The following is a 144,179-nucleotide window of genomic DNA, read 5'->3' as shown; positions in this document are numbered from 1 at the left end:
TGCAATATTTATATTTACAATTAAAATACGAGCTCTGCACTTTGTGTATTTATTCAGTTGGCCTTTGGTACATTTTTAAATTTTAAATTCTTGGGCAAATTTTTTTTAATTATGTTTATATTATAATTCTTATGAAAAGCTTAATTTTGCACTGTAAACTTTACACATCTTGTTTGTTTAACGTAAACCACATTTTTTTTCCCCCAACATGATAAATAATTGTGAATATAATCATGATTACAATATTGTTCAAAATAATCGTGCTGCCCTAGTACATAGTAGCAATAACTGTCTTAAACTGTGTTTTTAGATCATAACTGAGAAGTGATATTGTTTACATTTATATATATATTGTGATGTTATTCTAGATTATCTCTAGAAAAGCTGATAAATGGTGAAACATAACAAAACAAGACGATTCAGAAAACATCTGTTGACGTCCATCCATCCATCAGGTCATTCCCACTGGATAAATCACATCACCTTGATCTTAAAGTGGGAATAAAGGCTACAGATAGTTATTTGGGGTTCTGAGAGGCAAAGAAACCAAATAAGTTGTCTGTGGAAAGCTTTTCAGTGCTGTTTCTTATGAGGTGCCAGATGTGTTGGGACAGATGTGTGTGAAAATAATTTGTTGAGAGACTTTCCTTTTGCAACTCAAGAGTTTTAACTCTTCTCCTTTTCTATTCTAAGTCCAGTGATTCATTAAACCTTTCTTATTCTTCCTACCTGCTCGTGTCCTTTTAAAAAGTACTGTAACACGGTGATACAGTGTATATGAATCTATCACACACGTGTACACACACAGAGTGGCTTCATAGCTCAGCTATCTGACAGAGAACCTCTGCAGCCTGTCCACACTCCTCCCGTGTGGTTCTGGATCAGGTTCTGTTGATTTAAAGAACTGTTGTTGGACTCTGGGCCAGCTGTGTGGGCTGGCCAACAGAAGCTGCTGCATTCCTCTGCAGGGCGGTCGGTCTCTCTCCGCCGAGACGAGTCGTTTCCTTGGGTTGATGCTCGGTCGAAATATTTCACACGTTGATTTTGTGATACTTTTTAGATCCCTGGACGAGCAAAAGTATTTAAATCAGTCTTAAACACTTACTGCTCGTCTTTATGGAGTTTTTGTCTGGATTTCTATTGTGCAGAACGGTTCTCTGCAGACGTGATGCTTCCCTCAGCTTTAATTTGACCCAAAATCAGTTTAATGAAGTTTCCATATCAACCAGACAAGTCAACCTGTGCTCCTGTGTTTGTCTATCTCTCAGTTTAAGACCTGTAGTGTGTGCTTTTATAGTGTCTAGTCATTTGGGTCCTATTGTGACTTGAAGTTTGCTGTAAACTTCAGTTTTGGGGATGTTAATATTTCCTCATCTACTGTACAATAAGGAAACCTGCATTCAAAATTTAGAACTGTATCCACGATTATGATGAACCTTAATGATGACTAATGTGCTCGTCTGTTGTCGGTGTAAGATTGTGGAATGCTCAACAAAATGATTTGAAGGTTTGCACAAATATTGTGATACTGTGATATTATTTGATGTAAATGGGGAATCTAAGTTGGTTTGCATTTCCATGAAAGGAACAAATACATAAAGAGAGTTTCATTGTTGAAAACGTATTGGTCCAGTTAGATTGATTGAATGGTGATCAAGCCAATCACAGCCAGCCATTTGACCAAGCCACCGCTGCAAGAAGGTAAACAAAGAGTTAACAGCGATGAGGAAAGTGTAAGTAAAGTTACAAAAAACGAGTAACAGGCGGCAAGAAAAGAGTGTAAAGTGACTAAAATGGACAAAAAGCAGTCAAGAGTTGTAAAAAATTTACAAAAAACAGGAAACAGGAGGAATGTAATGGCAAAAGGTACATTAAGTGTGAAAAATTTGGCAAACAATAGTGAAAAAGGGCAAAAATGTGCAACAAAAAGAGGCAAAATGTCGGTAAAAAAGGAAACAATTGTTATTTATTGGGCAAAATGTAGCTTATTTGGATGAAAAGTGGCAAAAAAGGGTTCAAGAATCGACAAAAATTTTATGTGTCAAAAATGTTTACAAAAGAAGTGTTAAAATTGCTGCTCCACCCGTTACCTTGGATTATATTGCTACATAATTTAACAAACTTTGACCAATTTCTAAAAACATGTAGGATATAGAATTTGAAGGATAATCACATGAGATAAACGTTGGCACGCAGCTCGTTCAAGGTCAGCAGTTAAATGGGAGACGGCCTGATCACACACACACACACACACACACACACACACACACACACACACACACACACACACACACACACACACACACACACACACACACACACACACACACACACACACACACACAGCCCCTCAGAGCAGGCAGAGGCAGGCTTTAAAAAATTTGTCAGTGATCCCTCTGCTAATGACGCCCTCAGCTGTGAGCGCTGACCCCCTCCTGCCCTCAGCCCTTCCTGCTTCTCCTCCCCCTCCCTCAGCTGCTAATGAATGCCAGCCAAGAGCTCACACACACACACACACACAAACTATTATCATCTCATCATCGTGTGCTCCACTGATGTGTGACCCTGGTTACCTGAAAGCTGTCAGTCACGTCGATGTGATCCGACAGGTGCATTTAACAAATCAAAGGAAATCCAAACACCGAGGTTAAATAGATGTCATCTTTTTCATTTCACTTCATGTCAAATATAATGCTAAATGTTTTACCTGTTAGCTTCAGTTCCTCAGGATTAAAAGGTAACTTAAAGCTGCGACCTCTGGTAATTCATTATTACTGTAGATAAAATCACAATCAATGCCTCATAGATCAATACATCGAACATAATTTACTCCAAACTGAAAGGAAGGTCAAAATTGCCACTTGGAAGTTAGTTTTCATCTCCACTGTTTGTTGACATTTCCTTGCATTGCATTGTGGGATGTAGAGTCTCCTAAACGGATGCATTTTTTTTTTTTAATCTTGTTCCCCGTGATATCAGAATATAGTAAAAACACAACGCAATGTGTAAAAAATGTCAACAATCGGAGTGTTTATAGCCAGGATGGAAACAAACTCTTGGAGTTAAACTGTGCAACAGACTGTGTACTGAATTTAAAATAACTCTGAGTATAATTCTGTTAAAAAAAAAAGCATAAAGAGATGATTCTTCAGGGTTTTGTTGTAACACTTCTGATTGTGTCATAAAAGAGAAAAAATGTGAATTAGGAATAAAAACATAAACTCCCAGACCTTGAAAGGATCCGTTAGAATGGAAAAGGCTTCAGTCACATAGTATTGAACCATGCGGTTGTATTCAGCTCCTTCATATTCATTTTGTGTCGCTTTCTGTAATGACAATAGGAGGGAAGATGTTTTTTTTGTGAGCTTATTAAAATATCTCCTTGGATTTGAGAGTCCAGTAATGGCCCCATCATATATGGGTACTCAGTGGTTCCCCATTCACTCCCATTCAATGAGTGACCACCTTGCTAACCCTCTCCAGCGTAAAAAATCATCTACCACTTGGGATACAAAGTAGCCGTGCTGTCCTTCTCCCGTCCTCACCTCCCCTACACCCAAAGCCAAATAAAGCCTCTCAGCGACTTCTGTTTTCCTAATCTGTGAACTCTGACAGAGGCACCCACGCTTAAAAGAGAGACATCTCAACATGGGATGATCTCCCGGTGACAGCGAGAAGCTGAAAAAACGTTCCCTGGAATGTCTCTGTTGAAGCCTGTGGACCACCCTGTCCTCCTCGTCTCTCTCTCTCTCTCTCTCTCTCTCGCTCAGACTGTTCTCCTGCTTCTCAGCATTGCGCCCTCACTTCCTCACCCAAATCTTTTTGAATCTAATCTACCTTAATGTTGCCTTTTGCAATCTACTCTCCCTAATGGGGCTGTCACTGGCTGATTTAAACCAACGGGTACTAAATGGCTCTTGTACACTTTGTGGCAAAGCAATTTCTTATGTTGGAGGTGAGATGAGGGGGGGTCTGCACTAAAAGCCATGTATTTATTTCATTCCTCTGCATAATGTGACCAAATACTAATGAGCAAATTATTTAACAGTGCAGCAGCGTAGCCACCAGGGACTGTAATATATGAGCACAAGGACATTTTCTGTGTCATTAATCCACAGAGGAATGTTGATGATGAACTGGCTCTGTCCTCTACACACAACCCACTCACTGCACTATAAGTGTGGCTCCACTCAGCTACAGATGTGTCTCATGTGTTTGCATGAAGCTACAATACCTGCTAACAGGTAGAACATGTAGTTTCTGTTGATTGCCTTCAACAAGAAGTTTCATAGGACACTGTAAGACACTGATTGTGAGTGAATGTTTGGTTCTGTGTGTAAATTATGTTTTATTGGCATAAAAAAATAGATATATTTTCAAGGTAACGTGGAAAAGGGCCTTGGTGAATTTTGTTGATTGGGTCTGTGTCTTAATGTAATTTAGAGTCACTTATTAGCTCTGCCACGGAGGTAATATTTACCTCCACGAAGCGCAGAGGAGTAAGGTTATGTTTTACTCTCCGTTGATCTATCTGTCAGTCTGTTAGCAAGATAACATGAAAAGTTATGAACGGATTTGGATGACATTTTTAGGAAAACTGATAAATGGGACAATGGACAGGTGGTTACCAAAAGAAAAAAAAAATATATATATATATATATATACTGTATATCCTTTTCCCATCCACACTGTGGAACTTCTTGTTGATGATGTCATAGTTTTTCTCAGACTCAAAAGCTCAATGTTGACAGGCTCAGTGTCAGGGATGAAAGCTGTGATTTGTCTCTGAATTTGAGTATTTCTAGGTTCAGTCAGGTTCACCTCTATTCACATTAATATGGAATGAAAGGGGTCAGCGTTAGCGTATTTTTAGTGGTTTTAAACAACTGGACGACTCCTACTAAAGTTCAGTATTGATGGACTTGCTGTAGGACAATTCTCTAATTCAGGGGATGAAATGAGTGAAATTAAACAACCATGCTACTCATCTTGCTCTGTTTAACCTACACACTCATCTGACAGCAGCAGACCCTGGAAGAGTCTCCCCACAGGCTCAGCACCATATTTAGTCATCCAACGTCCAGACACAGGCCGATCAGTCCTCCTCTCTGTTTCCTCCTCTCCTCCTCTCTCTGCTCCTTCCATCTCTGTCACTTTCCCTCTCTCTCCCCAACTCATTCATCTCTGTTATTCTCACTCTCCCTTGAGTTGTTTCCACTTCATCATTGTCACACTTCTCATGGTTTGCGTCCCTTCATGTCTCTTTTTTGAGTTTGGAACTATTTCTATTTCCCCATATCCTTCTATCCACCTGTCAACTGCTAACAAAGAACCTTCCTCTGTTATATGATGTAGAAGTCTGAAGTCTGGGGCGTAAATCGGCCCCGGATGCTAATTAGTCGCTAATTCTATCAGGCGTCTCCCCATGACCTGCACCATTGGGTGTCAGGAACCAGCAGCTTTAACACAGCCGGTATTTTGAGGGTGTGCTCCAGTGAATGAGTTCAGCTTGTGTGTCTACTATAACCTCTGCACCCTCAGACACATGTCATTAATCTGAGTCCTCATTGGTCCTGGCAAGACCTCTTACTGCAGTCATTTATGAGGAGGCCCATTCTTTAAAATTCATTAGAAAAACTGTATTAGCTAATCATTATCTGGTTACAGGGAATGTTTTCATACTGAGATCTTAAAGGTTTTCAAGATTGAAAGGGGCTTTTTTTGTGTGCATGATATTTTTATTCCAATTAAACTTTGAAAACATGCTATGATCTATAATTTCAAGTATTTTTATGTATATTGGAAACACTCCTGCTTTAAATTCCCTCACATCATTTTCCTTTAACACCTAATCTGTGCTTGTGGATAAGCCAAATGGCTGGACTTAAGCTCTCAAGCGCTCAAAGAGGTCCCATTTACTAGGCCACTTGGCCCTTTTTTGGGGGTTGCCAGCTTTGCACCTCTCATGCAAGAAATGAACAAAACTTTTGTCTTTTCGACTGGGCCTAAATCCGTCTGTCCGCCTTCCTCAGTCGGCTGAAGTGGATACAGAGGCAACCTTTTGTTCTACTTAGAAGAAGAAGGATCCTGTAGTATGAAGGGGTGCTGGAGGGGAGGAGAAGGAGGTGGGTGTGATTCATTGCTATTTAATAAATACCTTGCATGGAGGTTTGGGACCTCTGACTGCTTTGCAGTCTGTTTTCTAGATTCGACACCCAGGCCAGCCAAAAAAATAGGGGGGATTAATGAAATAAAAGCCCCAGAACATTATACGTCTCTTTCTTTGCGTCCATGGCTTTTTCCTCAGTGTTCTCCCCTTTCTTTTTCTTTTTGTGACAAAGAGGCCTCCCGTCTTGTGCCAAGCTTATGAATGATTCCATCCAGGTACCCATCGTGACCCAGAGACTTAGAAAAGCTTGAATGAAGCCTCATAGTCTTGGTTCTTCTAATGAGGAACGTAATCCTCAAACAGCTATCACTTTTGGTGAGGTTTCTGGTCCACTGACTGGAAATAATACTTTTTTCCCTTCGAGGTCAGGCCTGTGTGACAATGGCGTTGCAATGGTTGATTTCCTATCAAATTCTTTAATCACCAAACCTCCAACCATGTCCTTGTGTATGATGTAAATTCCTGTTTTGGACCAAATCTTCCAGCCGTGGTCTGGGCAGGGTCACACGCGGTCCACTGATTCTTAGCACCAACAGGGATTATAGGGTGATTTCTGCCACGCTCCTTGAGCAAGACCACAAGGCTTGTCCAGTTTTGACATGAAAAAAAAAGAGGGAGCTTTGAAATGACCAGTGCAATTATTTTAACCATTAATGTCTTTCTTTATAAGGTTACATCCTCTCTCAAAGGCTTGTGAGACGACTGAGCTCAAAACTTGGAAATTGTTGAAAATCTTCACATATTTATACCACCTATAATAGTAAAATATACACTATTATTATGTGTGGAGCTGCTGGAGCATGTTTTTTTTTAATATAGCTTTCCTCCCTTTAAAATGTCCTTCCATTTGAAATGTTGTGTTAAAGAAATGCATCGCTCTGCAATTTACCGCCATGCTGCTAGGGGGTGTGTGGCTGTGTGTTTGTGATTTTCAGAGGGGCATACAAAAGTCCTTATTTATCATTTCATAGCCCTTGTAGTGTTTCGAGGAGGAGTTATGAAGATGGTTGTACTTTCTGTCCACCTCGATTATTGTCTCTTTGACTTGATCCACTGTAGAAACAACACCCACATTGCTCCACGAAGCAGAAATGAGGTTTTGAGTGGACCAATCAGCCCTTGCGGTTGTCACGACGTGTTGTTAGCTTGAATTTTCTTGGAGGCGTGTATCAGGCTAAAGCGTAGGGGTTTGCATCGACGAAAAGGGCTACACGTTGACATGACGCCGAAGCATAAATCACACTTTATTTGCAGCAACTCAAAATTAAGCATCCACAATGACAGATTATTTTCTTGTACATCCAGTATATACAAACAAATAAGGTACTTTAACCATTTGTAACTGGATAATGTTTTGTGTATTTGAAGTCTTAAAATGTCTTTTTTTCTGCCTAAAGCTTTTCACGACTTTGACTACTTTGTTTATTTTTCTGTCTTACAGGAAAGGCTCTGGTCAGCTGGAAGAGACGGTTGGTTGAGCCCAGACACTCTTACTCTATTTATCTATAACAATAAACTTATAGGGGAAGCTCTCTCACACAGAACTATCGCCTTACAAGATACAAACTCTTTACTGCCACAAGTTCTCTTTGCCTTAGCATTCACATACAGTATAACACTGGCATTTTGAGCAGAATGAGGGAACCGTGGAGGTACCTGCTGGTCCTCTGCCTCCTGGCCTTCTCAGCTCCCCCCCACAGTGCCACCAATCCTTTTGCAGTTCAGCAGACTCCTCTAGACCCTTGCTATGACGACACAGGTTCATCGCGGCGCTGCATCCCAGAGTTTATCAATGCTGCCTTTGGCAAAGAGGTAGCAGTATCCAGTGTGTGCGGCCGTCCGCCGTCTCGTTCCTGCAGTGTTGTGGAACGGTCGGATGAACGGCCATCTGTTCGCACATGCCAAATTTGCGACGCCGCCGACCCTCGAAGATCTCACCCTGCTTCCTACCTCACTGACCTCAGTTCAGCCCACAACCTCACATGCTGGCAGTCAGAAAATTTTAACACCTCCCCACACAATGTGACTCTTACTCTTTCTCTGGGCAAAAAGTTTGAGATCACCTACGTTAGCCTGCAGTTCTGCTCACCTCGACCTGAGTCTCTGTCCATTTACAAGAGCATGGACTACGGCAAAACCTGGATGCCCTACCAGTTCTATTCTTCACATTGCCGCCGCATGTATAACAGGCCCAACAAAGCAACCATCACTAAGCAGAATGAGCAGGAGGCTCTTTGCACAGATGGCCACACTGACCTCTACCCGCTCTCAGGAGGTCTCATTGCTTTCAGCACTCTGGATGGACGGCCCTCTGGGAAAGACTTTGACAACAGCCCAGTACTTCAAGACTGGGTCACTGTCACTGATATCCGTGTGGTTTTCAGCCGGCCTCAGCTACCCCGGGAAATGGGGCTGGTGGCTGGAAGCAACAGTGGAGGGAGGGATGACGACCCCATGGCAGTGACAGCGACTCTGCCAGCATATTTCTACGCTGTTGGAGACTTCCAGGTGGGCGGGAGGTGTAAATGTAATGGGCACGCATCACGCTGCTTGAAAGACAAGGAGGGAAAATTGGTGTGCGACTGCAAACACAACACGGAGGGACCTGAGTGTGATCGATGCAAGCCCTTTCACTACGACCGTCCATGGCAGAGGGCCAATGCTCGGGAGGCGAATGAGTGCCTGGGTAAGGCTTTCCTATATTTCTTATTCCTAATGTGCTGCTTTCATGTTTATGTCCTGTGGAAATACTATCATCAAACAAACCTAGAGATGATATTGCAGTTAACTAATTGTATTTAACTAACTAGTGTAGTGCACAAATTACTTTGATGCTGAGACCCACATTACATAAATAATTTTTGTCCTGTATTGTTAAATACTAGAATATCAAATTTAACTAAACCGCATTCCCTGAAGAAAATGCAAGTGAGGATGCTTAACGGTATCGCAGTCCAAACAAATCCGACGTTGCACACCCTTGAACCAAGCAGTAGCCATGTTGAAACTCTCAGCTCTGCCTGATCCTGATGCGCTGAGATATTTGAGCCACACTCACACCCACACACACAGACAGAGATTCCTTGCTTTAAAAGATAGATGAATCATCAGTAAACCGATGAATCTCACACAACCACACCTCCAGTTGATTTTAATTGCTTAGTTTGGAAGAAAAGCAAATTATCTTTTGCAGACATGCCTGATGACATTCAGGTGTTTTTATGAAGGGAAACAACTTCCAAGACCATGATTAGTTACCCTTGGTTTTACCTTACATCACTGTGTTTAGACTGTCAAAGGAAAACTGAGTTAACACTGAAAAAAACTACGCACAAGCAAAGGGCCAAAGGCCATTCACAAAGGCCTCAGCCTGGTTTTGAACCCTGATTTTCAAGCTGTGAATATTGCTGATTGCTCTTTTTTGGATAAAAAAAAACAGCACGACCTGTCACCAGTCAGGATATAAGGGGAAGAACAATGTGAGTCAGGCCAAGAAGCTACAAGCTTATGAGGAAAGAGAGAAGCAGAGGGCATTTAATTACAAAGACCTGTGTTTGACTGTCACAAGGGTCATTAACGTTGTTGCCGGAATGTACCAATGGACTCGTGTTTATACAGGTGAAGAGTTGTGGTAGCACCCAGTGATTAAGCTGGCAACACAAGCCCATGTTCCCATCATTTCTCATCAGCGTTGTGCATTTCCCATTCTTTAGCAGAAAAGCACTCTGCCCCAAACAAAATTGCGTTCTCTGGACTTGTCGCTGAACACATAATTGCAAAAGCAAGTCTAAACTGCGGATGACAACAGCTTGACTCATTGGCTCATGGTGGTAGCTAAAGCCTCCAAGAATGGTATTTGGCAATGCGGGCCTTCACCTCAAGGCACGCTCACCTAAAGTCATCCAGAAGTGATCCGAAAGTGTGCCAAGGAAAATACAGTCATGTTTGCAGGAATAGATGTTGACTTTAATTCGTTATTTTTGCATAGGATCAACATCAGCTGTGGTGAGTACTTGTATTAGTGTGCAATATGTTGTTATTATGATGGACATTCATTCATAAAGAAAAAAACACAAGTTGAATTTGATTACGGTCAGTTTGGTTTGTCAGAGATATTATCAGCAGGAAAAATGTAACTATATTATTAACTCTTGTGCTCGTTTTATTCCTCTGCCATAATACATTCAACGCCCACAAAAATATTTGAGCTCTTTTAAATGTTGTAATTAACCTGTGAGCTGTTCTGTCAACATATGTAGCATTTAACAGAACCAAATCTGATGAAAAATCCAAAGAGAGCCAGGCCTTTAAGGAAAAAATATTTAACCAATAAAAAAGTTCTTTCTTTGTCTACTCTGACCTCGGAAACCACTCAAAGTTACAGGCAAACTTGTGCACAAGGGCTTTTCTGTGCCAATGTTCTTTCAAAAGTCTATTAGCTCTTGTCTGAGAATTAGTGACTTCTTTCAAAAGATCTCTTCTCAATGGGGTTGATTTGTCACTCTTAACCAAAGTTTCTGGACTAAACGTCTTGGCTGCACCGTCTAACTCTGATGGTTTAATCCCAGTGTTGATTCAGGGCAGTTAAAGCCATTTTCCAGTCGCACGCAATACCTGATCACGTATTTAAACAAGCCAAGAAGTCAGTCGCAGCTGTCTTTAATTCTGTGATCAAAAAGTCTCTTTACAGCTTTTTCTTGTACCACCGCTTCCAAAATGTTTTTAAAGTAGCATGAGAGACTTAGGGAAATCTCAGCAGTGTGTAATGAAGCCTGCTTTAAAATCCTGTGCTTTCCTTTATGATTTCTCAAATCCCCCTTTAAAAAAAAATAAAAATGGTGCATTAATAGGAGCTGTAGCTTAAGCATTGGGACATGCCAGAGACTAGTAGGCATTTAGAATGAAAGAGTGCATGAGAGCAGCTTGCGGAACCAAGGGAGTCCCTCGAGTGTCACAAGAGCCCTCAGAAGGTCAAAGGTGAGCGATGTTTGGGCGTGAAGGAGACCTCACAACCTTGTTGCCATTTCTTCCACATGCTGTCTGAGCTGCAGGTTTGTTTAAAACTATCTAATCATGAAATTAAGTAAAGCACTTGTTGCAACATATAGACTTTTAAAAAATATCACATTTCACTGCTCATGAGCATTAAACCACATCCGCATAAGAATTTTTCTAAATCTGAAGAGATTTTTATTTGTCAGATCGCACACATGAAGATAAAAAATCCGGTATAGAACAGTTTTGACCGTATGTGCGAGACCTAGACTAATATCAACACAGCACAACACACACATAACGATTACCACAGATTTTCCTCCAAGCCAGAAATCTCTCATGATCAAATGAGAGCCAACAATATGAGCTAGTCCTGCATTCCAAGCAACTTTGAAATCGGGATTTTCCAACATCCTATTTTAAAAAGTGACTTGGAACGCCAACTGAAGTCGAATATCCTACTCAGTCAAGTCAGGGAAAATATCTTACACTATAGCGATCACTCATGTTTGAGATATTTCAACGTGCTGCCACTGAACTCGATTGATCTCGGAAATCGGGATTTTCAACTCGGAAATGGTGAGTTCCGCGTTGCCTTGAGGACAGAATTACATGTTTCTCAGTCAGCTCTCTCCACACATGGGAGGAGTTTTGATCGTAAAGATTGAACTTGAATTGTGTTTGATATGTACGATTGTCGGCCCAACCAGTCTCTTAGGCCAATTACTTGGCTAAATTAACTCTTAACACACCTCAGATCCCAGAAAAATCTTACAGGATAATCTTGTAAAACATTAGATTATCTAGGGTTTGTCATTCTTGGTCAGGAAGGGGAAAATCGGCGTAAAAGAAATCCCAATTGTCTTTATGTGGGTGTTTCCACAACCTGACTACCTGGAAATGAAGCTCCAGTAAGTAACTACTTCACAAATATTTACAGTAAAGATGAGTAATGTAAAACATTTTCTTTTTTTTTTAAAGTCTTGTGTTCCAATCCCACCGTTTCAACTGGAGCAGGTATTGGTTGGTTCAGACCCCAACAACATGGCGTATAAAAAGATTCACTCTAGTCATTTTCTCTTTTGATGGATACGACCACAGCAGCTCACCTAAAAACTGGTGCAGTTTTGAAGTGGAAAATGCCTGATGAGACATTTTTGTAACAAAACAGTGAGATCTTGCACATGTGTTGGCCATAAGAGTTCCAAAAAATATAGAATCTTGTGATCCGTCACAGAAAACTAAGCACTTTAGGCACCATCAATATCCCTGAGTTTTTTTTGAGTATGTAAAGTCGATGTTACCGTATGTTTAAGTAATTTCCCCAGGGAATCAGAACATTTCAACAAGCTCGACTGATTGTTCTTTTATTGTGCCTTATACTGATGATATCCACATATACACTCGTGCCCGTCTGTTTCCTGGTTTTATCTGAATTTTGCCTCGACCCATGTTTACAAATCCCTGCTGAAGTAATCAGCGAGCGTCACCTCCTCATAAAGGAGCGCGTTTGCATTCAAAAAGACATGATGGAAAAATCTATGATTTATCTGGCCAGAGGTTGCGACATAAGGCAGAAGGAGGAAACCGATGCATGAAAGCTGTTTGGTTACTGCTTGTGATGGAGTATTGGATTTTCTGCTTGCATGACTGATGTCATAGTGTAAATACTGTCCGTTTACTTACAATTGCAGTACACTGTATCAAGCTATAACAGAGTGTGCCAGAGTCAACGTATAAGATAAAGAGTCTTCTCGTGGAGTTGGTGACAGTGTGACATCTTGAGTAGATGATAATTGATGGTGGTGTTGTAGTCCTACGCTCTTGGCTAAGTCCGCTGCCGTTTTGGCCTTGTTCAGCTGCGGCACCAAGCTGTTCTATTCTCCAACCCTTCCTCTTCATCATTTGTACTCAACCTGCAGGAAGTCCAAAGTGCTGCTCCAGGGACACTGCGAGCCCAATGCCAGACACCATCCATCCCCAATGCACTAGCCAAGCCAGACCTGCTCTCAGTGTCGCCCCAGGCAAAAGGCGAGACATTCATAACATCAAAAACGCTTCGATGTGAAGTGACTGCTATTTCAGCTGATTTGCCAGAGGTGAATTTGAGCTGTGGTGGTTCGGGCAGCAGCGCATTAATTTGCTTCATGGTTGGGTGTGTTGTTGCATATTTTTGAGTCGGAAATTTGACATATCAAGTTCTCGGGGGAAAGACTGATATGGTAATATTTTTCTTTTGAAATGAAATCAATCAAGTGAATAACTAGGCATCGTGGACTCAAATATGCCAGATGATGTCATCATGTGCAGGAAATCCCACAAATTACCACAAAATACATGGCCCGTTATATAGCAAGCTGCATTCATCGCCAATCCAATAAGCTCATTTTACTGTTGAACACAATGAATTCCAACTCAATATTAATGGCTTGGCGTAATACTGGGAATGTCCCCTTAGAATCAGTCGTATCGAATGGGAGTTAAGGTATTTTTTCTTTCCTCTTAGATCTATAATCAACAAATTCCTTTAATTGGCAGAGATGTCTTTTTTTTCATTCAGGCAGTAGTTATAAAAGCAGGGAAATATAAGGATCAGTATTGGAACTAATGAATACTCAACAATGATGGTTTGAGAACAGTGGCCAAAACTTGGGATTGGGACATCCCTTATTCTTACAGAGTTATCTGATATTTGAATAAGACATAAAACAACAACAAACATACACAAAAACTTTTTATTCTTTCCTGTAATTTAACTCAGACTGGTCATTGTTTTAAATACGGATATGAATGTGGATAATGTGGCCCTCGGACCAGACAATCACAGTTATGTTGCTTACGCTGTGATAAAAGTTCTCTGTTGTATGTGTTTATTGCAGCATTACAGTTGATTGAGTGTTTATTGGGATCCAACAGCAGTATGTCAGAGGAAGAGGCTGTAAGCCAGGAACACAGGCTCAGAATCAAGTAAAGTTATATCTTCACAAAGCTTGAAGCAGTACCTCTCCTCCCCATTCTTTCGCTCTTCATTTTAATCACTGTCAGGAGGCAGATGGTGATTCGATGCTGATTAGAATTTCAAAATAGGCCTCCATCCTTTCACAGAATTTCTCCCTTTCCACATCACAGCGAGGGCAAGCAGAGGTCAGTCTCTTTTCTTTAGCTATAGCACAGATTGGTCAAGACACGTCTTAGACTTGGTGATTGAAGAATGGCGTCTTTCTTAAACCGGCCAATATTGAAGACGATGAAACTGAGGAAGAACACCAGGATGCATATCATTCTCAACCAAGACAAAAAGCAGAGGAAGTCATTTTGGACATTGCAAAACAATGTTGTTTGGTGAAACGATGCTAACCTCACCAGTCATTTCCATCAACAGCCTGGAGAGTTGTGAAATACAAGGCATCAAAAAATGAGTCTGTTTAAATCTTGTAATGAGTCCCTTCAGGGCACAATGGGATGAAGCTCAGTGAGATGCTAATCATTGATTCTAAACGAGACAGATTTCCCCTGATATCAGTGCATGCATGTGTCATGTTCTTGGCTTCAATAAATGACTTAAAGACCTCCCCGCCGCCGCGGCGTGTCCCTCAAGGCTGTCAGGGAACCGACACTTCAATTATATGCAGAGTGAATCTAAAAAGAGCAGCGGATGATGTGTGTGTGTGTGTTCTGTGTGCGTATGCAGAAGAAGATGACTGAGCAAAGAAGAGAAACCACTTGAGCTTTGGAGTAATTACACAGCCACAGAATGTTATTCCGAAACAATGCTTTGTTAGGCCAGTGACTATAAGGTGTAGGAAATTTGTGCATGACAAAGATTTAAAGCAGGACGTAGGATATTTGTTGGTTTGTACTAAAATCCTTCCCTGCTTCTATTTCCTGTTAGTTTTACAACTCCTGTTTTTTGGCCAAGCTGCAAAGGATCTCGTTTTACAAACATTCTCCTAAACACACATTTAAGTGTTGAATGACTTTGTTCCCAGGAAAGTTTAAATGGCTGAATTTTTTTTTTTAGAACACTGTTTATATACATGTCTGTTTATGCATATATGCACCTCTGCGTTCCTGCGTGTGTGACTTCACAATAGAGTAATACGAGTGTGACGCTACCTTTCATTCCAGTGCCAAAGCAAACTGGTGATGTTGCAGCATGTGCCCACCCAGCTCTCCCAGGCCCACGTAGTCTCTCTCTCTCTCTCACAGATGGTAGTAATCACCTCCCGGGGTGCCTGTCACCCCCGGCACTTTCTTCCCCTCTGTTCTTGTGTAACTGACTCTTGTCAAGGATTAACTCTTTGCCGGGACTTTTTCTTCTCAGCTTCTATTTCACTTTTTTCCCTCCTTTTTGTTGATTTTTTTACCCAACGTTTCGTGTTTTGTCAGTGTTGTGACATTTTAAATGCGGGCTTTGTTGTTTTTATGCCTGAAACCGACTTTTGGCTTTTAGTTGATGGTCGGTTTAAAACTACAAACCAAAAGTGTATCCGTAAGTGCATTGGAGAGACTTTGCAATCAGGAGTGTTTGGCATCTGGATGATTCAACACAATCTCACTGGGGAACGTGTCACGAAAATAATAGTTTCACTTTTTGTCCGTGCCAATGCCACTTCCACATTTTTTCTGTGCTCCGTCTTCATTCACCACTTTATTCAGTCACACAATACATGATGCGCAGCACAAACAAAACCATGTCATGTTTTTTTCTATGGATCAAATCAAAAAGGTATCAGGACGGGACACTAATTTATAGTTTCATTGCTTCCTAATGTGACAAGTCTACACAGTGGTGGTCCATCTGTTAATCTGTTAATGCCAACAATTTAAAAAAAAGCAAAGCTATCTAATTACCACTGTAATTGAGTTTATTAACGATTATCTGTTTTTAGAGCTGTTTTTGCTAGACTGAACAGTATGTGAAGCCATGGGGCAGGATGGAGATAACAATGTTTAGATATGAGGAAGTGAACTGGACCAGTGAGACAGAACGGAGCTTAGACCTAAACTCTTTACTGACACCGGGGCCCCCAAACTGGCAACCCACCAGCTTAATCTTATTTAAATCTTTGTTGACGTGTACCGTGCGAAAAGTGAAAGAAGAAATAAAGAAAAGCATCACAGAGATATAGCAAGGCCACCTATGCATATTTGAAAATAAAAGGTTGGATGAGAGAGGGAGAGAGAGGGGGAGGAGAAGGAGGTTTAGAGGAGTGGGAGAGGAATTAAGGGAAGTTCAAAAGGGCTCTCGAGAGCCTGCACTTAAGCCCATAGTGTGAAGCTAACCACAGAAATCAGCATGAGGAGGGGAGGTTAAGACGTGGTGTCAAAGCTTAAAGTAAAAGATATTGTAAGTGGAGGTGGAAACAGGAGTGGACGGAGAGTGATCTGTAAAATGTTTTTTCAATCTTTCCTTCGGTTTGCCGACTACATATTTGCAGTATCCACAGAGTCATCAGGGCTTAACTCTGAGGTCAGCTTCATGAAGGTAGTTTAAAAAGTACCGTGTGTGTGTGTGTGTGTGCATAAAGGAACTAGTGTCTACCCATGTGTGTTTCTCGACACACTACAGCTCCTTGGCTATAATGAGGAGCTAATTAACCGGGTGTCCCCCCACGGTGCACTGAGCAGGTGGCTGATGTATCCAGGTGGAACCCAGCCTAAACACTCACACACATGCACACACACACACTGGCCGACACACACACGGACACATGGCAGGGGCCCATAAAGCTTAGCCTTTTTGGCCCTGGCACCCAAAAAGGAAGTAGCGGCAGCAGGTCTGGACCTCAGCCTGGTCCGAGGAGGGAAAGGTGCTGGTGTCAGCCCTCAAATTTACAATTTCAGCAGTGGCTGACATTTGTTTTCTTGTTCAGCCATGTGAAAACCCTTTGGCTGTGCTCACCAGGTTAGCTTTGCTGTATCATAAAGGAATCCAGTAGTTTGTCCCTGATATTAAATGGACAGTAGCAGAAAATGGGTCTTTGGCAGCAGCACATTAGCACTTGAAACAACTTATGTGAAAAAGATGACGTAGAAAAGTATCTCTCAACAACAAGGTCCTCTTAATCGTCATTAACCAAGTGAAAAGTGATTTTATCCATCTCCATTTGATTCGGTGCTTTCACAGGGATTTTCTTCAATTGGCTGTGAATGCTTAAAGTTTACACATCTGTATTTGGTTTTGTTTGCTTTCACACAGCATCTTTGAAGGTAGACCACCTGGATAATGTAACATAGTATAACAGTGTTTTGTTATCTGAAATAAGCCCTTGTTAGGAAGACACAATTACAGCTGTACAGAAAAAGAAGATGCACTGTGTACCGTGTCACTTTCTCTGGTTCAAATCTCTCAGTTAAAGCTGCTACTTCTCATATTTTTTATTAGATAAAATCAGCGTTTAACTGTTCAAGCAATGAGGACCCAAACAACATTACTACATTACACAGTATTCCTGTTCATTACTACCTCTGTGTGGTATATCATTTGATGAACTTGTTGATACTGTATCATATATTCCATCTTGGTGGAATTTGGAAGCAATTCTGTCCCAAATAATCATCTGTCCCTTAGTTCACCCATGTTGCATCTACTTTTTGGTGGTTGATTTCCATGACAACACGAGAAACCATCTTTACGCATTCTTGAATTGGACGCTGACCCATGAAATAAGCGCACTCAATGCAGGCGGTCTTGCTGGCTTTCCAAAATGAGGGGTTTTCCTTTTCAATAGATAAGAAATAGAGTCTTTTTTCATTGCTCTGGTGAAGCTTTGATGTGTTAATGAATTTAAAAATGGCTTTCAACAGTGTTCGGTTATCCCTGCTGAGCCTAATTTGGGTGATAGGGGGGTTTGCAGCAGTGGTGGGGTGTCAGCATGTGTGCGCACACACAAGCACTTCAAAACAAACCCATAACATTCCAGGATTCTTGGGCAGCTGTAGCTCTGAGCTTTTAGTTAACGGCCCCGCAGAAGAACACACAGGTACCACATGAACACCTCCATGCGTTCTGTTCACTTATGGCTTCTATTCTCTCAGTTTGCATGGACATCACTACTCCACAGGCATTTTCCTTCATGTTTTCCATTGACTATATGCTGCTTCTGCCTGGCATCAGTTCTGTTAAGGCTGCCTGTCACTAAATGCCAGGTTGTTGTTAAAAGCACTCCCAGATACACATGCTAAATCATTTAGGGGGTCAATTCTGGAGCTTTCTCAGCATTCTCCACACTTGAACATACTCTGGACTTTGTTGGCTGATCCTGTTGCACGGCGGTAAATCGAGAGGTTGCCGTAAGAGGCCTGTGGGCACTTCAGCTGGGGGGAGAAAATGTGATCCATAGCTTTCATGTCTTACTACAAGGTGTTAATGGACACAAGTGCTCACAGCTGTGTGTGCGTTTGAGATGTTTGATCACAATCACGGACGCAGAGCATATACCACCCACATCCCCCTCGCCCCTGGTAGGCTTTCCACTTGCTGGATCTGCGTAACTTATGGTGGAAGTTGGAGAAAATATTTGGTTTGCTTTCATAGCATACACAAACCCGTATACACTAAAAGGAGAAACCTCTTCCTTCCTAAATATATCATGTTGCGTACAGTGTTACACAGGAAAAGCAGGACAAAATACATTCTCTAGCACCAAAACCACAGAAACGTTAAGGATTTGAATTTCAACTTCAACCATACTCGAATGTTCCACACGCCTTCTTAGCGCTGTCTACTTTCTACAGTTGAGGGTCATGGGTTCAATACCCCGCACCACACAAACAATATCCAGTGTTGTCTCTGTACAAACACTGAGGCCAGATATGAATTTATTCAATAAACATTCATTAAGTGTAGAATTCCATCTAAATTGAGCTACATAATAGGCACATGGAATTGGGAAACAGTCTGGGAATGTGCTCCCCCTCTTCTTTTCCCAAGGTCTGAAATGAAGGAAAAAAAGGGGGCCTCTTTCCCAACCATGTGCCAGGCTTTCCCCAAAGTGTGAATGAAGATGCACATGCCCTTTTCTTATAGTTGTAACACTACTTACCTCCATGCAGGATTTGGAACAACACGTCGGTGCATGGTGTATAGTTATTCTGAAATTTGCTCGAATACAGATGTGAGTCTTAGAGCGCAAACCTCTGCCAAGTGCTAAATATCCTCTTAGTCAGATATTGGCGGTTATTTGGATCAGTGATCCTGATCATGGAACCACCATCATTCACAGTTTAAAGGCTTAGAAGATATGTATATCTTTATTAATAACAATAGAGTAGGTCTGAATGTAAGGGCACCCCCATTTTTTGAGAAATCACGATGAAATGCGAAATCTGGATCCGATCTGCATGAAATTTGGTGGGTAACCAACTTCAGTCAATTATGAACTGAGATATGCATTTTTGAAAGACTTTTTGATCATTCAAACTGATACAGAATCAGTAATTTGATGCGGATCCGCTTCCATGTAATGGAATCTTCCATTGAGTAAGCTCTACGTATCGTTGGTTCAATTTTTGTCAAAATCCTTCATGAACTTTTGACGTATTCCTGCTAACAGTAAAAACAAATAAAACATGACTTCTTTGGTGGAGGTAATGGACCAGAACAGTCAAGAGGAGCCATTGCTGCTTTCCTGATATTTTTATGTTGGGTGGATAAGTTCTATTGATGAGACTACTTGAGGTTTCTTTGAAGTTTACACTTTATCCAAATAGATATTCCAGGTTAGAATCCTTACATGTGTAAAAACAACTGCATGGATCGTATTAGATGTAGGCCTCGGCCTCCTAAACACAATTTGTACTTTAAATATATAAATCCTTACAGTTTGTTTCAGATATATTTCTATAACTTAACAGATGCTACACTCCTCAGAAAGCCACACATGGACGCCCTCATCAAGTCTTCTCAGACTCTTTTATGTCTGTCTTCATTTATTTCTCATTGTTGAGTCTTACACAGCTCAAAGCGTTCCCTGGAAGTCAATTCAGCGTTCTCATTGCCTGCTCCCATCAGCCTGAACCTAATAATTTCCCCCTCTCTCCTGATCCTCTAATAATCCTCCTTTGTCCTGTTTGTGGACATTTTTGGTTGTTTGCTTCATTCTCATTTTATCCATTGATATATTTGAACTGAGTCTAAGCTCTGCAGAGATTGACTTTGAAGCCACGGCCAATTCTTTAGGTTTGAAGTCTGACTGTGATTTAACCAACAGAGGGTCTTGATCAAACTCTCTCCGACAAATAGGAAGGGCAGGTTGCTCATGTTATGGTCTTAAATCCAAGCAATCCATAGGAATAGCGAACAGTTTATCAATAATGTCATAAGCAGCGGTTATGATTGGATGTAGATAAATCAAAAAAAATATTTCCCATATATACTGTATGTATGACTGGGCTACTTTAGAGGACTTTATCTGACTTGGTCGTACTTATGATAGATCTTCGGGATATTAATATCTCTCCTTCCAGTGATTAATAACTAAATGGCCAAGAGAAGCTGAGTTCATTAATAATGAAATGGAGAGAATGAGATCTAAAATAACCCTTGATTGATGAGTTCAGCAATAGCAGCCAAGTACATAGTCCCAGTGTAGATTATATACTATTGTTATTATTATACTATTGAATAAGTGGATTCTGCTGTGGCCACATCCTTTGAATACATCGTCCTTATTGTAAACTTTGACATTAGTTCCACTCATGACTACTTTCATTCTCCTTCTGCAGCTTGTAACTGCAACCTCCACGCCCGCCGCTGTCGATTCAACATGGAGCTGTACAAGCTTTCTGGGAGGAAGAGTGGAGGCGTCTGCATGAACTGCCGTCACAATACCGCCGGACGCCACTGCCACTACTGCAAGGAGGGCTTTTACAGAGACATGGGACGCCAAATCACTCACAGGCGAGCTTGTAAAGGTAAGAGCCCATAATGCAATGAATCAATGTTTTTAGCAGTGTTTTAACTGAGTTCAAATAATTGACTTTGCAATTGTAATTTACATGGAAATTCTATTTTAAAATACTGTCATTTTCAATGTCATTAAAAACAAAACTGTGGAGCCATGTTCTAGGGCTTACACATAAGTAACAATTACTAAAATATGTCTCATATCAAGTTTACCTGTCCGTTCCCTAAGGATCATTTAAAAAAAAAATTAAATCTCGGGGTGAACTGACAAAGAAACACTCAGACGCCCACACCAAAAATATTAAAACCTATATTTTCATGAATAAGGAATCTTAATAGTAGATAATATTTTTTAGTGTATTTTACAAAAAGCTAACACAAGTTGAAGGTTAAGTTTTATTGTAATTGAACTTTAGTAATTGAGAATGTAATCATAATTGACTTTCAGGGGGAAAATAATAATTGTAATTTTAATTGTAATTGGAAAAAATGCTGGCCAAAGTAATCATTATTGAGTTGTAATTGAACATGGATAATTTAAGACAAAATTGTAATTGAAAAACATAATTGACCCCAACCCTGCACAGGACAATATACTGCGTGGTTACAGCTGACGAAGTGTGTTTGAATCTTGTGTGGGCAGGAATGGGTTATCACAAAAAAAACCATGTTGCACCCTAATTTTCTTCCGAGCATGAAAAATGTAATCCACAAAGGTATTATGGGAGAGAAATACCACTACTTTTGAGTTTATAAAGTCCATTTTATTCAAATACTTTACATTCAAACCCACGCTTGTTCAAAGTACTGACATACAGTACGGTTCATCTGACATTGATGCAATTGATTAATGATGCACATGTATTTATATAAAATGTCTTTTAGAGTCATTGAGACAACTCATCTGGCTAAATGCAGGCTTAAGTGTTTACAGAATATCAAACAGCCTGACGGAGACGTTCTAACTCTTCTAATATTCATGTAGACGTGTCACTTTGGAGAAAGTGTGAAAGAGGTGATGTTGTGATTAGAAACACATGCGGTCATAGTAACATTCAATAAAGACATACCAGCACGTCTGATTCCCTATAGAAGAATGAAATGTTGTGTTTGACGCTTTTTGGCCAACAGTGCCCCGATTCGCCAAAATATAATACCATTTGAGCTTCCTTCTGGAAACTTATTTTATTATTTCACATTTTCACTGAACATTTTTGACTCTGATAGTAACCTGGAAAGAGAACAAAAATAACTCTTAATACCCTGTGGTAGAAAATATTCAAATGAACATCAGAGGTGTCATTATTCTGACAAATGTTAGGAGCTGTTTCCAGAGCATTAGAAAATAGCAGTCATGAGACACGCCAACACTCACAGACGCTATGATCTCTGAGTTGAAACATCGTAGCGAGAATATCCCTTTGGCTTCTGCTGTGCTTTCCTTCTTCTGTCGACCTGCTGTAATCCAACACCAGTAGGCCAGAATGGGTTTGATATCGGGCCACCGCTGCCCATGTTAGTTCTACTGAGTTGTTGAGCCATTCATCATGTCATGGCAAAAACTCCACAGTGACTTAGTCGCATACTTGAAAACTGAAGTCATCTGACCTGTTGCTGCACCGAAACAATAACAGAAAAAGATCTGCAATCCTGACGGGATCAGCTTAAAGATGTGTTTTTTCTGTGCAAAGTTTCCCCATCTTCCCAAAGACTTTCAAGACCTCTGACACTTCTCCCTCAGAGCCAAGTGATCAGGTGATAATCAGATCATCAGGATCCAGATGTGGCACGTTAGCAAGCCTGGGGCTGTGTCCGAATACTCCCTCCTATCTCCTTTCCTATCCACTGTTCCTTAACCCCCGGAAGTGTTTAAGTGGCTGCCATGATGAAGAGCGTCAGAATTGTCTTTAAGCCGAGGACAAGAGGCTCAGTGCTTCCTTTATAACCTCCTTTAGCCTAGGAAACACTGATGCATCCTTTACCAAAAGAGACCACATAATGCTGACCCACAATTACTTGTGTTGATAACCCGAGCGCTTACGGAAACTCACGATGACCAACAAGTAACGGAGATCATGTAAGTTACCAATGTAATAATATGCCTTGAACAACATTAAATATTCTAAAACCCATATTTGATTATATGTAAGACATATTATCAGATTATAACTGACATAAAAAGAGATCAGATACATTTTTATCCACATTATGTTTTATTCAACATAATTCATAGTAGTGAGTGAAAGGTGTGTGCAACCATTCTCAATGTGACGTTCTTTTAGTTTACCTTTTGTTCCTCTTTCCCTTTGATTTACATTCAAATCTTGTGATTTTTTAGATTATATCAGAAATTTGTAGTTTTTTCACCACGACAGATGTCACTAATCGTCACGGCCGTCCGATTATTACACCACTTAGTGGAAGTGCGTCTGATTGTCAAAACAAATGTGATGGCCTTTTCCTAACTCCTCTCCTAACACCTGTGTGATGTCATCCACGGGGTTAAGGAAAAGTGGATTTGAAAGGAGATAGGAGGGACGATGTGGACGCAGCCTGGGATTAACTGGTCAGCTCCATGATGGATCAGAGGAACTCCTCCTCCTTTTGCTTCTCTATTTCTGCACAAGTTGCATCGCCACCACCTCTGTTGCTTTCCAGCGTTTGACTTCACTCATCATGACGCACTTCAGTAACTTTAAAGAACTCTTTCATTATTTTACTCTGTACTGTGATGGATTTCTTTTTTTCTTATTAGCTTTCTTCTTTGTGTCTGACAATGTTGAGCGTTGTGGGAGGGGGTGACTGTCGTGTCTTATGAAGTTAAGACAATGTAATAGAGGAAGACCGCAGTGAGGAGGGGGCTGCAGAGGGGACGTGTCTGTTTCTAATAAAACATGTTCCAGATGGATGTCTGTACATCGTCTGAAGGTATATCAAAACATTTAAACACTCACCTGGTGTTTTTTTTATGCATTGACGATAATAAAGCGTGTGCAAGCATACAGTATACCTTAGCAGCTCCGAGGGTATTCTTTACATATTGGAAAGTAACTGCTTTACCACAAGCACCCCAAGTGTCTCAAGAATTTATAAAATAAGTCATAATTTAATCAAAGGCTGTATGAGTTGGTCAGAGGTCAGTTTCGACTTAAAGTGGCTGGAGATGATTTATGTTTTTTATCAAAGACATGCTGTAGGCTTCATAGATCAATAAATCAAAGATTACTTGCTTGGAAAAAAATGGTTAAAATTGTCGTAAAAACAAGGAAAGGTTTGGTACATTGCATTGTGGGATGTGGAGTCCCGTAGACGGATGCGTAGAAGTGTTTTTACTTCATTCTTACTCTGATTTCTTGTGTTTGCTCCAAAAACTCTGTCAAAGTGACTTCCCAGCGCATTTCTGAAAGTAGTGGCAAAACAATGGTGGATGTTTATTTTGGAATTTACACGGAAAAATCCGGATCCTGATGAAATGTCTCGTGGAGTACAAAAAACTAGAGCAAAAGTTGTTTCAAATGAATCATTGTCCTCTTAGTCTGGCAAAAAACACAAGAAATCACATTAGGAATGGAGTAAAAACAACTCTCCCGGACTCCACATCCCACAATGCAATGTGCAAAACTTTTCCGAAAATGTCAATAGGAGAATGTTTACTGTGGGGATCAAAACAAACTATTTTACTGCAATTTTAACCCTTTTCTATCTTTTTCCAAGCAAATGTTCTTTGATTTATTGATTAATGAGGCCGACATCTTGTAGTCTGATAAAAAAAATTGTGTCCACCACTTTAATCATAAGAAAATAAACCCAGCCGAACTTTATAAAACTGTGCATCAGGATAACCATGGATATTATTGAAATTTTTAAAGTAAGGCATGACACTACACATTAAAAACACCGAATATAAATGACAAGCTATCATATATACTATGAGGGTAATGTTGGGAAAGCAAAATGCTCTTTAAAGTCATTTCCTTCTACTCCTACAGTCTGGTTGTGCCTCTCTTGGCTGAAGGCTTTTGCAAATCTTTCAAATGGTCTGTCGTGTCATTGTGGAGGGATTCTGGTCCATTTTTTAATTCAGTCACATTGGAGTATTTTTCCAGCATAAATAGTCTGTTTAAGTTCATGGACAGCAGTTCAGACAGATCTAAGTCCACGCTGTAACTGGACCACCCTCACGCTGTTTTCCTAAAAGTCCTTGGGGTTAATCAGAACGTTTTTGGCAGGTTTCCTTGTGTTGAATCATGAACATATAATATATAAAGCACATGACCTGCAGTGCTTTATATATTGTACTGGGTCCCAGAGAAACCTGAAGTCCTAGATAAGAAATTCCACTCTGGCGATGGATTTCACCATTTTTCTTCATACGTACCGTATAATATATATTATCTCCCACTCTGATTCTTTTAAATCCTAAACATTTTTTCCTCATTCATAACGTTAATGCAAGGTCTTTTCAAATGCTTTTGTTTGTTTATGAATTCATGCATTAAAAGTGATCTGTAGCAGTGTTCAATTTAACAGTTTTAGTCATAGTCTTTTTTTACAAAAAATGCTTCATGTTTTAGTCAAAATTCAAATTTAGTCTTCAGGACTATTTCAGTTATAGTCTAGTTTTAGTCAAATAAATGACATTAAGATTTTAGTTGACTAAATCTGTTCCAGATTTACCGGTAGTCGACAACAAAAGAGTTTATGCATTTTTCAAAGATTTAGTTACCATTTATCAAGCTGATATGGTATGTACTGTATTAATGTTTGTAAATACACACAGACATATTTAATGTGAACAATGCATAAAACCACATTATCAAATTAGTTTTGTTGGATTCCATCCCATGTGAAGATATTAGAGTTTTGTTTCTATTAGTTGACGAAAATATCAACATCTCGATATAGTTTTGTTTTACATGTATTTTTCCTAATTAGTAATAGTCCAGTTATTGTCACTTAAAATGCAATCAACGGAAACTAAGATGGAAATTCTTATTGGTTCTGATTGGACGAAATATATATATAGACTATTTCGGTAAGAGAATTAGTCGACTAAAATCTAAATGTCATTTAGTTGACTAAAAACTAGACGATAGCGGAAATAGTCCTGATGACTAAATTTTGACTAAATCAACATAGTATTTGAGTCAAAAGATGACTACAACTAAATAAGTGTTTTTCGTTACCTGATCAGTGTTTGAGGATGAAGTTGTTGCTATAATAACCTTTTTTCAAAGAATCTACTTCTCAAAAAAGAGTATTTGGATGTTTTTCTAAAAGAAATCCAGTTAAATCGTGACAAAACAACAGTAACTTCTCCAAAAGTAGTGACTATTACACAAAGCGGTTCCACTAGCGCTTAAGCCTGTTTGCACGCGAGTGACATTAATCAGCTAGAGTGAATAAACGGCTGTCAAATGACCACAAATCCCAGTGCGATGCCTGTCACGTAAGCAGTCACTCTGGCTTGAGAAGTCATCAACATCTGAGGATGTTTTTACGGCTCTTAAAGCGGCTTCAGCCCCTTCACACAGAAGTTTAGAAAAACAGGTTGAGCAGAAGAGCTGGTGTGGCACCCTTTCCCCAACGCTGGTAGAGGTCATCGTTCTGGCTTTGGAGTTTACTGGACAACGTGGCCATGCACAGTAAAAATCTGATGTTTTAACAGCCTGTGAGGCAGGAAAGAGGAAAAGCTGTGTTTGTTTCGTGATATTCCCTGGCCAGGTGGATTGCATGTGCTCTCCAGAGGATGCTTTATTTTCCCCCGCCACAAAGTGTGGAAGGGGGATATACTGTAGGTTCGTCCGTCCGTCCGAGTTAAAGGGGACAGCTTTTCTCAGAAACTGTTTAAGATAGGATAACCAAATTTGCTGTGTGGCTTCAGGGTATCAATATCTTGATGGAGTTTGAAAATGAGAAGCATGCAATTATTTCTTCTGGAGTTATTGCATTTGTTCTGTTTTTTTTACTCTGTTCGAGGTATCTTCAAAAGGCACAGCTTTTCTTAGAAAATGTTTAAGATAGGATAACCAAATTTTCTGTGTGGCTTCAGGGTATCATTATCTTGATGGAGTTCGAAAATGAGAAGCATGCAATAATTTTTTCTGGAGTTATTGCACTTGTTCTGTTTTTTTTTTTACACTGTTCAAGGTATCTTCAAAGGGGACAGCTTTTCTTATAAAACGTTTCAGATAGGATAACCAAATTTGGTGTGTGGCTTCAGAGTATCAACACCTTGATGGTGGAGTTCGAAAATGAGAAACGCGCAATCCGTTTTTTTTTTACTCTGTTCGAGGTGTCTTCAAAGGGGACAATGGTCAATTACAATTGAATTAAAAGCAAAACTGTGGAACCATGTTGCAGTTCTATGGTTTGCACATACATAGTTAATAACCAGTTCATTTTACCATTTCAATTTTTTTTTTTAATTGAGGGGTGTAATTACACAAAAAAAAAGGCTCACACCAAAAAATATTAATACCAATATTTTCATTGATTAGGAAACCAAGAGATAAAAAACAAATCAGATGATAGATAATATTTTTTTGTGTATTTTACAGCTGATTTAAGACATGAGATGCTAACAGAAATTTAGACAAAGTGGAAGAAACATTTTCAATTGAAACAAAGATGACCTATCCTTGTTCTCTTAAAGTATTGCAGACTTTGAGGCATCAGGAAACAGCGTCTGTGATTTTGGCTCTGTCTAATAATTGAGGGTGGAGTGATAGTCGAGTACAAAACAACAAAGTCTGGACACCCTCTGACATGAGTCCCAGCACCTAAGTCAAGCATGTCTTTTCTTTTACCTGTCATGACACCTAATCCAAGTCCGATCAAAGTTTAGGCGTGACTCGACTTCGGGGATTTTGCGAAGCATCAAATTCCGGTGTCTTTGCACATCTTCAAACAGAACAACGCTCACTTTAACACCTTTACTGTGTGTAAAGGTCTCTGTCGTCAGTCTGCAGTTAATCTCCCTCCCACACCATCCATGTGCGTCGCACTGGGGGGGTAAAGGGAACTAAGTACCCAGGGCCCGCGGCAGGGGGGCGCCCTCAGAAGTCTGTTTTATATATAAGTACAAAAATGCATTTGAAACATTGTTAGATTATTTATGTTGGAATGAAAAGGGCCCTGTGTGAAAATGTTGCACTAAAAACAATGATTAATTTTGTATCAGGGCCCTAGCTACCACCCCCTTTAAAACAGTGCAAATGGTACGGCCCACATGTGCTTCCGCTGCGGTGGATGTGACAAGGAGCGTGAGATAGACAGCAGCAGGAAACCATGTCTTTCCTCAAGAAAGGAAAACCAGGCCAAAAATAAAAGAAAATAAAGGTGAACTTTAAAACACACATCTTTTTTAGGCAATATATTATTTCTCTTGAAATTAATTACATGCACTCATGTGCATTTAAATGCTGGAACATTCCTTTTGCACGTCAAATCTTAATTTGAAATAAAATGATATTAAAGACTACATTTTGCTGCCACTAAGTTTAATGGTCAGTGTCCCCATGATTCCAATTATTCTATATTTACTTTTTATTATCCCATCATTTTAGCCACTAAACTGTAGCAAAAGTCAAAATTCAATAAACCACTAAAATGTAGGATCACAATTTAAACATATGTAACAAGACTGAAACAGGCAGAAGCAAAAATGCTTATATACCCGACATACAGTAAATCATAACATTCAAGTTTCCTTTTCCAACAAAACACACAAAAGAAATGCAAGCATTCAACAAAGTAAATGTGAGTTGCCTTTTTTTAAATCATAGAAACGAATAAATATACATGTAATCTCTTTTATATACAACATTTAATAAAGAACACATCATGTCTCTCATTTTAATTTTTTATCAACATTATTCCACAATTTAACCCCTAGAACAGACACATAATTTTTTTTTTATTTATAATTTTGCTTTTGGTAAAATAAACATAAATTAATCTTTAAGGCTGTGTTTGCTGGTCTGTCGATGGTAGTATTATTGAACGCCTTCTGGAAGAGCATGAATTTTTGCTTTCAACATTAAATGTGTTATTTTATAATGAAAAATACCTTTAAATTTCATGAGTTTTGCCGTGGGGGGGTGGCCTGGGGCTCCTTGGCGACCACTCTTTCTGCTGGCCTGGCTGCATCTGTGGGCCCGGGGCGGCTCCTCGGTTTGCAGTAGCGGTTTTAGCACATACACTGGTCTACGATGCACTGGCACGCCTTGGGATGTGGGATAAAACTCGTACTGGGTTTAACTTTAGACACGTTGATCCCAAATACCTGCTTAAAATAATCTATTCTTACCCACGCTTTCTATCTCCTGCCTTGAGTCTCTCCACCCTCCCCCCCCCCAGGTGTAACACTGCTCTCCCTTTTTACATTCTCCCTATAATAAAAAACATAAATAAATCATGAGTTTTGATTTAACAAATAACGGATGTGTGTGGTCATATTATCCTGCTTTATTTATCGACCGTACAGCCTTTTCTTTGCAATAAAACAATATAATTTACTGTGGTCTTAAAAGTGGTTCCCCAGAGTTCTACACAGTATGTCATACAGTATATGAGAGTATCAAAGTACAATAAATTGTAAACAAGGAATTGCAATTAAGTACATTTTTGAGATTTTTGTCTAAATACTTTATATGTTGCCTCCAATATAATTTAGAGTCATTTATCATAGCTGCTTCTTAAAATTCATCAGGTAAAAATAAAGACGTTGGTATGTTCATCACCAGCGTGTGAGAGAAAACTTTGGCACGTTAGAAACTGCCATTGTTTTGGCAAGTTGAGTTACAGGGTTTTTCCCTGGGAAATCTCTGGCCTTTCCTTTACTTTCTCGATAAGGTTGAAAAACAACTATCCTGTTACGGTCAAAAATGTTACGCCTATTTTTTGCCCTAGTATGCCTCGTTGGAATATTCTCAATAATTTTGATGTGATTAATAAAATTAGTATGAACTTGTCCTACTTTTGGCAGACTGTCAGATGTATTCCACACTCTGTTGCTATGGACTTACAGTTCAAAACACAAACAAACCAGTGGACTTCGAAGAAGATTTACTGTATTATCACGTTCTTCTTCGCCTGGATAGCATTGGGATGGAGAATGTTTATTGATTAAAAAACAAATGTCACTTTTCTAATAGAGTCAAATGCACCACTGCTTGTTTAATTTTACAGTTTATGTTGTTTAGCTCAACAGAGACTGTTTGGATTTTGTCTCTTACTCACTCTCTTGATTTATCCTCTCCTTTTCCTTCTCACTCCTTAAGAAGCTGTTTTCTCCTTCGTGCTATCATCTTCTCGTAAAACATTCCCAGAAGGCTTTGGACTAACACTCCAGATCTTATATTTAAATGCCCAACAAAAAAAAGGATCCATGTCAGCTATATGGATTATAATGAATCATCTATATCTGAAAAACTCATAAAAGTGGTGGTGACCGGAGCTTTGCTTGTTGCTGTTGGCATTAGCAGGGCGTGGAATGAGTTGGTGGGAAGTGATGAAATGGTAGAGCATGTGTTAGCAGGCGGAGACCAGACTTACTTACTGGGAGAGGAAACGAGTTCAGAGAAAAGAGGACGGCACGTTGTTGGTTTTCTGTTTCCTGACAGTGATGCTCCACATGCGTAACTGCATTTCTACTGGGTATTTTTATGGCTCTCTTGATCTCTGCTTTTCTCTGTCATACCGGATAAACACTTGGAGTGATTTAGTGCTCAGGGAATCGAAAGAACATATTTTACCTTCTACGGCAGACATAGGCAACTAGCGGCTCGGGGGCCACATTCGACCATCGGTCTAATTTTATGCAGCCCCCAAAGTAAATGTAAAAAATTGACAGAAAAATACACAAAATAAGAGCAAGAATACATTAAAAAATACAAAGAATTACACTATTGCAGGAAAATACAGTAAAACCCACAGAAAATGCTCCAAAAACACACAAAACTACTACAAAACGACAACAGTAATGCACAAAATTATAGAAAATGACAACAAAAGTACACCAAATCACAAGAAAATGACAAAAAATTACTCAGCAAACCCACAGTACTAACAAACAAGCAAAACGACTACAGAAATACACAAAAATTACTCCAAGAAATGCAAAATGACAACACAAATACACAATAAGACTCCAAAAAAACATATATTTCAGAGGAAAAATACACAATAGGACTACAGAAATGCACAAAATGCCTCTCAACGAGCAAGACAAGAACAAATACACACAGAATGAGAGAAAAACACACAAAATTACTATAAAAACTCTTTGTTCTTTCCTGTATTAATGCTCAGATCACTCATTATTCTAAATGCTGACATGAATGGGCATGGACATGTGACCCTCCGATCAAACTAACACATTTTTGTGGCCCCGCTGTGATAAAAGTTGCCTACCTCTGTTCTACGGCTTCAAAAACCCCTTAGCTGAACATTTACTAGCAACAGGCTAAAACGTAGGATTCATCCCGACAGCTTTCGTATGCCTCTATGCGGTCATAAAGTGTCTAATATTATCCTTTTTTTTCCCATGCTCTTTCCTTCCTCACGTTCAACCGGATCCCCCACCCCAGCCTGTGATTGTCACCCTGTGGGTGCAGCCGGCAAGACCTGCAACCAGACGACAGGACAGTGTCCGTGCAAAGATGGCGTCACTGGCATCACCTGCAACCGCTGTGCCAAAGGTTACCAGCAGAGCCGCTCGCCGGTGGCCCCCTGCATAAGTGAGTTTCTCCTCCTCCAGACATGCTCATATTGTGGTCCTGGTCTAGAGGAGGACAGGCATGATATCACACAAAAAGCAGCATCTACTCAAAACATCACGAACATAATTGGAAGCACACTTCCTCATATCCTGAAGTTACTCTGGGTTTCTAACAGTTACACCCAACCAATTCTATCGACTACATTTACAGTATTTGTGGTTTCCAAGGCAACAATAGAGTAATATAGAGCAGCTTAACATATGCCTTAAACCAGTGTTTCTCAAATGGGGGTACGCTGTGGCGCTATGTGAAAAAAAAAGAAGAAAACATAAAAAATATGGGGTTTTATAATGTTTTTTTTTTAGTTCATGATAATCATAATAATGATGATTAAACTTGTTTGAACACAAAGTGAAAATGCAAAGGTCAGCCTTGGTTCCACAGCAGGCGGGAGGTGACCAAAAATGATCAAAACTATAGAAATAAATCTATTCATGAGGCACTAAATACAGTTTCATTCACTTATTTACAAAATGAGAGCCTTTAAAATGTACGTTGTCACTGATTCATTCATCCATCATTATGATCTATAGTTGTTTTTTTCACAGTATTCTGAGTTAAATGTTGTGGTTGGACATACATGGAATCAGAAATAAGAGAAAGGGGTAAAGTTTGAGAACCACCTCCTTCAACAACAAAGATGTAAGATTAGCATGTTCTGACATGTGATCTCCTGTTATATTAAAAATATCCTTTTTTTTTTCTCCAGCTCATTAAAAAGCTTGTGTGCTAACTTTATAGAAGCCCATTTCTGCCACTAAGAAATAAAATAAAAAATGACTATGGCAAGTCATAATTATGAGAAAGAAAGTGAGGAAATTATTTTTAATGTAAATTTGCAAAAAAACATACAAAAATGTGACGGAATCATTTTATAAAGGATTATTTATGTTCTTCCACAATTTTATAAACTATGTACCATGTGTTAAATTCTAAGAACCGAAAAAAACGTGTGTTTTGAATAAATTATTATTATTCAAAGTGTAATTAAGAATGGTAACAGTGTCGGTAGACTGCTGCAAATGCTCAAGTTTCTATCTCGTAATTATGACATTCTATCTCATATATATGGCTGTCTTTCTCATTATTATGACTTTCTTTCTCATTATTATGACTTTCTAACTCATAATTATGACATTCTATCTCATAATTATGACTTTCTTTTTCGTAATTACGACATTCTATCTTTTAATTATGACTTTCTATCTCATAATTATGACTTTCTATCTCATAATTATGACTTTCTTTCTCATAATTATGACTGTCTATCTTATAATTATGACTTTCTCATAATTACGACATTCAATCTTTTAATTATGACTTTTTATCGCATAATTATGACTTTCTGTATCATAATTATGGCTCTCTATCTCATAATTAGTACTTTCTATCTCATAATTATGACTTTCCCATAAGTGTGACATTCTTTCTCATATACATGGCTATCTTTCTCATTATTATGACTTTCTATTTCACAATGATTACTTGCTGTGGTGATTTTATATATATATATATATATATAGAGAGAGAGAGAGAGAGAGAGGTGTAAACATGCTTCCATATAATTTACCACCTTAGCTCTGCAGTCCCACTGTGACAACTATATCAGACTTTTAATTTCCTGTAAAATGAAATTTATTAATCCATGTAGGTTATAAATTATGCTCATACTCCAGCACATACACTTATGTGCAATATACAAAAAAAAAAAGATAGCGCTCACCGTAGTCATCCATGGAGCTCCGCGGCGTACCCACTCCTGCCACTCTGTGCCACATGGCTCAGGGTTGTTTCTCACACATTCTGCTTCGAGGCAGATGGTCAAATAGAAAAGACGACTGGGGTCATGGATGGCAGACGGATTTCCTCTGAGTGTCACTGAACCATGGAGTGTGATCACAAACAAGACAGAACGTCATGTGCTCTTAAACACATCATTTAAAAGTAAAATGCTTTTCTTTGGTGGAATGTGTATAAATCAGTCACAATAAATGCATTCATCTTTATATTTGATATTTTTTTGAAGTCAGATATATTTTGGATTTCCTCCAGGGACAATTAATTTGGCCTCTCAGCCATGCATAAAAGTCTTTGGTCATCACAATATTTTCCAAATGTCTTTACCCTGCATTAAGGGAAATTATGGATCAGACGCTCGAGAAATATTATAAATGAAAAGAATAAACACGAAAGAAAAAGAAAACGAAAGAAAGAAAACACTTTCGCTATATAATTAATTAAAAGACTGTTAAGTGCACACATTACATAAGATACAAATAAAAATAATAATAATACAAATGTACAAATATAATAATAATAAAAATGTAACTAATGTACAGTGCTAATTTGGAAAATACACAAATAACAAACTGCTTCGTCATTGTACATCAGAAATGTTCCAGCTTTATTAACAGTGTTGGGAGTAACACATTACAAAAGTACAAAAGTAACAAGTTACTGTATTATATTCCTGTTTTTCAGTAACGCAGTAATATAACGCATTACTGAAACAAAAATGTAATTAAAAAAAAAAGCAATATATTACTTGTTACAATCTCAGTAATGCAAGTTACATGGAGACTTTAATGAATTTCACTGATATTCCAATGAAAAGAAGAAAAAAAAAGAGTCAAAAAAGTATTAAAGACATCAACATAAATTCTACCCATTTCTGTGGCGTAGAAGAAGAAACTCCACATTGTGTTATAATATGGCTATTTAGACATAAGATTTTTGTTTAAGTTATACAAACTTTTATTTGGTACTGGTATATAGCCTTTTATATCTATTTAAATTACATTAAAAATGTATTTACATTTAACATTTCCAGTCATTTGTTTCATGGTGACTCGGGGATGTTTTTGTTAGCTTATGTTTACGTTGTTTTGCAAATGTTGCACATTTTAAAGCATCGGTTATGTTTAGTTTACATTGTTAAATATGAATATGTTACGGTGTTGACGACTGATTCAAAGGAAAATAGAATATTATAAGGAAAAGGCAAGTGTTTTTACACATTTGTAGACATTAATCCGTAATGGTATTAATGTAATAAGATTAGTATTTTAAAATGGCTTCACATAACATAAATGTGATAACATAATAGTGTAACTTGGAGATGGTTATATGGTAATACAAATATGTTATGTTTTTATGCCTGTAACTAGTAATATCAAATGTATTACAACACTGTTTATTAAAACCAAAATCAACAAAGTGTATTTCATTAATTCTGTGTATCTGGAGCATGTTAAAAGCATGAGCTTATATGGTTAAGTTGCACACACTTGTTCTTTTCTACTTTGTGTGCCACTGGAGCCTCATGATTGGCACCTTACCCCTCCCACACCCTCACCCCACCCCCTGAGGCTCATGTACCCCAAGAAAAAAAAGGTAATCCCATTAAGTACCCAATTAGTATGAGGGCAGCAGCCCTTATCGGAGCGAGCCTTTCATTATCTGCCCATCTTCACATGATGTGGTCACGATGGCACAGGAGCTCAGCGGTCTCCAGCGCCTGCAGCTGGCCCCACAAAGCTCAGATGTTTGTTTTTGTCTCCTGGATATCCATATTTCATGAGAGACAACTGCTGCTTTTTTCCAGGAAACATCCCCTTCACTTATTCCAAACCTTCAGATCCAATCAAAAGCTGCTCCTCTGGGTTGATGCTAAGCCGATGACCTAGTAATTCAGCGTATGCCTAAAAGCAGGAGGCCTGTTGTTAGCATTAGCATATGTATTGGAAAAGTTGCATATGAATAAAGGAGAAATCCTGGAGGAATTCCACGAGGCACTTTTTAGTGCAGCCAACAGACGCAGCGAGGGAGGGCCGCATCTGTCTCATGACAGTCCAACCAAAACTGGACCCCTTAGCCATCTGTCCGTCTGTGTGTGCAGGCCCACGTGGACATAACACCGCAGCGTTAACCCTGCATCTGTCAGGATGAGGGCTGATCCAGTGTGGCCACTTTTCCAATAAAATCACTGTCTCAAAGAATAAACTTCTCTCTCGGCTGCCAATTTTAAAACATTAACGCTATTGGTATAATTTCATCAGATTGGTTTCTTTAGTTTAACTCTAAAATGTAGTTAACTCGATCTCCATTAGGTTATCTGTTCTATGGGGTGCCGATTGTAAAGTTGCGCATGCTAAAATAAACAGCAAGTTTTTGCAACCATTAGCAACAAACCACGTTTAAAAAATGTATTTGAATTTGAATTTTGACCAGATTTACAGCAATATTTGTGAAAATTGTCAATTGTCAATGTTAAATGTAAATGTAAATGTTAAATATTAAATATAAATGTTAAATATAAATGTTAAATCAAAATGCTAAATGTTAAATCTAAATCTAAATGTTAAATATAGATGTGAAATCTAAATGTCACGGGGGAAACTAAATATTTAGCTAAAAGGCAAATTTTCCGGAATAAGCTTTTTATTAGGTACTCCCGGTGAATTTGCATATTAGCTAAATATGTTGTTTCCCCCGTGACGTTTAGATTTAGAATTAACATTTAACATTTGGATTGGATTTTTTTTTTTTTGCCTACCTCTGCTTTAGAAAGTTGATTCGGGGTGTGATTTGTGAATTTTGATTTGACATTAAAATTGTGTGGACTGACGGGGGAAGGCTGGTGGGGTCATTAATGATGTATTTATTACGTTAAGGGGCATATAAAGACATATAAGAGTTGTATTCTTCTTACTCCTCCTTTCCAAACATGAAAATGTTTCATTTGGACTGTATTATTATTTGATGTAATAAAATATGTTGTTTTGCATTTTAATGAAAGGAACAAATACATAAATAATGAATAATGTCTTTCCAGGGATGTGTAAGTGCCACAATCAAAGCCCACATTATGGCAGACACAGTAGGAGTTTGTCGCTCCTGTCACCACCAATAAATGTAGCTCCCGGTGTTTATGCAGCGTGTCTCTCTGTGTGCTTTCATGTGAATAATTCACATACTGTATATGTCACAACTTAAACTCGTTAGACAAGCTAGGAAGCAGGGAGTGTTCCCCTAAGATCCACACAAAATGATTCCACACCTCCAGTCCAGTCTCTGTTCAGATGTGCCAAGCACACTGAAGTGTAACTGTGTGTGTGTGTGTTTCAGAGATCCCCGTGGTGAACCCCACAGCTGTGGTGAGCAGCACCGAAGAACCAGCAGGTCAGTGTACACGCTCCACACCTCACCCACTGCGGAACAAAAACATGCTTTTAAAAAATTCTGGACATGAATTTAAGGTGTGGCATAAATATTAATAGAGGGTGGGTTCGCTCTTTTGAAGCTTCGGGAATGAGAACGCTAAGGTTGGAAGAATTTTTCCATTGTGTTTAAAACCCATGCCATTGGCAGTTTCCCCAACTTTGAGCCTCACGTTAGCTTTAAAATATGAGCGTAGATTGAAGCCAAATCCCACAGATATGCTGCAGAGGTAATTTGCCGCTGAGAACTATGTTCAGTTTGTCCTTCAAATTCTCCGATTTAGGCTTTGACTTAATATCCAGTTCTTATTGTTTGTTCTGCAAAGGTTTATTTTGAATTTATTATCAGTTCTGAAATAATGATTTACAATTTAAAGTTGATGTCGGGTTAGAGAGACCAGTGTTGGAATACTCAGGGCCTTGCTGTTGTTTCATAGTAAGCTATAGAAGGTAAAACTGACAGTTGTCTTTTGTAGATATTAAATGTCGAGGTTTCTAAGGATATTTTTGACTGTTTCTCGAAAACAAATAGATGATAATGGACGTTTCTCTCATCCTGCATCTTCACTTTTCCTCCCACTTCTTGGCATGTGTAACTCTTTTCTTGTTTACTGCTTCCCTGGGAAAATGCTAGGGGGTCTAAGAACACAACAGTCAATGATTTCCAATTCACCTCAGCTTCCACCGAAACGCTCAAGAGCATTTCCCCCATTTTTCTCCTGCTCGAACTACCAAAAGAACCAGCTTCACCATCAGAAACCCGAGGCGCCCCAATCTTTTTGTGTAAGGGGCGTTAGATGCAATTTGTCCTTGTCATGGCACAGTTAAAGGGCCTGAAGGGAAAAAAAAGGATATCAAGAGCATTAGAGCCAATTGTGTGTGTTTCCAGAGGGTCTGTCTTCTGGGTCATTGGGCGATTCACCAAGTGCTTTTCCAGGTGAACAGCCAGCAGTGAGTGACTCTTCATGGGAGAACGCACTCTGTCCTGTAGCCAGCATTTCCCCTGTGATAGCTTCTGCTCAGCCACTGTATACCGCACGTATGATTACGCACGTTTACTCACAGTTTCTGAGATCTAATGAAATCTATTCACATCTCATTCAATTGCGTGCCTGTCTAGTTTCATGCACGCTTACATGATAAGCATCTACACATGAAAAACCACACGCTCTCCTACATGGGAAACATATTTTAGCAAGCACTGATATGTAAAGTCATTTAAAGTGATGTTACATACTGTATCAGTAATGTCCACCCACACACACTTGGTCTGTGTCCGTCTACAGCTATATTTTTTGTGCAGAACTCACATCATGGTTTTAGGAAGCCGTCCTTTGTTTTCTTTCCTCGAGTCAATTGCAAACAATCTAGTACGGTTCCTGCTAACTCATGCCTCGTCATGTTTATATACAACATACTGTACGTGCAGCACATTAGACTTCTGTTTGTCTGTGGTTGTAGCAGCGCGATGAAAACATGGCTCACACTTTAACGATTCTTTTTTTTTTTTAATCAATTTTAAGAAAAATCCACACTCGCAAAGTCAAGATTTATTGGAAACGGATACTTGCACGATGCATAGATAATCACAATGTTTTGCGTGTTGCGTACGTTACAGTGGATTCACAACCAAGGGTGCCAACCAGGCCGTGCTCTTACTGACTTTTTCCAACCCGTCTGTAGTCAATCATGTTACAGTTGTATTTACACTAGCCAAAGAAATGGGACTTTGGGTGTCAAATGGGGCTTGACGTGGCCTGGATTGCCAGTGTTAGTGTCCCAGTTGGTTAGCTTTTCATGTTCCATCACCAAAACAAACAATATCGCGTTGAGGAAACTTTTAAGCATCTATGAGATCCAGTCTTTTCCTTTTCCTTTCTTTCTTATAGTTTTAGAATTCCTATTAGAGGAGGCTTAGGGGAAAGTGCCATATTTATCATATTTTTCAATTGAAATGTTTTTATTGTTAAATATTGTTCTTGAACTTTGCATTCACATTTTGGGACTGTAAAAGGAACCAGCATATTAGTTTGAAACCTATTGATGTTTAGAGAGAATTCTGCAAGAAAGACGGTGTGTGTGAGGCAACATCTGTAACCACCACCTCGCCAAATTTCTCAAACCGAAATCGTTATTTAAATTATATGTCAAATAAGTAACAGGAAAATAAAAATAATGGTAATTAAAGATATTCTTATTTTCTTGATTTCATGTTTTAGATGATGCATTTGAAGGTTGTAGTTGATGCATTTGTAAACCAAAGTAGCTACGCATGTAGACAAAAGACAGCAGGCCAAAGTTAGGCATTTATCCAGGTGATCATCTTTAATTATCACTATCATTGATGTTACACCTTGAAACGCCATCCACCACGGGTGAGTCAAGGCCATCTGTCCAATGTGTGGTCTTAGCCATCACGCTGGCAGTCGAGGCCTATTCACATTTATCCAGCCGTGACCTGCTTTCTTTGCACTCTGTTGTTTCTCAAAACGTCAGAAAACATGCTAGTCTGAACACTTTTAGCTCTCTGGCATGTTTCACTTGTCTCACAGCTGTGGAGCTGCTGTGGCGCTTTAATATGCAATCATTCACGACTTGCATTCTATAATAAAAAAACAAACCACGCGTGTCATTATTCACCTTAATCCAGTTTTCTTTCAATTATTGAGCTGTAATGTGTATTGCATTGGAAAATGTGGTTGCTCACATACTAACACAGTTTAAACATATACACGTGTTAATAGAAAATGGTTGCTAGATTGACAAACTAACATACAGTTTAGTATGGATAGAATTTTGTATCTGTATGTATTTATTTTCTGCCTGGTGGTTTGTCAATCTCTTGTTTGCTTCACATAAGTGTGACTGTTTCAGGATTTCACCCAACAGAAGTTTAAGCTGGTTGTTTTTTGTCTTTTCTAGATTGTGAGTCATATTGTAAACCTGTTAAAGGGAACCTGAAGATCAACATGAAAAAGTACTGCAAGAAGGACTACGGTAAGAACGAACCCAATCTTGTCATTATAGTTCAAGTCTGTGTAAAGCAGAAATAAATGTGTGTTATGAGTTTGTCACACCACAGAAACATGTGTCATTCACCACTGAGCCAAATTTGAAAGATGAAAAAAATCACTAAGTACAGTGTATAAAATTAGGTCTCAACATCAGGTAAAAACAAGTGCTTCTCTCTGCTCTGAAACGCTGGGGGCGCGTCAGTGGGAGGCGATGGAACCACGGCGCCGCCTCCGTGTACTGTGTCTATGGGAGAGAGCAGTGTGAAAGCAGCTCCAGTGTTGATAGTGCTTCCAAAAATGCTTGGATCAGGCCAAACAAGGTGTCAGTCTGAGTCCAAATATGTACATCCCTCCCGCGTAGAGTCAGAACTGCGCCCGCTAGAGGCAAAACACAAAATCGCGGTGCAAAAAAAGTGCTAATTTCATGGAAAATGTGGCACCAGCGGACACGTTTTTATTCCCGCGTGTCCAAATATGTGGTTTGTTTTTGGCTAGGGGCCCAATTGCGCCCGCTGGAGGCCAAGGGAGTTTGGTGTGCTTCAGCAGCAGGGTCGGGTTTATGCTAATGATGGCTTTGTTAAGTAACGTGGCTATGATTTCTGACCCGCCCATTTAACCCTGAACACAGAAATTGGAAACAGTTTTGAAGCCTAGCTCCACAGTTACATTATAAATGGTTTAATGGCATTTTACATGTTTTAAGGAAATACATTTATGATCTATTTAATGTGTTTAGAAGAAAATGTCAGAATTTGCTTTACACGGACTTTAATGAAAGACTGTTTGCTGTCCTGACCCAAATCTATGTCTTTTTATTTCATTTTCAGCGGTCCAAGTGAATGTCTTAGACATGGAGACAGTGGGGGACTGGGCCAAGTTTTCAGTTAGTCTGGTATCCGTTTACAAGAGTCGGGGCGAACCCTTGAAGAGGGGCGACAGCATCCTGTGGGTGCACATGAAGGACCTTGCCTGCAAATGTCCGAAGATTCAAATGAGCAAACGGTTTTTAGTGATGGGTGGCAGCGAAGGAGGGACGGGCCCCGGGGCGGGACCAAGCGGGGCAGCCACCAGTCCAGGGGCGGAGCGACTGGGCTTGGTGGCAGACAAGAACAGCCTTGTGATTCAGTGGAGGGACGTTTGGACAAGACGTCTGCGGAAGTTCCAACGCAAGGAGAAGAAGGGGAAATGTAGCAAAGCATGATGGGAAGGCATTGTCTAACCCTACCTCTTAACTCCATCACAACGTTCATGAACCCTTCCTCTTGACTTCTTCGTCCCCTCAAACATTTTTACTCCACAATCGTGGGATCAGTGCACAATACAGACTGCATGTACCCTACCTGTGTTAAGGACCACACTTTGTGTATATTGTATCATTTTTTTTCGTTTTCTTTTTTTACTTTTCATTCGACTTTGTGATGCCACTTGTCTTTTTTTGTCGGATTGGTTTGCCTTAAAAAGGGACCATTAAAAAGGGTTTGAAGTGTAGACAAAAGAAGACGCCTTTTCCTCAATCGTTGACGACAGTGGAAATGTCCACTCATCCCCAAGTTACAACCCCCCCCTGACCTCCAGCATCCAAAAGTGTCTCCTTCCTCTTTATGTTTCACATGTAACACTGCTAGGGCTCAGATTTCACACATTTCTGAGGATTTTATTCCACAGGTTTTCTCACTTCAAAGACAATGTTTAGTTATTGAAAGCAAACTTTAGCTCAGACCTGAAAACCTGTCAACATTTATAGAAAACGTGGTCTTTTTTAAAAGCGCCTGATTGCTCCAACGTGTGAGGACTGTATGTATCTGATCAACAGAGGGAGGAACTAAGGGCTCCCTGTACAGGGACGTTTGCCACAACAAACCTCAGCTACATCTTCTTTCTACTGCTGGCCACATTAAACAGAATTCACAGAAACGTTTCTCATGTAGCCTCGTGTATCTACAAGTATGTGACACTCCTGCCCGTGGTACAGTTGTCCTCTTTGGCAACTCAAACCTTTTGTTTAGTTTTGAGCAATGAAACCATGTTGGCATGCTTTGTCTGTGCCACAATCCTTCAACAGTTCTCAGTGTGACTCATTGTTTATCATTTTTTCATTAAAAAAAAAAAAAAAAAGTCTTCAAATGGCTGGAATTTCAGAGGAACACCAACACTTACATCCAAGGAGACTTTTTTTTTGCTTCATGGATAATTTCTTCTGTGGGTCACTGGTCTTTCAGATGTTGCTGTGTGGCCAATGTCATGTCTTTGTTTTTCAATGTTTGAATATTTTCTGATGTGTCTGAGGACTGGCATGCTTTTGTTTGCCAAATAAGAATGAAACGATAGTTTCTTTTCATGCAGTGGAAAAAAAAACAACTAAAAACAAGTGGGATAAACAACGTAATTGTTTTTCTCCAGTGTATTTTGACAAAATGAATGAGGCTGGAAAGATTTTAGTGCTCACTGATTGTATTATGACATGAGAAGATCATATTTCACTCCTTATGTGCTTTGTTATGTTTGCATGTTTGTGGTTTTTGCTGGTCCATCAAAACTGCACATTGAGCAGAGAGCGACTGAAACCAATTCGAGCATTGAGATCCAAAGGAAAACTTCCCAAGTCATCCTCCAACACCCACCCACCCTAATACTGTACTCTGTCATCTTTTGCCAAATAAGCGTAGTCAGTTTTCAAATTCAATTACGAGACCATGGAAGTCCGGACCAACAAAAACCGCAGAGAGACTCGTCTGGTTGCTTTCAGGCTTTTTTATCTGCCGTTTTCTATTATTTCATTTTACAAAGGACATTGCAATTTATTTAAGTAGAGTTCAAGTTAAACACAGTTTTGAGGGGCACATCGAACTAATATACCAGTGAGTGTGCCGACAAGCATCTCATTCTAGCTGGTGGTCATGCTTCTTTGGCTTAAGCAGTATGTTTGGGTTGTCTTTGGTCCAAAAGTCTCTTTCCTCTAATTGCGTCCCCATGTCAGCCATTTCTAAACCATTGTGCATGTTGTGTATTTAGTGTCCTAGATAACTGACACCTGCCAGACTTATCTGTGGTGTATAGTGCTGCACTGTAGCTCATGTTTTCACTTCAAACTGCGAAGAACACAAGTTCCCATTTTATGATTGTAATTATTGGTGAAATGATGTCGAATGAAGAATGTGGACGGCTTGATAGTTGATGCTATTAAAAACTGAAACACAATTAGATGTTGCTTAAGTCATTGTGGCTTTGCTTGTGTGTCACCAATTATTTCCACGGGAGAGACAAAGTCTGATTTTGGATACAAGTGGTAGAGATACACTAAACTTGTGTGTTTTTTTAAGAATGTCTGATCTTTGTTCTCTAATGCCACGTTGGCAAATACAAAGTACTCTAAGAACTCACCATTCACACGTTAACTTAGATCATTGGTTCTCAAACGTTTTTGGCTGAAGTACCTCGTTCTCTTATTTCTGAATCCAAGGTACCCCTCTTTGTCCAACATTTTGAATACTTTTTTTTGTTTTTACTATAGATCAACACATTTTAAATAATCTAACTTTGTAAATAAGGGGAGGAAATAGAATTTAGTGCCTCATGAATAGATTTTTTTTTCTAATTTCCTGTCATCTCCCACCTAGTGTGGGACCAAGACTGACCTTTGTATTTTCAGTTCATGTTAAAGCTGCAATATGTAATTTTTTTTTTTGGCGTCATTTGGTCAAAAATCCATAATCATCTTTGAGCATATTGTAATCAAAGTGTTCTGAGTGTACAGTGAATCTATTCTCCTTCTCCTGGTTCCTGGCGTTCCAATAATATACTGATAAAGGAGGCATTTTCATAATCAATATTATGAATATCATTTTAAACCATATATTTCAAGCTTTTATTTGAAAATGTTCCACGCTCCCTCTCTAGTACCCCCCTGAATTGCCATCGCGTACACATAGGGGTACATGTACCCCCACTTGAGAAACACTGACTTAGATCATGCAAAAAGGATAGGTTGCAATAAATCTGAAACCAGAACTGTGTTCTCAGCAGTGTAGGTGAAGAACAAGGTTCACTCAAGGTTCTTTTATGAAAAATGCAGATCTGGAACCTTCAAAGATCCAAGTAGCTAAAAGCACCGGAAACACAACTATTATGACAATTTTAAAGCCCCAGTTCAAAAAGAAACTATCCCAATTGAGTATTCATTCATTGTAATATCTGATATGTGAGAAAAATAATCAAAGAGTAACATAGCAGAGTGTGAAGTTGTTTTCTCAAACATGCAGAACCATGCTGCCCATCCCTGCTGTCAGACAGGTGGCGTTACAATAGCACCCGTCTCCTCACCCTGGAATGTGAGTGTGACATGGCATGTTATGATAGACCTTCAAGTTACAGGCCTGTTTAGTTTTACGTCCATGAACCTTCCTAAACCTGGACTTTCCCTTCACTTGTAGAAAAAAGTCTTTCTCACCAAGCGTCAGCCGCGACTGTTAGAGTCAAAATCGAATCAGCCAGATTTGGTTCAGGGGGGTGGAAGTATGGCTCTCGTGAAAGCTTTTTTGTGAGCCTTGTAGGTAGAGCCGTCCTGTTGTTTAACATGAACAAGCCCAGCAGCTTGGCAGTGGATATGACTTTCCTTTCCTTTCCCTCCGTCTTCATTAGTGCATTTACAGCGCTCACAGGTGTGAGGTTGTGTGTTTAAATAACTTTCCCAAGAAAACAAGTGATGAACTGAGAGTTCACAGAGATGACAATGCTTTTGCTGGGGTTTTATATCATCACAGGTTTTCTACTAACAGTCTTGCATTGCGTTGGTGCATTTTTTTAAATGACATAGACCACCGCTGCCATTAAAGGTGTCATTTGTAAAGCGTCACAGGCTTGGATTAGTGTATGTGGACATTATGGATTGTGTCTGGATGCAGAAACAGGAACATGTGCTTTTGCAATTACCAGCAAATAATGTGATTCAGATGTTTTGCAAAAAAAAAAAAAAAAAAAACTTTTGTTTAAGATTTGTTTCCAGACACAAACCACACAAATGTAAAGCAATTTCAGGTGAATTGATTGAAAAGGTGAATAAGCTGACTCTCAGCTCACCCATGTTGTGCTGCTTTAACTGGAAACTCACTCAAACACTGTCCATCTATCTTTCCTTGGTAATAAATCGGGATTTTCCTCAATCCAACCCTGCTTTTTACTCTTGTATCAGAAGCTATAAGTCAGTGTTTTTCAACCTTTTTTGAGCCAAGGCACATTTTTTTCATTGAAAAAATCACGAGGCACACCACCAGCCAAACATGTTAAAAAATGATACTCTGTAGCCTATGGCCTATATTAACAATATAGCCATTCTCATCAAAGTGTCTTGAATAGGAATCAAATAAACACAAAGAATAAAGGACTTTATCATCATTTGTATTTCTTCTTTCAAATAAAAAGTGCACTTAACATGTCCACTTCAAAAATACAGCTTGAACATAACAAATGAAACAACAATGTGGTCTTAAAGGTAGTAGAAAACGTCAAAGTGTTTTGCAAACTCTAATTCTGTCCAAAATTATTAATTACCAGGAATACAGAAATATCGTGCTTATTATGACAGAAGCAATAATATTTGGGAAAGATTTCACTGTTCTACACTGAGAAATATGAAGAGTTCCATGTACAAAATTTATCCCCCCCTCAGCGACGCGACTTGCATGATCAAAGTTGAAAAATTTTAACTTTTTAAGCGACGTGAAGCGATATCTCCCGTCCTCCACTGTCTGTAGAGCGGAGGCAGCAGCCCCTCCCTCCCGCTTCAGTGCTGACGGCTGCAGCGGAGGCTGTTCTACTTCCTCAAAGTATCAGGTTCAAAATTAAAGCGGTAAATTTCTTTAAAACCACAGTAACTACTGATCAAACACATTCTGAGTGAAGTCATCCTTTAATATCTCCGTTAAGTTGATCATTTAACCGTAGAAGCGGAGCAAGAAGGAAAAAAAAGACGTCATCAACACTCTCTCTGTTACCGGGGCCACACACACACACACACACACACACACACACACACACACACACACACACGCACACGCACACGCACACGCACACGCACACGCACACGCGCACACACACACACACACATACATACACGTACACATAGCTCCCTAGTGATCGCGTCGCTGGAGCGATGAAATGATGGACTGACAAAAAAGCACCACTATGTGCAAACTACCGATCAGGGACGATTTAAGGCAACGTCATCGCTTCCGTCGCGTTCGGTGTGCACGCACCTTTAGTCACTACTGCAGCACGGACACTCGACAATGGTATATTATTTGCAGATAATAATTAATATGTTTTCAAAAATTTTTTTTAGACCAATTAGGTGAAATTGGATAATTTCCCACGGCACACCTGACGATCTCTCGCGGCACACTAGTGTGCCGCGGCACAGTGGTTGAAAAACACTGCTATAAGTCACTGATTATTTAATTTAAATAATAAAAAAAAATATATATATGTATGTGTCGTGAGGATCATCTGTCTCTTTAATAACCACCACTTCCCTGAGCTCAGGAAATGATATAAAACTGATAGGTTTCCGGTCGGAAAGTATGCTTGCATGCAATGGGCACGAGTCCACTGGGCAACGCTGTGGTATGTTTCCACTCACAGAGGCTAGATGGGGTTTTCTAAGATACACTTTTGACTTGAGAAGCTCAGCTCTTCTGTGAATACAGCACTAATGTAATATAGCTACAGCTTTGTCAATAAACACCAGAGAAAACCCAAATTCAAAGTACTCACCTTAACCTCAACCTTGTTGTAAGTGCAGACGTGCTAACCACTCAATAAATCAATAATACACAGGGTTAGGGTTAACCCACACACACACACACACACACACAGACACATATATGTATATTTATAGTGGTTGTTTGATTTTCTTTATAAAACATTTGATTTTTATTTTCTGTTCCGAAAAACAAAAAAATGTATGTTAGAAGACCGTTACACAAACAACAACAAAAAAGCCAGATTTTTTATATTGTGCTGCAGGAAATTGCCGTTTTCAAAATAAGAGCACGTTTGAAGATGTTGCTGTTTAGGAGGGAGAAAAAATAATGGCGCTGTTTTGTAACAGAAATTGGTGTCGGACATGGATCAGTACGTTGTTTTTCAAAACAAGAGTGTGTCTCAGGAAAGAGGAAATCATTGCAGATAAACCAAATCAAAAATCTCATCAGAGTAAAGTTCCAAAGACTAAGGAAACCAAAAGTAGAAACACAGCACCATTCTCATACGGGCTCTTACTTTGAAAACGGCACCTGTCAGTTGCACCATATGAAAAGTCTGGCGTGTTTTTTTGTGCCCGTTTTCAAATGTTTAGTTTAGAAAAATGCCATAACAATCAATCTTATCTGTTTTAATTAATCCAATGACAATTTTTTGTTTTGTTTCTTAATATCCTTTTTTCAGTGCTAATTTTGTAAATCATCGGGTCCCGGAGCAAACACTGGGTGTTGTTCCGGGACACAAATGTCACGGAATACATTTTTGAAAGCGCTTTTTGCTAAAGAAATGGGTCAATAATATCACATGAACACAAACAAACAATCAGCGTTAAAGAAGCACGGACAATCGCCCGTTACAGAGCATCCGTCTCTCTCTCTCTGAGTGACAGCAAAGTCTGCCATTTTTCAGCAACAAGGACAGCGAGCGCAAGATCACCACTAATTTAGCCACAAAGGTCACTGAACTTTCAGAACACAAACACCCACAAATACAAAATATTTACAAACTTTTACACCCAAAACATTTTTAGCCTTTTTCTACCGTCTTCAGCACTGACAGAGAAACCATTTTTGCGCAAAATCACCCTCGTAGCGTGGGGGCGTGGCTTTCCACTCTCTTCCTCATTCACGCTGTGTGTCTACATTCAATTTTGTGTTTACAATGAAATTTTCAACTCAAAAAAGACACAACTGTACAAATATAATACTTCAAAATATAATTGAACACCTAAAAGTGAAAAAAGGGTTGGAATTGTTTCATTTTTTTAAATGAGGTGCTGGATCCACCTTCAGCTCATCGCTTGTATTGTGTAGAAACTGCATTGTCTCATGTCTCATTCAGCAGTAAGTAAACACTAAACTTTATCATTAAATATCTGTCACTGGTTTGAGTGTGGGCTCGTGCCCGCAAGGGGTCAAGAACGAGCATGGAGTGTTTTAACAGGTTTACAGCTGCTAATGATGATGATTTTTCTTCATTCCTTTTTCAGAGCACATAAGATCTTAATTTTTGTCAGGACATAAAGAAAATTTCAACCAAAAACTTAAAAAGTGTATCTGGAGAAAATTACCTCCCCTACCTTTAAGCTCTGCCTTTTTTGAATGGAAAATCCATTGACCAAAGTGCATGGAGACTCATTTATGCCTGCTTATTGGTCGGTGCGTGTGTGGGTCATAAAGGGTGAAGGCCTCTGGAAAAAACACAAAAAATGTGCCAAAAAATCTGTGTGGACCAAGATCATAAATATTCAGTGGTGAAGGTCTGATCTCTTTCTCTGCAGCGCGTCGTTTTTTTTCTTCGTTTTCTGAGTGAAACCAGCTGTCGTAGGAAGAGACAGCCTCTCCCTCTGGAGCTGACAACATGCGTGACAATGACCACACCTCAGCTCACACATCTGTCATCCTTCAATCTTTTTCCATGTTTTCTGTTCTATTCCTCTATTTTACTTAATAACAATCATGTTAGTTTTAGAGGCAGGGTTCCAACAGTTTGCAGAGAAATGTATGCATTAAATAAAATCCTTCACTTTTGTCCTTTTTATTTAAGAAAAGCTTTGCTGGGCCGGTGAGGGACTGAAAATGAGTGAGAAATTGGGGGGTAATCTAAAACCAGTGTGGTCCCTGATAGGAGCATTGTGCAGCTCCTAATCCGGCCCTCAGCTCTGAGTTTGATTGGTTACTGTTGAAAATAGGGATGAGTCTGTCTCTTCAAAGCCTGAAACATAAGAGGAATGTGTGTTTGTGAGCTACCCATGTAATAAAGAGATCACAAAACATGGATTGTGTGCAGATGGACAATAGAAATTACATGGGTCGATTTTGCATAAGCCCACAATGACTTGTCTCGCTTATTCCTTCACTTTCTAATAGCTTTGCTCCAAGATTTACAATCCTGGCTTTGAGAAGGGATAAGTATTAAAGGAGAGCTTCAATCTGAGCCCAAGCACCTTTAATAATGTCTAAAAACCCTGCACGCTGCTGTAGAGTTGTGCTTGGCTAGGAAATCTCTTTGATTGTGTTTTAAATTGGATACAGAATGTTCATCTGGGGAAAATTCCTGGATTTCTTTGATTTTAATGAAGTTTTGCAAGAGTTTATTTAAATAGAAAACATTCCTTCAAAGACAATGTTTATGGATGAGGATGAGGATGTCATCATCTGAAGGAGGATCTTTGTTCGAGCCCCAGTGGGACTCTTATTCTGAAAGGGTTTGGTTGCTTTAACTTTTGTTCATGTTTTGATCAACGTCAATGCTTGTGTTTTTCTGTGCTTTCAGGTATTCCTGCTTGTGTCCCATCAGTGTGTTTGTGCTGTTGAGTGATTAGGCTCCCTCCTGTTTGACACTCAGGTGTGCTGCGTTTCCGTGATTGGCCTCCTTCACTATTTAGCTCAGTGTTTGACCACAGAACATTGGCTGAGTCATTACCATCGACAGCACCTTCCTTGCGCCTGTGTTGTTGATGTTTTCTGTTTTTGGTGTAAAGCTTAAGATGAACTGGTTTTTACAAGTGTTTCTCAACCCTGCTGCCTTTGTCTCTGACACTGGGTCATAACTCCACCAAAGCCAGAGACACAGCCAAGAATACCTGCCCTAATGTGTCTGTCAAAACCACGCTTTATGCCACCCTAAACCCATTTTACCATCAATGGTCTATTCCCCATACCTTTTCTTCTCGGCCCTAAACACACTCTGACAGATATGTATGGGCAACCAAATTGTGATGAAATGCACAATCTGGATTTAACCCGGATAAAACTGAGGAACCAACCCAACAGGTCAAATACAAACCCAGATATGAATTTTGGAAATTTTAGCCAATGATGAGAGATAGGAATTTTCCATTTTTTTTTAAAACTAATCCAGATTTGGGTCACAAAACCTTTCATTGCGTAAGATCTATTTTTTTATTTATTTTTTTTTTATAAATTTAATTAGGGAGACAATGTTTGGATTTCATTTCTTTTTCTGTATGTATCCATCTTCTACACCTACTTATCCTCTGGGACACACAAAAATGTAACTTCTACAATTAGTTTAGTGATTGAAATGAACCTATAGCACGTTTTTCTAAAACATGCAACAAAAAAAAAAAACCAGTTCACAAGCTCCTGGTTTCCAACAGATTTGCGTAAATATTCAATATTTAGGACAAGATCCATTGATTCGGTTTGATGTACATTGCCAATGTATATCTTACATCTACGACATTGAATCGCATAAATAACAGCATGGTTATAAGTGTCCTTGAAAACCAACTTTGAACCTCTATTCTCCAAATTGAAAATAAGAACCCTTATTAATGAATGTATAAATATTGTACACATTAGTTAATATATTAGTCAAACAATCATCTGGGCAGAATTTAACTTGTGACATGGACAATTATCAACATTTCAGTGACTCAGAAAACATCTTCATAACACCTGCAGGGTTCAACTTCTGCCTGTGAGACTTTTCCCCCCAAACATTCATCAAAAGGTGATGAACCATCACTGCCCATCCCAGTGAAAGACCCCCCATAGACTTTTTGTTTTTGTTCTGATATATTTGGAGAAAAATAGACCAAAACACTTGATCCATAAATCTTTTGACAGCTTTGACACTGATTTATGCACTGGGTCTTATAAAGTAATGCCACCCTATAGATCTCGAAGAAACACTCAAAAACCAATGCTGTACTGTGCCTCTGACATCATATGGTAGTTTCTTCCAACTGTTTATCCTTTATTCTCACAGATTCTGTTCAGGTTCACATATGAGCAGATTTAAATTTTATTTTTGTATATATTCTTTTTAAAAGACTCCTGTAATACATAAAGGCCTACAGGACCAAGCAGGATCCAAGGCTTTCCTTACATGATTCTGTAAAGCTGGAGGAAACCACACTTCCTGTTCTCTACTCTTGTTTCTGGAGATCGGTAACAACGAAAAGAGCCCACTGAATAAGAGAATCGTCACAGTTTACTTGACCTAAGGGCGGGATTACCAGAGTGCCAGTCGAACAGGAGCACATGTAACTCAGTATGAGTGTCAGAAAGAACAAAAAAAAAAAGGCCAGATTTGTCCTGGCATGATTTCATTTTCCCAATTTTCCTTTCCTCCTGTCAGGCATAATGAATAAATCATGTTTGGAAATGCTCCGATGGGACAAGGTGTGGTGGGTCATTTTGATGAAGTTATTATTAAAGTGAAAAAAAAAGTATTTAAATTACATACTGCCACACAGTATATCAGCTATTACAATGTGCTTTACATCATGGCACTCAAAGGAGTTGTTTAATTATTTCTCTTAGCTCATTGGGCCTGTATCACTGTAAACATGCGTGCACAAACATGTAGGGCCTACACTACGACACTAGATAATTATATCCTGGATTCACCACCGTTGGCGGGTTTCACCTATCCAAACACTCTCTATCAGACAGACGCTGTCCTACAAATCTCCACATCAACTTGTTAAGTTTAGCGAGTTGATTTCAGCCTGGCCACGTGTGTGCTCTAGTGACAGAGGAGGAGATTACAGCGTCAGACCAATCACAGACTCACAAACGTCACAATTGAGGAATAATTCTTTAAAAATATGAAGAATTCAAATCCACAGTTCAGACCAAAAAAAACACTGTTGCTGCAGTAAAAGCAGCAAGTAATTAATGCAGGAATTGACGAGTGTTAATGTTCAAATTAGTGAGATTATAAACAGACATTGATCAGTTTCACTTTTACTGTGTCCGTGTCTCTGATGCTGCGTTCTTACAGATCAGCCTAAATTATAAGGTGGAATATATTTATATTTTATATTATCTTACAAGACTGAGGCTCGTTGCATCACCACAGAATACATGAATGAATTAATCGACTAATTAATCTGAGAGCGCCCAATGAACACAGGCTTTATCAGCTGACTTATTTTACTTTATCAGTCCATCAGATTCAAATCTCTATTTCCTAGAGGAAATAAAATGATTACATCAATGTTTAAATATTCTCTCTCCTGTTATTGGACAGGTCGCTTTCTAATAGATCTGATTGGTCAGGAGGCGGGGCTTTAGTACTTGCTCAGATCCTATCCAGAACAAAACCAGGTTAGTCCTTCAGCCTAAGTTACCATGGTGATTTAGCTCCACAGGACGTTAGACAGCTTTGTAGGACAGCACACACTGATTAAATCCTGGAAGTTAGTGCGATAAGAAGAAATCTAGCTTGGTAGTACAGGCCTGTAATGCCTGTTTAACTTGAACCAAGCACTGATGCTATGGAAAAAACACCAAAACCATGAAAAATGATCAAATGCAGGTGTACAAACACTATAGCACACGCCCCGAGACAGATATACTCCAAGATATGGAACTGTCAGTAAGGAGCAATAGAATGGATCTTTGAGTGATGGTGCACCTGTCTGTGGTATCCCAAATATCACATCCATGAGTGGGGGCAGGGAAAACTCCACCATAGCCCAGTGGTTATCAGAGTGGCCTGTGGCATATTTGGTGATCGATGATTACTGTTTACCATGTCAAAAACCAAACGCAGTGGACATTAAATGCAGTATTATCATTAAGAGGCTTATTCACCTACTAAAATCAGTTTTATATTCCTACCTTTAAAGTGGCCATAACCAGGGTTGGAGTCAACTATGATTGTAATTGTGTAATTGATAATTCATTACAATTATGGCAGAATTATACTGTAATTGTAATTTTAAAAAGTGTTGGTATCGTAATCGTAATTAAATTGTGATTGAGTTTAGGTATTTGACTTTGTAATTGTAATTGCCATAAAAAATTTATAGAAGTTGTCAATTATAATTTAACGCAAAACTAGGGAACCATGTTACAGTTCTATGTACAGTTCTACTCATGTGGTTAACCATTATTAAAATATGTTTTATATCAAGCTTTCCCACATTTTAACATTTAAAAACATTGAAATATAGGGGTATACTGACAGAAAAAAGGCTCAGATGCCCACACCAAAAAAATTAAAACCTATATTTTCATTGATTATGAAGCCTAACAAGGTAATCAATAGATAGGAAAGAAATAAGATGATAAATATTTGTTTTTAATGTATTTTACAGCTGATTTAGGACCCGTTATCATAAGAGATGCTAATAGAAAGATAAGGTTAAGTTTTATTAGATCAGCAATTCTCAACTTGTGGGTTGAGACCCAAAGATGGGTCCCGGACATGTACTGTGTGGGTCGCGAACATCTGGTCATAAAATATCTCTCATGTTGGACTTGTCTTTTAATTTTGAAAGAAGCTGTAAATACATGTTGCCCTGGAAAATATATTGCTTTATGTTTTTAAAAGATTATATATGTTTTTTCAACAGCTATTTTTAAAATACTAAATTCAGTTGGTTGAATTTAAAAAAAAAAAAAAGTTGTTCACAATTTAATGACTGTGACAAAAATGCCAGATGTGACGTTTAGTTTCCATTTTCTCTCATGCCAAAGTCTTGTAAAGACAGCAGGGATGTTCATGAAGACCGAGGTGTATACAGAGTCCACATTTAGGCCTTTTTACAGACATCTGCAGCTTTGCACATAATCAAACACTGCAGTGAAGGATTCGCCTTCAGAAAAAAGAACTCTACTCCAACAATATCCCCTCAACTGCAGCTCAAAAAGATATCTACAAATGACAGAGATCTCCAGCATCCAAACATCTGAGCCCTCTGGTCAAGGGGCAACAATACCACACAGAAAGCAAGTATAATAACTACCAGGTGAAAAGGCTTGGGAAGTTTCGCTTGGAATGCAAATGGAAGATTTTCTGTTTTGGGAAGAATATGAAAGATATTTAAAGTAGAAATTGAGGATAAACAAAAGAACAAAGGATTTATTTCATACTTGTAATCATGACAATGTTAATGCCAAAAAACAAACACAAACTGTTTTATTTTAAACCCCAAACCAACTTGTTCTCATCCAATGCCTGTTAAAGATAGGAGATGAATAAATCAGCAGTAGTAGTGGTGTGGTGACAAAAAAGTTAACTAATCAAAAGTCACACAGCAGTCATTAGGAGGCCTTTTGAATTTGTTATTTCTGACTTAAACCTGTGTGAATTTGACATTTTAGACAAGTTTTTTTTTTTTTTTTTTTTTTTTGCATTTTGCATTCTATTATCCTCATTAACGTGGCATCTTCAAGCTAGAACTGTAAATGGGCCCCAAAGGTCATTTATTTTACTTCTTAAACATCATAAATTCACTTTCCAGAGGCGAGACTTCAATTCACCTCCTCAACGTCCTTTTGTGCAACGTTCTTACTCGTATCAAAAAGCATCGCCTATAGACTTATTTACCGCACGTTGCTGAAACTCGACCCAAGCCCGTGAAAAAATATGTAAATTTACATTTTCAGCTCTACTGCAAGCTTATCCACTTAGCACTGCTGTCTTTAATGGTGTTGCACTCGGGGTCTGGAAAAACAAGATTATTCACATAATCACTTGCTATTATCCAGGTGATCGTCTATGAATTTCTCAGAGCAATGTATGCTTTCGTTTTTTCTTTTTCTTCTTCTGTGTTTTAACTACCAACTTCTGGGTTTAATTAGTGGGCCAGATGGGTACCCCACCTCAACAACCTTCCCCCCACTAAAGATGGAAAGTCACACACTCACTTTATTACCTGAAAGCTGGATGATGGTGGACGATGAACACTGGGACAAACAGAACGAGAAAGCTGAGGAAGCAGAAATATACACACTAATTAACACAACTAATACTTAAAGTTACATTTAGCAAACTTTGATAAATAAATAAAGTTGGGCACAAATTCGTAATGAACACAATAATGATGGCTAAAGAACGATACGTGATACGATAAAGACTACGAGCCCTAATTTCTTGTCACTTTTTTGTTAATAGTTACATCTATGCTAAAAAAAAACAGACCTTTTAATCATTAATCGAACACTTGTGTATTAAAGGGGAATTATGGTGTTTAATTAATAGTGTTTACCACTGACCTCTCATTCAGAGAGACGTGGGTTCTAAACCAGGTGGCAACTTTACAACTTGAAAGTTTAAAGTTCTGCTTTGGAAACTATGATTTGATCAATATATTTTACCAAGAAACGTCAATGTTAGTCTCTGAATTCATCTCATCTTTTGTACCTACGTAGTTCTGTACAGGTTTGTGCGTCTACATCAGGCATAGGATGAACCCTTGACAGGACACAAGTCTGTCACAGGATGAACAAAGACAGACAAATATTCATCCCTCCGAGAATTATAATAAATGTTACCCGACTAAATCCCTTGTATTGTACATTGTTTTGTTTTTTGATGGAGCTTGCAACTAAAGTTTGCTACAGGTGCCCTTTATAGAGGCTTTTCAATGTGTGTCATCAAACCGGAAGTGGCCATATTGGAGGTACTCAGTAGGTAAACAAAGCAGATCCCGAACGTTGAAGGAAAAGAAATGGTAAATTATTGCCGTGTTTTTGGCTGTACCAATCGGTCAGACCGTGAAAAACATTAGGAGTTTTATAGACTGACAAAAGTTAGAACAAATCAGGGAGAACAATGTGAAAAGTTACCAGAGGAAAGGAGGAGCTAGTGGTTAGAGAAGCTAAACCAGGATCTCAATTTGTTCGTCCCAGCAGCAGCTCTGAACTCATTTTCTAGTGTGATGATAATATTATAATTCATATCAAGCTACTGCATGTGGCATTATTGACTTGATATAATCACATTTAATAACCTGCCACAGTAGCAACACAGATGCTATAATGTATTTCTCATTGTATTCCAGGTAAAAGGTCTGAACTTTATCTAAAGCATGACCCAGATTGGGTTAAAACCGGGTAGTTGATCATATCAGGATACGTAATAGACAGAAGACTCTCCGGGTCGTCATTGATCTAACTCGTATAGATCTGCACCGCCAATAAACCCTTTTTCCAAATATCATGACCAAGTCCTTCCCTGTATGAATTTGCATCTATAACAAATTTTGAGGAGTTTTTCTGTGGTTTCGTTACCTCTGAACTGCCTCCAATATGGCCGCACATTTGGGTTACTGCCCAGAGCGTGACATAGGTGAAAACCCTTTATAGGTTTTTAGAAGTTTATTTATTTCATGAAGATGCCTCGGTGTCTTTTCATTCTGCCAATTTTCACCCACGCAGTTCATTTTTATTGTTTTATTGTGACACTAAAACCACGAAGGACATTTTCAACGTGTTCGTACAAATCCTCAACTGGAAAAAATGTTTATTTTTTTTTAGGTTGGATTACGAGTGACCATGGTCTGGAGTTGACATGTATAAAAGACCCTTCAGATGTGCACACCTGAGCCAGCTCGTAAAGCTTCCAGCCTGGGCCAGTCGTGCAGCTGTGTCTGCCGTGCTTGTTAAGCAACCCTCACTTTTACAACGGACTTCACACCTGCTGCTTGTGTGCACTCCATACTCACATCTTTTCATTTCTTATGTAACGTTGATACGCTAAGTGCTGTTTCTCAAATCCAGATTGAAAGGGTCGAATGGTTTTGGGTTCATTGATTGAATAAATATTTCTGGTGATTCAGCGCCACATCATGTTTTTAACACCTGTACACTAACTTAAGTACCTGTTGTGGACCACTCATTTATGGGTTTCCCTTCCAGTGCCCAAGTATGTGCTTGTGAATAGCCGAGGTTAACATAAGCATACATACAAACACACACTTCATTACCGCTGTAATTAACACACATTGAAACACAATCACTTCCCTTCACGTGAAAGGTGAGCTTTTCCCATTGGCAGCTCTGTTGGTTTTCTTTTCATTACTCTACCTGGAGGCTGAACCCCCCACTATCACAATAAGCTTTATTTTTATCGACATGTCCCAACGGAAGCGGCATTCCAGGGAATTAGGCTCAATTTCACTTGGCCTCCAGTCTTTTAAGGGAAGATTAAGCTTCCGCAACTGCCTCCTCCCCATTCTGAAATGTTTTTATGATCTCGGACAAGCTGCCCACTAAATATCAAATATTATCCTGATATTGTATACTGTGGTTTCAAAACTGGCTAAATGTTTACTACTGTCGGTAATGTGCATTCAGCTGAGCGCTCAGTTACTCTCATCACCATGATATTCATCAGGTACATGTCCAAAATGTCTTTATCTGATTGTAAGCCAAACCTGGTTGGAAATATGCATCAGGTGTAGTCTGATTGCATCATAAAACTTTCCCCCGGCACAAAGAACAGCAAATGCTATCAATAATTTCCGCCATAAATTGCAAACTTTGTGGAATAAGTGCAGTGGGCAAAAGGAGTGTTCCTCTTTGGTAGGGTCACATGATTAACAAAAAACTACTGCTCCCTCTAAACGGTTACATTGGAACTGCAAATCTGGAATTGACATTTTATGGCGGAGTGTGTATAAGTGTGTTAACGCTGAGGTTGCGCTATGCTGTCCTGCATGTGGTTTGGAAATCCCCCTTAAATCCCCTCAAAAGTTCCTCATGTAAGGTTTTATCATGTTGTCTCAGGTAATAGTGAAAATGTGTCAATCTTTAAATGGAGTCGGATGAACTATAGAAAAATGTGAGTTACACAAGAACCCAGAGAGAAATATAAATAATCAAGTTTGTAAAAAAAAAAAAAGGTTGATGCTGGGTACGGCCAGTTAACGTCAGCTTTATATATTTTCATTGAAAATATTGATGTCATATCTTTCTCAGGAAAAAAATCCCACAAGAACTCGGCCATTCTCTTATCCAGTCTTTGAATCTCAATGATTAAAGTCAGATATGTTATTTCTGATGAAATGTTTTCTCATTCTGAAATCAAATGTAACATTTTACATCCTGTTTAGAATTTGTTGCTAACTTGGTCATCTTCGAATCATTTATTTCTTGAACTCGACTATTTTCTCAGTAAACCTTAAACCTCATGAAAACAGTTTATTTTGTCCTTTTTTTTTTAATCATCTTACTAAAATAAATCACATTCTCTTCTTAATAAATAAGTAACCGGACCCTGGTTTTGTTAATTAGCTGTTTCACACTGGTTTGCTTTTCTGCCACGGCTGTGTCTACTTGCCTGGAAAAGAAAGCATGGAAGATAAACACCACTATTAGCTAAATAGGTTAAACCACAGGCCCCAGTAATTATACCTGCAGCTTGTGGGTCAAACCATCTAATGTAGATTCATGCAGACTTCAATAAAACCTTCTTATGATCTGACATACTCAGTTTCGCTAACATACAACACCTTGCTTTCTGTTTGTGTTCATGTACAGTATATATTTCTGTTATATTTGCAGTTATAGTAAAAAACGTTTAAGTCCATGACGCAATTTGTTAGGCAAACCTGGAGAGGAAACAAAGTGGTAGCAGCAGCATGGATTAGTTGGAAGCTAAATATGTTTTATTATTGACGTTAGTTGGTGGATGGGAGGGTAAAGGGATTTGACCTTGGGAAGTTCTCCCCGCCTCCACACTTCCTCCTATTTTCTGTATACAGAACACCCCATGCACCTGTAATTATCTCAGGATTACCCATTTATATGAGCTAGCTTTATAGCATCCGAAAGGACCTCCTGCTTCCCTCCAAAATCCTCCAGTAAAACGCCAAGTCTGACGTATCCCAGCAGGACACTGTCCAATCTGCACTTTTCCCCAAAACCAGAAGGATTTTTAAGTTCATATGGAGTTGTTTATCATCAAAAACTGTAAATAGAAGTATTTGGAGAAGTATTCACAGAAATGATGATGAAGTAATATCAACAGGTTATAACAGGTAATTCTACCATTTCCTATTCATCTACTCTATATTGTCGTCACTAAGAATTTTTCCCGTTGTTTCTTTATTCTTGATTGTACACACACTTCAGCCTGAGTTCTTATGGGTCATATTAAACAAATTTACATCCAACCAAGAGTCTTGGAATAAACTTGAAACACAAACACATCAACTACTTCAAATAAAAAAAATAAGGTTACATTTAAAGAAAATGTCAAATCTGACAAGTATACTGTATATAGGCTTATACCAGGCCAAGTCATGAGCTGATGAACAAGTATAAGAAGTACACAACTGTTACAGGTGCACTTGTAGTTACACACCTTCCATCAAATGTTATTGTTGCTAGCATTCCCTCTACAACCCGTTGCATGCATTGTGTCCACTGAAAGTTTGCCAAGTCGCAAAAGCTTTTAAAATTTAGTACCGCAACATGAGTGAAGAGGAAGTGCTTTTTTTTTTCTGGGTTTACTCGATTCAAATGAGAAAAAAAAAACAATTTTATTATGGGTTGTAATGGAAAGCTTTATTGGACAGCTCAGGCCAACATTAGCAGATTTCCCAAAAGGAATAATTAAAACTACACAGGAATGCACCGTTGGGTTAGTCAGATGTGGGAGGGGGCAAATAAAGACTATTAAGGATCTTAAAATTTCATTGTCATTTTTTTCACCCAAAAATTGGCAAATACTAATGGCAAAATAGCACAAATGGCAATTTCTTTTTTGTGTACCCTCTATTGCAACCCTGTTTTTTTTTTTTTGTTGCTGGGGTTGTTTTGTTTTTTTTACTGAATAAAGCTATTGTAGACACTGATGATGAATGATTCAATGTAACTTTTTTTAGAAGAAATGTAAAGCTTGTTTAGACATTTAGGTTGTGGTTTCTTTTAAATCTATACAGAAGCAACTTTGACAACAAACTTTAATCCAAAACCCAATTTGTGTGAAGGCTTATTATTAAGCCTGGGTAAAATGATTACAATAATATTGCAGTTAAAAAGTGACAGTGTGAGTTATTTTTGCTAGAATCATTAAAAACATGTTTTTCTAACCTTTTACTGCCCCAAAACCAACTCTAATAATGTGATTATAGATATAATGCAGCCAGTGTTGCCAAATGACTAACTAATCACTGGTAGAGCCGTAAATCCATCTATCTACGACTTTGACCATTTGTCTCAGCTGTGTATTTCTATGGTCTCCTTCTCCACAACCATTTTTAAAACTATTCATTAAGGCTACTTTATGTGAGAAAAAAAAAGCTGCTTGTTACTTTAAAAAAGCTTATGAACAGCGCAGGTGCTGAAATTCTTTGTTTTCCTTCATTTTAGTCCATCTCAGTCTGTCACACTACCATCTTTCCTCCATCTCATTGTTTTCCTTTTAATTGCAGATATAAAAATGACCAAATAGTGCTGCTCCTTTGATGATGCAGAACATTCCTAGCGTCCCTCAGATGTCTTTGCTGCTTTGTGGTAACCCTACTCTGGTTGAAAGCATTTTGCTTGCAGAAAGAGGTGGCTCTCAGCCGACAAGGCAGCGGAACACCTGCAGCTTCAGCGCTTCAACGTTGACCACAGATCTCAACACTGGACACACAGATACGCATACACCTTAACATTTGCTTTCACACACGGTGCACAACTCCTGACAGGCGTGGACTGGGACAAAAATTCATCCCTGGCATTTTGTGTCAATGCATTAACAGTAGCCACTAATAAGTCAGTGATTCTCAACATGTGGCTCGAGTGTCTTCATTTTAATTATATTCTCCCAGAAAACCTTAAAAGGGGGAAACTTTTTAACCCCTTTTTACCTTTTTCATTTGGTCAGTTTGCAACTTCCTTTGTCCCATCTTTTGACACTTTTTTCAGACTTTAGCTACATTTTGCCAATAAATATCCCTTATTTCATATTTTTTGTCCATTCATTTTTGCAAGTTCTTTTTGACACTTTTATCCAATTGTTTTCTGTTTTCTAACTTTTGCCCAATAAATACCACTTGTTTCCTTTTTTCCCTACATTTTGCCTCTTTTTGTTCCACATTTTTAGCCATTTTCACTACTGTTTGCCACATTTTGCCCATTTAGGCTTTGGACGGTTACGATGTATATTTTCACCAGCGGAGCCTTGTTGTTGTTGTAGCCATAGCAGCGTCTCTGCCATGTGATTGGCTAAAACAAATCATGGTGGACAGATGCTTCACCCAATCAGCTTCAAGCATTCTGTTCTTGTCCCTCCCTGGTTCCGAAAGGATTCGCCTGACAGGGACCCAGATTGATGAGGAGAACTCGAGTTAGAGGGAGGGGCTACACATCAATCTGGCTCTTGCCAGGTTACATTTAAGCTACTTTTTGTCTTTACATACCACCTGGTTCCTCTTTATTTGCCCATTTTTTTGGCCATTGTTGACTGTTTTTGCCCAATTTTAGTCACTTTTCACTCTTTTCTTGCCACGTTTTTTCCACGTTTGGACCATTTTTGGCCACTTGTTACCATGTCTGCCTTCACTTGCCGGGATGATGCCGGGTATTCCAGATGGCCAGTCCACCCCTGACTCCTGACCAGACAGCTTGTGTTTCCAACCCCTTTTTCTCGATGCTTGCCCCTTTAATCTGGAGGTGTCATGGAGGATGAGAGGTAAAAATGAGGACAGTTGCTCTCATAAATGTTGTCATCAATTTCTCCCAGTCATTAAAATAGACTGTAATTAGCCTCACATAGCCTTAGTCTTGTTTCCAATGGAGCAGAAAAGTGTCATTTTCCTATTTACAATAAACCATCGATGACGAAGACGGAAAAAGCTACTTTGTCTCAAAACAACATATGCCAACTGAAACCACCATCATATTCAAAACTAATTTTAAAATGACAAACTAGTGGCAGCTAGGTTTAGATAGCGTCTGCCAGTTTTTCTCCATGTCTCCTAACAAAATCTAATTTAAACAATGCCCTACTTTTACTCTATAAACCAACTGAGACATGTGGACATCTGTTTAAAGTCAGTATATTATTTGATCAGTCACAGCACCCCATGACAGGAGTGGAGCCGCCACAGGATTACATTCTCAGACCTACATGGTGAGCTCCTCTGAGACAAAACAGTTTCAGAAACTGTGAAACTGGATTCCTCCAGCGGGGCCATCAACTGTCACTCTCAACCGTGAGGTGATTGACTACCTGAATTCTTCTCCCTTCAGACATTACATATGTTATGCACACAAACGTGGAGAAATCAAGCGTGAGGAGAGTGTGACGAGCGGATGTGAGTGACAGCTTAGCCTGGTGAAAATGAGAGATAAAAAGGGAAAAGGGGCAAGGGGTACAGATTCTGTAAGGTGTGTTGGGGTAACTCAGGTCAACCGCGACACATGGCTGCATAAAAAAGAGTTTCTATTAAATTCAGACCCCAAAAACTTGCTTCCAGCCAACAGCCATCAAAACACTGGGATATCACCAGCTCTTCTCCCCCACTTTTTATTCTTTCTCCACTCCCAACACACTCATGTTACTTCTTTGACTTGGGTGATGTAGTTACCTGCATCACGAAATAAAAGATTATGTATCTACTAGCAGTTGTTTAGTGTGTGTGTCGTCTTGTTCCTGTGTCATTAGGAGAGGTCTAACCCCCAAGATTCAGGAATAATTTATGTGTAACCAAAATATGGCTCATGATTTCATGCGTGCTTGGCAGCAGTAATCAAACTCTTTGAAGTGGTGGTCTGTCTCATTTGGGAACCAAATAAATTGGCACAGTTTGACATCAGGTTAACTGGCTATGGAAAATAAGACCATGATGGTAAGTATTTATGTCACTTTAACAGTCCCAAGTATTCTCCAACCATTTGAAGTGCAGGCTTCATTGGTCTACTGCACATTTATCCCTACTGCCTTTTCCACGCTAAAAACTAATAAGAAAAGGAAATCTTTCAGCATTTTTGTCATGTTCTGTTTAGGTTAGTTATTCTGTGTCTTTGTTTTATTCTGAGTCTTGTCTGTGTTTCAGGTGTTCCTGTTTGTGGCTCCACCTCCCAGTGATGTCTGTGTGCTTGGTGGGTGATTGAGTAGCTCCCTCGTGTTTTCACCCAGGTGTGGCCCATTCCCAATCAGGCCTCCTCCACTATTTAGCTGAGTGTTTGGACACAGTATGACGGCTGGATCATTGTTTGTGTGTCTGTGTGATGTCAGGGTTGTTATCTGCTTCCTCGTGTCTGGTCTTGCTCCCTGTTCCAACTCCCCTAATTTGGATTTGAGTTTTGTTTTTGGATTTTGGATTTTTTGAATTAAACATGGACTGGTTCCGAGAACGCTATTCCTGCATCCTGCCTCCTTCTTCCCCTGCATTTGGGTCCACACCAACAGCTCACCGTGACAGACCCGGCTCCACGCACCAGGCCGCCAACGTCGCCGCCAGTGCCGGCTCCCCGCACCAGGCCGCCAACATCTTCGCTCTTCCCCCCTGTCTCGTTTGAGCCCTCTTCGCCGGAGGTCTTCCCCCCTGCCTCGTCTGAGCCCTCTTCGCCGGAGGTCTTCCCGCCTGCCTCGTCTGAGCCCTCTTCGCCCGGCCTGCCGGAGGTCTCCCCGCCTGCCTCGTCTGAGCCCTCTTCGCCCGGCCTGCCGGAGGTCTTCCCGTCTGCCTCGCCGGCTCCGCCTCATGGGAGGCCGCCGGACTCTTGGTCCCCTGCTTCGCCGGCTCCGCCTCATGGGAGGCCGCCGGACTCTTGGTCCCCTGCTTCGCCGGCTCCGCCTCATGGGAGGCCGCCGGACTCTTGGTCCCCTGCTTCGCCGGCTCCGCCTCATGGGAGGCCGCCGGACTCTTGGTCCCCTGCTTCGCCGGCTCCGCCTCATGGGAGGCCGCCGGACTCTTGGTCCCCTGCTTCGCCGGCTCCGCCTCATGGGAGGCCGCCGGACTCTTGGTCCCCTGCTTCGCCGGCTCCGCCTCATGGGAGGCCGCCGGACTCTTGGTCCCCTGCTTCGCCGGCTCCGCCTCATGGGAGGCCGCCGGACTCCTGGTCCCCTGCTTCGCCGGCTCCGCCTCATGGGAGGCTGCCTAACTTGGTTTCGTCCCTCCTCCGGGCCCCCGTCCACCCACCCTGGTTTGGTGTTTGGGTGGATAGATTTTTGTTTTGAGCGTTTGGAACCCGCTCCTTAAAGGGGGGGTTATGTCATGTTCTGTTTAGTTTAGTTATTCTGTGTCTTTGTTTTATTCTGAGTCTTGTCTGTGTTTCAGGTGTTCCTGTTTGTGGCTCCACCCCTCAGTGATGTGTGTGTGCTTGGCTGGTGAATGATTAGCTCCCTCGTGTTTTCACCCAGGTGTGGCCCATTCCCAATCAGGCCTCCTCCACTATTTAGCTGAGTGTCTGGACACAGTATGGCTGCGGGATCATTGTGTGTGTGTGTTTGTATGTTGTCTCTCCTCCTCGTGTCCTGCTGCGTTTTGTTCCCTGTACCTCCTTCCACGTTGGATTTAAGTTACTTTTGTTTGGGTTAATAAACATGGACTTTTTCCAAGAACGCTATTCCTGCATCCTGCCTCCATCTTTCCCTGCATTTGGGTCCATACCCACCACAGACCGTGACAATTTTTTATTATTCTCCAGAAACATTCTACTTTACATCTATTGCCACCACTTCTGATAGATCAGAAATCATTATAGGAAGCAGATCTGAGAGTATTTTTCTTAGTTGTAGTCCAAGGTCAGGGTTCTGGGTCCCAGCTGCGAGTGGTTTGATGGTTGGTTGAGTACAGACTACAAAAACAATCTCTCTCGAGTCTGCCAGGCCAAAGGTACAAGGCTATATGTGTCACTGCAAGGTAAGAGAGGGAGAGTTCTCCTATTCAGGGTGTGGAGATGCTCCAACCGGTGACTCAGGGCCACAGGCCTCACATGACAGGAGGACCCAGTCGGGAGGGTGTAGGTCAACTAGAAACAAATGTCCTCCATGATTATTTTACCTTTGAAGTAGCACTTTTTCATGTTTTGTTGTGATTAAGGACCTGATCTGACCCGGTCATATACCTCATTTTAAAAAATAATCATTAAATTGACAGTTTTTCTAAATTCATCTTGCACCCATCCCTTTTTCACCATGTTTGAGTCAGTAGTATAATATTATTGACTCTTAGCCTGGAGAAGTCTTGATAAACAAAGAACATACTTAGTTGAAGAGCCTAGACAAATAAGAAGTTTTCTAGAATTGTGCTTGCCACTAGTTTGTGGTCTAAAAATCAGTACTTTCAAAAAAGAAGATACCTAGGTTATTGTTGACAAGAGATAAAAGGGATTGGATTATATTAGCCAATATTAGCACTTCAATACAAGTAGGCTTGCTCATATTGGTCAAGTTTATTCAGATTAAGCAGAAAGTCTTGATAGTTTTTCATATCTAATTGTATATGCTATCGTATCAATCTCTTGAACTCAGTGTAACATATCACTCAGACACATTAGCCATCCACAACTCATTCAGCAATAGCATTCAATGAGCTTCTAACACATCGATCTTCACATAATTACATTTCTGGAAAAGGATACAGAAACACTGCCACTTCAAAGAGTCATGAATTACTTTGAATCCAGACATTCTTCCTAATCCATAGATAACTGAAGAGGAATGCATTTTTTTTGTATAAATTCTGCACTGAAATACGGTGGCTGTAGTGCTCGAAGGGTCATTTTTCAAAAACTGGATTGCAGCTATACTGTTTGCTGTCATTTTGAAAAGAGGGAAATATTTGGCCAACATAAGAGAAACAATCGAGAAAACATGTTGAAAAGTATGAAAGGGAAATAAGCATTTTGATAGAATCGACGAGTGTTAAAGAGACAGGAATGGATGGAAGACAAGATGGATAGAGTTGTTGAAGAGATCCAAGTTGTGTCAAGTTAAAAGAGACGAATAGAGTGAGGGAGTTGGTCCGTTTACAATGGATTAAAACCATATGCATATGCCTGAGGTGAGGACATCGCGTTGCTGTACGCATGCAAGGAAGAAATTCCGTCACCTACACCCAACATGGGACTCGCACGCTTGTGTGCAGAGGTTATTTTTCCTGCCAACTTTCTCTTTCACACAAAACTTTACCTAAAACAATCTTTATTATTATCGTTATTATTATTATGCTATCTTTTCTCCTTATTCTGCTAGTGAAACAAGATTTGCTCGCAAAGAGTTCTCTAAAGTAACATGTGCGATCAGGGGAGTCAAAGGTGCAACAGTGCAACACTTGGGGCTCTGGACACGCTAACGCTTACCCAGAAAGACCCAGAAATTTAAAGGGAGAAACTTCACTGCAACATTTTTAAAACTTGAGTTCAAATGTTTGTCATTATCTTATGGAGTAGCTGGGTGAGTGGGGTGAAGGGAGAGGTGAGTCAAGAGGGGTAGCTCTGAGAAAAGGGGGCGAGACAACCGTGCTATGGGAAAGTGTTTTGGGGAAACCAAATTAAGGGAAGAAAGGCTGGACACAAAGGCCTTTGGAAGCAGCAGACAGTTCCCTTGACATGTGCCTTAAAAGAGATGCTGCTGCTAATGCCAAGAAGGGGGGAAAGGAGAGAGAAGAGCGAGAGAAAGCAGAAAGACTGAAGGAGGGAAAAGAAGGAGAGATCAAGGAGAAGATGGTAGGAAAAGGAAAAAGTTCTATGGAAAAGGAAAAAAGGCGATTTAGTTGATGAAATGGGTGCAAATTAAGGTCCAGACTAAAGAACGGACTGAATTTCAACACTCTTCAAAGGTGCACACTCTGTAAGCGTGTGCACGCATGAACACTTTAGCATATGTGAGAATACTTAAAAGTGATGCAGTCTGACTGGGTAATTGCACACGCAAATGTTTGTGGGGGAGAAAAAGAATGTTATATTTTCAATTGACTGTTAAATGCCATATTTTTTCAATTTTTTGCCAAGGTTTTATTATTGCAGTGTTTAGACGCTACCTTCTCTGAACACAACCTGCACTTTTTCTTTGTTTGTGGAAACTGCCTCCCTGTGTTTTATGACTGTGAGAAACAGACATCTTATGGTAAAGGCACAAATATGAAAAATATAGGTTAAGAATATTTAACAATTTGTCCATAAAGTTCTTATAATTTCCTTGCGATTTGATTACTTCAGCACTTGACAACTAGCTTGGACAAAAAATGTGATACTGTATGGACAAACACCCATAATTCCAGATTCCAGGTACGTCCATAGAAACCAAGCACAGGCGAGGATCATGGAGTGTATTGAAGCAGGTTGCAATCCACTACAGGCCTGTTGGAACAACTATAACTCTGTCACACGGGAAAATAATACGATAAGAGGTGTTAGTGCCCAATTCTTTCGCAGGCCTGATCCTTTCAGATCCTTTCAACGCATGCACGAAACGCATCTACATCAGGTCGACCTATTTTACGGCAGTTTGTGTACTATTTAAAAGGTTGAAACCCTGCTAACAAAAAAGAATCCGAAATGTATGTTTTAAGTGAGAGTTTTGATCCGTTTTTGCACATCATCTTGGGTGGTTTTTCCTTCTTGTCTTAAAATTAACAAACACCACAAAAACAGCCTTATATTTACGTGTACTATTAAAATATTTAACAATCGTGGTGTACATTCAAATATCACGTCTCAGGAGCTCTGTCGTAAAGATTGCGAGTGAAAGAAATGACGTAGCCTACACGCATGCGTTGAAAGGATCCTAAAGGATCAGGCCCGTGAAAGGATCGGGCACTGACAAGAGGTACTTGATTGATTAAACTTTATTGATCCCCGAGGGGAAATTCAGTTACAACCCGACCAAGAAACATGAAAAGACAATTAGATAGAACATGGGGGACAGGTATGGGAGAACTGTGGAGCAGCCAGCAGCATGGCGGGGCTCCGTTTCTTAGATGAAGAAATATGGAACAATGGGTAAGAAGAAGACGAGGCCCTTGTAGAGAGGGGCGGAGTTTGGGATCATGAAAAAACCAACAAACACAATATTGAATTAAATTCAACACAACAGCACATTAGCATCAGGAGGATGGGTCTTTAGGATGGGTAGTTCACAGGTCAGCCACAGGGTGCGCATAGCTGCCCTCACGGCCTCGCCTCCTGCTGCCATCTGCAGGGAAGGAGGAGGGGTTGGGGCCGGAGGAGACGGTGAAAAAAATGAGTTGTGTGTGAAAGTGTGGCAGTGATCATCATTTCTGAGACTCTGCTGCAGTCTCTCACAGTTCGTCTCCAATGCTGATGACGTGGATTTCATTTGTCAACCAGTAGAACATTTTTGTACACAATTTTCTGACATAATTGAAGTGTATTCAGAGTTTAAAGAAATAGATTGTGTTATATACATGTTATTGACTGTAAAAGAGGCTAAACCTGTTCAAGATGCATGCATGATTGCAGTAGTTAAAAAATATTATTCCAGTAACTGACTAGCAAATATTCCAATAACTTTCCTCAAAATGACAATAATAACAAAAAGGCTGTAATTATCATCAGTTATTTTCCCCTGGCTAATATTGATATATGTATTTTATGATACATTTACACTAATCTTATCAATATCACGTATCTATCACTGTGACATCTTTATCATTTTTGTCTTGATCTAGGTGTGTTTCGTGGCCATTTGAATGTAAACTTTATAAAATTAACCATGCTTGCTCAAAAGCCCTGGGAATGTGTTTACTTTGATTTAAAAATAATCAAGAAGAGTGTGAATTTAGTAAACACTTAATACCTATCGTTAATAGCAACATGTCAACGTAGTCAGCGATTGTTTTTTTCTGATCCAGATCCCGTCTCTTTGATGCTGCTCTGACCTTCCATTTCTGCCATTGTTTGTTCCTCAGAATTCTCTCCCAACTTTCTTACACTCCTCTTCCTCACACACATATTATTCCTTCCTTGCGGCTGTGTCTGACTCCAGCATGAAATCAATTTCTGAGCATGCATCCTCCCACTCCTGCTCCGGCGCCCATTTTCTCTCACCGTGAAGCGAAATCGTTCCTGTGCCAGCCTGAAAACAATTCCCACCACCACCAACATCCCCTCCGTTACACAATAATGTCCCCTTTCCTGTCCCATGATCCTTTGGTGCAATAATCTAGTAGTGTCAGGTTCTCTTCCATCCTAAGCCAGAAGTTTTGTTTCCATTATCCTTGGAAACGGGCAAAATCAAAATATAAACGCGATAAAAAATCGGTAATGAAAACACCTGAAATATTGCAAAAAACGTTTTTACGCTATCATGAGGAGGAATTTCAGACGTTTTGATATTGAAATGTGTAAAAGCACTATGGAAAAACTTTTTGCGCAAATACTTGGTCACATGACCACTTCTTTTCGAGAAAACATGGCGCGGTACGTGTAAACAGAAGCGAATACCCGGACATTTCTTAGCATTATACTTAAAAAATATTAGTGCCACATTAGACGTGAAACAACAAAGGAATACAGACTGTTATAAGGAGGTTCTGAGCATCCATCATCCAGCAGCAAAGACTTGCGCGATGAGACTTCACTGGAGTTACGAGGCTCCTGCCCAAAACAACGTCCAATGGAGACACGTTATACTTTACCTTGCTTTTCATTTGCGAAACTCTGTAATGGGAACCCAGCTCATGTCCTCTGATCAAAGTGACATTGCATCTTATATGTTTGATGGATAAGTAATGTTAGAGAACACACATTTGGCTATTTTTTTTCTATCCCTGTAAATACCTGAAAAATCTTACTTTCCCAATCAGAGACATTTAAATAGCTACTTAAAAAGGTGCATTATTAAAACAATGGAACTTTTTTCAATCATCCAAATTCAAAGCTCAACAGTTTGGCAAAGTGACAACAGCATGAAAAGGTTCGGAATCCCAAAATTGCCCCAAAGTGACAAGTAGTGAGAAAGTTGAAAGAGCGATGGACATACGGAGGTGCGGCGGCAGGGCTTTTATCACCATCATTCTCTTCATTGACACACACCACTCTTTCCTAATCCACACTGACAGAGTTTTCATCATCCATGGAGGTGGAGACGATAGAGGAGTGGCGGGGATCGGTCGAAGCGGGGGACTTTCGCCCGCTCTCTCCCCAGTGGCGATGCACATGGTGCGGCGGCAGCCATGGCCACCAAGGCCTTCTTTGTGCCGGTAATCACCAAGTGGTGAGTGATGGCACCGTGGCCTCCCGCTCTCAGAGGGAGGGGGCTCGGTTAGAGGGGGAGGAGGTAGAGGTGAAGGTGCAGGAGCAGAGCATGCCCTGGAATGTTCTCAGAAAAGACAGAGGGCGTGAAGCAGAGAAAAGGAAGAAGAGAAGAAGAGGTTGTTTGAAGGGGTTTGCAGCATCTGTACATGGCTCACAGGTGCACCATTATAGGAATGTGCTTTGTTGTAATGACTTATTAAAGCTTGAAATCCAAGAAAACAGTGGAACATTTTCAACAGTGTGAATCACGGCTGGGGTCAATTACATTTTTCAGTTACAATTACATTTTCAATCACCCATCTTCAATTATTATTAAATTATGATTACAGTGACCAAAATCTTTTTCCAATTGCAATTAAATTACAATTATTTTTTTTATCCTCAGAAAGTCAATTACTAAAGTTAAATTACAATTAATCACAATTACTGAGCCTTAAATAAATACCTTAATAAAAATTCACCTTCCTCTTGTTATTTTTCTGTCAGCATCTCTAATGATAACAGGTCCTAAATCAGCTATAAAATACACTAAAAACTAATATCTATCATCTAATTTATTTCCTTTCTGTCGGTTACAGTGTTACGCCTCCTAATCAATGACTATATAGGTTTTATCTGAGCCTTTTTTGTGTCATTATACCCCTTGATTTGTTTTTGTTTTTTTTTATGGTAAAATGAGGGAAAGCTTGATATGAAACATATTTTAATAATTGTTAACTACATATGTGTAAAACTGTACATAGAACTATAACATGGTTCCCCAGTTTTGCATTAAATTATAATTGGAAATTTTATTTATAGAATTTTCATTGCAATTACATGTATGATTTTGCCATAATTGCCATGATTAATAAATTATGCGATTACAATTATAATTGACCCCAACCCTGGTGTGATCATTGGTAGAAATTGGACGATTATCATCTTTGTTTCATTGAACACCTTCTTCTATATCAAGCTGATGTAATCTGAAGTCCAACTAGGCTGGCTGAGTATTTTCTGATATGATTACATTTTACATTAGATCTTCAACTCAAATTTCGTTTGCTGAGAAAACAGCAGGACGGACAAATGTCTGGACAAAGAGCTGACGTCGGATCATGTCCGAGTCACCAGATCCTGGGAGCTGCCCATTTGCTGCAAAGGGTCAAAGCTCATCATTCCCCACCACCACCACCACCACTGCTCCTCTCCCAGTCTACTCCCACGCTAACACACCTGTGTTCCTGTTTCCTCACTCGCACCCAAGCCCCGATGTCTCCGTCATATAAAAGCTCACACACACACACACACACACACACACACACACACACACATTCCAAAGCTTCCCAGCTGCCTGTGCACCTGGGCTGGCAGCTGTCAACATGGCGGTAACTGGCACACAGTAGGCTGTGTCACAATTTCCCGGCTCATCTGCTTCTGAAGGAGAGAGAAAGAGTGGGCACGGACGAATGAAAAGTGACGGACAGAGAAAGGAGAAACAGATAAACAAAGAGCATCTTAATTGTTTGGGGAGAATAACGTAGCTTATCGACAAAATCAAGCTACCTGTAATGATTATTGGCAAGTGCCAGAAAACTTAGTTCATTGGTTAAATGTGATTTTGAATCCAAACTCCATAGCCTGAAGATGTTTTTCCTCTAATTGGTAGCTGCACACAGGGTTGGACTGGCCATCTGCTGTACCAGACATCGTCCTGGTGGGCCGTCAACCCAAAGTGGGCCGGTCCTGTCTACTACGTTTATTTTTGACCAGTGAGTGGAGGCAGACATGGTAACAGGTGGCCCAAAATGGTCAAAAAGTGGCAAAAACATGGCAAGAAATGAGTGAAAAGTGACTAAATTGGGCCAAAAGCAGTCAAGAGTGGTCAAAAAAGGGGCAAATACATATGAACCAGGTGGTATGTAATGGCAAAGCTTACATTGGCAAAATGTGGCAAACAATAGGGGAAAGGGGCTAAAATGTGGAACAAAAAGAGGCAAAATGTAGGGAAAAAAAGAAACGATTGGTATTTATTGGGCAAAAGTTATCTTATTTGGATAAAAGTGGCCAAAAGAAAACTAAGGGACAAAAATTCAATAAGTGTCAAAAAGATACTTGATCTTGAACTTGATCAAGCCTATCTTAAAAGTGATTTTAATTTGTTCCAGTGAGCCCCGTATTATCCTTACGTGAAAGCAACCTCATAGTAATGGAATGAAACATCATCTTCAAATCCTACTTTGATTTGTGCAAGTAAGCCAACTGAAGACCAATACCCAACCTTTATTTTGGTTTTTAAACGATTTTTCACAGAAAACCTTCTGTGAAACAACTCTATAGTAAAAGTATCCAGTGAGTCTCTGGATATTAGTGCTGCTTTTGATGGTCAAATATACCAAAAACTGTATTGTATCTGTTTCTAAACTAAAATGTCAGAACAACAACCTAATAACTGTTCATGTTTGGGTTTGTAATTACAACCAGTTTTATGCTTGGTTGAACCGCTTGGTTTTTGTTATCAAAACTATTCTAAATCGAATCAACACCAAGAGCTGAACTGGCTTTTCCCACTTAGTTCCATCATGGTGGAAGGAAGAAAAAAAAAACCTCTTTCCTGTTTAAAGGTCAGGACCAGGGGTGTAACAAAACAAGTCTTTTTTAGAGACCCCCTGCATGGGCGGCTTTAATTACAACCAAGAAAAGTGGCGCGGCAGACATGAACCACCCTGCTTGGCTGCTGCTTCTCATGAGTCTGAATGAAAGCAGAATTGCAGTTTAATATCTTTTAATGTGCTTGAGTGTGAGAGAGTTGCACGCCAGCCGTGTGTGGCAAAGCATATGGGCAGACGGGTCTGCTCTGCCTGTTAAGCATGGGCGGGAACATCAAAAGGTTGATTTTATACCCTAACCTAACCCCTCCCCCCCATCTCCCCCTCACACACTTATACAAACACACCCCACATTGCCACCCCAAACTATAAATCTCAGCCCTAAAGGAGTCATTTATAGGACAATAAGAGCGAATTTATGGGTCACCAGAAAGTGAAAGCAATTCAGATGAAAGATGAATAACTTTTCAGGGCCTACCTGTGAAAGATTGTTGTTTTAGTGAATAATATGTATGTATATATTCGGCTTGTGTCATTAAAAACATGTACTTGTTTTTCTGGCTACAGACTTTGGTCTGTGTTTGACCTCTGCGCACTCACACAAAATACCCTCAGCTGAATACATGCATAGAGACAAAAGATTTAGCAGCCTTTTTGATTACACATGCATAGACAGAAGGGCGATCACATCCATCTGTGAGTTATTCTGGTGGAAAGGAAATTTCTTGAGTAGTGACAAGACGTTTTGAGGGCGATCCACAGAAAGACCCCCTACTCTACCTCAACCACTCAAGCGTGCACAAAAGCTCTGTGGTATGTGGTGCTGTTGATGAATATAGCAGCACATCAGGCAACGCTTTTTTTTTATCAAACACATATCCTACTTCCACTGAGCATCCGTTTTGAGGTTACCCAACAATGAGTCAGCTACCCTAAAACCTGTCTGGAAACAACTTCTGAACGATTCACTGTTTGTTTCTCTCTCCGTTCCTTTCAATCTCTCGCTTTTTCCTCCGCAGTGCGTTTGCTTTAATAGTCTGTAATGGTTACCAAGTATCATTAAGGCCAACCTCTGCGGCTTCTAACAGTGCTGTAGGCAAACCAAGTGTTTGTTGTTGGCGTTTTATTGGCTTCCAGGGAGGACGGTTGTTGTTTTTCAGTGTAATCTTGGCACGCCAATAACAGGTTTCAATAAAAGCAGCTGCTTTCTTATGGTAGTTAAGCTGCACTCTTACCTCCCCCCCTTTAGTTTAGCGTGTGTTGGCTAGGGGCTTTTCCTCACTAACACACTATAAGTGTATTTTTCTGCTCTGACAAATCGGGAGCATTACTCTTTTTTAAACAAACTTTTTGCTTTGTTAATTAATTATTTTTGTTGTTATTTTTGGCCACATATTTATTAGAAAGAATGTTGCCATTTTGCTATTTGTGATGTAGCTTTGTTATGAGGGATGTTAGACCACACTGACCCCTATAGGGCTCAATCTGCTATTGCAAAAAAACTGGATGTTCACCGTTGGATGCTTTTATTGATCATTAAAAGCTTTTATTAGCAGATAGAAAACGTTTATTCAGCTTGCACTATTTCCTGGGATCACAGAGTTCAAAGTGTTATTATAACATAATTAAAAGTTTTTTTTTTTTTTATTTTCATTTTTGAAATCATCGTTACGGTTGGTTTATGGTAATATGGTGTGGTTTAATTAAAGAAGGCACTATTGATATAAAACATCTTTAGCCTCATGTTTTTCATTTACAAATTACCGTTTGCACAAGAACTTTGGTAATCCCTGAAATAACCTGCCAATATTAAAGTTTAATAACATACAGTTCAAAGATTTCTCACAGTAATACTTGTGAGCCATTTATACCAAGGTGCATTAAAATCTCTTTTTTTACAAGAAGTCATGAAGTCATTTGAAATCCAGTTTATGAATACACACACTTGTACTAAAATATTTAGCCATTTTGTTTGTATTTCATTCTGGTTTTTATGAATTTTATTGACTGTTATTAACAATCTTAAAGCGTGTCTAGATATATTCATATTTTGACATTTTGTCCTTGTCCAAACTACTACTAATAAAATCAATAAATAAAATGATTTTGACAGACTTGAATTGAAGTATTTGGTGAAACCATGTACTAGAGCAGCTGGTAGAGTGATTAAATCATTGTAAAGAGAAGTTGATGCACTAACTTGTCTTAAAACTGAACAAATCACTTTAAAATACTGTTAATACCATGGATAATATAATACATAATAACAATGCAAATTTTGTAAGATAACGTTGGTAATTAATTACTACTTTTTCCAATGACTTTATAAAACAAGCAGCATCCTTAAAGATTGTACAGCTTGAATGGCGGCGCTAAATGTACACTTTCTTTGCCGGATTCAGTTTGTACATATGATAGACTACATTAGTCATGGACACGTGGTTAAAAAAGGGTTTTCCTTTAAAGCCAAAAGCTTGTCTTTCTTTAATATAAGAACACGTGCATGGCAAAGACGGAGGGTTTGAATCAACAAGAAGTCCTTCTGCGTTGCTTTCGTCTTCGTGTGATTGTTCATTTTTCTTGGCAGTGGAGATTGAATTGCTATCACTTTCTACAGTTAAAAGCTGTCAGACAAAAACCCCAAAGTGCTCCTGCCTTGCATGTAAAATTAGAAAGCACTCAGATAACCATTATAGAAGCTCTTCTGGTGCATGAACGTTCCATGATGTTTGTCTCTCGCCCTGACGCGAGGTTCAAGTTCCTTTCATTGGTTTCTCCTGGGATCTATTCTTTCTCTCCAACATCAATCTTCTGTTATTTTCTCACCGTCTAAGACTGAGGTAACATGTGGCGAGAGCGTCCAAGTACAGACACCAATGTGTAGTCAATTATTCATATCAGAGCCTAAACAAAACTCTGTTTCTCCTTTAACTGGTACCTTTAGGAATGCTTTTAGCATTGCTCTGTGTATTGGCAGCGTCACTCTGTTGGCAAGCCATCATATATTTCCTTCCATCCGTATCCTACAAATACGTATCCTGGTCAGAGTGGCAGGTTGGTGGAGTCTTTGCTATCTCTGAGGACCTCGGGGTAAAACCTGGACTAATCATTAGTCAGTTATAGATCTAAAACCTAGAGACAAAGACAAACAAACACACACTCCAACGGAGGATGTAGAGACTCACATGCATGTTTTAAACAGTGGAAATACTGAGAGCAATTCCACAAATACTTGGGTTTAACATAAGATCCACTTAGCATGAGATGTGTCATTGTTAGCTGTTCTACAGAACCCAATGTTGTTCATTTCGGTTGTTTCATAAAATGTTTTAACTACAGTTTTAATAGCCCTACACTGAATATATACTGATATTATCACTGTAGGATTAGCTTGCATTAGATTTCACCAGAAAGTCACTATCCCATTTTTTTAAGAGCTAAAAATATTGCTTGGAGAAATGATCATAAATAAAACTCTCACACTGTACTCCAAAACATGTAGGACTGTTTTGTTTTAGAGATTAGTTTAAAAAAAAAATAGATTTGCGTTCATCAATGAATTTTACATTTTTAAATGACAAAAAGGTATAAAGCAATAACAATACATTTGTTTTTTAAGCAAAAATCACTTTCACTACAGTCTTTCCAGCATTTTAACTTTCCTCCTCCAATGTTGTGTATAATAATGATATACAAATTGTTTTAAAACTTTATGTTATGGAAACATAGTGGATATATGACCCCCGCCTAGCGTCCAGTGTGAGCCGGAGATAGGGACCGGCAGACCCCCGCGACCCTGAAATAGGACAAAGTGGGTTTGAAAATGGATGGATATGTTGCCGTGTTGTAACTTTGACAGCACTGGTTTTGCGGCTTTTGTGGATTTAACATCCTCAAGTGCACCGATCTGACCTGCCAGGAAAAGTCTGGCTTTAAAAACATGAACCAAAGGCCAAGAAAATAATAAAGTCAGCTTCTGGTGATTTTAATTAAAGTGACTTTTTTTCATTTTAAATATGTAAATTCCACTATAATGTTAAACTAAGTAAATAAAACCAGAAGAAGAATGCTGATCCCACAAAATTAATTTCTGTCAAACTCATGGATTTGGTCAGTTTGGCATGAATTCCTACGGTACTAATGTGAAACACTCAAACTTTTCTCCATGTTTGCTCTGTATAAAATTGAATGTGTTTTACACCCTAACCTGAACTCTATATCAGCCCTCTGGGAAGTGACTGATAGCTTTTATACTGTTTACCACACCATATGTAAGTGATATGGATTAATATGACTCATCCAGAAATGACACATCTTTTTTCCAAATGCACTAGCCTACATTCATTTTCCATCTTTCCAACAAACTTCTTGACAGATATAACTGCATTTCAATCCTCGTTGAACCTTTTGACAAATGAAGTCAACCCTGACTGTTTTCCTGTGCTATTATAAAGGTAATCACCAGTCACTCACACATTTAAAACGTCTTAATGGTCAGGTTGATTCCTGAGCAGCGACATGGTCTGGCCAAACGGAGCGTATCCAGGCAGAAAATGCCTCTTTCTCTTTCTTCCAGTTAACGTTCGTCGACGAGTCATTTCCAAAAGAAAATTCACATCAATCCAAATCAAACCATAGCAGCTTGTTGCCATTATCAGAGCCATCTTTGTGAACAGCTGTGCCGTGTACACGCAGCACCCCATCACTGACACCACAGACTGTGGGGCTGAAGTTTGGCCTTTGGTTTGTTATCATTTGTGTTCAGCTCACATGTTGTTGTGCTGGAGCAAATGACGAGATAAGCCTGTGTGATTCTGTGAAAGTTCCCAACTGTAGGACCTTTCATAAGTTTTTACAAGACAATGTTATTAACGCGTTGCAAAAACACATTTGAGGATTTGAAAATGTGTTCGATATGATGTCATTTAGGGAGAATACTGGTAAAACGACAGGACTAAATGAGTCATTTGTAACGATCAAAATCCTTTCAAGATTTGGTTTCAGGAAAAATAAGCTAAGAAAACACTATAAATTCAATCTTCCATGATTTTTTCCTGCTCTCATTGAGGCAAATATTTGTATATGAAAGACAAATATTAAGGGTCAGCGTGGGTCATTTTACCCAGCGCTGAATGAGGCTCCTTGCTCCAAAATGGTTGGAAACCATTGGTTTATGTGACAGTATAATGATGGTCATATGGTTGTGACCCTCAGGGGGCATTAAGTGGTTCTCTGTGATTCACGCCAATAATTAGCCTCATCACTTAGGCTGTCACCTTCTCTGCATTAAGGTCCAGGCTAATAATCACAGCCAGTGCAACAATGACTGATTCAGTCCAAATCTTTGAAAGGTGCAAAATGAATGAATAAATTGTTCCAAATATTATCAATAGAAAAAATACAGCCTGTACATTGAATAGATCTTGTAATTAGACTGTACAACTAAATTAATTAACTTTCATCAAGTATGAAAACCACAAACAGAGCTGACCATGGGCTGACATGGTAGATTTATGACTTTACTGTTAACAAAAAAGTTGCTTAAAGTATTTTGAATTTTTTTAATAATTCACTTCAAACAAAAAAAAAGTGTGTGTGTGTGTGTGTGTGTTTTGCCCTGTGATGGACTGGCGCCATGTCGAGGGTGTACCCCAGGGGTGTCAAACTCGATTTAGTTCAGGGGCCAAATACGGACGAGTTTGATCTTAATTGGGCCACAGATTATAAAAATATCTTGATTTTGTTACCATTTGTTGTGTAATTTAGAGGTATATAGTGTAATTGTTTGTGAGAAATTGCAAGATTCATGGAAATATTGAGAGTTCTTTCAATGTCAATGTCAACTTTATTTATATAGCACATCTAAAAACAGCTACAACTGCCCGAAGTGCTGTACAACATTATAAAGTACAATGTAAAAACAGTCACAAAATATGCATCATAAAACAATAATAATAAAATGCATGGGATGTGCTCAGCTTGTGTTGAAGGCCAAAACAAAAAGATGGGTTTTCAACAATGACTTGAAAACACGTTATGCAGTTAAAAATGAAAAATATTGTCAAGTTTGATTAAATCTATGAATTTGAGATAACAACAAGTGGATTATTTGGTAATTTACACAATAATTCTTGTATTCTCTGTCATTTAGACTTTCTCCTGCAGGCTGAATTGATGCTCTAAAGGGCCGGATTTGGCCCCCAGGCCTTGAGTGGTGTGCCCGATGACAGCTGGAATAGGCACCAGCAGACTCCCCGCCACCCTGACAAGGAGCAAGCGGGTTGAAAAATGAATGGATGGATGATTGAAGTGAGTTATTATTTGATTTGAGTCATCTTTTTTGTATTTAGGCCATATCATGGGTTGGACATTTGTGTCTTTATTTATCTATCCCAAAAAATATTGCTTCAAAAATAATTTCAATCAAAGAAAAACGTGTTTGAATGCAATTTTTGGGCTGTAGATACGTTTTTGATGGAAAATACGTTTTTAATTGAAGCAACTTTTAAATTGAATAATGAAGACAAAAATCTACCTCCGCACTTCTTTATCTTTTTTTTTCCACCTGATTACTTTTTAGGAATGACCTTTTAGACAGCGCCACCTATCTAAACAGGTGAGGCCTGCAGGGACACAGCCTGCGATGTGAAGGGTCTGAACCAGCACAGCTGAACAGCAGAGGTTCCTGCTGAAGGCCACAGTGACGACCCCACGGCGTGTAGGAGGGAACCAGGTGGTTGGCTTCTTCTACTGTGGTGGAGCATCCCAGCCCAAGCCTAGAAGACAAAGCTGTGATGAATTATTGTAAGGAGACACTGAATAAGGAATCACAAACTGGCATGACTCGTTCACTTTCAAAGAGGAACTGAAATGTGCTTCTTCCACCTGACGAGCCGATTGCTCACCTGATGAATGCCTGAGGAATGTTGAGGTGGTGAAACAACGCAGGCTCGCACAAAAGCGAGGAACGTCGGCACACACTCACACAGGACTGACCCAGAGGACCAAGATGAGCTCTCAGAACTTTTTCTGATGGCCAAGTGGGGACCGAGTTACTGCAGAAGCTCTTCCATAAAGACAGAGAAGAAAAAACAAGAATGAAACAAAGACTTTTCCCATCTTGGCATTCAGAAAGAGGAGCACATTATCCTTTAAGATGAATTTTAGTATTATTGCAGATGATTGTTGAATTGTTCTTTCATTCATTGAGCTGTATCAGAATTCTCTTTAAGTGAGCTAATCAGCCCCATCCCAGAAGAGGCAAAAACAAGGCAAGAAAAGAGTGTAAAGTAACTCAAACGTGCCAAAAGCAGTCAAGAGTTCAAAAAATGGGCAAATAAAGAGGAATTCATTTTAATGAGCAAAATGTAGCAAACACTAGTCAAAAACTGTAAAAATGTGGAACAAAAAGCGGCAAAATGCAAGGAAAAAAGTTAACAAGTGGTACATATTGGGCAAAAGTTTGCTTATTGGGATAAAAAGTGGTCAAAATTGGAAAAAAGTGTCAGAACTTTTTGAAAAGGGGCAAAAAAACGGGACAAAGGATGCAAATATAAGGTTTCCACCTTTTAAGGTTTTCTGGGGGAATAATAATCAAATTTAAGACATAAAAAGCCACAAATTGAGCATCACTGACTTAATAACAGCTTTTATGTGTGATTGCTAATAATGTAGTGGGAGGGTCTGGACAGAAAATGCCCCTGGATGGATGGATGGTGTTGCTCACTTTTTGGATTCAAAACTCACAAAACTGGATGGTCACATGCATTTGTCCATGCAAATATTGTCACGTGGGTGTTTTTGTCCATTCCGAATAAAAGATAGAATTAAAAAAAGAAAGAAACAATGTTTTGTGACTAATTAGCATCAGATAGTGTATTTCTGTGTACCTGATGAGTGATGTAACCATGAACCCGCTCCAACATTCCCATACAAGTGAACTCCTGAGGTGTGAAAGGCTTCACCTGTAAACACACACCGTGTTACTATAGTGACTGCTGGTGGAAACTCTCGCTGGTCCAGAGGAAACTGTACCTCAGTGCTTAAAATGGCTTTGAGAGCCAACTGTATGTCAGTCTTGTTGGTGACATCCACAGTCCACACATGGGGTTTACCAATGAACTCTTCAGCATACGGGTGCTGGGAACTGATCTGGAACTCAAAGGTGTGAATATTTTTATTTGGTTTAACTAACAGTTTGTTATGCTGTGGTTAAAAAAGACTAAATCTTTGCAGAAATGAGCCATTTTAGTCTATATGAGAGTGATATGAGAGCGGCTATCACCTGTCTTGTGGTGGGCTTTCCTCTGTAGAAGTCATTATTATCTGATGAATGCGGTGGTTGGAATCTGGGCTGGAGGAAGGCACAGCCAAGAGCGATGGCTTCGATAGGAGCAGGGCCTTCATATGGGAACCCAAGACCAACAAAAACCTGCAGGCAAGACAGTTGTTAAACTGATTCATTTTTTGGTCTGAAAAGTGTTATAATGTTGGTGCGTTTGAAGGACTTTGGCCCCGTGGTGTTTCATGACACCTTGGCTTTGCGGAGGAGTTGTAGAAAACGATGCTGAGTCAGCAGTCCATGGTTTTTGACGAACGTAGGCAGATTTGAGCGCCGTCCTGAAAGCTGATAGACCGTAGCGTGTGTTTCTATTTCCTCACTTATCACTTTGACATATTCAGATTTCCCCTGGTAGATACACAATAAATAATGCATAAATATACATAAAGGATGGAAAGATTTATAAACACACAGCTTTGTGCCAACACTGTACTTTATGGGCCATATTTCACCTGCCACATGTAGTCTTGTTTGCCATAGACGACGGCAATCCTGTCCTTCTTGTAACACTCTGGTTGAAATTCATCCTCCAGTGTTTCTACGTTTGCTGCTGCCTCTTCACTCACAAACCCAAGGAAGGAGTTATCAGGGGTGTGGGCTTAAAAAAGAACAGGAACATGAACACGTGTCTATGGACAAACAATCGTTCTAGGCAAAGTTAAACTGATGCAGAACACTTGTAAAAAAGATAAAAATAATTAATTAATTTGAGGTTAAATGTTTACAGCTTATAAACACATAATTAAATATGGCAGCAAATGTCTTTGTCTTTGTGTAATAATCCTGTGATGAATGTGCAGTATTTTATTGTTCCTCGTTATTTTAAAAAGCTAGAATTGGGATTCTACAAAACATGACCAGACATGGAAAAGGGGTATAAAAAATTGAGGTGTGGCCACGAATTAGCTATGACACTAATTTATGGCCAAAAAACAAGTATAACGTACACACAAACCTCTACTATTAATAAATTATATTTCTTGTGCACACTAAATTTATTTCATGGTAATTATTTGTGGCCAAGAATGTGTTTAATATGCACATCTTTATTTCCCATGTCATGTCTGGGGCTCTGTAGGATTGCACTATACTTGGATACATATTCATATCCATCCTTTATTATTATTATTATTATTATTATTATTATTATTATTATACTGTTTCCAAGTCACATTCCTCATATAATTTTAAACTATACTTGGCCAATAAAACTTTTGTGATTCTGATTCTGTAGATGAGCAAACATGCAGCGTTTCCTTCCTATCAAACTTCCTCTGATCATCGTTACTGTGATCAGAGGTGAAAACCAGTTTATGTTAAACTTGTCTTGCAGAGAAAAAAAAAAACCAAAAAACACATGTGAAGCATAATTCATGAGCTGCAGGTAATGAGAGTTTTACATGTAGGCTTTGGTTCTGGTGCAGTGTTTAAATAGGCTGCTGCCTCTGACACACAGAGGAAGGTGTCAGAGATGAGTATTTACTTTTTAGAGGAATGTGTCAGCAAAGGTGTTTGTGTGTGTGAGAGCGTATCGCTGCATCGATCTGAGCTTGATAACAGTTTCATGTGTGCGGGATTCTTGTCTGCTTTAATAAGGTGTCTGTTTAAAAGACTTTTTCCTAAACTCGCTGCACTGAAGAAGGGCCAATGGTTTCCAAATTCATCGCCCATGCTCACCCATCAGATCTGGGAGAAAAACCTCTGAGAAATAAAGCATGATTTTTTATTTCACTACTGAAGGAAAACAAACAGAAACATGAATGTTTTGCTTTTTTACTGTTTTTGTACAAATATCTTCTTTGTTGTGTCTTCCTTGTGTTTAGGGGTTGGTTTTTCTTTGGTCTCTTTTTGTCTCTAATACCCTCAGCTTTTCGCCTTTTTTCTCAGCAGAACAAATAAACAGTGTCCCAGGATGAAGGATGAAGAGTGTCTTATGGTCCAACTTGCTTCCATCTGCCGTCAGGGTGGGGAAGATGACAGAGGGAGGTGTTGGAATGAAGCCTCTGTCTTGGCAATGAGCTTGTTTAACCTTGACTATTAATCCTCTCGCTCCAAGGACTCTGTGGGGTGTGTGTGTGTGTGTGTGAAACACTGCTGCGATGGCAGGCACTTTGAAGGCAGTTTACTGTGTTATTCAATATGAGCTGACGCACTCTCACATATACTGTGTACAGTGTACTGTAGTGTGGGGGGACTTACGAAACATTGTCATGTACTGCCGAGGTTGGAGACCCCAGCTGCCCCACAGGGTGCTGAACCCGTGCCTGTGAGCGTAACCTGGAAGGTTAAACGCTGGTTCAGTGCCAAATGAATCCAACACTCTGAAGCGGCATCTGGAAAGATATTTCCCAGTCAAATAAAAACAGTCAACAAACATGCAAAAAGCTTTGCTAAAGGCCTATTCCAATAAAAGCTTAATTTTAGTATTCATATAAAGGGATAAATGGGATTGGCACCGATGAGCTTTCTCTGTGTCTTCTTTTCCCACTACTTTTTAGTGACTTTAAAAAAAAATGGTGATCCTACTGGTAATGCTGGAAAGCCAGTCCCATGGCTCCTCGGAGGTGAGCCAGCCCGTGGTAGTCTGTGTAGATCAGATCAAAGGTCAGGGGTCTTTGGAGGGGACAGCTACCTCTCCCTGGAGCAGCACCTATGAGGCTGGAACAATTACATTTGACAGGTTAAGGAAATGTGAGTGAAAATCGTTTGGAAAAACCTCGTGACTTGAGCCACCTGCTTGTAGACATTGACAATCTGAGCATTTTTATGTTCACGCCATTGTTTCAGAGATACGGGAATCCCTGAGGGCGAAAGAACTACAAACTACATTTTATGATGAAATGTCAATTGTTCTGGAAGATTATCTTACATATTTCCTGCTGTTATTCAACTACTTAAGTTTCTTAACATTCTCAAATTCCATTGCGTTTCTATTAAATTTACATTAATAATGTTCGTTATCTTGCTTTAAATTAAACGTATTAATAAAAGAGAATCACAAAACTTCTGTGAATGCAACCATGTCGGAAATAAACTGAATAAATAAAAATAAATAAAAGAGAATCACAAGTATTAATGCAATATTTAGCCATGGTGCAAGATAGCGGTGGAAATTTTTACACTAATTTTGGATTTAGTTTTAGTCATATAGTCTTTTGACTTAATTTTAGTCAAACGTCTGTCATTGGGACTGTTTCAGTTACGGTCTAGTTTTAGTCAACTAAACGACTTTAAGATTTTAGTCGACTAAATCTGTCTCATATATAGTCTTTCCTTCCAACAAAATTAGGTTTGATTGGATAACTTCCAAAAAAGAAACATTTCTGATTGATTTTTTTTTTTTTACGTCAAAAATATCAACATATTGGGATACAGTTCTCATTCACATGTATTTTTTTGATTACTCATAGTCTCAATAATGTCACTTAAAAAATGTAGTCGACAAAAACCTGTGATGAAAATATTTCCCAAACAAAATTGACTCTGCAGGATATGTATATTGTCCTTTAAATAAACACTTATTAATGACAGTGATGCTGACCTATGGAGATGGCTCTGAGAGGCGCTGAAGGTCAGGTTGTGACCCAGAACTGTGAGACAGGCACTGAGGTCAGCCCACTGGACCAGTTCACCAAGAGGACCACCTTGCTCCAGCATGGCTTGGAAACGCTGGCCTGCACTCCCAACCAGCGCACCGGGGTAAAGCAACACCTGAAGGACGACACATCTTACCAACAGCCAACTGTAAAAATCAGAAACCCCATCAGGGAAAGGGAAAGTGCAACAATTACAGATGTTTATACCTTCATCTGTGGTGTGATTGTCCTGTTGGGAGTCCTCTTCATCATCATACCAGCTCGTATCCACCTATGGGATATTCTTTCCACTCTAGACCTGATAAACTTTACTGCAAGGGTGTTGTTGTTGTGCAGATTGTTGATCACTTTATAAAGTGGAGTCAGAGTTTCACGCACCTCAGCCTGTTTATGATGACAATCACAAATCCAATTCATATAAAATCAACACACTCCTGATCAGATTAGCTACACTAAAAGTGGAACAGCCTAAAACATCCTTTTTTTTCTTTTTCACGCTGTCTCTAATGACAGGGTTTCTTTATTAACACTGTATTCCCTGGAAAAGCAACCCACATTCCCTGTCATTCTAATATATAAGAGTAAAGACCAGCCAGGCACTGTGATTGCTCAATGTTCCAGTTATAATACGTGTTTCTCATACTTTCTACGAGTATACATATTAATTCACTAATTCACTTTTTTAACCGTCAGAATTCGGCCTGTTGTAAAATTCCACGTCTGATAAAAAATTTACCTTTACTGGAACTTTTATACATTACACTGTCATTATCTGCCATTAGCATGAATAAGGTGTCTTAAAGACTATCATTATGTCACGAGACAGAACTGAGGCTCAAGCGCAGACAGCACAACAGGAGGCACAAATACAAGTAACTGATTTATTTCACAAAACAGAATTCAACATAAAACCAACCAGCGCCCTAAGTGGGGTAGTGGAGAACTAAGGAAGTGCTGAGCAAACTGAGGGAGACCTAATACTAAGGTTAAATAAGAACAATCAGGAAACTACTGACGAAACCAAAATTCTAGGCCTAAAGGCATAAACTAAGAAAGGGCAAAAACTAACAAAAGAAAACCTCTGAACCCCGAATGGGCAGGAACACTGAGACGCTCGAGCTGCAGCCAACACAGACGAAAGGAAGGAGCCTGGCACAGGAGTGGGGAGGAACCAGCTGAAGGGTGGAGAGAGCAGAGAGATTCCAGAGATGAAGGAGGCAGAAGGGATCCCAGCGGCGGAGAGGGTCTGAGTGAGCAATGTTTTATGGTTTGGCGTCGGTTTGTGGTCTGCCAGTGTCTTAAGTAGTGGTGTGAATACTTGCAGGTGGGGAGACCACTCCCCGCCGCAGCTGGAAGCAATCCTGAAGATTAGAGGTGAGTAGTCCGGACAGTGAGGCATGGAGACCACCAGATGGTGCCAACGGACCACTTCAGGAGATGCCAGAAGTAGAGGACATGACAGTACCCCCCCTCCTACGTGCGCCTCCAGGCGCACGACCAAAACGTTCAGGACGCCGCCGCTTGAGGTCCCTGATCAGGTCTGGGCAAAGGATCCGACTGCGGGGGACCCAGCTCCTCTCCTCAGGCCCGTATCCCTCCCAGTCCACGAGAAACTGGAGGCCGCGACCCCTGCGGCGAACATCCAGCAAGCGCCGAACCGAGTAGGCGGGTGAGTCATCCACCATCCTGGGAGGAGGGGGGGGGGGGAACAGGAGGAGCCAGGGGGGAGTCCCTGGAGGGCTTGACCTGCGAGACATGGAACGTGGGGTGAATTTTCATAGTTCGGGGAAGGGTGAGACGTACCGCTGTCGGACTGATGATCCTCTCCACGGGGAAGGGGCCGATGAACCGAGGCGCTAGCTTCCTGGATTCAACCTTCAGAGGGAGGTCCTTGGCCCTCAACCAGACTCGTTGGCCCACAGAGTAGGTTGGTGCCGGGCAGCGACGGCGGTTGGCCTGCCGCTCCATCCTCTCAGTTGATTGTATAAGTCTGGCCCTGGCCCTGTCCCAGACCCTTTTGATCTGACTGACGAAGGTTTGTACAGAGGGAACGGAGAGTTCTTGTTCCTGGGAGGGGAACAGCGGAGGTTGATAGCCGAGGGAGCACTGAAAAGGAGACATCCCCAGAGAAGAGTTTATCTGTGAATTGTGTGCATACTCCACCCAGGTCAGATGCTCACCCCAGGAAGTGGGGTTGGAGGAGACCAGACACCGGAGGTACGTCTCCAGAGACTGATTGGCCCGCTCCGCTTGGCCATTAGACTGAGGGTGAAAGCCAGAGGTGAGACTGAGGGTGGCTCCTAGAGCAGCGCAGAAGGCCTTCCAGACTCCGGAGATGAACTGTGGACCCCGGTCCGAGACAATGTCTGCTGGTATCCCGTGCAACCGGAAGACGTGGTCAACTAGGAGGGATGCCGTCTCCCTGGCTGAGGGGAGTTTGGGAAGGGCGACGAAGTGTGCTGCTTTGGAAAAACGATCAACAATGGTGAGGATGACCGTGTTACCTCCAGAGGGGGGTAGCCCCGTGACGAAATCTACAGCGATGTGTGACCAAGGCCGAGTGGGCACTGGGAGTGGTTGAAGGAGGCCCGAGCTGGGTCTATAAGGGGTCTTGCCCCGGGAGCAGGTGGGACAAGCGGCGACAAAGTCCCGAGTGTCTCTTTCGAGAGAGGGCCACCAAAACCTCTGCCGCAGGATGGCTGTGGTCCGGAAGCCCCCAGGGTGGCAGGCGAAGCGAGAGGTATGAGCCCACTGGAGCACCTGGGTACGCACAGACTCAGGAACATAGAGAACATTAGGCGGGCAGTTACCTGGGATTGGCTGTTGGGGCTGTGCTTGACGGACCTGATCCTCCACTTGCCAGGTTAGAGAGGCGACAAGACGAGCAGGGGGAAGGATAGATTCTGGGTCACCAGAGGGTTCGTCGCAGGAGAACTGACGAGACAGGGCATCCGGCTTGATGTTACGGGACCCCGGGCGATACGTGAGGGAAAACTGGAAGCGACAAAAAAACAGCGCCCAGCGGGCCTGCCGAGAGTTCAGTCTCCTGGCTGAACGAATGTACTCCAAGTTCTTATGGTCCGTCCAGACAATGAATGGGTGCTCTGCCCCCTCCAGCCAGTGACGCCACTCCTCTAGAGCGAGCTTGACCGCCAGCAGTTCCCGGTTCCCCACATCGTAGTTCCGTTCTGCTGGGGTCAGGCGGCGAGAGAAGAAGGCACAGGGATGCAGCTTTTGGTCAGATGGGGTCCTCTGGGAGAGCACGGCCCCAACCCCGGAGTCCGAGGCATCCACCTCGACCACAAACTGAAGGTGGGGATCTGGCTGAACAAGGATAGGAGCAGAGGTAAAGCGTACCTTGAGGGACTGGAATGCTTGCTCGGCCTTGGGGGTCCACTGGAAGGGGATTGAGGTGGAGGTCAGGGCTGTGAGAGGGGCTGCCACCCTACTATAATCACGGATGAAGCGGCGGTAAAAGTTAGCGAAGCCCAAAAAACGCTGTAACTGTTTCCGGGTCTCTGGCTGGGGCCACTCGGTGACAGCCGACAGCTTGGCCGGATCCATCATAACACGTCCTGGGGAGATGACAAAACCCAAGAATGATACAGTAGTAACGTGAAACTCACACTTCTCCGCTTTAGCAAAAAGGCGGTTCTTCCACAGGCGCTCCAAAACCAAGCGGACATGGCTGACGTGTTCCTCCTGGTCTCTGGAATAAATCAGGATATCGTCTATGTAGACAAACACAAAGCGGTTAATCATATCCCGGAGCACATCGTTAACCAGGTTCTGGAAGACGGCGGGGGCATTCGTGAGGCCAAAGGGCATTACTAAGTACTCAAAGTGTCCCAGGGGGGTATTAAAACCCGTCTTCCACTCATCTCCCTCTCTTATTCTCACCAAATGATAAGCATTTCTCAGGTCTAGTTTGGAGAACACTTTGGCCCCGTGGAGAAGGGTGAAGGCAGAGTTTATCAGAGGTAGAGGGTACTTGTTCTTCACAGTTATATTATTTAGGCCCCGAAAGTCAATACAGGGTCGCAGGGACCCGTCCTTCTTATTTACAAAAAAGAATCCCGCACCTACCGGAGAAGTGGAGGGCCGAATGATACCTGCTGCCAGGGCGTCCCTAATGTAAGTCTCCATGGCGGCCTGCTCGGGTTTCGAGAGGTTGTACAGACGGCCAGAGGGCAAGGTGGCTCCGGGCAGGAGCTCGATGGCACAGTCGTAGGGCCGGTGAGGAGGCAAGGATAGGGCATCCTCCTTACTGAAGACTGGAACTAGGTCATGGTAAACCTCAGGAACGCCGGACAGGTCTGGAGGCCGAGGATCTGGCTTGGGATTTACAGGAGCAGGGGATGGGGCTGAACGGAGACAGTTAGCATGACACCCAGTACTCCAGGACTTAACCTGGCTGCCGCACCAGTCAATAGAGGGGTTATGTTTAATCAACCAGGGGTGCCCCAGCACCAACTGTGGGCGCGAATGTTCCATCAAGTGAAAGGTTAGTGTTTCATGATGGTTACCTGCTAACCGGAGGGAGACAGGAACTGTTTTCCGGCGGATCGTGGCCAGGGAGAGGCCGTTGAGAGAACGGGCCTCCACGGGAGAATCCAGTGGCACCGATGGGATGTGGAGCTGCCTGGCGAGGTCCGAGTCAAGGAAGTTCTCCTCGGCCCCAGAATCCACCAGCACGGTCACAGAAAGTGAGTGGTTCTGGAAGCTGAGTGTGGCGGGTAGCTGTAGCAGATGAGGGGAGGTGGAAGCAGTCCGGCTCACTCGTAGACTCCCCGTCACGAGTGAGCCCTCTCTTTTGCTGGTCTCTTGGGGCAGGAAGCAATGAAGTGCCCGGAACCCCCACAGTAGAAACAGGTGTTAGTAGCCCGCCTCTGCTCCCTCTCTTGCTGAGTCAGCGGTGCCCCACTGATCCTACCAACCTCCATGGCCTCGGGGGCAGCCTCAGGGAACGGTGCGGGCGTAGCAGACTGGAGAGTGGGACTCAGTCGGCGGGAGGGTGCTGAGTCCCTCCAGTGTGAGCGCTCTCTGCGCCTCTCCCTCAACCGATTGTCAAGCCGGATGGCGAGGGAGATTAGGGCCTCCAGGCTGGCCACCTCCTCCTTGGTGGCGAGTTCATCCTTCAGAGCCTCGGACAGTCCCCTATAGAATGACCTCTGGAGGGCCGGATCGTTGAACCCACTGGTAGCTGCAAGGGCCTGGAACTCCACGGAGTACTCTGCAACACTGCGGGCCCCCTGCCTCAAGGCCATGAGGCGATCTCCAGCGTCTCGGCCCCGAACTGGGTGATCGAAGACGCGCCTCATGTCTGCAGAGAAGCGGGAGTAGGAGGAGCAGACCTCCCCCTGTTTCTCCCACACAGCTGTTCCCCAGTCCCGTGCAGGTCCCCGTAGAAGGCCAATTAGATATGCGATTTTAGCCCTATCGGACGCGTAGGAAGTCGGTTGTAACTCAAAGACGAGTGAAACCTGAGTCAGGAAGGCCTGGCAAGAACCGAGATCCCCAGCATAGCGCTCAGGAACCGGAACCGTGGGTTCACGGCCTACCGTGGCCAGAGCCGAGGGAGAACCTACAACCGTCGTCTCGTGGGCATTAGTGGGGGTAGGCTGGCTACCTGACGCAGCTATGGAAGATGCTAACACGGACTGCTGACCAGTAAGGTGAGACATTTGACTGATTAAAGCATTAACGCTAGACGCAAGAGTCCTGAGTAGCTCCTCATGCCGGCCTAGAATTGCGTCATGACTAACTACAGCCTGATGAGCGGCTGAGCCCTCATCTGTCGTGCGATCTGCTGAGCTCATTATGGCCAAACCATACTGTCACGAGACAGAACTGAGGCTCAAGCGCAGACAGCACAACAGGAGGCACAAATACAAGTAACTGATTTATTTCACAAAACAGAATTCAACATAAAACCAACCAGCGCCCTAAGTGGGGTAGTGGAGAACTAAGGAAGTGCTGAGCAAACTGAGGGAGACCTAATACTAAGGTTAAATAAGAACAATCAGGAAACTACTGACGAAACCAAAATTCTAGGCCTAAAGGCATAAACTAAGAAAGGGCAAAAACTAACAAAAGAAAACCTCTGAACCCCGAATGGGCAGGAACACTGAGACGCTCGAGCTGCAGCCAACACAGACGAAAGGAAGGAGCCTGGCACAGGAGTGGGGAGGAACCAGCTGAAGGGTGGAGAGAGCAGAGAGATTCCAGAGATGAAGGAGGCAGAAGGGATCCCAGCGGCGGAGAGGGTCTGAGTGAGCAATGTTTTATGGTTTGGCGTCGGTTTGTGGTCTGCCAGTGTCTTAAGTAGTGGTGTGAATACTTGCAGGTGGGGAGACCACTCCCCGCCGCAGCTGGAAGCAATCCTGAAGATTAGAGGTGAGTAGTCCGGACAGTGAGGCATGGAGACCACCAGATGGTGCCAACGGACCACTTCAGGAGATGCCAGAAGTAGAGGACATGACACATTAAGCTTACATTAAGTGTTGTTCACTAAATGATGACACCTTTGGAGCTATGTTGGCATTTTAGTGGGGTTAGGTAGGGTTAGGTTACGGAACTAGAGGTGAGGCATGGGCAACAGGACGTCTTTACTAGCAAAAAAAAACAACTTTTTATTTCATTTAGTGTTCTTTTATGTATCATATCCTTAAAAGGTAAATTGAAACTAAAAGAATGAAAACTAAAAAAAAAAAGAATTTAAAAGGTTTGACACCCTACACTAATTTTAAAAAGACAGGGCTCAGACAAAGAACTCCAGGAACAGTGATGTGCCTTGGCTGTCGGAAACCTTGTGGAAAATGGTAAAAGCAAACTTCAAGAATTCCTAAAACAAAAAAGGTGGGAGGGGAGGTTAAGGTTAGGGTTGGGGGTTTAGGGTTAGGGATAGGAGGGAAGAGGGTCAGGGAAGTCTTGTGCCGCCATAAGGGTTCTAGAGGGAGGGGAGAAAATGATGCATGTTGTAACATATTCACAAAATCTGAAAATTCATACATACAAAAGTAAATATATACACCTAAAAATAAAATTAGAAACATCAAACACATAAAAATAGTGAGGAGAGAGGACCTCTCCCCACTAGTCTCCCCTCCTCCATATGGTTGTTGTGGCAACCCTGCCCTGGAATAAAACTTAGGGTAACAAATGACACTTAATGACAGCCTCCATGACACCTTAATGACATGTCATAATAATGACAGCGTAATGTCAGCCTTTATGTATAAAACTTCAAGTAAAGTGTTACCCTATATTCTCTACACCGTAATCTTATAATAGGGTTGTAATATTCTGGTTGATTGGTGTCCAGTACCTTCTGTGTGTTAAACTGAGGTTTTGGATGCCACGGCAGAGTAAAGTGATCCCGCCCATGTTTCGGAGGACAGAAATCCTCTGTGTGGCTGAGGTAGGTCAATATAGAGCAAATGGAACCATCCACCCCATAGAACGCGTAACAGGGGTCGGACTGCCAACGAGCTCGCAGGAACTGCATTGAGACAAGATGAAATCATCATTAGTAATAAAGTTAATGCTTTGATATTACATATAAATACATTTACTGTTGCTACCTACAGAGAGGTTGTTATGAACGTATAATAATACTACATACAGACCATATAAACACAGCAAAAGTTTATTGTAAAAAACAACAACCTGTTTTTATTGTTTTAAAATTAAAAAAAAGAAACTCTCTAATGTTTATAGCCAAGACACTATGATCATACATTTAGGTGTACTGTACAGGTAGTCCATAATGCAATGTTTTTTGTTTTTTTTTCATCCCAGTTGTCCAATTATAGGTAGATCTACAAATATACCTCAAAATGTTAGCGTAAACTTGAAATAATTATTATCCCAGAATGCCACCTACATTACTGTTTACAGTTTAAATAAAGTCCTTTTTAACTCATGACTGTCTTCCCATTACGTCGCAGGTTATTGCCTTTAATGCCATGAATGAAGCTTTAGCTGTAATTTCAAATGTATTAAGATATATCGGCATTTGGAGATTTAATGTGGGTCACTGGTTAATATGGCCACAAGTTGACCTTATAAACCCCCACACATCAAATCAAAAATCAAATCAAATCGAGTTTTATTGTCATTTTGCCAACCACACACAGTAGAGCAGACAAGATGAGGGAACGTTTCTCCAGGATCCAGTTTAAAAACATATACAGTATATTTTCCTTACTCACACACACTGAGACGTATTTTTAGTTAAAAATGTAAAAGTTAAATAGTTAAATAGTATATATCAGCCGGAGTGCATGAATAAATATAATTAGAATTATATCAATGTAGATGTGCAAATACCTGATACATTTCTATGATTAAAGACATTATTTTTAAACATACAAACATTTTTAAAATTATGAATTACTCACCTCCACCTTTTCTGCACACATTGGGTACGCAGGATCTATTGGCACTTTACACTTTTCAGAGGAATCTGTGTGGGATTATCAGCAGCAATAGTTTATAATTTAGATGGTCCATTAATATACTATATTCTTCACGCTTCTGTATCAGAAACTGCCAAGTAAAGTTACCTTAATGTCCACAAAAAAAAGTGCAGAAGACAATATTTGATGTATTTAACCTCTGGATTGAAATGTACAGCAAGAAGATCAGCATAACCCCAGTCATCTCTCACCAATGTCAAATGGAAACAATATGCACATATGCTTATACACTGTCTCACCAAAGGAGATTTTGAAAATAAGAAAACTAGCAAGATCAGCAAAACTGTCAGAGCAAAACAACAGTGATGCATGGCAACAAGAACAAGTTGCCCACCCATGGATAAACAGGGGAATTAATAGACAAGCTGGTGAAAGGACTGCTGGGTAACTCAGTCATATTTTATGGGTGTGAGGTAATGTGAGAGGAGGATGGTGAGGGGTGAACAGGGTGGGGATGGCAAGCGTGCATAGCGTGTGTGTGTGTGTATGTACTGTATGTGTTTGCATGTCTACAAGTGAGCACAGCTGACATGTGACGATGTCTGTGTGGCCCAAAACTTGCTGAATTCAAAGGCGAGTGCAAACACACACACACAGCCTGTGTGCATAACCGGATTCTCACCTGACACCTCACAGGAGGGTCGGAGCAAAGATTTCAACTTTTTTTCCCTCCTCAGTCACTGAGAGTTCGTTGGCAAGGGTCTCTGTGGGACTCGTTAAACTGCTACTCAAGGACTTCATCCCCCATAACCACCTGCACTCACTGCCCTTAACCCCCACCCCACCCCCTCCCATACATTCACACCCTGTATTATCACAGCTTGTTAATTTCACTGTGTGGTTAACCTTTACTAAGGCTATGAACCGTGCATTTGGCTCAGAGTATCACGCTACAACTCATGGCGACCACAGAGAAGCTTCAAATCTAGCAGTTATTGAACCTGGCCACGTGCAGAGAGGAGATTTTTTGTTATGTGTAGGTAGAATCTACAGAAGAAGCTCATTATAACTGCAACAAGCTATAAAATAAAATAAAATAAAGGAACTGCATTTCCTAAAGAGTGAGGAAACATTCCTTTGAGATCACAGGGCTATTCCCCACACAGGAGTCAGTATTCCCCCTCAGAGTCAGTATAACCTACAGTATAACCCAGTGGGTCCCAATCCCAACCTTTTTTTAGAATGTGTCCCCCATTTTGATATCACATATTTCTGGCAACCCCAAAGAGACTTCTTTTTCTTGCTGGTGTTAGTTTTGGATCATATTTGTTATACAGTGTTACAAACAGTTGTGACAAGTTGTGCCAGCGCAGATATTTTACAGTATAATGCATTTTATTTGAGCTACATTATTCATTTATTTTTTGTTAAAGAAGTGTGAGAAAGTGTAATTATAGAATACAGTTGTTAAAGATTGTGTTGTGTTTTATTTATTATTTTAAAATGTAAAAGAAATATTTTTCATCAGTATTTTTTTCTTTCATCAATTACCAGACATTTCAGGTGACCGCACTTCAATTCCAGGGGACCCCACATGTGGCCACTGAGTCAGAATTGCCCCTCGGAGTCAGTATTATTATTACAGTGCAGTAAACTAATAATGACTAACTGCAGGGGGCGCTGTGATCACTGTCCTAAGAGGTTTTAATGGAAAATTTCAATTTAATTTGACCAATTATTCAATAACCGTTAAACTTACAAAAACTGAAGGTAAAAGGAGAGTCCTTAGTATGCCATACACTGGGGTACCCACGGTCGGTACAATCTGACTAAATTTGGGGGACGAGTTATCGGACAAAAATTTATTCCACAACAATAGTAAAGTACACGAAAAACAATAGTGAGGATGCAATACATCCTCACTAATTAGGCAACAGGGTTTTTAATACAGTAGTTTAAACTGTTTTTGTCATGTATTTTTTAAAAGCACATGCATCAAAGAATTTAGAAAATGTCTATTTGTACGGTCGCCGTATGGACAACCCCTGGTGCAATTGGTATGGTTACCGAAGTACAAGTACGTAGCGTCTTAGGGTTAGGGTTAGGTTTAGGGTTAGGTTTAGGTTTAGGGTTAGGGTTAGGGTTAGGGTTAGGTTTAGGGTTAGGTTTAGGGTTAGGGTTAGGTTTAGGGTTAGGGTAAAGTTTAGTCTTAGTCACGTGACCTACAGTAAACTGGCCAAATAGGGCCCCTGCGTACAGATAGAATGTCGGTATATTGATAAGGCAACTATACGGATAGCCACTGCCAAGAATTTACCCTGTATTGCAGCATTGTTGTCTTCTCCGATGGACCGGCGCCCAGTCGGGGGTGTACCCTGAGTCTCCTGGTCATGATGGTAATAACGGCTGAGTTGATCCAGTCTCTGGGAAACACTCCTCAGCTCCTTCTCTAGTAAGCGAGATATGCCTTGCTGCTCCCGCCTGAGACTGGAAGAGAAACACACATTCTACCACATTAAATGCAATTGTATTTTGCATTAAATTGCAGTATGCACTTTACTAAATACTTTATGCATCAGTTACCTTTGCAGAAACAGACTGAGGTCACTGCTGCTCAGCTGGCTAACGGCTCTCTCTCTGCTCAGTCTCTGTACCTGTGTGCTCAGGGCCTCCACACGAAGGGCCAGTCTGCGAAAGCCAAGACTGTGCAGACCTGTGCCAGAAAATGCAAATGCAAAAAACTTAAAAGGTTTTTAACAATAAATAAAAATCTGTGTAGAATTCAAGGATATTCTTTAGGATTTATGTTCAAATCCTAAGTTATTTTTTTCAGTATAATGCTTAAAAATGTTGACTATGTGTTTGAGTTCACACACTGATGATATCTAAACTCTGACCATAACAAGTGCAAAAGCTGCTATAACAGTACTAAACAGGCAGTGTATGCACAGTATTGAGTTATATATTACTCTCTGAGGAGCATATACTGTATGATACAGTAAAAATTATTTCATTTTTGTTTGCACAGCCGATACATCACTTTTTTCATTTTTTAATTTTTTTGTTGTTTTAAAAGCAAAACTTTAAAGAACAATAAAACCTGCATTGTTTGTCAAAAACAACTTCTCACAGATAAAACAAAGTATTTTATTGTTGTATTTGAGCAAGGATAACAATGCAATTTATTATTATTATTATTATTATTATTATTATTATTATTATTATTATTATTATTATTTGTGAAACAAACACCAAAATTCATTCATTCAGTTGAATTTGCTGTGAACTTCATTTCACAAAATTGTGCATGAATAGAAAAATAATGCATTGCATGACGAGTTGATATATTTTACCTCCGCCTGTGTTACATAATTTGAATTTGATGTTATTGACTTTTTCAATGAGACAATTAGACGTTGTGCAGCGACCCCTTGTGGAAACAAATGAAAACATTTCCATGCAAAAAAAAACTATTTTAGTAAACTTAGGGAGCGTCTGCTGATTTTAGAAGAGAGAAACACCTTTGTTTACATGCCAGGCTTCAAACTCACAAAGATTTAATACAGATGACAGATGTAGTCAGATATTGCATATATTAAGAGAAATAAAGTGTTGCATGCTGAAACTTCAGTATCTCCCACCTTTTAAAGTTAGGCTGTCGTCATTCATTATCTCTACCTCTGGTTAAAGTAAAACCATGAATTTTTTGTATTTCACAAGAGTACATCAAACTGTAGCCCAGATCCTGGGGCCACATTCGGCCCTTGGTCTAATTTTATGCGGCCCCCAAAGTAAAAGTACAAAATGACAGAAAAATACACAAAACAAGAGCAAAAATACACTTAAAAAAATACAAAGAATTACAACATTGCAGGAAAATACAGTAAAAAACAAGAGAAAAACACACAAATTACTCCAAAAACACACAAAACCACTACAAAAATGAACAAAACGAAAACAGTAAAACACAAAATTACTCAAAAAAGTACACCAAAAGACAAGAAAAACACAAAAAAAAAAAACTCTGCAAACCCATAGCACTAACAAAAAAAGCAAAACGACAAAAGAAATACACAAAAAATACTTAAAAAAACATATATTTTACAGAAAAAATACACAAAAGGACTACAGAAATGCTCAAAATGCCTCACAATAAGCAAGACAACAACAAACATACACAGAATGTGAGAAAAACACACAAATTGTTAGAAAAACTCTTTGTTCTTTCCTGTATTAATGATCAGATCATTCATTATTCTAAATGCTCACATGAATGTTCATCATGTGACCCTCTGATCAAACAAACACACACATTTTTTGTGGCTCTGCTTTTGACTTGATAATCATCATATATTTTTTTAACACTTTCTTCAAACAATGATTAAATGTGTGTGTACCTGTACCATGATCTTCAGGTGATCTTCCTCCAGGCTCATTCATCATCATCTCAGGTGGAACCCAGAGGCTCTGCAGCAGCAGGGTTAACCCAGACAGACACACGCAGAGCAGCATGCAGCCACTAGAGGGCAGGATACAGTTTGTATGGTACAGGTACAGGTACAGGGATGTCCAGATGTTTTAACCATGGGGTCCAGTCAAAGCTCTATATTCAGCCATGCATGTATATTCATGAGTTACTTTGATGTAAATAAAACCTTCACGCTGACTTTTATCACCGGCTGAACATATTTCACATTCAGGACCTTTCATGACCTTGACTGATGTGTTCAAAGGAGTCTGTGAGATGCGTCACATGGACGCCCAGTATCATTTTAACTGGGGCAGTGGGAGCCATCTCTTCTCTCTTTAATTCCCTCAGGCCAGTAAACCCATCAACCCTAACCTAAAGAAAACACTGCAAAATCAGACTCAAGTACAGTACATGCACCAACACCTTTAAGGATCTCCTGAAACTGTGGACAGGGAGGTATATCTTTACTTTACAGCTGTCAGAGTCCCAGTACTATCTACATGTTGGAGATAGTAAAATTTAGAAAAGTAGTGCTAATACGGTGCATGAGAAGTTGATTCAGATTCAGATATGTGATTGTTGGCCATATGTTGGTGATCCCACAATTTTGGGCATATACAGTATGAGGTGGTAAGAAAAGACTCATGTCATCCAGTTTGATCTTACCAGATGATGCTTTCCACCATCCACCAAAACAAATTCCTTGTATATATTGTGTCTGATTCTGATTCTTAAAACAAAGTCTGTCAACTTAATGAAAAGTTATAAGTTAAGATGGGTGATAATATTGACACATCGATAATATTATGCTCATCAATTTTATCAGCCAATATTAGCTATAAAATGTGATATCTGTTGGCATCTGTGTCAGTTTTTAGAATTATTATTTTGCACAGATTATATTTATTTGTCAAACACATCCAGTGGAGTATCACATTAAAAGTAGACTAAACCTGTTAAATCCATTAAGATATTTATTATGGAACATAAAATTAGGTTGATGGGGAGGGGAGGGTCTGCGTAAATATTGGTGTTGACAAATATCGGAAATTTAAAATTTAGTACTTGACAAAATCGGCATTTTCGATATTGGCAAAAGAGCTAATATCGAACATTGCTTGTACGGTAATAAGTCAGTTTTTGGAATTTTGTGCACTTGTCAATCACCTGCATCTGTGAATGAGGTTAAAACTCAAAGATTACATATATGAGACCCTGGGGTGCAAAGTGCAAACCATTCCGGTACAGATATGAGATAACTTAGTAATATTTGGCTTTGATTATGAGCATCAGTCATAGTTTTCATCTTACCTACGAGGTCGCAGTGCAACGTGCATGACCTTCCTTTCACCATGTGTGGAATCTTACTGTCAAAAAAACATAAACAACAAACAAACAGATGTCAGTAATGTCACAACAACAAATGTTTTCATGGAAAAATAAGAGTAAATACTAAAGAACTAAAGAGGTTTTTCAAGAACTACAAGTTCTTTTGATTAGCAGCTATAAAATTTCCACTTCCAATGGGAATTTGCATCTATATCACAGATTTTTTGTAAAGACAAAATAAGATAGATTAGTGCATGTGGAATAGAAGTATGAAGCTACAGTTTTACTGTGCTAGCATGACCTATTTTGTAATAGCTCTATATGATTTTTATTCCTCTTATTAAAAGGCAAAACATTTCCACGCGATATATGTCAATACTGTTGTATGTTAACCTATGAATGGATATTAGGTGATGTTGTTATTTCCTGCATGAGTTATCATACAAAACATTTTAACCATGAGGTCTGTTTTGTTATACTTTCAGAGTTGGCGTCAACAATAGGGCATACAATGCAAACCGGCCCACAAACACACTTTTACACACAAACCTCACCATCGTTGGTCTTCATCCAAACCATTTAACATCCATCAGGCCTTTAACAGAACACAAAAAACGATGAGAAAAATAGATCTGCTGATGAAAAATGTCGAGCAAAACAGAAACGTTTTGCTCTCTTTCCCTCCTTGTCTTCTCCTTTCTCCTTCTCAGGGCCTATGATAGGCATCCTGAGGTTGTCTTGGTAACCTGACTCCCTTTCAAAGAAGACAATACAAACTGTGCAACTTGGACAATTCACAAATACAATGGAGCCCACGCTATTGGATGGCAGGGTTTTTTTTTTGTCCAAGTGACTAGACTCAAGCTTTGTTTGTGAACTGAGGGAGTTTATTTTAGAAGTTCAGATGATACAATGAATGGGATAATACAGCGAGAAGACTCAATGATTATATATACTATTAGAGGGAAAGGGCAAACTACAGTTGTTTGACAATAAAATATCTACATGCATTTTTTATTTACCATGTTTATGTTAAATGAGGAAAAATGAAGTTTTTGGATGGACTTATATTGGACTTTTGATGCACATTCCCTGGTCTGAGCTGCAGCAAATTAAAGCCATTCCATTTCTCACACAATCTTTGCAGAACAAGTAGTTTTTGGCTATAGCTGCAGGATATTGCTAATGTGCCTTGAGCTTGTCTAAATTTTGCTCTAAATACAGAGAATATACTTTTTTTTTCTCTTTAAATGTAATCCAAAAGGCTTGAAAGGGATTGCATGTCTGAAATGAAAATAATTAAATTCACGGCTTGTCTGAATTAATTTTGTCGCTTTGTCGTGATAGAATAAAGAAAACAAGCAAATTTCTATGGGGTCTTCTTAGGAAAGACGAAGAAGATTAAAAAATTTTAAGCACATAAGTTAATGTAATTTTTCATCGAGGCCTTCTTTTGATTACATACAGAAATAAAGCTACATAAAAACAAAACTGTGAACCTGAAACTATTAATCATGCTAAGAGTTAGAAGAAATTAAGAGAAATAATATCCCATTTGAACAGAAGAGACACTTGCTCGAGATCAGATACATAAAGTAGACCTGGTTTTCAAAATTGACCACCTGACTCACCGTGTAATGTCAAAGGCATTCAGCATTTCAGTCAGGATCACTTTATTCAAATAGCTTTATTTAGCATGCCTTTTAGGCTCTGTTCTGGGACCTCTCTGTCCTTTCCAGCAGCTGAGTGGAAAGCCCGAAGCGAAGGGAGCTCTCTTTTGCTTTTCCATGAGTTACATGGAGAGGCATAAGCAGAGAGAGCGGTCAGCGGGACCCCCTGAAAAAGGAGCACAGATGTTTAAATGGCAACAAAAGACAGTGTTTAATTAGACAGAAGAGGAGGAGCTGGGGTGGGGTTGGGTTGCGAGGCGTTTGCAGACGAAGCTTGTGGAAGTAGGTGTGTTGCCGTGGTTTTAATGCAGCGCTGAGACCAACTCTGACCAGTGGGAAGCATAGGACTCGATCAGCTGGATGATTCACTGATTAGGGGATGGATGCTGTCAGTTGTTAACAGCTACTGACAGATGAAGGTGCTGGACTAGCTTGATCTCTGTGCCTGCATGAACTAACGCGGTGCTCATTTTAAAATAAATTTGGAAAACTAATGATGAGAAAGCCTGTCTAACTGTTAGTAGAGGGAGGAGCTTGTTGGTCACTTTCGATTGGTGAAGCTTTAGTTGGAGATCATTCTTGAAAATGCTTCATAAACACTTGATCCATCGTGTGTAAAACTAGAACTTGGTGGTTTGATTTTCAGCCTCTGGTTCTGTTGATGGAGGGTCGCTGCTTTTCATGCTAGTCTGGGAATGACTAACTTTGGTTAGTGAGCAGCTCTTCAGATGGAAAAGGGTTCAAATCCTTTTCTTTGTAAATTGAGTTTGCATGTTCTCTGAGTCTACTAAAGATTTTTCAGCGCACTCACATTTTCTCGGTTCTAGACCCACCAACTAAAGTAAAACTGTACATTTTGAACTCTGCGAAACTGCTGTTGCGTAACAAGTGTAAAATCCCAGGCTGAAGAAATGCATGCAAGCAGGAAAACACATTGGGTAGTTAGGATCAAACCTCTAATAGACAAGTGACAATTTACCACCTAAACACCACCAGGTCAACTCGTCATTTAAATAAGCTAAACTTTCACACAACAATACATTAGGATTTCACTTTTGTTCTTTAATTCACCAACATTTATTGATCAATACATCATCATAAAGATAAAAACATTTATATTAAATTACCAAATGGCGATTCTAGCACCCTTTGGTGATTCTAGTTTAATAATTGTTAATAAACTGGATTAAATCTTTTTTTATCCTTTGGTTTTGTGTAGGTGAAGTGGGAGAGAGTGGTAGGCACGCTGTGTGGTAGCAAGTCATGTTGTAGGCAAGGATTTGATGAGTTTAACCTCCATAATCTACAAACTAAAGGCTTACAGGCTTTACATCCATCTGTCACTCTCTCTCACACACACACACACACACACACAAACATACAGCCCCTTTCGGCATTTTTTACGCATCAGTCAGATACAGAAATATTACCAGCATGTCCTAGATAGAGTCCAGATTGGAGCAGTGTGGTTGTTTATTAGTTAGTATTTCTGTCACCCAACTCTAGCTACTTTATCCATGTGTAAATTTGCATGTTCTCCTTTTGTCCACTGGAATGATTACACAGTCCAAGAACATGCAGGATATTTGAGTGTTTGAAATTAAGAGTGAAAGTGCGTGAATGTTATTGTCTGTCTCTCTGTTGGCACTGTGACATAGCGTTGACCTATCCTGGGTGTACATTAAATTAATGTTCACAGTTTGTGCAATGTGCATTCACCAACAATACGAAAATGTAATAAGGGGTAAGAACAAAATTGACTCATTCAAGGGAGGTCATCTCACATAAAGAATAAAACCAGCTGCATGCAAACAAGACGAGCTACAACCAAGCATCATCTCAAGCTGAGTTATTACCAAAGGCTGAAGATGGCTCTACTATTAAGTTATCAGTAATAACTGTCATGTGCGGAGCAGATTGTGTATGTGGCTACTTTGAGACTTGGACAAAGACGAGGTTTGTTGGCTCTGCTGTGGAACTTCCAGTCATGTCTCAACAACATCGAACACTCATAAACAGGACAGAGTTAGATTAAAGACATGGAAGCAACATGCAACTGATGCAGGGTCTTATAACTTGTGATCTGGAAGTAACTAATGAATACAACTAATAGTAAAAGTAAAATGTGTAAAGCTTCTTTTTTTTTTTTAATCTTGTTAAAATAAAAGTTTTTCTCACAGCTGCTGGATTTTCATGTCATGTATGGACTGAAACAGGAGTGTTCAGTTATGTATATTTATGTATATATTCAATATGAAAATTATTAAAATCCAAACAGAATCCAAAACTTAAACAGATAATTAAAGTAAAAAAAAAAAAAAGAACAGAAACTTATCCTGTACATGTCTTGGGGTGATCAAACCACACAATAATACAATAGGTTAAGACACTCTTTTATGCAATAGTAAAAGTCCAAAAATTTACATTTCTCTAGTCTGAACGTTGGGGGTGGGAACCTCTGGATACCTCGTGATACGGTACGATACACGATACAAAGCTCACGATAACGATTATCTCACGATATGACGATACTGCGATTATCGATATATTGGTCAGAAATCAATCTACGATAATCTATGACATAACAAGAAAATAAAAATTAAGTGAAAAAATACATTTTCATTTTATATCTCTGAAAGACAATAAATTGAAAAAGTGTCCTATGAAGCGTGACACTATTTTAGTGCAACATTTCAGTAAATAAGTGTCAACATACCAATGTAAATGAATAAGTGTCTCCAATAGTGCTTTCTGTAAACAAAAATAGGGTCTTTCTTACCAGTGACACCATTATAGTGCAATATTCCAGTAAACAATATATTGGTTCCTTCAACAAACAGTGAGAACATTTCTGTGAAGACGTACCTGCACATTTTATTGAAAAAGCAGAAAATGTTTTAAAAAAATTAAAATTAAATTTTAAAAAATAAATAAATAAAAAATAAATAAATAAATCGATACTTAGCGGGAGCATATCGATAATCGATCGTGCAGAAAAATATTGCGATATATCGCCGTATCGAGATATTGTCACACTCCTACTGCACATCAGAATCGTGTACAGTAATAGGCGACTGATTCCTTTAGTGACAAATGTCAATAACAAGTTCACGTTTCTGAAGTGTTCCAACGCAACTTGTTTTCTTTACTCCATTGTACTACATTTTCTACCCCCTCACGATAATGCAATTCATCTTTTGAACTAATAAACCCAATGATGGTTGTATCATCTGCGTATTTAATTAATACATTATTTTCAGGAGATGCTACAAGGTCGTGAGTGAACAACAGGGGGCTCAAAACACATCCCTGTGGGAAACCAGTGCTAGCATACAGTGCTACAGCAAATACAACCATTGATTTTCAACCTTTGTGGTCGGCAATTCAAAAAAATAAATATATTAAAAATCTTTTTACAAAAGGCATCATCAAGTTCAAGGTATTTGAGTACAAATGAGCTTTGTTGGGACCACTGAGTTAAAAGCTGAACTGTAGTCTTTGAATAACATTCTAGCATATAGATGCAAAGTAGAACTACTGTAGTAGACATATTTGAGAAGTAGGAGGGATTTTAACCAATTCCAGCACCCTGATTGGTTGGACAATTTTCAAAAGCCAATCGGAAAGCCTGTCCTTCTTTTCTCCGCCCCCTTTTTAGCATATAATACTAGTGATACTTTTTACTTCATTAGTAAAGACTACTCGCGTACTAATAACCAGAATTTAGTGTATATACTCCACATTTGAGCTTTTATAGAGCTTAATTATAGTCCATATCAAAGATATTACATTTGAGTTCAAATAGCTAGCCATAGTCCGCTGTTGATTTATGGATTTAACCAGCATAGCACGAGTACAGCCATTGCGCATGCGCCGCTCCGTGCCTACGCGCCGTGGCTCACACTGAAGACATCTCTGTCCAGGTTGCCCTGTGCTACGTGTACTGCGTTTCTATTGCTTGCTGATCTTGTGAATTGAAGGTAATTAGTATTTTTCCACATTTTGTTTGTTCGTCTTTATGTGACGTGTTCGCTGCAATCACATTTCAGCAGCATACGTGGTCTGTCTGTGTGATGTGTTTAGCTAACTGGGTGCAGCTAACTTTCTCCCGGCTTGTTTACTAGGCGAGCTGTTTATGCATACTCTGTGTGATATTTTATTGGGCTGCTGCTGTAGTCATCTGACAGCAGCATTAGGGCTAGCCAGCATGCTAATTGAACGAATAAGTGTCGATGGTAAACATCATCCGTGCCTCCAAACACTAGTCCAGGTGGCTAACTAGGCTAACTGCTTTAACGAGGCTCACCTAATACGTTTCGACAGCTGAGAGCATTTGCAGCTGTCACTAAGGTTCACGTTGGCAAAACTGCACCGTAACGTTTGCTCATCAATAATCCCGATCAGCCTGGTTTAAGACAAAAGCCCTTCAGGGAGAGCTAACATCAGCTGCAATGAATGAGCTGCTAAAGTAGTAGTTGTAGGTCATCTGCTACTTCAACTTCATTCATTCAATCCATCTACCAGCAGGTATTTAAAACCTTCTAAGCACAATGAACCATGTCAGAACTCCACCATCATCAAAATATTCATATTATTATTAAGGGTTTTCACCCACATCAAGTTCTGGTAAGTAACCCGGATGCGCGGCCATATTGGAGGCACTTGGAGGTAAACAATGCGATGGATAAATGTCAGAAACCACAGAAAAGCGCCACAAAATGTGTTATAGTATGCAAAGGCATACAAGGAAGGACTTGGAGAAGTTAGTTTTTTTTTTTTAAGGTGCAAATCCATACAAGTTGGCTACCTTGTCTTGGATCATTGACGATCCGGAGAGTCTTCCGTCTATTGCATACCCCGATATGGTCAGCTACCTGGTTTTAACCCTAACCCAATCTGGGTCAGACCTTTTACCTGGAATACAATGAGAAATCCATCACATGATTTTTAGCTCTACATTATAACAACTGTGTTGCTACTATAACAGGCTATTAAATGTGATTACATTAAGTCAATAATGGCACATGCAGTAGCTTGATATTAATTATATCATCATCACTCTAGAAAATGAGTTCAGAGCCGCTGCTATCAACAATTCTCTAACCTGACAAGAAATGGGCCGAACAAATTCAGATGTTGTCCAGATGTTTGCCTCGTAGATCCTGGTTTAGCTTCTCTAACCACAAGCGCCTCCTTTCCTCTGATAACTTTTGACATTGTTCTCCCTGATTTGTTATAACTTTTGGCAGTCTATAAAACTCCAAATAATTTTCACGGTCTGACTGATTGGTACAGCTAAAAACACGTCAATATTTTACCATTTCCTTTCATTCGACGTTCGGGATCTGCTTTCTACCTCCAATATGGCCACTTCTGGTTTGATGACGTGCCGTAAAAACCCCCTATTGTTATACTGCTACTAAAAAGAAAACATGCGAATATGAAGAGTACATACATACATAGTGCTAACCTATCATGACAAAGGCAGACTAAGGCTGTGCAATTCATTGAAATTTGATTACGATTTCAATTATTACTCTCAACAATTACAAAAACATATTCTTCTTACATATGTTTTATTTGCTTGATAAAACAAACTTCCACAATTTAGGATATCTACAAAGAATAAAGCTTGGCACACACGACGAAAAACTATTATCAATCCTAACAAGCTCTTCCGCCCTGCAACAACTACAACAACTTTTTGGTTGAGAAATAATCCTTTGAATAATCGTGATTTCAGTTATGACTAAAACAATGATTTTTATTTTTCTGTAATCAAGCAGCCCTATTGTAAACATTGAATAATTACATTTCTATTTTAAATAATGGTTTCCGTGGAGACTATTACTACCATTTTTTTTAAAGATTGTCACAAAACATCCTGATGTATCATGAGTCAATTTATCTATTTATTGTACCTAATGTAATTCAGATTTTTCTGGCTGTTATTGTAAATTCTGATTAGATTTATGTATTTCATGAGGGTAGCAGTTACGTTTTTCGTCTACTTCATTTCCTGAAATTAAACATTTTGTTAAGTCCAAAAACTTTCACTGAGATAGTAAAAATGGCTCTGTATAATGTTATTATAAAGGTACTGTAATAAAGGAAAAAGCAAGTCAGGCTTTCGTGAGATGCTTAAAACAGCAGAATTTTCTTCATGGACTTGTAGTTAAACAATTTTCTGAAAATCTAAAACTGAATTCTGTAATCAAATCTCAAACTAGGTCTCGGACTCCAGTTTGTGAGGGCACCATTGTAGGGAGTAGCTCATTAATAGGCTTTTTGCGGAGCTGCATAATGTGACGCACCTTCACATTATTGATTCTCTACACTGGTCTTTTTTATCTTTTGCCCATTTGCTTCACTTCCTGTTTTTTGTTCCTGGTTTGTTTGGCACTCTTTATACTTGCGTGTCCAACTTCATGTGACCTGTTTAGTAAATTATCACCAGATGTAATGGTTAGTCCTGTTCAGCGTGTAGTTTATGATCGTTGGGTACACTTCTGCTCATGACTTCAGCTCTTTTGAATGTTATAAAATGATGTGCATTGTGTTGATGAGGAGCACTGCCAGTAGTTTCCACATTGACTGTAAGATCTTCTAAATTTAATTTATTTGTTTTTGATTACCGTATGCAGCAGCGGTAAGGATGTAAATGCGTGGAATGGTCCATTTCTGCTTCAAAGGTCAAAATAATTTGCTTTGCAGCTGCTTTTTCTGCATTTCATTCAGACTACGGATATGGTGGAGTTTATATTTTTACAACTTAAGTATGACTTAATATACATGTCCTACATCTACTTGGATCTTTTAGTTCTTGCAGAACTGTGTACAAAAAGAGGCAACAGAATAGTTGTTGACAGTAATTTGATGTCAGTCATTTTTCCTTGAGTTATCTTTTTGTAAAACCTTTGATTTGTAAGCATTATTTAGAAACTTTGAATCTGACAGATTAATAATATCCTGTGGGGTTCCTCAGGGCTTTGGTCTTGGACCCTTTCTGTTTAGCCTTTATATGCTTATATGGCACCTTTGATTAATGTGGTCCTGCTGATTCAATGTCTCAATATGCTACTGTTTATTATTTTATTCCATAATGAGTTTTCTATTTCCTTGTCTTTTAGTAACCGTCATGGGCAGTTAGAGGCTCCTTATCTGCTGTGTCAAGGGCTGAAGGTTCAATTCCTGGGTAATTGTCTTTTTTCACTACTTGCCAAGTCCTGCAAAGATCTACCACTATGGCAGAGGATGACTTCAGCAAATTTGTGGACTGGAGCCAGATGGGGGACCTGGTCCAAAGCAGTGGCCCCACCAAGTTGTCCACTAAAGATCTGAAAGAGTTCAAACAAATGGCTCGACAGGGCTACTGGGCCAAGGATCACAAACTTCGAGCGCAAGTTTATCAGCAGATCATCAAAGGCATTCCCTGTCGTACCGTTACACCCGACGCAGAAGTGTATCGAGACATCATGGGCGACACGGGTGCAAAAAAGGCTTCCTCTCTGCTTCCACTGCCAGAGTTTGTGGATGGGAATCCTGTTCCACAGTACTGCCTGAAGGCAGAAGCAGTGGCTGGTGTGTATCAGATTATCAACTGCTTGGCTGGACAGTTTCCAGATATCTCTTACTGCCCAGCCCTGCCTGCGCTCACCTCACTACTCCTTCACTTCAGCGTAGATGAAGCTCAGTGCTTTGAGCACGTCAGCCGCATGCTAGCCTGCAACGAGCCTGGCAAAAGGTTGGTGGACCAGACCTTTCTGGCCTATGAATCCAACTGTATGACCTTTGGAGACCTAGCCAACAAGTACTGTGCACCTGCTCACAAACTGATCGTAGCCACAGCCAAGGATGTACTGGAGGTCTATTCAGACTGGCATCAATGGGTGCTCGGATGCTTGCCCTTTAGCCACATGGTCCGGGTCCTGGATGTCTATCTAGTTGAGGGCTATAAAATCCTCTTCCGTATCGCTTTAGCATTGCTCAAGTTCTACCGCAAGCATAAAGCAGGGCATTCAGCGGGCCAGGGCGGGACACAGCCACAGGATTCGGACAAAGTCAGAGCAGACATCAAGACCTTTGTCAAAGGCATCGCCTCAACTGTCACTCCTGACAAGTTGCTCGAGAAGGCCTTTTCCATCCGTCTGCTGAGCCGTAAGGAGATCACCCTGCTACAGCTCACTAATGAGAAGTCGCTGCAGCAGAAAGGAATCACCGTCAAGCAGAAGCGGTAAAGTTACCAATGTGCTGACATTTCCAGGATTTGTATTTTATGGAAAACCAACTAAATATCAAGCATCCCTTTTATTTGGATATTGGCTTCGCCATTATTTATTTTTTTGTCTGAATTTCTCGTTTATTTTTGCTCTCACTGTTTGTACTTCTCCTTTTATTTTGGTTTGTTCCACAATTTGTCACACTCCACGCTTTCTCATCTGAACCATTCTCCTCTGCTTTCCAACCTGTGTCTAACAGATGTAGGTGGGTTCACCTCTATGTTGCACCTCATATTTTTGTTTAGCACAAAGTTCTAACTTCATCTGGACATTAGTTGTTTTGTAGTTGCCTTAAATTATACATATTTGTTTCATTGTTGTTATCTCCTTTACTTAAATCTGATTTTTCTCCCACCTTTCCTTCTCTTGTCGTACTTAAAATCCTCGGGCCTCTCCAGGCAAAACGTGCAGCTGGCACTTAACCCCGACACATTTTCTTCAGAGATCGTGAGCGCTAAGGAGATGCGCGACATCTGGTCGTGGATTCCTGAGCGTTTTGCCCTGTGCCAACCGCAGCTGCTTTTCACCACCTCGCACCACGGTTGCCTCCTGAATAGGTACACAAGCTTTTTTTTAACCTATTTACCTATCCCAGTTAGCAATTAGCATAGCGCAAAAGCAATGGTACTCTGTGGGCATATGCTAGAAATTTGACACGCCTAATATGTACAGTATTTGGACTGAAAGGAACTATAAAGACATGTACATATTGCACGTTTTACCTTCATTATCTTTACTTAAACTATGCAACTCCTTATGGAATAAATAGAAACGTTAGGCACTGATGAGAATAAATTGACGTTGATGTGAAGTATTTTATTAGCCTCTTTGCCTGTACTTGTTAAATCTATTGCTGAATTTAAAATAATGTGTTTATCAGTTATCTATAATGGGTATCCTGGTAGTCTCTTTTTGTTTTTTTCTTTTTCAGACTAAATCATTGTGTTGTATCAGCAACAAAATTCCCTCCTTGCCATTTGAAGACGCCATCTACAACGATATATGTACTGTATATATATATATGTGTGTTTTTTTTTTTTTATGTATTTTCTTTAGGCGACGCAAACTGTAGCAACTCCATTTTTACAACAAAACTTCATCTTTCCTCTGTATTTTAATAGTCATGAAGGTTTGGGTTTCACAAACACTTTATTTTATGAGCAATGAGCATACACTCAAAGCTTAGACAGAATCTATCATTCATTCACACATGTCATAGAGTGGTCATATAACACTATACCTGGGGCTACCTGAGGTCCTATGGCCTTTTTTTTTTATTGCCACCATCTAAGTGTCTTTTTCATAACCTATTCATTTCATTTGCTTATTTTCCCTAGCCGATATAGCAGTTTTGCATGCATGGTAGTTGTTAAATTATGATTCACTTTTTATGTTTCCTAAAGGTTCTACTTGCACTGCGAAGGATACGAACCCACTCTGCTCCTCATTCGGACCACGGATGGCGACGTAAGCATCATGTTTCCATGTCTCTACCCACAATTCATCCTGTTGCAATAGAAATCTTAACCGTCATGCATCGCATCAGTCAGCATTCCTTTGCTCTTTAATTTTCGAAGTAAAAGTAGTTTTTAATTTTTATAATAGTCAGAATTGGTGCATACACAGTTGCTGAAAAAATCGATTAGGATGCTTCACATGAATGTGATTTTTATTTTTATTTTTTCAAAGCATTCAACTAAAGAAAGTACATGCATGTGAGCACAATAAATAATCTGTTTTACATGATGGTTTTTACAGGTATGTGGGGCTTTCTTGTCGACAGACTGGGAAGAACGCAAGAGAGGAGGGAACACACTAAGTTTTTTTGGAACAGGAGAATGTTTTGTTTTCAGGGTGAGTTTTCATTCTGTAAACTTTATATTTTTGTGGGGCTTTTTCCCCACCGAAGCAAACTAATTAGTATTCAGGATGCTGATGTTTTTCTATGCAGTATTATCTTATGGCCAGCAGAGGTCACACTATACTTTGCTAGTTCTAAACTGGCCAGAAACGACCTCACCACATGCTTTTCTTAGAAAGACTGGGACACAGGGAACCAGAAAAGGAACAATAATGGGTTTCTGCATGAATTATTTATCCAGCTATGTGTGGTGATGCATAGTTGTAGACTGCTTGAGCCGAGCCACCAGAAAACAGTCATTTTCAATGCTTACACTAAGGAGCGTAAACACAAGAATCAGAAACCTCAGTAACTTGATCCAGGTGTTAAATGTTGCTGTAAGAACAGTCTCGCAGGTAGTAGTTACATCTCCAGTTTTACAATGAAACAAAGTTGTAGTTGAGTAGATTGTATACAGGATATTGGACTCTGTCTATAAAACATGTTTAGGCTTGTAACAAAGCGGCATATGAAGTTTTAACAAAACTGAATAAAAATCAACTCTTTAGAAAAGTCTTCCTCAGATTATTTGCACACATTTTAGTAATAAATCAAGAAATGGAAGTGTATATAAGATTCAGTTATGTACGTTGAACAATGTGATGGAGTCCAAGAACGGGTGAAACAAATATGTTTATTTAGTTTTTGTGTTTTTGACCTTCATTTTAGCCCCATTAGGTTTTGAATACGAGTCATTTTCCTGGTTCAGAACCTGAGTGACAATTAATTCAGACGTTAGGTTCGTAAAAATGTGAATAAATACCACCCGAACGATTTATTTATTTTTTACTTTTCCTACATTCTCTATCGGCCTGGTGTTTTCAGTATTATGTGGTCATTTTTTTTTTTTTTTTGTTTCCTCTCATTAGATGAAGCCTGAAATGGAGCGCTATGAATGGGTGGTGATCAGACACCCCGAGTTGGCATCCGCTATCAAAGCCCCGGATCCTGCAGCTGTTGCATCGTCTGAGGGTCAAAATGCAAACGACTGTTTACAGCCAGAGAAAGCATCTGGAGAACTGTCACCGTTTCTGGCTGCACGCCACTTTAACCTCAACTCCAAAAATACTTCCATGTTCATGGCGGGAAACTTTGACTCCATTATAGTGGGTAAGTTAGTGCAGGTAGAATTCCCACAAAGTGAAACAGTGAGCATATAGTCTACTTGATATAATTGAAATTGAAAATTGCCAAATACTTTGTTCTTATAGGAGTTCTTATTTTTTTCTTCCACAACTCCTCCTATGCTATTAATGTAGCACTAATGAGACATATGTCATCTCATAGGGGCAATGTCAAGGATGTGCTGTTGACCTTTTTGGAACCAAAATATCAAGGTCAAGATCGGGTCAAGTGTCAAAAACTAAAATTTCCATATTTCTACGAATATTTATCGTACAAGTTTGATGCTTACATTTATGAAAAGCTCATCTCAAGTGGAGTATTTTATTTAATTGGACCGACGCTGTACGACCTACCAGTAAAAAGATTGGTAGGGGTCAAAGTTCATGACGCCACCAAAAAAACAACAAAAACTTTTTTTCCCTATAACTTGGCCACAAATTGAGAAACCGTGCTCAGACTGGTACGATTGAACAACATTTCCTGTCAATGTGTGACCTTGACCTTCACTCAAGGTCATATTTAAAGTCATGGTCAGTCTTCTGTTTTTTTCTGCATTATATAACTTGTCAACAAATTAAAATACAGGTTGTCATTTTTGCCAATTTTTAATTGCCTAATACGTATTTGCCTTGTGAATACAGGTCTTGCCTAGTTTAGTTTTATCCCTTTTTTATACTCTGATTAAAGGATGTCTTTGTTTTTGTTTTGGCTTTATCAGGTGGAGGTGAAGGCAATGCGCTCTTCATCGATTCTGAGCTGAACCATGGACGCACAGAGAGGTGTACCACCTTCGATAACCCGCCTCTGTGTGCAGAAAACTTCCAGGTTTCTTTGTTGGAAGTGTGGGGCTTTGAGGACACCATGGCCCCATAAAGCTGCAGTGAAAAGTCTTACATTATACAAATACATGTAGATATGAATAAGCCCATTCATTAATAATGCAGTATTACACCTAAAGAATAAATGAAGTCTTAAAATCATGAATAGAAATGAAAACAGAACTGCATCCGTCCTGCAGTCATTCATTAGCTTTTTCATCTGTAAATGTTATCGTAACTTTGCAGTTGGAATGAAATGTGATATTTTTATATTTTGTTTTTGTTGCACTAATTGTGTGACACGTATTCCTGGAATTCCTCTCATCCTGCTAGTTTAAATGTAGAACTAACTGCAGTGAAAGTCTATAATGTATGTGAGTGTTGTCTGATCTATCATGAGGATTGATGTGAAACTTTACCAACCTGTGACACTTTTTCTTGCACTTTTATGAATTTTCTTGGCACTGGTGGAAGATTGTGGTAATGTAAATGTGGAGTATATGCTGTGTGTGTGTGTTTTTTGAGTGATGCCATTTTGCACAGTAAAATAATTATTTTTGAATTTGACTTTTTTTGTATTGGGTGTAATATTAATATTTGTTTCCTGGTGGGTTATGAGACTGCAGTTAATTCCTTTCCTGCTTATTCTGTTTACTTTTGTCATATCGAGTAGGAAAAAAAATGCTCTAAGTCTAGTTCTGATATGTGTCGACAGTGTTGTGAGAATCTGATGTGGCGTACATGTAAAATACAACATTGTGCTTTCAATAGACCCGTCTATTTTGTTTGATTTAATTTTGCTGTCTGTCTTTTATTTATAAATCAAGGAATCTCTCTGTGTTCCTCAAATATCTCTGCGAATCAGACTCAGATTGACCTGAGACTTTCAACATGGCTGCTGCTTGGTTCAACGGTGTGCAACGTCTACTTTGTTTGGACTGCAATGCAATTATTTCATAAAATTGTCTTTAAATGCAGCTTTGCGGAACAGCTCAATATTGACAGGTAGTCATGGTAACTCAGGATGTGTAAATCAGAATTAAATTTGCATTAGGAATTGAGTGTTTACAAGGTCAGTTTAAAGAGGATTTAACTTTTATTCTGAATTAAAGAGGAATTAAATCTCTCATGTAAACCATCCATGTACGTAAAAGCTACTTAACCACCCACTTTTCTATTGCAAGACATACTTCCTACAGGCACTGCACTAGTATTAAAAAAATAAAATAATAATGGAAATTGACTTTCACTGAGTCTAATCAAGAACAAAGAAGTAAAGGAGTGATGCACGCAAAAGCAGAAGTGGCAATTTCAACAAAATAAAATACCCAGAACACTTAAAACAAACCAATGTTGTGGGAGTAAAATCTCCAAATAAAAAGGCAGTGTGTCATTCATGTAAAATACAACTTCAGCAAACCTGTCTATGTTGTTAGGTTTTAGTCTGACACTTTGATCATCATTTAGTTTCTTTCACATCAGCTGCTGCTCTGACCTTTGGGACCCTCAGATATTTGTCCAGAGAGTCACAAACAGGCGTTAGATGCCAGTGTTTTTTTTTCAACCTCCATCTACTGATGTTCTTGCTCAGTGAAAATGTTTCAAATCAGATTGTTATAGATGTATAAATTAGACGTATAAGACGTAGAATTACTGAGAAACTGTAAGTTGAGTTTGAGTGTTGGAAATCTCAGGTGTCATTTAAACTTGCGTAACAACTTTTATGTTTCCTGCTTTGGGCTGGTGACGTAACCAGGGTGTATCTCACCTTGTGACAATCACAAGTTAAAGTACCTACTCAGTTGTGTCTGATTTAGGCGGTAAACCTTGCACGTTTTAGGTAAAAATCATAATTTCATCATTACTGTACCCTAGTTTGTTAATAGATAACAATGCAGTATCCCAATTGTAAAGTAATAAGTCAGTATTTCTAGGTTTTCAACTTGATACATTACAAAAAAAATGCAATATATTTTAGGAGATTATTTGCAAGTAATTGGAGGGTTTTAGAAGAAATAATTGTATATAATCTTCAAAAATGACTGCGATCATGCAACGATGAGTACAGAAAACTTGCCAGCATTTGCATAGTTTGGGGAGATTAATACAAAGTATATTTAGAGGGACTGCAATAGTATGTCTATTTACATCATGAATTATATGTTTCTCTGCATTTTTTATTTCAACATAATCCTGCCACAGGATGAATTTGAAGCTTTGGGGTGGCCATATTTGGACCACGGGCCTTGAGTTTGACTCACCTAACAAAATCTGGTGAGCACACAATTCCTTAGACAAGACTTTGTGTCTTATTGTGGAAGTTGACAGTGAACAGCATGACTGGAAAATCTGACACTAATGAGTCAGACGTAGAAATAGACCTTGTTCTGTCTCTTTGTTTAACTGTGGGGTTCTATTTGTATTAATCCAATTATGTCTTTTAATTAGATTAGAAAACCATATGTGTGGTATTTTCAATTCATCATACTGTATAGAATAGATTATATGTCAAACAGTTATATAGCTTTTTATTATTTCCATATTATAATTGCATACACTGCAACATGTAGGTGCATCATTGGCAATAAATAAAGATGTACTTCAGCCTAATGTATCTGTAAAAGCAGAGTGGTGCAGTTGTTCTCTCTTTACACTAAGTTGGATTGACTGTCATTCTTCTTCATTCAGGATTCACACTCCACTAATTGCATGTGCACTCCTGTTTTTAGCTTCTGCGTTGGGTGTCTGGCACATCGTCTGAAAACCATGCTTTCCTGCCTCGAGGAGTAAAATGCACAAGTGTTTAACGCAACACTGGGACGTGTCATCCCCTGACCCTCTCTGTCATCTGGGTTAACACAGAGCAGTGGACAGGAGTATGAAGAGGCACATAAGGTGCTATTTGTTAAGATACTAGAATGCGTATAGAAACCAACGAGATAGAAAGTCCACAGGTTCTGCTTTTGGTCAATCGTGTGCAGTACATTTTCAGTTTTGAGATGACAGGGAGTGGGATATTAAGTAACACCACAGAGAAAAGTCGTATTCATCTTTTTCATATTGATTTATGTGCCAGTTTCTTGAGTATTTCATTTAAGCAAAAAGCTTTGGTAAATGCTTGATTGTTGATCTTGAACTGTGGCCCAAAAATATCAATATTTTTTTTACTGTTTTATTTCTTATTTTTTTAATAGTTTGACTTGTTTTTTGTATTTTTCAATATTATTATGAATGCTGGTCTAATGTATTTTAGGGTATATTTGTCCTCTACCCTAATTAAGATGAGACAGGATTTAGTAAAATTAATGGATGGTTGGATATGGATGACGCACTGACGACTATCTTCACAGTCATACTTGTGGGAATTTCTCAGTTTCCTCATTTCTCTCTATACCAGATATGGGCAACTTCTATCACAGCAGGACCACAAAAACATGATTGTCTGATTCTAGGGCCACATTATCAACATTGAAGTCAGCCTTTAAAAAAATTACCAATCTGAGCATTAATACATGGAAAAAACAAAGTTTTGTCATCGTAGTCTTTTTGTGTGACATCCTTGATGTTTTTTTTTTGTTTTTTGACATTTAATGTGTTTTTTGAGTCATTTTGTGTGTTTTTGATGTTATTGTTGTGTAACTGTCATTTTGTGCAATTTTGTCTGCATTTTGTGTGTCTTTGAAGTCCTTTTGTGTATGTTGTTGTTTTTGTAGTCATTTCGGTGTGTTTAAGGGCTTGTTTAGTGTGTCTTTGTTGTCATGTTGTGTGTTTTATGAGTAATTCTTTGTACTTTTGTTGACATTGTGTGCATTTTGCTGTAGTTTTCTGTCTTTCTGGAGTTTTGTGTGCCATGTTGGGCTTCAAATAACTGGAAGTATTTCAACTACATGAGTTACAATTTTATTTTGGGGACACACAAGATTTGGGCTGCCAGATGCCTATTTCTGCTCATTTGAAAGCTGAGCAACCAGCACTTTTAACACACACACACGACAAGGACAAGAGGTTCCCCTCTGACAAAGAAGGAAATGACAACAATTCTATAAGCTATCATATTAAAAATCATAACATTATGCTCAATGATCTGCTTGCGAGTCTATCACGCATGGATCATATCTGCAGAAGACAAGCTGGCAAGGTGGGAGATAGTCATTCATCGATGGTGACCTTCTTGCATTTCACTGCTAACACACACCATGTCTTTAAACAGATCTAGTTTAGTGTGTGATGAATGTCCCTGTGAGTGGGTTAGTGTTTGAAAAGGACGAAGGGCTGTGATGCATGTGGAGAAATTGCATCACAAGTGATGGGATTTTACAGTTAGCACTGGGGGAGGGGCCTCTTACTGCTGACTTGACTATGGTCAGTGCAGGAGAAGCAGGATGGAGAGATGGATGAAGGAAAAGGAGGAGTAGGAGGCACGTGACAGCATATGCTTCCTCTGAGTCACATACATTCTGCATCTCTGTCAAAGGGTCCCATGATGACACCCCCCCCCCCTCTCTCTCTCTCTTTCTTGGGATTGGCACAGGATAGAGTGAGGGGAGGCGATATTCGTCCATCACTCCTCCAAGTCATAGCACACACTCTAGTGCCACATTGCTGTGTTCCACAGATGACACAGTAAGTTTTAGTGCTAAGTTCTGGAATGTGGTTCAGTGCTGTTACATTACTCTTTTTTAAATGGAGGGATGGGGGTTTGCAGGGCTGCATCACAAACAGTGGCATTTGCTGTCATTCCTTCATAGAGCTGGGCAATATGGACCATAACTCATATCTCAATATTTTTTTCTCAAAATGGCGATATGCGATAAAATAAAGCGATAAACAATATAAATCTCGATAATTTTATATCAAATGAAGTTTGACCAGAAAGACAATTCTGGGTTAAATTCGATCATCCAAATGCCATACAGGCACATTTATTAACAAACAGCTGCCCAACATGTGCCAATTTTGGATTTTTCTCCTCTAAGGGACAGCACGTGTGAGTGAGTTCTGTAGTGTGGCTTGTTTAGATGAAGGTCTGGGTTAGGATGCACACAGTGATCCATCTAACTGAGCTTTTCATGCTGTTCTGATAAATAGTGAAATCAGCGACTCCTAAAACGATTATTCTAATCCAAAATAAGATATAAAATATGTATCTCTCTGTCCAGCTTCTGTTTAATTTCACACTTGTCGTTAAAGTGAAGCCCAAAATTCAAACTTTCCAAGATCTCAACCTTCTTTTTGGTATTCATTTCAGATGACAATGACCTCTGCAAAGATCACTGTCCCCCGGTTACTTCTCCATCATTTAAACAGGAAGGAGCTTTAAATTATCTATGATGTATTCCTCAATGTTTACATACGATTGTACACAAAAAAGACTTAAATGATTATAATCATTGTATATTTTCAATAAAATCCCCACATACTAGCTTGTTTCCCATATTTTTTATCCTCCTTTACTGATGATGGAAGACCAAAGGTACCAAAGGAAACCCTGCAGCGGACCGTACCAAAATCACCCATGACAGGGGGGAGAGCTACAAATAAAAGAAACGCGATATTACAAATAAAGACACTTTTTTGTTACCACATTGATTCATTGTCTTTTTATATTGAAATCTTAAGTTACTCCCTCTCAGTGTGGTGTGTCACGTGTTTGATGTATTTAGTTATAACACACACCCAGCCGGTGATACGTTACCCCCAATCGGTCAGTCAGGTGATGTTCTCCGCCTCGCCATTTTGTGTTGCTGCGCCGGGTATTTATCACGGGAGTCGTGACTGAGTCGTTTACACTGCTAGCTAGTTAGCTCCTCGTTCGGTCCCTCCGGTCATTTTGCTTCTGAATCTGCAGCCCGTGGCCTTTTCTCTGGTCTCCCGAAGTGCCATTTTTCATTTCAGCTGCTAGTGATACTCTTTTGTTTTTGTATATTCTTATTTTTATACGTGTCTGGAGCGAGTCAGGATGTCGTCCCAAAGTCCCGAGTATTCTCCGTTTTTCGCGGTGATGGGCGCCTCCGCGGCCATGGTGTTCAGCGGTAACTATCACACTGTCATTTTTTAAAAAACTTTCATACATGTTTGTTGCTAAAATGTTGCTGCTGTATGTCTGTCTTTGTGGCTACTTTCTGTTAGCCTTTAAAATGTTCGCTAGTCAAAGCTACTGTTAGCATTAGCCTGCTAACGGATATTTTATCAGCTGTTAGATTGGTCTAAAGAAGATAATGAGGAACAACGTGGATTGTTTTGTAGTGGTCTTAGCTAATGTGGTGTAAGATGAACATGTTATGGAGATAAATTGATAGGAAGTCTAATTTGACTGATGACGACTACACTACCGAGCTAATATTGCTAGCTTTGAGTTAGCTTCATCGTCGGCCTCGGGAGTTTTGTCTGTACTTTTTAATGTAACGCGTTAAGCTTTAGTTGATATCAAGTCTGTGAAATGACTTGAGTGTAAACTTTAGCATCGACTTTAATGTGTGTTATTTTCTGTAAAGAATAATTTTTTTAATTATCCTTTTAGCTGCTTGTTTGCTCAGGTTTAAAGCCCATTTTCTAACAATATATCCACACAAATGCTGTCTGTTGTTGTTAATGATACACTTTGTGTTTTCATGTAATTGATACAAGGCAATGCGATTAAGTGGACACAAAACTATTGTTTTACAAAGGTGGATATATTAAAAGTTTCTTAAAATGCTGTTCTTGCTTACGAGCCCATGAAAACTATGATCAGCAGGTTTACTTCCTTATTGCTCAAAGGAATGAGACTGGGTCACATGACGAGCACATGAGGCTTCTTAATGGGCATTGCATTCTGGTCCTCAAAGTTTTCAAATAAATTATGAAAATTGTCCATTTATATGCGTGGGGGGTTTAATTAGTACATTTTGAAGGCAGTGCAATGAGTAACCTTAGGCTTTACCATACTTGGCAGTGTGTAACCTGTGTTAAGTGTGGGAGAAATAATCTATAATGTGTCATTCTGAAATGGAAATCACTAATCAATGCATACATTTCCAATAACCTTTTTTTTTAAAATGATAAATTAAACAAAATAATATAAGTGTTTAACAAATATTTTAAGCACTGTGGCTGACCTGCCTATTTAGTTAATTATTAATAGTAAACTTTATATATTTAAGTAACTTCTAACTTGCTTTTGTGTTTTTTTTTTAAAACTGATTTCATCTCTGACCAATACTAGTCTATATCTTTAATTTTTTAATGTATAGCTGCCTTTGGAAATAACTGTAACATGTGTTTTGAAAAGTGATCTATGAATAAAGTTTAATTATCATATTATAGTATATAAATCACAACCTTTTTTGCTTAATGCCATCCAGTTCTAACTGAGGAGTTTATAGATATGTTGGTGTTTTTAATTATTTTAGTATTGTTAAAACTATATATACTGTTGCCTATCTTGACCTGGACACACTTAATTCTCCTGGTTATGTAAATGTTATATTTGGTTACGAGGAGCATATGTTGCTTTACTTTAGGTTTCCTACTACTGTCCAAAAATATGTTGGGTTCATTTGAGTCTGAAATTCAAAATGTAATGGTGCTTGTTGGTTTCTGCGTCAGTGTTGTGAAAGCCTGGTAATTTATCCATAATACACCTGCCTTTTATCCCTGGCGTAGCCGTTATCTTGAAAAAAATATTAACTCTGCATGACATCAAAGTCAAAACTGCTGAGGCTCCAAAGATAAGAAGAAAAATCTAAATATTTGAAAGAATGTCCGCAAAGGTTGGATCACATGATCACTGCAGAATAATAATTATAATCTTCAATTTCGATGTCTAAATACTACAATCTTCCAGATGTTGTCCTTTGTGTGTTTGTGTTTTGTTACATCTATATCACCATACATGGTTACCCATCGGCAAGTAGTGGCACCTCCTGCTCTGACATCACAAGGCATCACAAAGACATCCCTCACATATCAAATATTATGCTGGGAGGAAAAACAGAAAAGTGTGGGGGGGGATAATCTGCAGGGATTAGGATTAAAGACCAGAGGTTTTTGCCATCATAGAAGTGTTGCAGTTTCCCATCAAACCTGTAATCATCAGGGACAGAAGAACAACGGTACTGATAACAGCGGGCCAAACTTCAACCAATCATATTTAGAATGCAAATTTTTTCCATTGCAAGTTTTTTTCATCTTGTCAAAATGGAATTTAAACTGCTGGCACTGTTTGTCCTGGGTGTAGGTTAGTAATTGGCACAAACGTGAAGTTGAAAGAAAAAGTGAAACAGTTGTTCTGCCTTTGTGTGGTGTTGTGTAAACCCACATCCAGTCACAATCACATGACCTTTATCGACGTGCTATGATATATTTGTGCATTTCATTTCTACTTTCCACACAGCACTACTTAATCTGCTAATTAAACTACGTTTAGGCTGTCAGAATACAACAAAGCAGCAAGGGAAACCACAGGCTGTTCGCAGCGTTATTTTATTTATTAGTTAGCATTGTTTCATTTAAAATGGCAACCGATGCCATGTCCATGGGCCATCTAGACAAAGGCAAACAGTGATGCATATTGCATAGTTATACATGCATGCTACAATACAAAGTTTTAACTGAATTTAGTGTTTGCAGGCTTGGTTTAATTTTAAGGGTGAGGGTTTTCAGTTCAGCAGGTACTGTAGATTGTTCCAGATCTGTGGACACCATGGGGGCTACATTTCTCTACCATTTTACCCTAACGTGTGCAGAGCTCGTATGTCACAAAGATCTGCAAAAATGCTAATCTCGGGTTAAATAAATGCTAGCAATATGTTCAGGTCATCGTTCTCACCAGGAATTTTTCACAGCATGGGGGATCGCATGGTGCGCGAGCGAGCACGGAAAAAGTTGACATTTTTTTACTCTGAGGGTCAAATTTAGAGAAGTAATGCTAAAGTTTTTGTTTTCGTTTCAGCCTTACTTTAAAGTTAAAAGTTATTTGTTGAATATTGGTGAAGGTGATGATGAATGTAGTTAGTTACTCATTCTTGGTATAGATCCTCCGCTAATAAATACTCAGACACTGTAGAGACAAGAAATAACATTTTATTAAAAAAAAAAAAAATTAGGTATTATGTGGGACATGCAGTCATATTGGAACACACGGAGGGTGCACGCTCACAGTAGAGCTTTAATCGGGCCGAAAAAAGAAGGAACGGCCAGAACCTGTCCAACCAGAAGGAAGTAGATGTCTCTTTAAGCCCAAACACGTTTCAACTCGATGTTCACATCCGTGCATGTAGAATGATCCGTTGCGAGTTATAAACACAACAAGCAGCTTCATGTGCGCTACGTTTGGTTGAAGCACTGTTTATATTGGACGGTGCAGACAGGCAGCATCGGGAGCAGCTAAATGGCTTCAGGGGTCCTCAAACAGGTCAAGCAGATCGCCTGTATTAAATATATGGTGCAGCTGATGTATGCGTTTCTGGGTTATTCAGATTAAAAAGAGTTAAAACAACCCGTGTGTACCTGGAAGTCCCTTTTGTGTGCAACAATTATTACAAGGCACCGATTACAAAGGGAAAAAACACAAAATCCCCCCTACATTGCTGAAAACTGAACGTAGGGGGCGCCATCGTTCCATAGATAGGGGCCCTTCATGCGCAACAGCGCTGGCAAGAACCCTTTTTCAGGTTAAATATTGATCTACTGGATTAGAAGTTTAAGATTGTCTATATTCTCAATCAGAATCCATGAAGCATAATAACATCAGCATCCTCATCTTCTTTTGATTAATTGAGGTTTACAAACTACAGAAGCCAAATGCAAAACAGTTATTAGTCAAATGTTTTGAAACGATAGGAATTTCCTGAGCTTGATTGTTAAGAGAACAGAAACAACACGACAGTCATATTGCTGTAATCCTTTATTTCACTTCTGCTTTGTCACTTGGCTGTGCCTTCTGGTCCCTGTGGTCTGCCAGTTTATTGAATCCACATTGCTCTGTGTATGTGCGCGCTCTAATTTGCTGCCATCTTTTACTAACTTGCTGTTTCTTTTCTTCCAGCCTTAGGAGCGGCCTACGGCACGGCTAAGAGCGGTACGGGTATTGCTGCCATGTCTGTGATGAGGCCAGAGCTCATCATGAAGTCCATCATCCCTGTGGTCATGGCGGGTATCATAGCAATTTATGGCCTCGTAGTAGCAGTGCTGATCGCCAACGGCATCACAGAGAACATTACACTTTACAGGTGAGATTAAATAATAGTCAAACTCACTGTTGTGTACCGTTCAGCACACTGACTGTCTTTGTAGTAGGGTTGGGCATTATGAAACAAAACTCATATCTTCATATTTTTATTCTCGATAATTTTATTTCAAATGAAGTCCAGACAGACCAGAAAGACAATTTCAGTTAAATTCGATGATCCAAATGCCAAACGGGGATATTTATTAACCAAGAGCTGCATAATCTGTCACTTTAATCCTTTTTCCTCTACGGGACAGCACGTGTGAGTGAGTTCTGTTTTGTGGCTTCTTTAGATGAAGGTCTGAGTTAGGACGCACTCGGTAATCCATCAAATTGAGCTTTTTATGTAGTTCTGAGAAGTACTAAAGACAACAACAAGTATTTTAAAACAAAATAAGCCGAAAATATCTAAGTGATATTATATACCCAAAATAGAAAACTCAATATATTGCCCAGCTCTACTTTGTAGGTTTATAATTCCAGTCCGAAGGGACTAAAGATGGAAATAAGCCGTTGGCTATAATCTTGCATATTTACATGTATATGTTCATTAGTATGTATTGTCCCTGTTTTGAATAAAATAAACTCAAACTCAAGTTAATTTGTTTTCTTTTTTGAAATATGTTAAGGTTTTATTTATTCAAAAAACGTTTTAAGGAAAGTTGCTTTTATCTCCTGACATGTTTTGTCTGCCATCTGTCAGTCAGATGCCTTTGAGGAAGACAGAGGCTGCGTCCAAATAGTCCCTCCTATCTCCTTTCCTATCCACTGTTCCTTAACCTCCGGAAGTGTTAAAGTGGTGACCATGATAATGAGCGTTCCAATTCTCTTTAAGCTAAAGAATGGAGGCCCAATGCTTCCTTTATAACCTCCTTTAGCCTAAGAAACACTGATACATCCTTTACCAAAGGAGACCACATAATGCTGACCCACAATTCCTTGCAGCGACAGCATTTAAAGGGACACGCACACTCGAGCGCTTACGGAAACTCACGATGACCGACAAGGGACGGAGATCGTGTAAATTACCAATGCAATAATATGCCTTGAAAAACTTTAAATAAAAGATATTATCAGATTATAACTGACATAAAAAGGGATCAGAGACATTTTTAGCCACATTATGTTTTATTCAACATAATTTATATTAGTGAGTGTGAGCAACCATTCTTACTGTGTCTTTTGGTTTCACTTTAGTTCCTCGTAGCCTCTTTTCCTTTGATTTACCTTCAAACCATGTGATATCTGAGATTATATCAGCGGAAAGTGTTATAAATGTGCTTTTAGTCCACTTTCGGATATTTGTAGTTTTTTCAGCAGACGTCACTAACAGTCGAAGCCGTCGGATTATTGTGTGTGTCTGGTTGTCAAAAAAAATGTGATGGACTTTTCCTAACTCCTCATGATGTCATCTACGTGGTTATGGAAAAGTGAATAGGAAAGGAGATTGGAGGGACTATTCGGCCAGTTGACAGTCAAAACTTGTCAGGAGATCAAAGTAAATTTCCTGTAAAAAGTTGTCTAAATAAATGAAACCGTAACATATTTATAGGTTTATATTTGTTAATAGGATCAAGATGGACAAATAAAGAAAAGTTGGTTAACTTTCCTGCGTTGCGCAGGACGATATATCGAGTTTTCTATTTTGGCAATATAGAAAATTGCAATATCTCCCATATCGATATCTTGTATTAAAATACTTGTTTTGGGAGTTGCGGCTTGGATATTTATTCAAAATGCATCTATTTTATATTATTTTAAACCAATATGATGAATATGAGTATAATCGTGATTATCATTTTGGCCATAATCGTGCAGCTGGCTCCATAATGTATATCAATCACCTGCGTTGTCCATCCAGATGACCTAATGCAGACATAGGCAACTGGGGGCCACATGCGCCCCCCAAAGTAAATGTACAAAATACACAAGAGCAAGAATACATTAAAAAATACAAAGAATTACAACATTGCAGGAAAATACAGTAAAAGACAAAAAAAAAAAAACTACTACAAAATGAACAAAATGACAACAGTAATACACAAAGTTACTCAGAAAATGACAAGTACACAAAGACAAGAAAAACACGAAAAATGACTCGGCAAACCCACAGTACTAACAAACATGCAAAATAAAAATGCAAAATGACTCTAAAAAACACATTTTACAGTTAAAATACATAAAAGGACTACAGAAACATACATGGAATGACAGAAAAACACACAAAATTACTCTTTCCTGTATTAATGGTCAGATCATTCATTCTAAATGCTGACATGAATGTTGATCATGTGACCCTCTGATCAAACAATGTTCCCGCTGTGATAAAAATTGCCTACGTCTGACCTAATGTGTACATTTGTGTGTGTGTAGGAGCTTCCTCCACCTTGGAGCCGGGCTCAGTGTGGGGCTCAGCGGTCTGGCAGCAGGTTTCGCCATCGGCATCGTGGGAGACGCAGGCGTGAGAGGCACGGCTCAGCAGCCCCGGCTTTTCGTGGGCATGATCCTCATCCTCATTTTTGCTGAAGTCCTGGGTCTCTACGGCCTCATCGTTGCCCTCATCCTCTCCACAAAATAAACACCCAAACCGTCTCCCTCACAAGATCTGTTCTTGCGTGTCGCTGCTGAAGAGCATTATGGGAAAATATCAATATCTACAACACCAGATGAAAGAAATGAAGACGTCGGAATATAAATAAATGAAAAAAAAAAGGCTCTATAAATATGTTCTTATCTCTACCGTGTGTACAGTTGTTTCTATTGGATAGTCAACTTGTAAATGCGCAATGTAGTGATTTGTCCGTCTCGTGTGTGTGTGTGTGTGTATGTACGCGCGTATGTGTTTGTTTGAAAACTATTGTATGATGATCTGGGTTTTTCCCTCCACTTATGTCATACTTTGAGGCCAGCTGAGGCAGCCTGGTGTCTGATCTCAGAGCTTTGGTTTCTCCTCTCATGTCAACACAATATCTGAATTAATTTCAAGGATCTATTTGTAAAGAGAAATGTGTATGAACTCAATATTTTCCCAGTGATTTTATTTATAAGAAAATGTTCTTTCAGCTGTTTAATGCACCAAAAGTCTAATTCCCCTGGGCATATTTACATATATTAAAAGAATAGTGATATATTAATGCACTGTGGGGTAATTGTAATAAGTGGTTGGATTTCCTCTGGATGTAATTCTTGGTTAAAATAATTCAGATTGTTGCTGGTGGAGTGGGAGTTGTGTGTAGTCGTCCTCTAAATCATTACGCAAACCTTCTCCTACGTCAGTGTTTTTCCCTCTGTAGTACTGCTGTCTGCGTGCGTGCCCCGTTCTGGGTCTTACAGGTGTAATGGCAACGATCCTTTCATACTCCGCTGTAGTTTCTTAACTTCTGCATTCCAGCCATTAAAAGTCCTGCATGAGGGTTTCAGTGTTTTGTTGCTGTTGGAATATGACCCTGACCAGCAGAAGATGTAATCCAGATTAAAGTCGCTTAAAATTTCACCAAAAGAAAAAAATAAATCAAATAAAACTAATAGTTTCTGTTTAGTGCAATTCAAATGTAGGACTGTTCCAGTTTGATCTGGAATTGATTTTCTGAAATCTGCTGATGTATTTTGACCCGAGAGCCGATATACAATCCTGTAACACTGATATTTGATCTTCTCCTGATGTGTCCACGTGAATGTTTTCACACTTGAATTAAAAAAAAAAACAAAACAATTCCAACTTTGCTGTGACTTTAAACACTAAATGTCTCTTCTGTGTTGCCTCTCCACAAACACGAATAATCATTTTTGCCACCAAGTGCTTAGGTGTTGCTGGTATTTACACGTTTTATTATGAAGTGAGAACTCACATTTCACAGCATTAAATATTCATACCATCTTTAAACAAGAGACCAAATGCTGCATTTCCTTATAATGGTGTCGATTAACTGGCCTGGAGGCTGCAGAGCAGGGTCTGAGAGATGCTGTTGATTGCACTGAAGGTGGAACTTTCAGGAAAAGTCTGAGAGAAATCTTTGCCTTCCTCCATGCTGGCACTGAGGAGAGGATCCAAGGGAACGGCTCCTGGAAAAAAAGATAACTGTGACCCACTGCATTATTTATGATTCAGTGTCCTAATACACTTCATTAGAGACGGTTTTTTACCCCCAACAGTTTCTTTACTAAAACAGGTTTAAATACAGAATGAATTCACTACATCATTACAGAAGACTGTTCCACAAAAAACTATTCAATTTAGTTGTTTGATACATGACATAACATTAGCTTTATAATTCCTCTAAATTATGTGTCAAACTCGAGGCCCGGGGGCCAAATCTGGCCTGCAAGAGGAAGTAAAAAAAAAAAAACCCTAATTATTGTGTAAAATATCAACTAATTTAGTTGTAGATACCTCAGCCTCTCTAAAAACAACATTAATAAAGCTCCACAATAAATTGTCAGGACTCAAGATTTCCATGCTCTTATCACACGTGGCAGTCATTTAGACTCGCAATTTTTATTTTTTTTTTACAAAATAATGACTTTCAAATTATTTCACAAAATTTTCCAAAATGAAATAAACATTTTTGTTCAGAAATCAAGAAATGTAAGTGTAGATCCTGCAGGGACTGATAACTATCACTCACTGCGTGGATACTGTGATATCTAGGGAACAATAATGTTAAAATTTCCCGCTTAAAATCTGTGGCCCAGTTAAGATCAAACTACTCCACAATTAGCCATTAAATTAAAATGGGTTTGACACCCCTCCTCTAAATGATATTTACTACAGGAGAAAAAAAAGATAGTTTGTCAGACACAGAAGGAAGTTAAATTGTGTTCTGACACCTTGTGGTGAAAAGCCTAAATTACTCATTTACACATGAACTTACCTAGAAACACTGATCCAGTCAGTTTGGCCAGCTCTTCACCTCCACCCTTTGAGAAAATGTTACTGCATTCCTGAAAAGGTGGAGAATTTGTTAAAGTTGCATTAATAAGAATTTAATCTTAGATTAAACACAAAAGCCTTCACGTGTACATCTATAAACAGGTGTGTCACAGTATTAGACACTTTTTTCAGCCAATTTGTATACAGTATATATAAAAAAAGCAAAAATGGCAACATGCATGGCATCTGGCAGTGGAATTGATCATTACTGAATGATATCTAAAGATAAACATATTTACTATTAATTTAATAGATAAGTTTCACCTGACAGAAGCCAAAACGCAAATTCATAAGGACAGTTTTTTCCAAAAAAACTAGTGAATAAAGCGACATTTTGCATTTTTTTTAAAGCCATGTGTGTCACACAAAATAAAGGAAGTGTGAACAAAAATTACTGCAAAAAACTGATTTTCAAAACTAATTAATGTTTGCATGTTTTTCAACCGTTTCTGCAATAAAAAAATTTTAAAAAGTAGAAAGAAATGACATATAGCATTGGTAATATCTGAGCTAATAAATTAAATGGAAAAAACAGTTTTGAAGGGTAAAATACATTTGCCTTGGGGGAAAAAAAATCCAGCACATGCAACATAACAAATGGTCACGCTATGATTTGAGGAGGACTTATTATTAGTATCATAATTTCTATAGACATTCTTCTTGGTTGAAGAGTTACTCACAGAACAGTGTGGACAAACAAAGCCACTCATGTTTTCTATGATGCCCAGGATCCGCACCCCCGTCTTTTTACAGAAGGTGATCTCTCTCCTTACATCCCCTGTAGACACCGCCTGTTGACACACATCAATCACTGTTTCTACTAAACATTAAAGAAGAATTAAAGTAACATTTATGAGATTATTTCCCATTTTTTGCAGCTTTAGCTTCAGCCAGTATACCTGAGGTGTAGTAACCAAGACGGCTCCGTCCACCCGATGCTTTTTAAGGTTTTCCAGCACAGCCAAATGCTCGTCAGAGGTTCCTGGTGGAGTATCTACCAGCAGCACGTCCAGCTCCCCCCATGCTACGTCTGACACAAACTGACCAATAAGAGCTGGAAGACGAAAGAACACAACATCTCAGACACAGGAAAACCTGTGTACCCTTAGTTTTTTGGTTATTCCGTTTGTCCGTAATTTGTGTGTCAGTGTGTTTAGTTAAAGAGTTATTGATGCTGGAAGTCAGAATCTGTGAATATCTGCAAACTTTACCGAACAGTGTTACGGTCCAAACAGTATCCAGATAAACTGGGGTGAAAAAGCGGCAACGCATATGTCACATTGCTGATGAACTGGTGAAATGAAACATAATTAATACATAAATAAATCAAAACAAAAAAAAGATGTTGCGTAAAACATGCACGATATGTGATTAAAAGAACCAGAGGTGGTGTAATGATTCTACTGCTGCTCCTCGTTTCTTGTGATCAACTTCTGTGTGTGTTGACAGCTGCCGTTAGCGGCTAGCGATATTATAATGTGTAAAATAAATATTTTTACTGCCCTCAAAAAAGAAGTAATTGTTTTTGCAAACGTGTCAAATGGTAGAAGTTCTAACATCTATTGTTCCTCACAGTCGATAGTCACCTGTTTATCTGGATACTATTTGAACCGTAACACTGTTAAGATCGTCTACACCATAAAATGCAGTTTATTTGTTATTTTGATTCGGTTTTAAAACGGAATAACCAAAGTCTCCATACTGAGACCTTCAAACTGGTACTAATAAGTGTTCTACTGTGATGTTATGATATGTTTCTCTGCAGAATCTCTACATTATCCCAGGCCCAGAATAAGCATCTGGTCCGTCTCCAGAATATCCCACCTGTTTTTTTGGGGCCCCTCCACACCACAGCTTCATCTGGGTCATCCAGTAGAAATCCTATGGACATGAGTGCCAGGCTTTTCTGGGCATCTGTGTAGACCGGCACCCAACCGGAGTCACACTGGTGCACATCGGGCCGGCCCACATTCAGCATGCGAGGAATACTTGGACCGCAGAGGTCAACGTCCAGAATACCGACCTGAAGAACAAATCAGGTTCCTCTGTCAACATGTACTCCAGGTGAGAACATGCAAACTCAACACACTTCTAGCTCAGTGGCTATTTTCTGCTAACCGTTCAATGACTGACGATAGAAATTTGAAACTGCTTCAGCCGCTCACCTTTTTCCCAGCATGACGAAGTGCCAGTGCTAACTCTGTGGTGATGGTGCTCTTTCCCACTCCCCCCTTCCCCGACAGAACCAACACAACGTGCTGGACCTGCGATAAACTCTCACCTATCACATGACCAAAAACCATGAGAAAATATGTTTACTCGGCATGATACAAAAAGAGAATATCACAGATTATTAAGTAATCCAAAATGCTGTAAAAGGCTTATAACAGGTTATAACACAAACATGATGAAATCTAAACTGCAGAAAATTAACCAAAAATGGAATAAAATAAATGCATTTAAGAACTTTGTATTTTTACTATTGTAGTGTCAAAGTTGCTCCTCTTTTTTTTTGGCAAACGCAAAGTCAAAAGGTTTTTACGGAAGCAAAGAGCTACGGCAAGGAAAACTATATTTTGGATTACTATATTGTATATAATTTAATTATAATGTACAACAATACCTGAGGAGGTTAAACAGCTAACCACTTCCGTATATTTGAATATCGTAACATTTTGAACATGTGTTTTGTTTTGTTTTTTAATACTGTAACAGGTACTGTGTGCCTTTAGCTATTTTACAGTGTTACTTATATACTTATATTGTTATTATTGATTTGTCAAAGACTTGCATATGTCTTGTCATGTTTGTATTTTAATTTTAATGTTTTTTTTTTACATCTTGGCCAGGGGACTACAGATGAAAAATAGCCTTCTGGCTAATTCTGGCTTCTTTTTTAAAACATGTTTGATCATATGTTATATGAAATTGCACTGTCCTCTTTCAAATAAACCGATTTAATCTAGTTATATTGTAAAACCAACATAAATGTGTTGTTCGTACAATATGATTACATTGTTTCAATAGTGATCCCAGATATATATTTTTTTACCTGTGATAGCTTTGTGTTTTCATTGGTTTTCACACTGGAAGAATGACGATTAAAAAATGGACAAAAGTGTTATTAGTTCCTTTAAAAACTTACACTACTTTTTAATAATAGTAAATACAATGTCTCAGTGATCTCAAACACTATCAGCTGCTTCATTAGGTGGTTTTCTATAGTGGTCTGTAATTGTGAGAACAACAATGTAATTACAGGACTTTCTACTTTGTTATTTGTACTTAGAACACATAAGTGTGTTTAAAAAAAACAAAAAAAAAACCATTCTTTGGTTAAATTAAAAAATAAATAAATAAATAAATAAATAAAGCTGCTGCAAATGAACTTTAACTTGGAAACTGATATTTGGTACTTTTCCCCCATAAAATAATAGTGACAAAGACGTTTATTTTGATGTGAAGTGAGTCGTTCCAGTCACCTAAAGTTAAAACGTGTAACATTATTACGATAATAGTGACACTCGTTGAGTCGTTTAGAGTTTATCTACAAAAGTTACAACGCAAAGCACGAGTTTCAGTGAGCTGACTTGAACACACCACTAAACCTGTGTTGCTACTTCGTTAGACTTATCACACAGTCAACTTAGCAATGATAAACATTGCTAAATAAGGAACTTTAAACAAATATGTAATTTTTAAAGTAAGACCTACCATTATTATGCTCCATTTTAGAGAGCGAACGCACGGGAAACCAAATTAAAGTCTTCCGGTTGTCGTCACGCTACATCTGTCCAATCACAGGAAAGGTTGGATTGCTAAATCCCGCCTTGCTCGTAGTGCCAACCAATGGGCTTTTCTGGTACTTTGTGGTGCGTTCAAGTGCACCAGTAAAATATAATTCTATGGGACTGATGATAATGTAATAGAACATTGTTGTTAATGTAGCAAATGTAGTTTTACGCCTTCATACTGCTTTTGATGAAACCTTTTTTTTTTACAACCACATGACCTTGTTAATTACTGTGTTCAGAATTGTTCTCCTAAATAATATTAATTAAATCCAGTAAATGTCCAAATCTAAGCTGTTATTCAGGAGAAGAGAAAAATGAAGAAACCCGTGGTCTAAAAAGTAAGCTCGTTACTTTTGACAAAATTAGCCTAAATATATTTGAATCACCCATTCATTCAAAAGGGCAAATAAAAGACACTTACTTGGGGGTTCAATGGTTGAAGGTATAATGATATGGCAGCTAAGACAGCAAATGAGACACCAATAAATTATTACATTGACTTGACAATGTATTTATTAACTTTAGTAAATCAAACATTACGGGAAGGTGCATTTATAGAGTACAAAGGATTGAAGGAAGTGTGGGAAATGATATTTACAGGAAGGAACAGAGAAGACACAATAAAATCATGACTCAGGCTTGGACTTATTGCACTTAAATAAACAACACTATTCCTGATCGGAAAAACATAATACAGGGAAATGCGAACACTGTGGCCATAAAGAGACAATAAAACATGTTAGATTGCATTGTGAGAGCTATGAACGTAGATTGCACCTCTCAGGAATATCAGTGTAGCACTTGACAATATGGATATTTTACAACATAACTTAGTAGGTAAGTTTCGTTCATTTTTTTTTAAATTTTAAAACATTCTGATCCGCACTCCATTCCAGTTTAGTGGCGGTAATGCACTAAAACGCTGTTTGCCAACCGCCAATAAAACACTAAAGAAGAAGAAAAGCCGCTATTCTGATTCGATGGCTGTTACACGTTTGATTACCTTAAAACCCGCCTCCTGATCGATCTTATCCAATGAGCTGAGGGCGGGGCGTGGCTTAGTACTGTTTACCTCAGTGCTACTGAGAAGTGGGGCAGCTAACACACTGCAGCTGTCATACTGTAAGTTACACCCACACACACACACACACACACAAATGAGCCACTTCAAGACAGTGTGTCGGAAGACAGTCAGGTAAGTAAGAGTTTGTGTCGTTGGAGCGTTTTTTTACACGGTAATTTAATGTAAAATGCGCGTTTGTAGTTAATATTAGCTTGATATAACAAACAGCAGTTCAATATTTGACATTGAATCGTATTTCACACTTGTATTCACAATGAGTGTCACTTTACAGTGAATATTACTTGTGAATGTAAACTCTTAATGAGGTGATTACTACAAATTAATATTTGTTTATTTGCTAAAATAAAACCATTCTCTCAGACTGTTGCCCGATGGAGATGCGTGTAGTTTGTTAGGGTTGTCTTAAAGCTACAGTATGTAGGGTAAGGCCCAATTAAAATGAGACTAACTCCAAACTAACTAATCTAAATTAATGGCAGGTTTGCCATGCACCTGTGCTTGGAAAGCAGCAACCAGCAGCTGTATCCTTTAAAAAAAAAATATATATATATATATATATATATATATAGAAGTACTGTACTTCAGTTCTTTATCATATTTTAAAGGCAGTGGCTATCCGTACGGTTGTAGTATTAATATACCGACATTCTATCCGTACGCAACCCCCCTATTTGGCCAGTTTAGGTCACGTGACTAAGACTAAACCTTACCCTAACCCCCAAAATTGTTGCGATATTGGGTTTTAACCTAACCCTAACCCTAAGAGTGTACTTCGGTAACCGTACTAATAGCAACATTGGTTGTATGGCAATCGTACGAATAGACACTTTCTATTTGGCAAGTCGATTGTAAACTCAAATAAAAGCCAATATATGTTAACTTAACTAGGTCCAACTATTGCATGTTTACCCTTACAAAGGTTGTATTTAGTTTAATTTATGTTACAGTTCCTTCTTACAGAAAAGACCCCACCTTTGGTGCTTTGCAACCTCCGTCTCGTGTGTAAGATTAGATAGTGTAACTGTAACCTGCTGGGAATGCTGCTGCAAACTGGGTGTCTGTAGGTCAGGTGACTTGATCTCCAACTAACAGACGTGCTGTCACTACAGCAGAGCCGAGGAATGGCTTTAGAGCTTGGACATGTGCGTGAAAGGACTGTGGCATATGGGACGGACGGAAATAGGCAAAGTAGGACAAAGATCTGTCTGGTGACTGCAAAATATGAGCCGTAGCATCAAACGCTGACCTTTACTGAATACAAAAATCAGATGTGGCCTGACCCACATTTAGCTGACACATATTCCATGCATTCACGCCTATCACTGTCACATGTGTATTTAAGGTTACAAACAAAAGCATTGCACTGTAAAAGTAAGATAACACCCACACTGTGCAGTTTATTGAATTAATGATTGAATGAAATATTTTTATAACAAACTGATATGTCTCTAAGTAAGCTAAAACTACACCTACCCCATTTATTTATTTTAATTATGCTTCACAGATAAACAAATCACAAAGAATAAGAGATCAAAACACTATCGCAAAAATAAATACAAATTGATGATTATACAATTTAAAATTCAAATAACAATAATTTTCATAGCAGTACTTGTAATATACAATTCAATTTAACATACACAATAGTAAATAAAATATTTAATATTTAATAATATACATATATACAGGAATGCATATACAGTATACACAGCACATAACTTCAATTTGAACTATTTATACTAAAATCCATGAATGTAATATTTTACCATAAGTAATCTACTATAGGAAGTCATGATCATAATATTCATATTTAACTCTTTAATTTACAGTACTGTACAATTTATACGATATACATTTGTAATAATGCATAATATTAAAGTAACGACATGAATACTCATAATATACCTTTTTATTATATTTTCTACTATTATTTACCACTTGCAGACTTACCATCATTGCTGTCCTTAGTAAAACTGCTGCTCTTTATCCTCATACTTATTAATGATCTCTATTTTGTCCATAAAACTCTTCTCTCTCTGAAACTAAGATTAAAATTTAACAAGTGAGATTTAATACCTTGGAATAACATGTTTTACCTATTTTACATAAAAAAGGAAGCGTTTTTGCCTTCAGAGGGTATTAAAGAAGCATAAATACCTACTTTAATAATGGTAGTTTTCTATTTTGACCTAAATGGCCACGTGAGGATCCTCAGAAACTTGGGGCTCAGTATTTATGGAACGCATCTCGTTTTACCTCCTAGTATGCTCTGGTGTCTCTCCATGAACCTTTTAGGGAGTCCGCTCTTTTGCCAGGACTTTAAAACGTGTTTGTTTAAAAGAAGAAATCTTCACCACAACTTCTTGGGAATCTCTCCAGACCTTTGGCCTCATTTCACAGAATTCTGATGTTATGGGGCGCCAATTGTACAGTTGCGCATGCAAAAATAAACTTTTAGCAACAATGCGAAAATATACAGCTACATTTAGCAACAAAAAAATGTATGTGAATTTTTTTACTTTACTTTTGACCAGATTTACAGCAATACTAATACATTTGTGATATTTTTTTCTTGCAAAAATGTAATGTAAATGTTAAATATACATGTTAAATTTAAATTTATATATAGCTTCTATGATTGTATTGTTTATTTTGTCTTCATTGCACTGTTTCACTATTTTTTGGGTGTCTTTTTTTATTGCACTTCATCTGTTGTGAGCTGTCATTACAGTAAATTTCCCCACTGCGGGATCAATAAAGATACTCTACTTTAGCTTACATGTTAAATGTAAATCTAAATTTAAATGTTAAATCTAAATGTTAATGTAAATCTTAAATGATGAATCTAAATCTAAATGTTAAATCTAAATGTCATAGGTGAGACTAAATATTTAGCGAATAAATAGGTTTTCACGAATCCTTAAAAAGTCTTAAAAGGCATTAAATTCATGAATCTAAAAATAAGGCCTTGATTGTCATTAAAATGTCTTAAATCAATGTTTCAAAAGTCTTAAATTTTAACACATAAGTATGATTTTATGATTGTAATTAGTCACATTTCAAGATAACAACATGGAAAAATTATTTTTTTGGTATTTTTGTTGTAGTTTTATAGATTTCTGGCTAGTTTTGTGGACATCTTGTGTTTTTGGAGTTATTCTAGTCTGTTTTTTTGTGTATTTTACTGTCATTTTGTGTATTTTTGTGTTTACTTTGGGGGCCACCAATTGCACATCTACACTAGACACGAAATGATGTACCCTAACCCTATCTAAATGATGTGGCGTTTTTTCCCCCCAATTATGTTTAGTGTGAAGTTGGTTTTCAATTTACTTTGAAATGGCTATAAAAAAGTCTTAAAAAGTCTTGAATTTAATTTGACTAAAGCTGTAGGAACCCTGTAATATGCAAATTCACCAGATTGACCTTTTATTTTGGTACTACCGGTGAATTTGCATATTAGCTAAATATTTAATTTCACCCATGGCAGTTAGATTTAACATTTATATTAAGATTTAACATGGACATGTTACGAGAAAAGAAATATCACAAGTTTCACAAATATTGTTGTAAATCGGGTCAAAAGTCACATAAATAAAAAAATTCACACATGTTTTTTAAACGTGGTTTGTTGCTAAATGTTGCAAAAAGTTGCTGTTTATTTCTGCAACGTTACAATCAGCACCCCTATACGATGCACACTTTTTCTCCCACAGATGACAGACTTTGAGTCTGAGGTGGACGGCCGGGCCGACTCTCCGACCGCTCTTGAGGTGATGACCCTCCCCGGCACGGCACCGGTGACGGGGGAGTCGTTCTGTCTGTGCGGTCGACAGGAGGAGCTCGGCCCTGTGCAGCGTTCGGATTCTGGTGTTGTTAGTGAGTGTCTCTGTGGGGAAGAAGACCAGGGTGAGCTGATGCTGAACTATGACAACACTTAGCTTAGCACACTGTTCATAGATGTCACTCGCATGATTTTTCTGTAGATTTTTTATATATTTTATCACTGGTTTAGTTTTATGTGTTGTTTAATACAGAGAGACATAGTCAGAGATTTAGCTTTGCTGTTTCAATCAATCAATTTATTACAGATGAACAGAAATCAATCAACAACAATAATAATAAGAAAAACAGGCTGTTTGACTTTGTGGCTGTTGGTGTTTTATATTTCCAGATTTTAGCTGGGTGTGGGACGAACACTGTAAATCCTCTGGAGCTTTCCTCAGCTGTGACAACAGAAAGGTGAGCTTTCATTCAGACTACAGCTGTGGAACCGCTGCCATCAGAGGAACCAAAGAGCTCACCGAGGGCCAACACTACTGGGAGGTCAAGATGACCTCTCCCGTCTATGGAACAGACATGGTCTGTGAATGCAACTCTTAAGTTCCGTAGATTTCTGTGTGCACTGACGCGCAGGCATTGAATTACTTCCTGGTTGTGTTGGGATTGTAGATGGTTGGCGTTGGAACGTCCGAGGTCAACTTGGAAAAGTTCCGCTACAACTTTGGGAGCCTGCTGGGCCATGATGAAGACAGCTGGGGGCTCTCCTACACCGGTCAGAGCTCAGGGACACCACTGTGTGAGAGACGGAGAAAGAAAACTGAACCTGTGTGTGTGTGTGTGTGTGTGTGTAGGTCTGCTCCAGCACAAAGGAGACAAAGTGAAGTTCTCCTCTCGCTTTGGTCAGGGCTCCATCATCGGTGTTCACCTGGACATGTGGCACGGCACGCTGACGTTCTACAAGAACCGACAACGCATAGGTTTGTTCACATGAAACCATTTCTGTTGTAAAGCAGGGGCGTCAAACACCTTTTAGTTCAGGGGCCAAATACGGAGCAGTTTGATCCTGAAGTGGGCCACAGATTTTAGTCTAGTTCTCAATATCAGTTGATGTTAAAATCATCAAAATGTTGATATTAAAAAATGAGAGTTCAATTAAAAATGACTGCATTCATGTGATATAAACAAAGGAAAAACCCAAACCCCTAAAAATATTGTTGAGTTTCATTAAATTGGTGAATTTCATATATCTACAGCTGGATTATTTGGTCATTTACACAGTAATTCACGTTTTCTGTTATTTTTACTTTATTCTCTAAAGCAGACATAGGCAACTAGCGGCCCTCGGTCTAATTTCATGCGTAAACAAGAGCAAAACAAGCAAAACAAGAGCAAGAATAGTTTAAAAATACAAATAATTACAACATTGTGTGAAAATACAGTAAAAGACAAGATAAAAATACTCCCAAAACACACAAAACTACTACAAAAATAAACAAAATGACAACGGTAATACACAAAATTACTCAGAAAAATATACAAAATTACAGAAAATTACTTCAAAAGTACACAAAAAGACAAGTTTTCATGAGTTTTTGAACATGTTTAGGCCCTCAATAATCATTTCTTTGTAAGAAGAAAAAAGATAAAGAGCAACGTCTACCAAAAAAAACATCTATAGTAATTGTAATAGTAATAAAAACGAGGTGCATTACAATAGGGTTCTACGCACCGTTGTGCTTGGGCCCTAATTATGCCGTAATTGGAATCAATTATGAATTACGCCATTACAATTATAATTTTTACTTTGAGCAGTATTTAATTAAGCTACTTTTTACTTGTACTTAAATGTTTTATGTATGACTTAATTGTACTTGTACTTGAGTAGGATATATTCGTACTCTTTACACCTCTGTGTTGCCAACAGGAGTTGCTGCAACCAGGTTGCCCAATAAGAAGTTCTACCCCATGGTTTGCTCCACAGCAGCCAAGAGCAGTATGAAAATAATCCGTGCCTGCCACACACGCACCTCCCTGCAGTACCTCTGCTGCACCCGACTGCGCCAGATGTTGCCCATCTGTCCTGACGTGCTGAACACCCTGCAGCTGCCGCCCGGCCTACGCCTGCTCCTCCAGATACAGCTGGGCTGGGTCTTCACCCTCAGCACCAGCACCACCAGCAGCAGCTCTGAACCCTCTCTGGAGGAACACCCTGAGGAGATGAGTCTGCCTTCTATTCCCGTCCCCAGTCCGGTGTCTAACCTGAGTGCCTGTGCCTCCCTGAGCCCCCTGAGCCCCTGCAGCAGCCCTTTGCCTGACACGCTCCCGTACAAACCGTGGTGCTGTCGCTGTCCTCCCACTCCTCCCAGCAGTGACTACGACAGCTGCTGCTCTGAACCAGAGGATTACCAGTGCAAGCGATGCCGCTGGACATAACAAACAGCAGTATGTATTTTACCTCAACTTCAGTAAGTGGTTGAGAAAAAGACATTTATCAATAGCCAAAAAGAGAAGTGGAACCTTCCTATGCATGTTTATGATCAGAAAGTAGCAAATGTGTTTTTTTATTATCGCTCTAGTCATATCCATTACTGGCTGGATGTTTTCTTTTTTATCTGTGAAACTTTCAATACCTTTTTAACCTGGTTTATGATGATATTCTTGGTAAAATGTAATACATGAGGCTGACGTCATTAGCATGAATAAGGTGTCGTTTGCTAAGCTACGGAGCTGTGTTTGCATTTTTTGGGGGGATCGAATGGGGTTAGGGTTGGGGTCAATTACATTTTTCAATTACAATTGCGTTTTCAATTACCCATGTTCAATTGCAACTTAATTACAATTACTTGATCAGCGTTTTTCCAAATTCCAATTAAAATTCTAATGATTTTTTTTATCCCCTGAAAAGTCAATGACAATTACATTCTCAATTACTAAAGTTCAGTTACAATTAATCACAATTACTGATCTTTTAATAAATAACCCTTATTAAACGTAACCTTCCTGGTTTTTTTTTTCTTTTTAAAGTAGTGGTTAAAGTTGATATGAAACATATTTTAATAATTATGAATTAACTATGTATGTGTAAGCCATAGAAGGTTTATGTTGAATTACATTTTAATTGACATTGAATTCCCATGCCAATTACAAAGTCAATTGTCTGAACTCAATTACAATTTCGTTATGATTAAAACAGTAACCGGTTTTTAAAATTACAATTACAGTTATAATTACGTCATAATAGTATCTATTACACGATTATAATTATAATTGATCCCAACAATGGTTATGGTTAGGGTTACAAACGACACTTAATGACACTTTATTCATGCTAATGACAGGGTTTCATGGCACAATAATGACAGCGTAATGTCAGCCTTTTTGTATAAAACTTGAAGTAAAGTGATCTATCTCTCTCTCTTTTCTTTATATCTTTTTATGGCGTTGAGCCAAAGCCATAGATACAAGTGCTACTCATGGCTGCAGGTAGATGACATACTTTACTTTACACCAGTTGAATACACCTGACCCAGTATACGTATGTATGTGTGTGTGGACTTTGGAAGAAAGCTGTGCACCAGTTGAAAATGTCTTATCAAACCAGAGCTGCAGGATTTCCAATTGGTTTAAGAGTTTAACAATGAATTATATGTCAGTGAAACCTTGAATTCATGTCCAAGAATTCAAGTTATCATCTATCCTGCACTCATAAAACACCAAAACATTTAGAGATTAAATTCCCAAGCAAAGACACCATGAAGGAAGTTGGATTTTTAACGCTGTGTTTTTGACTCTGCGGTTGTTGATGTTTTTCTAATCGTTATTTAACAATCATGTTTTGTATTTTCCATTTTTTACGAAGCAAAAACTGTATTAATAAAACACAAAAGTGAAAAAAAAATTTTGGCGTCTTGATTTTAAATATCCAACTGCATCACATATGTAGATAATGTACATGATAAATAATGACGTCTTTGATAAGTTGATGTTGGTGTGTATAAGGTAAGTTTTTGTCATTTTTCAAGCCTAACTGTATTTGTACCCCAGTTAAAGTGTGCTCATCATATTTTAAGTAGTTTGTAGGGTCTTATGATAGCCTTATCGAAAAAAAATTTTTTTTAACATTTTTATGCCTTACTATAGCCTTTCCTCGGAAATGTGGGTGTTTTTCATATTTTTCATGCCTTACTGTATTTGAACCACCGTAAAAGTGTGCTCATCATATTTTAAGTAGTTTGTAGGGTCTTATGATAGCCTTATTTCAAAAAAAAATTTTTGAAAAATTTTCCATTTTTATGCCTTTCCTCGAAATGTGGGTGTTTTTCACATTTTTGTCATTTTTCATGCCTTACTGGATTTGAACCCCAGTTAAAGTGTGCTCATCATATTTTAAGTAGTTTTTAGGGTTTTATGTGTTGTGATACACACGGTGTGTATAATGTTTTGGACCCAGACGCACGACACAGACAGAGTTAACAGTGAACAAGTGATTTAATTTACAAGTGTGCAGAGTCTTTCCTTCTTCAGTGAGCGGTGAGGTGAGTGGAGATCCCTGTCACACTCCTAAAGTCCCAAAACATGTGAGGTGAGTGTGGAGCAGAAGAGTAGCAGGCAGGTAGGAGGTGAGTATCACTGAATGCTGGAGAATAGGGAGACACGAGGAGGTGAGAACAAAGACCATAGGGAATACTACTTTCACAGAGAGTCGCGATCTGAGAGTTTGATACCACTGGGGTAGATAATAATTCAGCACTGAGTGGAGGTAGAGTCTGCTCTTTATGCACTGGAGGTTGATGAGCTGATGAGGAGAACCTGGCTGCCACACCTGCCGCTGATTGAAGGAAACCACAGAGGAGGACACATCGAAGGAGCAGACAAAAAAAAGACACACAAGTGGGAGGCCACTGCACAGAACAAACCATAACATTATGATAGCTTTATCTCAAAAAAAATTTTTAGATTTTTTTTTTCATTTTTATGCCTTACTATAGCCTTATCTCGGAAATATGGGCGTTTTTCACATTTTTCAAAATTTTCAAGCATACCTGGATTTGAACCCCAGTTAAAGTGTGCTCATCATATTTTAAGTAGTTTTTAGGGTCTTATGATTGCCTTATTTCTGAAAAAAAGTTTGAATTTTTTTTCATTTTTATGCCTTACTATAGCCTTACCTCGGAAATGTGGGTGTTTTTTTCTTTTTTCTCATTTTTCATGGCTTACTATAGCCTTATCTCGGAAATATGGGTGTTTTTCACATTTTTCAAGCATACCTGGATTTGAACAACAGTTTAAGTGTGCTCATCATATTTTAAGTATTTTTTAGGGTCTTATGATAGCTTTATCTCAAAAAAATAATTTCGAAATTTTTTTCATTTTTATGCCTTACTATAGCCTTACCTCGGAAATGTGGGTGTTTTTCACATTTTTCTCATTTTTCATGCCTTACTGGATTTGAGCCCCAGTTAAAGTGTGCTCATCATATTTTAAGTAGTTTTTAGGGTCTCATGATAGCTTTATCTCAAAAAAATAATTTTGAAAATTTTTTATAGCCTTACCTCAAAAATGCGGGCGTTTTTCACATTTTTGTCATTTTTCATGCCTAAATGTATTTGGACCCCAGTTAAAATGTGCTCATCATATTTTAAGTAGTTTTTAGGGTTTTATGATAGCCTTATCTCAAAAAATATTTTTGAAATTTTTTTCATTTTTATGCCTTACTATAGCCTTACCTCAGAAATGTGGGTGTTTTTCACATTTTTCATGCCTTACTGGTTTTGAAACACAGTAAAAGTGTGCTCATCATTTTTTAAGTAGTTTGTAAGGTCTTATTATAGCCTTATCTCAAATAATGTTTTGAAATTTTTTTCATTTTTATGCCTTACTATAGCCTTACCTCGAAATGTGGGTGTTTTTCACATTTTTCTCATTTTTCATGCCTTACTGGATTTGAACCCCAGTTAAAATGTGCTCATCATATTTTAAGTAGTTTTTAGGGTCTTATGATAGCTTTATCTCAAAAAAAAATTTCAGAATTTTTTTTCATTTTTATGCCTTACTATAGCCTTACCTCAGAAATGCGGGCGTTTTTCACATTTTTGTCATTTTTCATGCCTAAATGTATTTGGACCCCAGTTAAAATGTGCTCATCATATTTTAAGTAGTTTTTATGGTTTTATGATAGCCTTATCTCAAAAAATATTTTTGAAATTTTTTTCATTTTTATGCCTTACTTCAGAAATGTGGGTGTTTTTCACATTTTTCATGCCTTACTGGATTTGAACCACAGTAAAAGTGTGCTCATCATTTTTTAAGTAGTTTGTAAGGTCTTATTATAGCCTTATCTCAAAAATTTTTTTTTTTCATTTTTATGCCTTACTATAGCCTTACCTCGAAATGTGGGTGTTTTTCACATTTTTCTCATTTTTCATGCCTTACTGGATTTAAACCCCAGTTAAAGTGTGCTCATCATATTTTAAGTAGTTTGTAGGGTGTTATGAAAGCCTTATCTCAAAAAAAATTTCAGAAATTTTTTCATTTTTTTCATTTTTATGCCTTACCTCAGAAATGCGGGCGGTTTTCACATTTTTGTCATTTTTCATGCCTAAATGTATTTGGACCCCAGTTAAAATGTGCTCATCATATTTTAAGTAGTTTTTAGGGTCTTATGATAACTTTATCTCAAAAAAATATTTTTAGAAATTTTTTTCATTTTTATGCCTTACTATAGCTTTACCTCAGAAATGTGGGTGTTTTTCACATTTTTCATGCCTTACTGGATTTGAATCCCAGTTAAAGTGTGCATTATATTTGCAGTAGTTTTTAGGGTCTAATGATGGTCTTAACTCAGTTTTTTTTTTTTGTAATTTTTGAAAAATATGCCTTGCTTTAGCCTTACCTCCAATTTTGGGTGATTTTTGTTTTTTCCATTTTTTGTGCCTTACTGCTTTCTTAGCCCCGTTGAAGTATGTGCATTATATTTGCAGTAGTTTTTAGGGTCTAATGATGGTCTTAACTTAGTTTTTTTTTTTTTTTAATTTTTGAAAAATATGCCTTACTATAGCCTTACCTCCGATTTTGGGTGATTTTGGTTTTTTGCCATTTTTTGTGCCTTACTGCTTTCTTTGCCCCGTTTAAGTATGTGCATTATATTTGCAGTAGTTCTTATGGTCTAATGATGGTCTTAACTCAGTTTTTTTTTTTTTGAAATTTTTGAAAAATATGCCTTACCTCCAATTTTGGGTGATTTTGGTTTTTTGCCATTTTTTGTGCCTTACTGCTTTCTTTGCCCCGTTTAAGTATGTGCATTATATTTGCAGTAGTTTTTAGGGTCTAATGATGGTCTTAACTCAGTTTTTTTTTTTTTGAAATTTTTGAAAAATATGCCTTACTATAGCCTTAGCTCCGATTTTGGGTGATTTTTGTTTTTTGCCATTTTTTGTGCCTTACTGCTTTCTTAGCCCCGTTTAAGTATGTGCATTATATTTGCAGTAGTTTTGAGGGTCTAATGATGGTCTTAACTCAGATTTTTTTTTTTTTGTAATTTTTGAAAAATATGCCTTACTATAGCC

General features: G+C 39.2%; 6 protein-coding genes across 9 annotated transcripts in view; 4 read left to right on the top strand and 2 right to left on the bottom strand.

Moving 5' to 3' along the window:
• ntn2 (netrin 2) overlaps nucleotides 1-43,289 on the top strand; it is a 46,963-nt gene extending 3,674 nt beyond the window's left edge. Inside the window, exons 2-7 of the mRNA XM_028476996.1 lie at nucleotides 7,611-8,855; nucleotides 20,894-21,082; nucleotides 31,667-31,816; nucleotides 36,986-37,039; nucleotides 40,000-40,074; nucleotides 40,919-43,289. Of these exons, the coding sequence (XP_028332797.1) occupies nucleotides 7,805-8,855; nucleotides 20,894-21,082; nucleotides 31,667-31,816; nucleotides 36,986-37,039; nucleotides 40,000-40,074; nucleotides 40,919-41,292 (1,893 nt within the window). The 5' untranslated portion in view covers nucleotides 7,611-7,804 and the 3' untranslated portion in view covers nucleotides 41,293-43,289. The remainder of the gene's footprint in view (nucleotides 1-7,610; nucleotides 8,856-20,893; nucleotides 21,083-31,666; nucleotides 31,817-36,985; nucleotides 37,040-39,999; nucleotides 40,075-40,918) is intronic.
• A 36,179-nt stretch (nucleotides 43,290-79,468) lies between these two features.
• LOC114481798 (alpha-1,6-mannosylglycoprotein 6-beta-N-acetylglucosaminyltransferase B-like) lies at nucleotides 79,469-99,616 on the bottom strand. The gene is made up of 18 exons (XM_028476836.1): nucleotides 99,576-99,616; nucleotides 99,004-99,059; nucleotides 97,625-97,740; nucleotides 95,805-95,934; nucleotides 95,574-95,708; nucleotides 93,204-93,279; nucleotides 92,129-92,302; nucleotides 85,009-85,185; nucleotides 84,747-84,916; nucleotides 83,732-83,863; nucleotides 83,405-83,538; nucleotides 81,658-81,803; nucleotides 81,398-81,553; nucleotides 81,149-81,295; nucleotides 80,899-81,015; nucleotides 80,754-80,828; nucleotides 79,770-79,930; nucleotides 79,469-79,640 (listed from the first exon to the last, which is right to left on the bottom strand). The coding sequence occupies exons 2-18, from the start codon at nucleotides 99,027-99,029 to the stop codon at nucleotides 79,469-79,471; spliced, it is 2,244 nt and encodes a 747-aa protein (XP_028332637.1). The 5' UTR covers nucleotides 99,030-99,059; nucleotides 99,576-99,616.
• A 4,925-nt stretch (nucleotides 99,617-104,541) lies between these two features.
• On the top strand, nucleotides 104,542-113,583 carry tbc1d24 (TBC1 domain family, member 24). Of its 2 annotated transcripts, XM_028477236.1 has the most exons (8): nucleotides 104,542-104,671; nucleotides 107,822-108,924; nucleotides 109,170-109,175; nucleotides 109,369-109,527; nucleotides 110,374-110,437; nucleotides 110,729-110,824; nucleotides 111,740-111,980; nucleotides 112,714-113,583. In XM_028477236.1, the coding sequence occupies exons 2-8, from the start codon at nucleotides 107,936-107,938 to the stop codon at nucleotides 112,866-112,868; spliced, it is 1,710 nt and encodes a 569-aa protein (XP_028333037.1). In that variant the 5' UTR covers nucleotides 104,542-104,671; nucleotides 107,822-107,935; the 3' UTR covers nucleotides 112,869-113,583. The 2 variants fall into 2 exon arrangements, with proteins under 2 accessions (XP_028333037.1, XP_028333038.1); XM_028477237.1 differs by lacking the exon at nucleotides 109,170-109,175.
• A 4,967-nt stretch (nucleotides 113,584-118,550) lies between these two features.
• On the top strand, nucleotides 118,551-126,727 carry atp6v0cb (ATPase H+ transporting V0 subunit cb). Its single transcript, XM_028477238.1, has 3 exons — nucleotides 118,551-118,845; nucleotides 122,841-123,024; nucleotides 125,397-126,727. Exons 1-3 carry the CDS (start codon nucleotides 118,773-118,775, stop codon nucleotides 125,599-125,601), a joined length of 462 nt encoding a protein of 153 aa, XP_028333039.1. The 5' UTR covers nucleotides 118,551-118,772; the 3' UTR covers nucleotides 125,602-126,727.
• A 111-nt stretch (nucleotides 126,728-126,838) lies between these two features.
• Nucleotides 126,839-131,755, bottom strand: nubp2 (nucleotide binding protein 2 (MinD homolog, E. coli)). Of its 2 annotated transcripts, XM_028476574.1 has the most exons (7): nucleotides 131,668-131,755; nucleotides 130,119-130,234; nucleotides 129,778-129,976; nucleotides 128,853-129,007; nucleotides 128,634-128,744; nucleotides 127,895-127,964; nucleotides 126,839-127,085 (listed from the first exon to the last, which is right to left on the bottom strand). In XM_028476574.1, exons 1-7 carry the CDS (start codon nucleotides 131,681-131,683, stop codon nucleotides 126,946-126,948), a joined length of 807 nt encoding a protein of 268 aa, XP_028332375.1. In that variant the 5' UTR covers nucleotides 131,684-131,755; the 3' UTR covers nucleotides 126,839-126,945. The 2 variants fall into 2 exon arrangements, with proteins under 2 accessions (XP_028332375.1, XP_028332376.1); XM_028476575.1 differs by lacking the exon at nucleotides 130,119-130,234 and having other exon boundaries at nucleotides 131,668-131,732.
• Nucleotides 131,756-132,813: 1,058 nt separating this feature from the next.
• Nucleotides 132,814-139,066, top strand: spsb3b (splA/ryanodine receptor domain and SOCS box containing 3b). 2 transcript variants are annotated; one of them, XM_028476505.1, is made up of 6 exons: nucleotides 132,814-132,869; nucleotides 136,548-136,740; nucleotides 137,006-137,193; nucleotides 137,284-137,386; nucleotides 137,466-137,591; nucleotides 138,539-139,066. In XM_028476505.1, exons 2-6 carry the CDS (start codon nucleotides 136,548-136,550, stop codon nucleotides 139,045-139,047), a joined length of 1,119 nt encoding a protein of 372 aa, XP_028332306.1. In that variant the 5' UTR covers nucleotides 132,814-132,869; the 3' UTR covers nucleotides 139,048-139,066. The 2 variants fall into 2 exon arrangements, with proteins under 2 accessions (XP_028332306.1, XP_028332305.1); XM_028476504.1 differs by having other exon boundaries at nucleotides 132,845-132,942.
• The last annotated feature ends 5,113 nt before the right edge of the window (nucleotides 139,067-144,179 follow it).

The sequence above is a fragment of the Gouania willdenowi genome, chromosome 19, assembly GCF_900634775.1.
Source record: "Gouania willdenowi chromosome 19, fGouWil2.1, whole genome shotgun sequence".
In the NCBI taxonomy this organism is placed as follows: Eukaryota; Metazoa; Chordata; class Actinopteri; order Blenniiformes; family Gobiesocidae; genus Gouania; species Gouania willdenowi.
Note: the sequence above shows the minus strand (reverse complement) of the source record. Positions and strands in the feature narration are given on the sequence as shown.

Coding starts and splice junctions, on each gene's coding strand:
- LOC114481798 (XM_028476836.1), bottom strand. CDS start 99,029: ATGCACGTTGCACTGCGACCTCGTAG. Junction 97,741..99,003: donor GTTGCACTGCGACCTCGTAG/GTAAGATGAAAA, acceptor CCTGCCCTCTAG/TGGCTGCATGCTGCTCTGCG. Junction 83,539..83,731: donor CTGGCTTTCCAGCATTACCA/GTAGGATCACCA, acceptor ATATCTTTCCAG/ATGCCGCTTCAGAGTGTTGG.
- tbc1d24 (XM_028477236.1), top strand. CDS start 107,936: ATGGCAGAGGATGACTTCAGCAAATTTGTGGACTGGAGCCAGATGGGG. Junction 109,528..110,373: donor CACGGTTGCCTCCTGAATAG/GTACACAAGCTT, acceptor TGTTTCCTAAAG/GTTCTACTTGCACTGCGAAG. Junction 110,825..111,739: donor GAGAATGTTTTGTTTTCAGG/GTGAGTTTTCAT, acceptor TCCTCTCATTAG/ATGAAGCCTGAAATGGAGCG.
- atp6v0cb (XM_028477238.1), top strand. CDS start 118,773: ATGTCGTCCCAAAGTCCCGAGTATTCTCCGTTTTTCGCGGTGATGGGC. Junction 118,846..122,840: donor CGCGGCCATGGTGTTCAGCG/GTAACTATCACA, acceptor CTTTTCTTCCAG/CCTTAGGAGCGGCCTACGGC. Junction 123,025..125,396: donor GAGAACATTACACTTTACAG/GTGAGATTAAAT, acceptor GTGTGTGTGTAG/GAGCTTCCTCCACCTTGGAG.
- spsb3b (XM_028476505.1), top strand. CDS start 136,548: ATGACAGACTTTGAGTCTGAGGTGGACGGCCGGGCCGACTCTCCGACC. Junction 136,741..137,005: donor CTGTGGGGAAGAAGACCAGG/GTGAGCTGATGC, acceptor TTATATTTCCAG/ATTTTAGCTGGGTGTGGGAC. Junction 137,592..138,538: donor CAAGAACCGACAACGCATAG/GTTTGTTCACAT, acceptor TGTTGCCAACAG/GAGTTGCTGCAACCAGGTTG.
- nubp2 (XM_028476574.1), bottom strand. Junction 129,008..129,777: donor GAGGGGCCCCAAAAAAACAG/GTGGGATATTCT, acceptor TTCGTCTTCCAG/CTCTTATTGGTCAGTTTGTG. Junction 127,965..128,633: donor TTGTTTGTCCACACTGTTCT/GTGAGTAACTCT, acceptor CCACCTTTTCAG/GAATGCAGTAACATTTTCTC.